Below are 105,616 nucleotides of genomic sequence, written 5' to 3'. Positions count from 1 at the left end.
ACCCTATTGATAAGTGCCAAATATTGCATATTTGGACCCATTTATTTACATTAGTTAATCCTTTAGCTGTGTTCTTATTTAATATTTTGTGTTAGTTTTGTGTTTTTAGTGTTTTGCATGTCATTGAAGAAAACTACAGCTTTAAAGGAAAAAAATGCAAAGTTTGGAAGAAAGCATACTTTGAGAAGATCTAGATGAAGTGGTTAAGTTTAACCAAATCCAAGAAAATGTTAAATCGGATTAAAGATCAAATTGGATTAAAGTTCAGATTGGATAAAATTTCAGATTATATTCAAATTCAGATTCTGCACACGTCTCAGTATTTTGACCATAACTTTCCGCTCAAATATTAGATTGAAGTGATTCAAGTGGCATTGGAAAGCTAACTCAAAATACTACAATTCATTGTGAAATAAAATTTCCTAATTCGGACGCTTACTATGCCAAAATTGCTCCTGAATAAAAGGACACAAATCTGGACGAATCCTATTCCGATTTCAGACTTCTATTTTGACTGGGAGACAGATCTCCGAATTATCTAGGTTTAATAGGGCTTATAGGATTTTCCTAAGCTTACCAATAGACCTCTTTGCATTCAAGAAAAGATATAGAATTCTAGAGAGCAAAATTCTACAGATTTTCTCTTTTTAGTTTAGGTTTTCTTTAGATTTAAGTTTTATTTTTATGTGGAGCTAAATTTCCAACTAAGGTTGGGGATGAAGCCTCACCGATGAAGAACATCAATACTTTCATGTAAGTCTTTATTTATCTGATTTTATTGGGTTTAATATTTCAATTGCTTTACTTCTTTTCAATGTATGGAGTGATTCTTTGATATCTTTTGTGATTCAAGGATACACTTAATGATTTAAGATAATTGCATATAATTGATTGCGTGATTTAATTTGTCAAAATATTGGAGATCCCATGTGATTTATTCTACGGATACATTTGGTGTTTCAATTAAGATTGAATATCTTTTGTGATTTACGGATACATCTGATTATTTAATTGATATTGGATTCCTTTTGTAATTTGTGCAATAAATGGATACATGTAATGATTTTGATTAACTGTTGAAGCATAGTAAAACATATCTAAGATTTTAATTGTGAGAACTTTAGATTAATACTGATAAACATGGAAGTATGTTGTTATGATTCGGTGAGTGTGAATTCTCACACCTTAGTGTTTTATCTCTTAGTTTATTTTAATTAGTTTATGTTTGTCTTTTAATTTTTAAAACCAAAATGAAAGCCATTTTGGGAACTAGATTAGGATTTAATTAGTTTAGATATAAATTGCTCTTTCAAAAACACAATTCCCTGTGGGTTCAACCTCACACTTGTAAAACATTATATTGCAAATGGTTCGTACATTTGCAAGTATTAAAATTTGCACAATACCTATGACGAATTTATCTGCTCATGGAGGTGCTGGAATGGCCTTCTACCATATTAATCTCTCTTCAACTCTTCAAACCATCAATAAGATGTTCTTTCATTTTCTATGTAAAAACACCACCCCTTCATTTGGATGAGTATATGACATATATATAGGGTAAACAAAAATCTTAGGGGACTTTAGACGCTCAGAAATGCATCTAGTTTGAGACCTAGTCGAATTAGGAGACCCATGTTGGGAATTCCATCAACCTAAAGTTGTTTCCTTTTATGTCTCGCCGTTGCTGTCTGACGTGAGCATGCGAGTGCGCTAAAGCGTTCTTGTTGTTACGCTCGTGAGCTTTGATGAGCTCAAATTCATTTAGAAATGCGCTTGATCTTAGTATGCAGGCGTGCCTGGGTCACTTGCTTTTGAGCCCATTTCACATGATTGCGCTCGAGCCCTTACAAGTGCGCTCGAGCTCATTGAGGTGTATTTTAGCCCAAGATCAATGAAATTGCTAGCATAAGACTTATAATATAATAAAACTCAGGGATTAACATATACGAGTTAAGGGCTTTGAATATGCAACATTCGGCGATTATCAATCCCCATCACCCCATGTTATATATGAAAATCGATTTTTTGGTTAAGGGGATAATGCCACATAAGCATTGAATGGATGAAGAGTGATGAATATAATTATCCAGCCATCCATGTGGCTAGAAATAAAGCATTTCTCTATCAATAAATACATCATGGTAAAACAAGTAATGTTATATCAATATATAATATCAAAAGTCTTGTAGTTAAATGTAACAAAATTTATATTTTAATTAAATGTAAATTGCATTATGCCAAAAAAGAAAATTATTACAAAAATGTTATTATACTTAATTGAATATCATCTATCCATTATCCATTATGCATTACAAGGATTCTTGTATGCATAAAGGGAAATATATAATTAAAATATTTTTAATGCATCATCAAATTCAATTGTCACTATTACTGTAACGACCTAGAATTTGAAACTCTTATTTAAATAATATTAAATAGATTAAAAGAATAATCGATAAATTAGAACAATGATATGTGGATTAATGATATTAAATAACTATTTAGTGTTAAAGGTATATTGCATTGATTTTTGACCTCTTATGTATATTACTTCAATTCTAAAAATTTAGCTTAACTAATATGTTTATGGGCATAATCAAACCCAATCTAGTGAATAAATTATTTATATTGGTGTTTAGCCAAGTCAGAAATTAATTTGAAGCTTTTAAGTTTTTAGCCTAAAAAGCAGTGTCTTAATTTTCATACTGTCTAAATGAGATTAAAACTGCTAGAATAAGATTCCAAGGCTAGCCTCCTTTGTTGAAAGCTTAAAGTCTTCTAGTAATAAGGGTTATAGTAAATATCATGATTATAATGATTTAATAAGGCAAGTGGCCAAGTGGGAATGCAAATAGATTAAAGCCTAAGTTGAATCAGAAACTTTGTACAGGCCAAAAATAGACTCAAACGAACTTGGATGAAGTCAAACCAAAAATATAAAATGTTTATCTCGGAGTCCTCTATCTACTCTCAAAATTTCATGAATCTGGCAATGAAGGACTCCAAGGAGGTAAAAAGTGATTCATCTAATGGGAATGTGTCAAATGCTGAATGTGTGTCTTTGCTAACTAGGAATTTTCATAAATTTCTAAAGACCTCGAAGAATTTTAGTAAAAATGCCCATATGAAGGGAGGTTATCATAGTGATCGAAGTGAATCCAACAGTGACTCTCATGGGAAGAATGTGAGAGAAATGGAAGAAAGAAAGAACAAAGGGGTTGAATGCTACGAATGTTTTGGTTATGGGCATGTTAAACCTGGTTGTGGAAATGTGAAGTACTCCAAAGAAAGTGCTATGAATGTCTCATTGAGTAATGAATCTGAATAGTCCAATAATGCATCCTACTCAAAAGGAAAGAAAGTTGTCTACATGTCCTTTCCTGCCACTGTGGAGAATAGTGATGAGACCACTGGATCCTGGAATGAAACAAGAGTCTCCTTACTAGTTTGACTATTGCAGAAGATGAGAAAGTTTCATTCCATGATTTGTTAGATTTTGGTTACAAAACTGAAAAGTTCTTCAAGATGGAAAGAGACTTCTCGATTGAAAAAGTCTCTGAGTTGAGTCAAGCCATTGATCAATTGAAAATAGAGAATTCTGTTCTAGCTGGGAATGTTAAAGTTGTGGAAGAAACAAACAAAGTCTCATGCATTGCTCTTCTTAATGAATCTCCTTCATCCAAGATGAACAAGATTCTATGTTCACAAAAATCTTATGGAGACGAGTGGATTAGGGTTCTACAATGAAACTTCCGCATCGAAGAATGCTTCAAGTGATAAAGGGAAGCTTACTTTTGTTCTTTCAACTAATGTTTCAATTGTTGAACCTAAGAATGATGGTAAGAGTAGGAGGGTTTGGGTAGAGTTTAGACCTATTTGGAAAGGTCGAGGTGTGAGGAATTTTAATGGCCCTAGGAATGTGCCTTTTGATTGGGGTCCTCCTATTTGTCATGCTTGTGGTCACATTCGACATTTTTGTCGGGCTAATGGCCACAGAATGCCTATGTTTGAGGACTCTTACCGAAAGAGTTATGTGAGCACTCCTAGGAGTGATATGGAGAACATTTTTTTTTTTTTTATATAATTAAGAAAATAGTCCTTAGGCTTGATAGGCTTGAAGGACTGAGTGAACCGTACCATTAAGTGTGGAAGATTGGCTAGGGCTGCATTTCATTCATATCTTTTGCACCCATGTTGTGTTGGTTCTATATATATTGTGCCATCTCTTGTTTGTTTTTCTGCATTTTTGTTGCCTATGGTAATTTTTTATGGTTCTTTGTTTTTGATTGTTTACATTTTCACTTGGAAAGTGTATTCTTATTTGTCATAAATTGTATTTGTTGCTACTTTGAGCATGTAATTTTTGTGGAGATTGTCTTTGAAGAGTACTGTGAGTGTATATAGCATAAGTCATGTCATTCTGATTAATAAAAAAAATATCAAAGTTACATTAATTTTTGTATGCTGTTTCTAATTGGTTTCCTTTAGGACTTGATTTTCTTAATCAATTTATGTATGAGTTCTCTTTCATTTTTATTGTTAGCATGTTGTTTGATTCCTGATGTTCTCCCACTAATTCCTTATATTCTTTTGAAATTCTTCTTTTCAGCCTGAGCTTTTGAAAACATCTTTTCCTCATAGTTTTCTTGCCCTCTCTCATTTGTCTAACCATGAAATTTTCCTTGTCCATTATTACACAAATTACTATTTTAATATGTGGCACATGTGCCTACCTCACATCCTTATTGGCTTTTCTTTTTTTTTTTTTTCTTTAAAAAAAAACAAATAGAATTCATTAATCATAGAGAAACTTGCATGGCAAGTACACGTGGGAGAATACAAACAAGAAAGTTTGTTAACCAGAGTTGTTTAGCATGTAAAGATAAGGCAAATTTAGCAAGGTTATGAGCATCCTCATTAGCTTGTCGGGAGACGCGATCCATCCTCCATTCCAGAAGCTTGCCCAGTTGTTGTTTCGCGTCTTGCACCAATACCCCATAACCATCCCTCCAGGTTTCTTCTCTTTTAAAGACCTGAATAATTTCATGGGCATCCCCTTCCAACTAGATTTTCATCCAACCCATTTTTCGGCACAGCTCCACCGCTCTCCATGCTGCCCATGCTTCTGCTACCACAGGTTCCTGAATGAAAGGTATTGTATCACAGAAAACAACAAGCACCTGCCCCAAGTAGTCTCTGCCAATAATCCCTACTCCCATTTTCTTATTATTTAAGTTTAGGGCTGCATCCCAGTTGACCTTAATGACCCCCATGGATGGCATCTCCCAATGCTGTGGAGTCCTATTTATACTAGAGGCCCCTGAGTTTGTCCTTTGCACCTGCTTTACCTGAGCAAATTCTTCAAGTTGGGTGCGTGCTGTTTGGACTAACACCGCAGGGGATATCATACCCTTGCCGAAAATCACAGCATTTTCATTAGAGCCAGATTTGGGGAGCTACAGCTGCAAAAAACTTGCATCTCATCACCCTCCAACCTCTCCATGAGCCTGCTGAAAATGGGCAAGAAATCTCCTTCATCACAAACACATTTCTGCAATTTTTTTGAGCACTCCAAAAACACATCTTGCGCGGCTAGACAATTCTAAAGAACATGGCCAGTTGTTTCTTTTGCTTGCTCACAAATTGGACAAAGAAAATCCAAAGTAATGTGCTTCTATGCAAGTTCCCTTTAGTTGGAAGAATATTATAGCAAGCCTTCCATATGAACATCTGCACTGTCCTTGGTACATTTAAATTACACACCATCCTCCATAGCTCAGTTGAATTCCCCATTGCAGAACATGATCCCTTTTCCATTTCCAACAGAGTCTTCGCTAAATGGTAAGAACTTCGAACAGTAAAGTTCCCAATCTTGGTGCAAGGCCATTCCAACTTATCCTCCATCTGTGCAGGACAAATGACCATCCTACATATTTTTTCAGCTTCCTCACTCATGAAGATCTCGTGTACCAGCCTCACATCCCACAAACGTGTGTCAACATCAATCAATGCATTCACCTTTGCATTAGGGGGAAGAATACCAACCGGGGATTGGACAGTGTACAAAGATGGGGAAGGTATCCAAAGGTCTCCCCAAATCTTAATGGACTTACCATCACCAACTCTCCAAAGCAAACCAAACTCCAACAACTTCTTGGAATTCCATAAACCCTACCAGACATAAGAATGGTGATTTTCCCAAATTGGACTGTAGAAATGTCCCATTTGGATAATATTTAGCCTTCATAATTTAAGCTACCAAGGAATCCGATTGTTGGACAAGTCACTACCCTTGCTTTTCCAAAAGTGCCTTGTTGAAACATTCAATATCTCTAAATCCCAAACCTCCTCTTTCTCTAGTCATTCCCAATCTATCCCAACTCAACCAAGGGACTTGATTTAGGTTTTCTTTATGCCCCCACCAAAATCTCAACATCATAGAATTTAATCTTTTACATAGAGCCTTGGGTAGTTGAAAGATGTTCATAGTATATGTTGGGATTGCCTGAATAACAGCTTTGAGGAGAACTTCTTTTCCGGCTGGTGTCAAAAACTTCTCCTTCCAGCCGTTTATACGCTCCCAAACTCTCCCTTGTATCTTGTTAAAAGATCTCACTCAAGACCGACCAACTAAAGCTGGCAAACTTAGGTAAGTCTCATAACTCTGAGTCGATGGCACACCTGCTGCAGAAATAAGGCATTCACGAATACCCAAAGGATTATTTTTACTAAAAAATATGGAGGCTTTGTCCCTGTTAAGTCTTTGCCCGGATGCTTTCTCATAGCCTTCAAGGATCTCTTGCATCTTACACCATTCTCTCATATTAGCCTTACAGAACAGTAAGCTATCATTAGTAAAGAACAAATGGCTTAGATGCACCCCACTTCTTGTAATAGGCATTCCAGAGATTGCCTTATTTACCTCTGATATCCGTGGCATATGACTTAAGCCTTCTGCACACAATATAAATAAATATGGGGAGAGTGGATCACCTTGCCTCAGACCATTGGTAGGGGTTATGTTACCATGGGGTTGTCCATTGACCAAAATTCAAAATTGAGTACGAAACAGTCCCAACACATGTCATAATCAACTAGATCCATTTCGGGTCAAAACCCATTTTCATCATAATTTTCTCCAGAAACTCCCACTCCACCTAGTCATAGGCTTTGCTCATATCCAGCTTGAGTGCCATGTATCCCTCTTTTCCTTTCTTTCTTCCATTCATTGAATGAAGTGCTTCAAAGGTCACCAGTATGTTATCAATGATAAGACGACCTGGTACAAAAGCACTTTGGTAGGGAGATATTATAAGAGGCAAAATCTTTTTCAACCTATTAGCCAAAACTTTGGCAATTAATTATAAAAGACATTGCAAAGGCTAATAGGTCGAAATTTAGTTACAAGATAGGGTTTCATTTTCTTGGGGATAAGTGTAATGTAATTATGATTAATAGGGTCAAAAATACCATTATTCAAAAAATCTAGAATTTCCTGACAAACCTCATCGCCCACCGTTGTCCATGAATTTTGGAAAAAACATGCTGCATACCCATCCAGTCCAGGGGGTTTATGGGGTCCCATTTGACCTAGTGCTATCTCAACCTCCGAAGCCATGAATTCAGCCAGCAAAAGTTGGTTCATTTCAGCATGAACCCAATTGTCAAGTCCTGCTAAACAAACATCTGTGCCCACAAATCCACCTATTGTATAAAGCTTGTCATGGTACTGGATAAAAGCCTGCTAAATCTCTTGTGGCTGTGTCCATTCTCGCCCTTCTTCATCAACAATACACCTTATTCTGTTCGTTCTCCTTCTCTGAGTGGCCCAAGCGTGAAAGTAAGGGGTGTTATGGTCCCCTTTGGCATACCATGCTTGTTTTGCTCTTCATTTCCATGAGAGCTCCTTCTGGTCCAATATGCATGCAATGTCCTTTTTTAGCCCTTTAATGATCGTCTAGTTTAGTGGTCCTTCATGAAGCTGTAGAGATGTAAGCTACGCTGTTTTATTATGCAATTCCCTCTACACCATACTTCCTCCTACTCCAGTTGGACAGCAAGCCACGACAATATATCAATTTATTAGCCACCCCTTCCACCCTAGTAACTATCATGCCTCCATTCTGTCGGGCCTCTCTCAACAACTGGTGGTATTCCTCGTCCTTCAGCCATTTTGCCTCAAAATTGAAGCCATATTTTGGGGTTCTCCTTTCATCACTGGACCGATCGAAAGACACCATGACTGGCGCATGATCAAAGGACCTTGCATCCAGAATGTGCACGTCCACCTCTTGAAACATCCCACACCATTCGTGATTAGCAATGGCACAGTCTAATCTTTCTTTTGTAAAACCTCCATCCTCTTTGGTGTTAGACCAAGTGAATTTTGGGCCAATAAACCCAAGGTCACTAAGCTGGCATTCCTCCAAAGTGTCATGGAATTTCTCCATTTGACCCTCACGTCTTCCAGCATTTCCCCATTTCTTAGTTAAATCCACAATTTCATTGTAATCACCGACCAATAACCATGGTTCAGGAGCACATGATTTGAGGTACTTCAGGATTCTCCATGCTTCATCTCGTTTTGGTGCCTCCAGGTGGACATAAAACCTATGAACTTCATTCGAAACCATCCACCGTTGACTTGATCGTTGCATTAATATGACGCTGGGAAAAATTCTGTATAGACAGTGTACATTCATCATGCCAAAAAAGGGCAAGCCCCCCACTCCTTCCAACAGAATCAACAACAAATAAATTCTTAAAGCCAAATCGTACCCGTATCCACTCCATTTCATAGCTTGACCTTTTGGTTTCTATAAGAAACAAAAGGTCGAGTTTCTTTTCCTTTGCCAACAGGCAGAGGTCACGAATTGCCCGGGGGTTCCCAAGCCCCCGATAATTCCAGCTGATGAGAATCATGGCGTTTAGCAGGGCTACTCCACAGCCATCGCCAATCCCATGGTATTAGGGCCATGCTCCCCTACTTTTATATCTCCCATTCTCAGTCCGACTTCTTGGTTTTGGATGTTGTCTTTCAACCTTAAGACTGGATGATAAGTGCCAAATATTGCATGTTTGGACCCCCTTTATTTACATTAGTTAATCCTTTAGCTGTGTCGTTATTTAATATTTTGTGTTAGTTTTGTGTTTTTAGTGTTTTGTAGGTCATTAAAGAAAAACTACAGCTTTAAAGGGAAAAATGAAAAGTTTGGAAGAAAGCATACTTTGAGAAGACCTAGATGATGTGGTTATGTCTAACCAAATCCAAGAAAAAGGTTAAATCAGATTAAATTGGATAAAAGATCAGATTGGATAAGATTTCTGATCGGATTCAAATTCATATTCTGCATATGTCTCAGTATTTTGACCGTAACTTTCTTCTCAAATATCGGATTGAAGTGATTCAAACGGCATTGGAAAGCTAACTCAAAATAATATAATTTGTTATGAAATAGGATTTTCCTAATTCGGACGGTTTCTATGCCAAAATTGCCCCGTAATTAAAGGACACAAATCTGGACGAATCCTATTCCGATTTCAAACTTCTATTTTGACTGGGAGACAGACCTCCGAATTATCTAGGTTTACTTGGGCTTCTAGGACTTCCCTAAGCCTATAAATAGACTTCTTTGCATTCAAGAAAAGAGACACAATCCTAAAGAGCAAAATTCTACAGTTTTTCTCTTTTTAGTTTAGGTTTTATTTTTATGTGGAGCTAAATTTCCAACTAAGGTTGGGGATGAAGCCTCACAGATGAAGAACAACATCACGTTTATGTAAGTTTTTAATTATTCGATTTTATTGAGTTTTATATTTCAATTGAATTTGGATTCCTTTTGTGATTTGGTCAATGAATGGATACATGTGATGGTTTTGATTAATTCTTTGAAACATAGTAAAACATATCTATGATTTAATTTGTGAGAACTTCGGATTAATATTGATGAACATAAAGTATGTTGTTATGATTTGGTGAGTGTGAATTCTCAAACCTTAGTACCTTTATCCTTAGATTTACTTATTTTATTTAGTTTATGTTTATCCTTTAATTTTCAAAACTCAAAAATCAAAACCCTTTTGAAACTAGATTAGGATTTAATTAGTTTAGATATAAATTGCTCTTTCAAAAATACAATTCTCTGTGGGATCGACCTCGCACTTGCAATCCATTAAACTACAATTGATTCATGCACTTGCGAGTTAAATAAATTTGCACAACAAGTTTTTGGCGCCGTTGCCGGGGAATTGTTCAATTTTTGAAACCAATTTATTTCTAAATTAGTTTTATTCTTCTACTAGTTATAATTAGGATTTTATTTTTCTGCAATTTGTTTTATTTTATTCGTGTTACTAATAAAAAAAAAAAAAAATTTCTTGTTGTTTTTTGTTTTGTTTGGCTTGTTTTACAGTTCTACCGTAGCACCTTTCGCACATCAGTATGATCAAGCGCACTCATAGCAAAGGCAACAATTGCAGCAGTTCCGTAGATCTTTGCCAAAAATTTATTTTTGGTCCTTTTTGTGAGTTTTTAAATTTTAGTTTTATTTTATTTTTTGTTAGTTAGTCGTTTTATTTTTTTATTTTTTTTTAAAAAATGGTTAATGTTATATATGGGAAATCTGCATGCTAAAAAGTGAGGGGGAAGCATGAATTTTCATTGTAATGATTTTAATGCCTCTCCTAGTTATAGGACACCAGCTCCTACTAACTCCTCTCAAAATTTTTACCCACATGAGCCATGTTCATACTGCTCCAATCCTTATCATCATTATAGTGATTGTCCATCCTGGGGACAAGTTTCTAATTTTCCATATGAGCAAATGAACACTAGTTTCTCCAGTCCAGGGTTTGATTCAAATTCCAATTTTTATAACCCGGACTGGAGCAACCAATTTGATTTCTCAGGATCAGCTCAGACTACAGGAAATTATGCTCACCAATTTGATGAATTGCACCATTCAGAATATCCGCAGTTCGATCATCAAGCTCAACCTCCTGTTTATCAGTCTACCACTCAAATGCCACAACCTGCACCACAATCATCACTGGAATACATGATGAAAACATTAATAGAAAAAGTCAACCAGTCCAACTCCCAAGCTATGCAAGAGCTCAAGAATTCCAACTCCCAAGCTATACAAAAGCTAAAAGGTTTTACCACTCAAGCTATACAGGAGCTGAGGAACTCCAACATGGCTAATGGCAGAGACATACAAGAACTTAAGCAAGCCATGACCAAGATAGAAGGACATATCGGTCATCTAGTTGCTGACTTCAACAGAATAGAGGAAGAAGAGCTTCAAAGTCAGCTGATGGCTGAAAGGCACTACATGATTGATGAGGATGATTCCGAAAATTCTTATCATGAGCATGTCCAAGCCACCTCCAACTTTGAAAGAGAGGAAAGTGCTACAAGAAATTATCTTCCTAAAGATGAGGAAATTGTGGATAACAAAGAGGAGCACGCAGAGCAAGTTAAGCATGCTCAAGTCACCGCCACACTTGAGAGCGAGAAAATTGTTGATAACATTAAGGAGGAAGAAAAAGAAGAAGAAGTTGAGTACCCTGAGCAAGTTGAGCACCATGAGAACAATGAGCCACTAACAGATCCTGATCTAACCAGTGACATGGAAGTGAGTAGTAAAGCTCCTGCCGGCATCACTGTCCCTCTTAAGACATATCAAGAGCCCAAAGCTTCATCACCTGAATGTCTCAAAGAGCCATCTTATGTCAAGATACTCAAAGACTTGTGCACACAAGCACACAAATCTAGGAACCACTTTCCTAAGAAGATCCTTCGAAGTTTGAGATTCTACAAAAGATGGTGAAATATCCTTCCAGAGGGGTATAAAGTTTTGAAGAAGAAGGGGTGGAAGGGATTGGTTGGACATCCGCATGATAGGGGGAAGCGCTGTAAAGTTTTCTCCTATAGTTTATTTTCTGCACTTCACTCCAAAAAAAAATTTTCTTTCCTTTTTCATTACAAGTTTATTTTATTTTATTTTTGTTTCTAATAGCAATTAATCTTTTGATATTGTTTCTATGAGAAAAAATATTGCTGTTAGTTTTTGTTGACAGGTGTTTTGGTGTTTAAGTTTGGGGGAGGCCCTAGCCTTGTTCACACTCAGATTTCCTTACTTCCGGTAATGTATTTCTATACTAAACATTGAGGGCAATGTGTAATTGAAGTTTGGGGGTATGGAAAAACACTTTGTTTATTTATTTTTGTTCTTATTTGTTTATTTTTATTTGTCTTTTTTGTGTTAAAAAATTTGAAAAAAAAAAAAAAAATTGTGCTATGTTGTTGTCGAGTTTGAGTTAAACTGTAACTGTGATTTACATTTCATTAGCTTGCTTAAAGGGTTGAACAAATTATTATGTCATTAGGAGTCGGAGTCCCTTGACTTATTTTTGGGTAAAAGAGATTTCACTTGTTTTGAGATAAATTTTCATGAGCACATTAGCATGTTTTCTGTGAGGTATGATGTTTGAGCATAGGCTTGTTCTCTTTGAGATTTTTTTGGATGACCTATTGATGAATAACCATTGGCTTGCAAGATATAAAAAAATTAAAAAATAAAAAAGAAAAGAAATATCATGTTGAGTTTTTCACTGAGTAACCGAACCTCTTGTCTCATTAAGCATTGAGTGTTCGCGTCAAAAGGTGTGAAGTTCAGTGTTGATTTATGATATGGCTAATCTGACTTCGTAGCCTTTTTGACTTAAGTTAATAAGCCCTTAGGGATGTTCTACATCTAATGCCCTAAAGCCACCTGGCTTGGGAGTCATTGGCCTAACACTTGTTATAGGGGTCAATTAGAAAGCTTAAGGGAGTTAGACATTGTAGAGCCTAAAAAAATGCATATCTTGCCTTGGTTGTTTCATTTGTTAGGGATTCTTACAAATTGTATAGAACTTGTCTTGAGTTTAAGCTGAAAGCTTCATGATTGTATGCTAATAACACTTTACACGTTTCAGAAAATATGAGGTCTCAATTGTCCATTTATGAGTGATTTGATTTTAGATTTCCTTTTGACTGTTATGATGGTGTTTGTCTTTTTAAGTTTGTTCATGAATAAGAACCATGGTTTATGTGAAACTTCTTTGTTGTTAACAACATAGTGCACAATGTTTGTGGGTATCATTCCTGTTAAGCTCTCACGAGACTTCACTCGTCCACTAGGGATGCCTAGGGGTTTAAAAGGCTTGTTGCATATGCTAAATGCAATCGTCTCTCCCACGAAAGAGGATTTAGGTTTCTTACTTTCATTTTATTTTTCATTTTGTTTTGCTAAGGGACTAACAAAATGTAAGTTTGGGGGTGTTTGATAAGTGCCAAATATTGCATGTTTGGACCCCATTTATTTACATTAGTTAATCCTTTAGCTGTGTCGTTATTTAATATTTTGTGTTAGTTTTGTGTTTTTAGTGTTTTGTAGGTCATTAAAGAAAAACTACAGTTTTAAAGGGAAAAATGCAAAGTTTGGAAGAAAGCATACTTCGAGAAGACCTAGATGATGTGGTTATGTCTAACCAAATCCAAGAAAAAGGTTAATTCAGATTAAATTGGATAAAAGATCAGATTTGATAAGATTTCTGATCAGATTCAAATTCATATTCTGCATATGTCTCAGTAGTTTGACCGTACCTTTCTTCTCAAATATCGGATTGAAGTGATTCAAACGGCATTGGAAAGCTAACTCAAAATAATACAATTTGTTATGAAATAGTATTTTCCTAATTCGGACGGTTTCTATGCCAAAATCGCCCCGCAATTAAAGGACACAAATTTGGACGAATCCTATTCCGATTTCAGACTTCTATTTTGACTGGGAGACAGACCTCCGAATTATCTAGGTTTACTTGGGCTTCTAGGACTTTCCTAAGCCTATAAATAGACTTCTTTGCATTCAAGAAAAGAGACACAATCCTAGAGAGCAAAATTCTACAGTTTTTTTCTTTTTAGTTTAGGTTTTCTTTAGTTTAGGTTTTATTTTTATGTGGAGCTAAATTTCCAACTAAGGTTGGGAATGAAGCCTCACAGATGAAGAACAACATCACTTTTATGTAAGTTTTTATTTATTCGATTTTATTGAGTTTTATATTTCAATTGAATTTGGATTCCTTTTGTGATTTGGTCAATGAATGGATACATGGGATGGTTTTGATTAATTCTTTGAAGCATAGTAAAACATATCTATGATTTAATTTGTGAGAACTTCGGATTAATATTGATGAACATAAAGTATGTTGTTATGATTTGGTGAGTGTGAATTCTCAAACCTTAGTACCTTTATCCTTAGATTTACTTATTTTATTTAGTTTATGTTTATCCTTTAATTTTGAAAACTCAAAAATCAAAACCCTTTTGGAACTAGATTAGGATTTAATTAGTTTAGATATAAATTGCTCTTTCAAAAATACAATTCTCTGTGGGATCGACCTCGCACTTGCAATCCATTAAACTACAATTGATTCGTGCACTTGCAAGTTAAATAAATTTGCACAACACTGGACTAAGACTAGTTCTAGCCTTCCTCTTCCAATAACATGCACTTCCCCCCTGGTGAGGTACCGTCCCCAGTCTCTATAGCCATTAAGCCATCACTTTCTCTTTTCCTCTTAGGCCCAATATTGCCCATATTAGACACAAGCCCCGTTCCTGGTTTAGAGGGAATTACTTGCCCCTTACGAGCCAGCCCATCGTCAAGTGAGTAAATTCTTTTTTCTAGTGGGCCCTTTCCTTCTTGACCAGCCCGACCTTGCACCATTGGGCCCCTTTTTGTTCCACCAACCTTACCTCTCCACGAAGAGCCTTTGCCTTTAAAGGCACCATTTCTTCCTTCTCGCTCCTTCTTCGTGCCATAATACATCTTTTCAGGGATCCTATCTGTTCCCTGTCCGTTTGCTTTCCTTGTTTCACTACTTTCTTTCTTGAGCCCCATATTTTCTTTCCTATTTAAGACTGGCGCCATCTGCTCCTTTGGGATCGTTTCTGACTCACCATTAATTCTTTCCATATTTAAAGAGCTAAATCTCCTAGGGTTCCCAAATGAGCCACTACTAGCCATATTGGTCTCACGGTGGTGGGGCCGATGTTCATCTTCTCTTTCCGGCGACTGTCCCCACCCATCTCTGATGCCCAACCCTCTCCAATACCCCTGTAGAATCCGCCTCCTATTTTCTTACGTGATTCTTCAGCACGAAGCCATATTCCCCATAGTCTCTCCCCCTCCGCCATATTTACCTTCCTAGAAGGGTTTACTAGGCAGCCCTTCGGCCCATGGAGAATACGACTATAGTGAAAACATAATAGTGGGAGTTGTTCATATTTGAAAACCACCCACAAAGATTTCCCCCCAACAGCAAAGTTCTTCCTCATTCCAGAGGCCGAGTAAGATCCAGTGTAACCCGTAACCTTAGACTTCAACCCCAACCTACTCCTTCATTGACATACACAGAAGTGGCATATCATGGACTTGGATCCAGCAAGGTGAATGTGTAAAATCCATCTTTGATGGAGGGATTAGCCCATCAAATTCGTTTAACATCAGGATCTGTCTTTCAAAGGACCAAGGCGATTCACCATCACTTTCTCTTTTACAGGCCCATTAGAGAACTTGAAGATCCATAGATTGTCCTAGATTTCCTTGAAGCCAACACAACCATCTGCGCGCTAGATTCTTGATAGGATCACTTTGAAAGCCTCCTTGTTGACCTTTTTTTCAGCCCAAAATCTACCATCCAGACAATTCGCCCCAATTGCGCGAGTCTCCTCTATGCCATCCTCTGCGATGGGAATCCTCACCTATTCCCATGTAGTCAGAGGAGTACTGTCCCTCCTGTTATCACCTTCTCCTGTCATCGGTTGTTGAACTCCACGTCTGTGTCGCAGATGGAGAATGTCCCTCAACACTATTAGTCGCTCATAAGATTCAAAGAAACCCTAATGTTTATTAGCCAACCTCATTCTTTTTTTTAGCACTAGCACACATCCATATATTTCATTTCTTTGATTCTTCACGATATTGTTGATGTACGATTCTTAAAGGCAGAAATAATATAGAAAATGATAAAGCCTGGTTGTATTTTGTTTTTCAAAACAAAGTTCATGTATACAAAATTTCTAAAATTTTGTGGCGGCACTAAGGCTTACTGTTTTATGCAAAAGTGTGCTTTGGCTATTTTTAGAGTAAAAATAAATAAATCTAAAATTTTTTGCCAAACATGCTAGTTTTTATTTGACACCATTTCTTAAGTATTAAAAATACTTTTTAAACTTTTTAATGAAATCCCAAACAAGCCATTAATTGCTAGGAAAATGTGGAATTATCGCAGATGGTAAAATGTTGTCATAAGCACTTAATTGGGACCTATTTGGTGTAGTTGCCTAGGCTAGGAAACATCTCTCCTCCAGCAGCCTCTATCCCCAGCAAACCCGATTTAGGTGGGCCCAACCCATGGAAGTCCAACCGTCTTTGCTTTTATTCTTAACAACAAAGATTTAATGTTGAGCGTTAGACTGGGCTAGCCATATTCTCACGAGGCCCATATCCATCAAACCCCGCTTCCTCTTTAATCGATGTCTGCATTGTCTTCAACTTATCCGGCTCTAACTTTTTTTTACTTAAAACTTATCTCCAGTCCTCTAAAGATAGTTAAATCGATTAAGATCCTGTCTAATGAAACCAATGTCATTAGTTTAAATTTACTTTCCCCCTCTTGTGTAGATATGTAAAAAAAAAAAAAAAAAAGCATCTTCATGATTTCACCAGCTACGGGTGCGTTAAACGTAACGTGTTAAACGTAACGTATTTGAAGAACTTAATTTAAAATAGGAAAAAAATTTGTAATTTCTATAAGCAAATTAAAAAGTGCTTATTTGAAAAAACACAAATTTAAACTAAAATTACGATTTTGCATAACAAATATTTGATAAAAAAATATTTTTTAATATATTTTATTAAACGCTTTTACAATTTTAAAAATAGTAATTTTAAAATTATAAATTTTTAAAAACACAATTCTTAAAATCGTAATTTACTTATTTGTCTCCGGCCGACAATAGCGTATCCTTAATTTCTTGCTCACCTCCTCTTTTTCCGGATCCTGCCCCTTCCCTAACAGCACCGCCGGTCCGCCGCAAAAGGATTTGCCTCTCAAATAATTTCTCTAACGGCCTCCAAAACAATGATAAATGATTAAAAATTCTCAACTCCGCAAAAGGATTTGCCTCTCAACTCCACGTCTGGATTGGTTTTCGAATTTCTCAACTATTGGTCAATGGAATTTCAGCATAAGAGAAGCTGTAAACCATGGTTATTCCCACAAAGCCCTCACTCTCTTCCGCAAAGTAAAGCAAAATGGCATCGAACCAAACAATCTGACATTCTCCCCTGTAGCAAAAGCATGTGCCAAGATATCCAATCTCAAATACTCCCAAATCATTCACACCCATGTCGTCAAATCTCCATTTTGGTCTCATATCTTTGTGCAAACAGCAATTGTTGACATGTATGTCAAATGCAATCAGTTGGATGATGCACACAGGTTGTTTGTGAGGATGCCCGTGAGAGATGTAGCTTCTTGGAATGCAATACTTCTTGGGTTTGCTCGATCGTGTTTTCTTGATAGAGTTTCATGTCTTTTGCATGAGATGAGGTTTGCGGGGATTCAGCCTGATTCAGTTACAGTTATGGGGCTAACTCAAGCGGTTTTGCATACTAAGAGTTTGAAATTGGTAAAATCGCTTCATTCATTTGGAATTCAAATTGGCATAGATGCTGATGTTTCGGTTGCTAACACTTGGATTGCTGCATATGCCAAATGTGGTGACTTGGGGTTGGCGGAGTTGGTATTTAATGAGATCAACATAAGTGTGAAGACGGTTGTCTCATGGAATTCCATAATCGCAGGGTATGCAAATTTTAAAAATTTCTTTGATTCTGTTAATTCTTACAAATGCATGTTGTATAACGGATTTAGACCTGATTTAAGCACCATTATTAGTATACTTTCATCATGTGTGCAATCAGAGGCATTATTTCAAGGTATGCTGATTCATTCTCATGGAATCCAATTGGGTTGTGATTTAGATATAGCTGCGGTCAATACCCTTGTGTCTATGTACTCTAAGTGTGGAGATGTAGATTCTGCAAGATTTTTGTTTGACAGCATGTCTGAAAGAACTTGTGTTTCTTGGACTGCTATGATTAGTGGGTATGCTGAAAAAGGGGATATGAATGAGGCGTTGGCCTTGTTTAATGCCATGGAAGCAGCTGGTGATAAACCTGATTTGGTCACTGTGCTTTCTTTGATCTCAGGTTGTGGCCAAATAGGTGCACTTGAGCTTGGGAAATGGATTGATGACCATTCCATTTCAAATGGATTAAAAGATAATCTAATAGTTTGCAATGCATTCATCGACATGTATGCAAAATGTGGAAGTATAAATGATGCTCGAGAGCTCTTTTATGCCATTCCTGAGAGAAGTGTTGTCTCTTGGACAACTATGATTGCAGGTTGTGCTTTAAATGGAGAATTTACAGAAGCTCTGTACCATTTCTATCTGATGTTGGAGTTGGGACTGAAGCCAAACCACATAACATTTCTTGCTGTTCTTCAAGCTTGTACTCACGGAGGTTTACTTGAGAAAGGATGGGAGTGCTTTGCTATGATGACTAGAGAATATGATATAAGTCCTGGATTAGACCATTATTCCTGTATGGCAGATCTTCTTGGACGCACAGGAAGGCTAAAAGAAGCATTGGAGTTTGTCCAAAACATGCCTATCAAGCCTGATGCAGGCATATGGGGTGCATTGCTTAGTGCTTGCAAGGTTCACCGTAACATAGAGATTGGTGAATATGCTTCATGCCAACTCTTTGAATTGGAACCCCAGGTGGCAGTTCCATACGTGGAGATGGCTAACATGTATGCATCAGTAGGAAGGTGGGATGGGGTTGCAGCAATAAGAACAAAAATGAAGTCTTACAAAGTGAGAAAATTTCCTGGACAAAGCCTCATTCAAGTGAATGGGACAACTCATATATTTACAGTTGAGCATAGAGATCATCCTGAAGCCAGGCTTATATATGAAATGTTGGATGCTTTAAGTTTGCATTTGAAGAAAGGATGCTTGCAACATGCAGATGGAGCTGAACATGATTTGTGATCATGGAGTGGTGCTTTTGGCTTGGTCAGTCGTTGTAGGAAAGATCCTCAACATAGATGACCTGAGGAAGCGCCAAGTCATAGTGATTGATTAGCGCTATATGTGTAAGAGGAGTGGGTAGTCTATGGATCATCTTTTTTCCATTGTGAGATTGCTATGACCTCATGGAGTGCTTTCTTCAACCGAGTTGGGTTAGCTTGGGTTATGCCAAGACGAGTGGTAGACCTTTTCACTTGTTGGAAAGGAATGTGAGGCAGTCTTCAAAGTGTAGCAGTGTGGAAAGTGGTTCTTTAGAGATAAAGAAATAATTCCTACATGAGGGAACGTCATTTCTGCAGCTTGGGATTCTATTTTTGAAGGTTCACTTGCTTACACTCTTACCAAAAAATTGAAATCTACGAAAGTAGCTCTTAAGACATGGAATAGTCTACATTTTGGGAATATCCAGCAGAGGATCACCTCTCTTACTAGTCAACTTGATGCAATCCAACAGTCCAATATCTCCATCAATTCCTACAATGAAGAAATTTTTCTAAAAAAAGAATTGGATGAACTATTCATATTAGTAGAATCTCTTTGGAGGAATAAATCAAGAGAAACTTGGCTCACATGTAAAGACTTAAATACCAAATTCTTTCATGCCTCCACAGATCAAGAGAAGAAGAAATACAATTGATTATCTTAAATTACAGTCTAGGGCTTGGATCTCTGATAGGCCAGCTATTGGAAGCTATTTTTCTAATCATTTTACCTTATTATTCTCCTCTTCCGAGCCTGTTATTTCTGATGATCTCTTCAACTTGTTTGAGAACTTTATTTCTTTTGAAGATAACCATTATTTGTGCTCTATTCCATCAGAACAAGAAATTTTTAATGCATTATCCAGTATTGGGTCTACCAAAGCTCCTAGTCCAGATAGTTTTACAGCTCTTTTCTATAAGAAATACTGGAGTATTGTTAAAGATGTGGTCATTAAGAGTGTTTTGGATTTCTTTATGAATAATCATCTCTTAAAGGAACAGAACCACACCTTTATTGCTTTGGTCCCCAAACAGTTGGGTTCTATCACGGTCAATTATTTTTGACCAATCAATCTTTGCAACATTATTTACAAGATCATCTCCAAAATTCTTGCTAATAGGCTTAAGGGTCTTCTTCATCATTTTATTTCACCTTATCAATCAGCTTTTGTCCCTTCCAGGAGTATTCAAGACAATTCTATTTTAACTCATGAACTTCTTCATTCTCTCGAATCAAAAAAAGGAAGAGGTGGACTTATGGCCATCAAGATTGATATGGAAAAGGCTTTTGATAGGATGAAATGGAATTTTTTATTCGCCATCTTGAGTAAACTTGGGTTTCATCCTATCTGGATAAACTGGATTCGGATATGTATTACCACACCGTCATTCTCAATTCTCATAAATGGTAGTCCATTTGGGTTGTTCACTCCAGCTAAAGGTCTACGCCAAGGAGATCCTTTATCTCCATTCTTATTCATCCTAGGTACTGAGGTCATCAAGGCTCCTAAATAAAGAAGAATCCCTTGGTCTTATTAAGGGAATCAGCATTGCTCGAAATTGTTCCTCGATCACTCATCTTTTATTTTTTGATGATCTTATTATTTTTGCAAAGGCTACCTCTTCCGAAGCTAATACAATAAAATCATGTTTGGATCCTTATTGTGAATGGTCAGGACAGGCGATTAACTCATCAAAATCTTCTATCCTTTTCAGTAAAAATACCATAGCTTCAACTGTGAACAACATTAAAGGAAGTCTCCCATACAGCCCACCTCCTCGGCGTCATTTTATCTGGGTCTTCCTTTCATCATTGGTAAATCAAAAAATAAGTCTTCCGACCAATATTGGACAAGGTCATGGGAAAATGGATGGATGGAGAGCTAAAACTTTCTCTCATGCTAGAAGGATGGTTCTCATTAAAGCCACAACATCTTCTATTCCATTATACTCAATAAGCACGTTCCTTCTTATGAATTCCATCTGTAAAGCTCTTGACAAATTATTCGAGGATTTTTAGTGGGGTTTTCCTAAAGGCAAATCCAGAAACCTATCTCTCAAATCTTGGGGATCAATGTGTATTCCTCGCAACCAAGGTAGGCTGGGGTTCCGAAAAATGTCCTCAATGAACTTAGCCTTAGTGGCAAAGCTTGGTTGGAAAACGCTTACTAATGCTGATAATATCTGGGTCTATCATCTTCGAGAGAAGTATATTAGGTATAGAGATTTCCTAACCACTTCTTCTCCTTCAAATATCTCTTGTTATGGAAAGGAATTCAAAAAAGCAAACCTTTGATTATTTCTGGAGCATGCTTACAAGTCTCCATAAATTCTCACTATCCAATCTGGATGACTCCCTGGATTCCCACAATTCCATTATTTAAGCCTTCTCCAAGATCTCCGAATAATTGTCATCAACCTTCATTGCTTATCTCTGACTTATTTCACCATGAGACTTTGAAATGGAACACTGTTATGCTTCAAGCTTTATTTGAGAAAGATTCTGTAAGGGAAATTTCAAAAATTCATGTTTCTAAAGATCCCAATATAAAATATATTTGGACTCCCTCTTGTTCAGGGCGCTGCTCCACTAGCTCAGCCTATCTTTCTGCTATCAGTTCGAGATATTCCACAAATGCTATTCTAGCCTCTTCAAATTTTTGGAAGTCCATTTGGAAGCTCAATCTTAATGATAGGCTCCGGCTTTTCTTATGGAAAATAGCTTGGAACATCCTTCCAACAAAAGAACGGCTTAATTCTATTTTTCCATCTAATCTTGAAGCTTGCCCTCTATGCAAAGTATTAGAAGATTCTCTCCAACATTTATTCTTCAATTGCAGCTTTGCCCGTATCATTTGGCGTAGCTCATCTTGGCCTCTTGACTCAACGGCTCTTAATTTCTCTAATATGAGGGATTGGATAAATCTTATCCTCTACCCTGGGGCTATGCTTGGTATTCCAATAGAAGATCATCATCGATTTCAAATCTTTGCTTCGGTAGCATGTGATATATTATGGTCTTCTCGTAACAAAGCCTATCACGATGGCACCACTTTCGATGATCTACAAGTTTCTAGGAATGTTAATAAATTAACACTTGAGCATTTTGAAGCTTGGCATAAATCTAGTATATCACTAGTGGAAAAATGGATTCCTCCTCCGCCAGGTTGGTTTAAGATCAATTATGACACTGCTATTCAGGATTCATTTTCAGTGCAAGCTGCGGTTTGTTGTAATAATTCAGGTAACATTATAAGAATGACTTCTCAGATTAGCTCTAAATGTTTGCCCAACATTGGTGAAGCTATGGCTGTTCTTCTTGCTGTGCCTCTGGCTTCTTCTTCCAACATCAAAAAGTTTATCCTGGAGGGAGATTCTTTAGTTGTCATTTTAGCTCTACTCAATCCTAATTTCTCTCAAGATTGGCGTATCTCTCCCATTATATTAAAGACGCTTGACTCTATCCCTGCTTCTTCTTCTTGGAGAGCTCGAAAAGTTAATAGAAGTGCAAACTTTTGTGCCCACTCAGTGACACATTGGGCCGCAACCAGATTTTCATCTGGCAGCATTCCCATTACTCCTCCTACTCCCTCTATTAGGATTGTTAGTGGAAAGGATCCTTCTTCTTTGGTTTTGGTTTGTTAATTTTAGGCTTGTTTAGTTTCTTAGTTGTTTCTGTTTGCTTTGTTCCTTTTTGTTGTTCAATGTACTTAAAAAAAAAAAAAAAAAACCAAGAAGGTTCCCTTGTCCTTTTAACTTTCATATGAGGAGTCTATTATTGTGGTGATTAGTTGGCAGTACTTGCAGATTTGGCGAGGGAGAATAATTTGGTGTTTTTCTGAGCTTTATTTTAAGCACTGCAAAAACCACAGTCTGAGAGACAGAGAGAGCTTTTTCCTTCTTTATCGTTTACCTTGAAGCTTCATTGCTTGTGTCCCACTAGGAACCACCCCGAATTAGAATTTTAAGAGAGGGGGAAATTTTTTTTTTTTTTTAAAAAAAAATCATATAAAAAACTTAAAATTCAAAAGAAAATTTCAAATTTTATGACATTTTTAAAAATTTGGGTAGTCCAGAACCCCCCAAGCTTGGGGTGGTTCACCATTGCCTCACACTAACACTAGATACATTAAGCTAACGGCAAACATTGATGTTAAGCCCAGGCTTAAGGCCCCACGGCGCCAAGTTTGGCTCCTAGCCCTTCTAGGGGGACAAGATCACCGGTTCGCTCCACATGACCATCCAAACCATGGTACGACTTTGTTTGGCCTCCCCTCGATATAGTGGGTTTGACATAGTGAGGCGAAACCATACTTGCTCTCATTCTTGTCATTTTATAGTGGATGTGTGTTGATATAAACCTTAGGTAGAACTCGATCATTGTTAAAAAATGACTTGCAAGGGGAGGGTGTCCGAAAACTTATATACATAGTTAAAATTGTACTTAGGCTACATGAGACACATAGGATCGTAACATACTACTACACTCTACAATCGACGTTCACCACAACCCACTCTATTGACACTTACCCAATGATAGTTCTTTCTATTTTAGTGACTATACTCACCTATCTAATTTAGTGGCTTAACACTACGCCCATATATAGTATCAAGATATTTTAATTTAGCTTATAGATCTCACTATCTACGACTCGACTACAAAATTGCAACTCATTCGATCTCATACTCGATGTAGTGGGCCTAGTAGCTAATTCCGGTACTAAATAATACAAGTATAAGATATAACCCACCCTTGAAAACCAGTTTGTAAGAAGAGGTGCCCAAAAACTTATAAATACATGATTAAAATTACACTTAAACCGTGTTAAACAATTAAGATTTTAATAAGTATTGGCAATGGTAGGAGCAGGCCGGCGATGACAATGGTGGCATGAGGAGCATAGGCACGAGCTTAACAACAATGTTTGATGTTAGCTTTAAAGCCTGTTTGGGTGTGCATTTGAAAAACAAAAGTATTCGTTTTGCAAAAACACGCTTTTTTATTTAAAAGCTCTATTTCTCAAACACAATCTCAAACATGCTCTTTAGTGTATCTAGGCTTATACGGCGGTAAGAATTTAGCCTTTAGATAATTAGATTTATTGGAATTTAATTGGGAGGCAAGTCGCTGCCAATATTTGGAATTATGGAACCAGTCCCTAGTTAATGATCAAAGATATCAAAATTTAATATATATATTAGATACAGTCTCTCTCTCTCTCTCTCGCTAATTCAGGAACCTATCACATGGCACCAAATATTTCTTTTTATAGTGTTGAAATAATGGCCAAGAGGGGTGGGTAGTCAAGAGTTTAGGGACCAATTGTAGTCCTGATACACAATATTTATAGGGCCCCCATCGGCCAAAAGATGTGTTAAGAGACCTGCTTTGGTTGCATCCAAGTAATTGAGGATCCACTTTAGAATTTCTTTATCATTTCCAAAATCCACATTTAACCTGCAAGGAAAATACAGAACAATGGCAAAGTTGTAAAATAAGTGGCATTTGTGGCCTTGTTTAACAATATGTCTATACAATGGAAAAAAGGTTGAGCACTTTTTATGACTCACCACTTAATTATTCGGGTGAGATATACAGTCCTCTTCTCCAAGTCCACCTCCATCCCACCACCCTGGAAAAACTCTCTCGCAGCACATCTTAATTCAGCTTCAATTCCTTGGGGTGAGAAGAACCTCACTGTTGGGCTTGACCTTGTCCCGTTACACACCCCAAAGTGAATCAATGGATTTACTTTAGCAAGAGAAAGCTGGCATAATTGATAAATATGGTTAACACTTTATCCCACCATCTCTAATCAGAAATCAAGAAACTAATAAAAGCTACGCGAGAGAGGAAATATGGTAGCCAAAAGATTTAGGACTCATTTGCTAATGCTTTTTAGAAGGTGTTTTTTGTTTTTTGTTGTGATGTGACATAAAGGTGAAAATAGTTTTGAGTATTTTGTGTGTCGGGTTGTTTGTTAATGCTCTTGATTTTTTGCTAAACAGCAAAAAACAGTTCTAAAAAGCATTAGCAAACGGGCCCTCAAAGTTTCTTGTTTAGAACATTTATTCTATAACTAATCAAATATTAAGGGAAACTATTCAAATTTTCAAAATTGAAAATAGAATTCAGAACACTCGACCATACTAAAATATGAAAGGGCTATACCTTGTTGATTCAAGGGGAGTTGTTTTGTATATGTTTCAGTTTCAGTAATGACTTAAGTGAAAATTGTTTACCTCCAAACGCTTGTCTCCAGAGCTCAAGGACTTGACCAAGGAGTAAGGGGGTCTCCTGTTGTTTCTGAGGATCCCATGGTTAATTGTATTAAGGGAATAGGGATACCCTCCAACGACATATTGGAAATCCGAAAAGAAGAATCTCCTATCGATTACACTCTCTGGGCACCCTATTCTGATTACAGCATGGATGACCATGGCATTGTATAAGTTCAAAAAGAAGGCTAGCTTCTCATTTTCAGAGAGAGCTAGGAGATCTACCCGATGAAGTTCTTGAGCCAAGTTTACATACCTGCAGTTGAGAGATTGAAAAACTATTCTTAGAGAACCTAATTTTATTTGAATTGTACGAAACTCATAAAAATAATTTTTATGACGGGAAACCCCCCAAGGCAGGACCAATTCGTGTACCCATCCCTAAAGGGCAAACCCCGGATCTGTGCAACTTATAAAATAAACAACTTAATAAGTACTTTGAAAGGATTACATGGGAGCTTGGCAGCTTGCACAATCTAAGCCAACGCCTTCAAAGAATAAAGTGCTATGATAGCAATCTATATATCATAGGTAGCTATTGTGCTATAAAGTAGGTGTCCTGCTTTCTCAAATATGAACCAATTATCTGCCCCTAGTTCTGGTAAAGCACTAAAGCCTAAAGAGCACCATGTTGTTCCGTCAGCTTGGGTGCAGGCATTAATTTAAAGTTGAACAAGAGCAAATCCTTTCAATCAATTTTCACTTTTCATATCCATGTTGGAACTAGTCCTACCCCGTATCCCATTAATCCAAATTTAACACATTAAGTTATTAGGATTGCATGCATAGCATAGCATAACCATGATCAAAATCACATTTAGGAGTTGGATATTTCGATAGCCAAACTATTTTGTTTAATTTACATAAACCATTTTTTTGTCATTTGAAATCTTGAAAGAGATGTTATGGGCACATATAGGGATCGGCCTAGGGGTGAGTATACCCTAGCCAAATCCTATGATGATGCACACAAATAAGAACATGAGTTTTAATTACCAATTTCACTATAGATAGCATAAAACATATTTTTAATGAAAATAATTTTTAAAAATCTGATTTGGAGACATGAAATTCGGCCAAGGCAAAAACTTGCACGGCCAAAAATTTCATGTAAAATCCGATCTACTCACATAGATACAGCTATTGGGCTTAATCAGACAAAATTTTAACAGTGAAGTATAAGTGGAAACTAATGGTGAAAAACATTGGCAGTCCTGTCTGACCAAAATAACTGGGTTAAGCAAAGCTAAAGTCATTGCAGCCACAGGTGAAGCAGATAAGAGCAGGAAAGAATTTTTATCTACAAGGGATATTTATATGGCTGGGAGAGAATGATTCTCCAAGAGTTTCCAAGGCTGGAGGGTCATGAAAGGGATACATATGCTGCTACCACTGTCCATCCTAGTACCATGCCTATTTAGGGACTATGGGCGCAATGGTATCGCAAACATGCTAACATTTTAAATATTTTCATGTGGTTATGCTTTCATACCCCAATGAAATGAAGAGAGAATAAGTTTTAGTTTAGTGTTATAATTTCCATCTTGAAATTTTGTCCAACCTTATTTTGTGTAAGAATATTAATTAAATAATTAAATTCACAATTTTCTACCAATTTAAACTTTTATAATAACTGGTGATTTAATATGGTATTATTAGAGGAGAGACCTTAAGTTCGAACTATGCTGCCTCTATTATTCACCCCTCATTTAAGTTAAAGATTCCATGTTTTGGACCTCACATGTTGAGAGAGAGTTTAAGCCCACATGTGAGGAAGAGTGTGAGAATTTTAATTAATTAAATTCACTATTTCCTATAAACTTATACTTTTGGGATGATTAGTTAGTTAACAGATTGTACTACATAGATTGACTGGTGTTTGTATGTGAATTGTATACAAGAATTTTTTGCATGATTCAGGAATCTCCCATTTTGTACTTATCCATTTGATTTCCAACAAGTAGTTGTATTGGCTTATATATCAGTCATCTTGGTCATTTCTGCAGCTCATTTGCATATAATGGCGCAAAGTATGCCCAAAAGATAGGGCATAACTTGTTGAAGAGCCCGATACAGCACAGCCACCAACTGGTTAAGAAAATAATTTTTCCTCTCCATTTTGGTGGTAGGTGATTTATGGAAGGGTGACACCTAGGGAAACATAAGTAACAACAGGCTTCAAACTTCTAAGAAAGGGAATATTTTCCTAATTTGAAACTTGAAATTGATAATAGAAGGTGATCACTCCATAACTTCCGAGTACCAAAGAACAAAATGGAATTGTAGATGGAATAGATTAAATTCATGGGAATATCAAGCGTACCTCCGAAATTCCTCACTTTTGCTGATGCCCACATAATCAACGTGGTGCCTGTCATCAGAGGCATAGGACTCCAGTATGGCAGACATTATCTTGGTCATCCTTTGGCCAATCATAGCCGCAGGCTTGGGCTCACTGTCGTTCATAGATCCTCGAAAATTGAAGCACTTTGGAATAAAGGGTTCATGTTCAAGGAAACGATAAAAATGGTTCCCATCTTCAAAATCATTTTCCCTACACAAATATGTAACCAATAATGAAACTTGAGTAGGACAGGAAAGGTATAGTATTAAGTACTCAGTTTCACTCAGTGCAGAAGAAATGTTCTTACCCAAAAACGTGATTGATGAAATGCCTCCTGGCCAGCTGTCTTCCAATGTCAACAGCCTACATTTGTTGTCATATATAATTCATTGTTACATCCATGAAGGAGAGAAACTTAGGTATGATCCAAACAGTTTTTCTTTTTTCTTTAGAAAAATGATTGACATGGCAAGCGCATTAATCGAAGATGCAGACTGCAGAGTTCAAAAGAAAATACGCAAAGAAAAAAAAAGTTATGAATATTGCACATTCGACCATTAGGGCAATGTCACAAAATGGGAAACACTTACTGAATTTGCTCTGTACTCAAACAAAGTCAAGAATACTTGCCAAAAAGGAAAAAAAAAAAAATCAAGTCAAGAATGTTGCACATTCCACCATTATATGTGTGGCTGCAGCTTTCGTTAGTCCCAGTAGTCCCGTGTTCAGTAGAATGCTTCGAATTTAATTCATTATGTTGTATTAATAACCCCTCATCTTAGCATTTTACAAAAATTATAAAGTAAAATGTAAAGCATTAAATAAAAGAAGCTAGAAACTTTTTACAGACGAAATATGAAGATTATTTGCTGTGAGATAGGACGATTAGAAGCATCATGATTTCTAATCATTACAGACCTCTCTCTCTTCGTATGAAGTAGGAAAAATGGACCTATACAATTAGAAAAAGATAAATTAAAGTAGAAAACATAGAATCACTCAAGAAAACCTACTAATCACTAATTTTAAATAAAAAATGAAAAAAAAATTTGATTAATTTCAACAATTTTTGGCCATCACTCATCAGGGTATAACTCGAGCATATCCCGCGTATTGGATTGTCAACAAAAAGAGCATAACTTTCAAAATACAGCAAAGACAAATTCAGAATCGCTAAGAAACCAAAAAAAAAAAAAAAAAACTTTAATTTATTGCGACATATGTTCCTTATTCCTGTTTCAAACGAAATTTGGTACAATTGGGGGCCACAGAAAGCGCAGAAATTAGGCCCTTCAAAACTGTCGATTACTTTTCTTTTCCGCGGGATGCGTGTGGAAGGAGCCAACATTTAAGAGTGTCCGGGACCCATCCAACATCGATTGTTAGCCTTTCAGCCTTTCCAACCGTGAAGGAATCATTCTAACTCGTTCGGTTGACATGGTGAAAAAGGAGGCAATCACTCCGGTAACGTGGTTCATATTATTATTATTATTAATTCCTAGAGAATTCAAAATTACCCCTTCCAGATTCCAAGTTCAAAATAAGGAGCCTCAGCCCTCAGGCAATTAATCCTAGACAGGTGGGACCCGGTGACAGACTCATTACTATAACACCCACTAAATTTTTCCCATTTCATCATTTTAGGTAGTATATCAATTCATCATCATAATAAGAGATTGGCCTCATAATTTCATATTCTGTTTATAATTGCACATTATCAGGATTGGCAACTAATAATCACCTCCAACGCTCATTCAAAATCTACTATTAATGCTACATATTATTTTCTTGTCCCACAATGCTAGCATTCCCGTCTCAACCGATCATTAGATTAGTATTTAAAAATTAGTTAAGACGGCCAAATCAGCATTATGAAATAGTTGTTGAATAAAAGTGTAATATGTAAAATCACTAAAACTAAACTACTAAACTAGAATCAGACCAAACAATTAAACTAGAATAATTTTACTATTCACGCTTATGTCACACCGGTTAACATGACATATTTTAAGTGGTTTATTACCACACCAAACATTTAAAACACTTCATATCAACCAATCTGATATGAGCATAATAAATAAATATGAAGAGTTGGATTACTCTTAAACTATATGAGAAGGTCCATCTGCCAACCTCTTACAATTCAAGCAAGTTATTAAAAAAATATAATATAAAAATATTTTTTTTTTTAAGAAAAAAATCATCCCAAATTAAAGATATTGATAAAAGGATTGCTGGCAGCGCCAAAGATGTCATTGCAATTAAAAATAATATTATTGCCTCTTATGTACTCCCAATGAATTAATTTAAGTTAATCACTTGTCTCCTTTCAGTAAACGAGGAGGTTGTTATCTACGGTTATTACCGCCCCGCAGGTTGGTCATCATTAATGTCGCCCAAACTTTCTTGGTCTCCGATAAAGGAAAAGGGTATAATCGTCATCCAACCTCTCCTCCCTAGCTTAACAAAGATTATCTATTCAATAGCTAAATGAGCTTGGTCAGCGACTGGGGACTTCAGCAAGAAAAAGTCAAACAAACTCTCACGCGCTTAATCATCGTGGATAGAGAAGAGAAATCAACGGTTGGAGTGCGAGTGTATCTAACGTACCTTCCTGCGGCCGCAGTCCAAGTGGTGAATCAGCACCTCCACCGTCTCGCTCCCGGAGAAGCAGTTTTTCACCATCTTCATCTTCATCAGACGATCCTGAATGGGCAATTTCTGACGCAAAACCCTGACGATCCCGAGCATCTCGTCCGTCCATTCCTCCTCGGTGTCGTCAAATCCATAAACAGGCGGTGCAGGCGCATCGTCGGGACATTTGCTCCCTAGCATTTCCTTCAATCTCCGGTCAAATCCGCCGCTGTTCCTCAGAGAGTTCAACGCCACCAGGCCCCCAAACAGCTTCTCGTTGAAAAATACTTGCGGTACGGACGAGCTCCCAGTCCTCTCGAATAGCTCCTTCTCTCTCTGAGGGTACACGTCGACGTTAATTTCAACGTATTTCAATCCCTTCTCGCGGAAGAACTTCCGGACCGCCGTGCAATCCCTGCAATTCGACCGAGAGAAGAAGCTGATTCGGCCTTTGAGTTCGACGTTGTTCTTGAGCTTCACGATCACCTTCATCCCCGAGAGATCGAACTCGGTCACGCCGGCCGATTTCGCCGTTGTCTTCGAAGCGTCTGCGTAGTTGTTCTCCTTGAGAGAAGACAGTCGCTTCACGATCGCCGCCGAGAAGCTGCCGCTCCTCTCGCGGATGAACTTCCGGATCGCCGGCATGTCCACAGACAGCGACGGCGACCGCTGGAGCGAGACGTCGCCGTTTGAGGAGGAAAGGCCTGGGGGCGCCTCGGGCCTCGGGAGCTGGAGGTGAGGTTGGAGACTCGCTGCGTCGTCGCTCATTTTGTTCGAACCGAGCGAGTCGTGGCTGGACTTGTCCGTCATCGACGACGACGTTTCGCTGATGTCATCGCGAAATTCTTCGTCTTCCTCCTCCTCTTCTTGGGGCTTTGGTATTTCCTTCTCCTCGCCCTGGATCTCTATCTTGAAGAAATCATCCTCTCTTTGAAGATTCTGATTCGAAATGGAATGATTTCCGTCACCGCATGTTTCGGAATCATTTAATTCCTCAACCTCTCTCGGATTCTCTTTCGATTCTCTGTTTTCGGATTGGTTTCCGTTTGATGACTCCTCCATTTGTCTTTCTCTTTCTTGAACAAGTGAAAAACGAAAAAAAATAAATAAAAAAAGAAAATCCAAGGAAGAAAGGCGAAGAAAGCAAGGGAGTGAGAGAGAACGATGAAATCGGAGTGGGTTTTATGGAGGAAAATGAGAGGCTTAATGGAGCGGAGCGTAGTGGAATTTGTACTAATTTGATTTTGAAAGAATCGTAATTATTAAATAAATAATAAAAAAGAAAATGAAAGAAAACAAGAAAAGGTCAAAGACATTGAGACACACAGGATCTTTTTGCTTTTCTATAGGGCTCAGTCAGCCGGCGGCCCACGCGATATATCTCGGGCCCCACTTTTCTCGTCTTTTACGGGTTCAATTAGCGGACTTCATCTTTATCCGGACGAACATGCCCCTGTGACTAATATTTTTTTTTATTTATTTATTCACTAATTTAATTTAAAAGAATTAAATAAGGCAACCTGCACATTAGTTTGTTAAGTAAGTTTAACAAATTAGGTAAAAACGTTAGCCACATCATCTTAAATATAGTAAGTAGTACATAGCAACCATAAGAATTTTTTTTATGTAAACTATTTATCTGTTTCCAATATAAAACTAAAATGTTACAGGTATATTCATTCAAAAGGATATCCCTCTAAAATGACAAATTGTGTATTTTTTTGTATTAAGAATATAAAGTATGTTTTAAAATGGGAGAGAGAGAGAATAGATAATGAAGATTTTCAACACCTTAACCACCCCATGGGCCATGCATAGAATGGAAAACCAGCCAACGTTTTTATTAAGGTAAGGGCTAAGGGCGTCTTTTGCAATTTTGAAGGGGAAGTTTGGAAATCGGAAATGCCGCTAATCTAGGGTGCTGTGACTGGGTACTTGTTTAGGTTGACACGGCTAGAGTCAAAGTAATATCCGATCCTCCAAGTCGCGGCACTCTGGTATCATCCGGTTGACACGGCGGATGAAAACATCATTTATTTATTTACGAAGAATGTAATAAAAATTTTATATTTTGTGCATAAAAGTTTCATGTGATAATATTAAGTAATACTAAGTATTATTTTTTTATCTTTCTAAAATTTTATTAAAATTAATGTGATTTTTAAAATTATTATTAAATTTTAGATGAATCATACTTGAATTTTGATCCAATAGTGAGTTTGAAAGTCACATCAGCTTTAGGAAGATTTTATGAGAATAAAAAGATGACACTTAGTATTATTTGGCAAGATGTCATATCATTTTCTTTTTCTTTTGTCTTTTTTCTTCCAAAAAAAAAAATATATGTGGCATCTTGTCATGTGAATTTTTATGAGTAAAATATGAAGTTTTTATTAGATTCTATCATTTTTGTTTATTTATTTAGTTTATCTTAATAATATATTAAATCCCACCTGCTCAGAAAATAATATATATATATATATATATATATATATATGGAAACAAATCAAGAGAATGCTACGTATCTTAATACATGGTATTTGAGAGGGGGCTCTTTTTAAAATAATCTTAAAAGTTAAAAAAAAAAAAAAAAATGCTCCATTTATGATTTACCTCTAGTTTCATAGGACAGTAAAAAAAAATAGAAATTAACTATTTGGTAAGATGGGTGAATGACGAATGAGATTGGATGAAGTTGTAGTTCTTCCAAAGGCAATAAAGAGAAATGTTACATATTCCAAATTTTTTTCTTCTAAAAGTTAGTTTTCAAATGATGTATTACCATCTCATGAGTTAATAACACATAGGGCCCTAAATATGCCTAGAGCCCTAGACTTTTAAGGCCCAAAATATTTTTTAATATGGCCAAAAAAATTTGCTTAAAGGCTCTCAACATGCTTTCTTGTCTCTTGATGCCCTCAAACATGTTTTAAGAAAAATATTATTATTTGTTTATAATATTAATATCCTAACATGGTTTCTTGAGGCCTTCAACATGCTTTAAAAAAATAATTTTTTTTTTTTAATTTTTTTTAATTTTTATAATATAGAGGCCTTCTGCACAACGGCCACAAGGCCCTAACAGTCAACATATTTTTTTTAAAAAATAATATGATTTGTTTATAATATCCAGTCCCTCTATAAAATTAGAACGAAAAAAAAAAAAATCTAAGAATCCCACAGATTTGTCTGTTGTGGTTATTTTACAGAAATTCAGCCTCTCACAAAAGGTTAAAATGTTCAATTTTTCACATTTCAAAAAGGTTAAAATGGTTATTTTGCAATCTACGAAAATGCTAAAAGACAAAAAATAAGCATGCTTAATTTAAGTATAAAGAACAATGAGTAAGAGCAAAATGGTAATTTTAGTTTCAAACAAAAAATCACTAAGTGCAGAATTGGTGCTTATTAGGTAAAGATCTCCTGCCATATTAAAATAAATATTATTTAATTAATATTTAAATATTAAAAAAATAAGGCTAAATTTTAAAGTTTTACCTAAGGCCCCTAAATACATTTGGCCAGCCCTGGTGACACACTTCCCAAAATAATAAATCTCATGAAATAATAATACATCATTTGAGAACTAACTTTTGAAAAGAAAATTTGGGATGGGTAGCACTCCTCGGCAATAAATGGGCTGTGAATTTGAGAAGAAATCGTAGTGCAGGCCACAAATGCTGGACAAGGCTGTAAAATGTCCTTTAGCAAACGGGCTTGGGTTGTTTACCATTATGGCAAAAGGCCGGAACAAACCGGACCCAAAAATAAAATAAAAAATTCTTCTCAAAATTAATTCCAACATTCTTACTTTTTATATCACATTAATCACTTTTTATTACTATTCAAATAAAAAAATCACTACAAAACAAAATTTTTCACTTTTTTATACAAAACATTCTTACTTTTTTCTCTCATATCAATCAAATCTACTACAGTACCGTTTCACTCCCTTTTTCCATTCCATTACCAAACACAGCCAAGGTTAAAATCATGTGATCACAAAGTTTTTAGGGGCAAGATAAATATGAAATTTTTTTATTGTGTGTGTGCGTGTGTGTGTTTTTTTTATAAAAACTTTTTATTGTTAGTTTAATAGCTAAAAGTTATTTTTCAAATAGATACAATTATGTTAATTGGTTTTAAATTTTTCAGAATTATAGCCGCACATTAATTCTTATTTTAGAGCTGTTTGGAGTAATGTTAGAAGTCTTTCTTGGAGTGAGTTTGTGATTGCGATTTCACAAGAATAATCTGCACTTTTAAAAGATATCGCAAAACGTAAGGCATTTAGCATTAGAATTTAAAAAGCACTTAATCTAAAATAATAAAAAAAATCTTCGATTTTTATAAGCAGGTTATGAGTATTTATTTGAAAAAGTGTGAATTTAAACCAAAATCATGATTTTGTAGAACAAATATTTGATAAAAATAAAAAATAAAAAAAAAAAAAAAAAAATTTAACATATTTTACCAAACATTTTTGCGATTCTAAAAACACAATTTTTTAAAATCGCACTTATTGAAACCGCAATTCCAAACGGACCCTTAGTTTCTTATTCCATTCCAAAAATGATGTGGCCTTCAAAATTATCATTGGGCTTGCAATTAATTACTGTTACACCTAAATCTACGCTAGGGTCATTCGGCCTATTATCTAACGATCAAGCCCATAGCCCATTGACCTGGGTAGAAGCCCAGCACATTCATACGGGCTTACTAAGAAGAAACCCAGTTACAAAAGGTTGGATACGATGTTGCTTCACCAAGCTCACATTCTCGAGAGACCGTGCTCACCCAACGAGCATCATTTATTGAATCAACGATATAGTATATACATAATACACGGATATAACAGTTATGGACAAATATGCACCGATCATGCTAACAACTTGAATATGGCTTGATTATCGGGTCAGTTACGACCCACACTTAAATACCACCAACGGTTATGCGCTATTCTTTGGATCACGCCAGCCACTGTAACCGTTGCGCGCCATTCTCGGCATGATGTCAATAGCAAGAACGGTTTCTCATTGACCATAACGGTCAAGGAACCAGAATATTAACTCTTCCATCCGTCATGCCCGAATCTCAGATCCTCTACCCGGTCATCATCACCATCTTTATGAGTCCCACCTATAAAAGGCTTGTAAACAACAAAAACAGGTATATGATTGATACTCTACTAAGCTCTATATTGAGTTTACACAGACACTAACTTAATCATCGGAGGAGAAATGCCTTGGCCACCACCCGGAACATCCTCTTAATGAGTGTTGTTATTTTGCAAGAAAGAAAGAAAGTACCAGCTCAATATTATTGATCTGCCCTTGGGTCAACCATACCGGAAACTGTACCAACAGTTTGGTGCCGTTTGTGGGAATGATATCTTTTTCGTTCTTACGAAATAAAATCCACAGTTATGGTGAACGCAAGATCCAGAAGCCAAGCTTGTCATGAGGAATCAGCAGCCCATGCCAATCAATGGCCACTGTTAGTGCACCAAAACCCCAGAGATAGGGAGCGCATTGCATCCCTTGAAGCACAAGTAGCGCTCCTAGTCCAACAAAACGAGGAGTTGCACCTCCGCTTCCCCACGCAATCACAGTCAGAAATCAATCGGAATGGACATTTGGAGGAGCAAGAAAATCACAACCATCATCTTGATGGTCACAGCCACCAAGGCGAGAGTCGTCACCACCAGGATAACAACGACCAAGAGGTCTAGTTACTTAGTGAAGAATTTTAAAATTGATCAGAATTTTTTTTTTTTTTTTTTTTTTCAACTCATGTCAAAGTATCCATATAATAAATCACACAGCTTCACCCAAGACAGAGAAACATACATATCAGGCATACATGTCATACCTCACAAAAAATGTGCTAGTGTGCTAGTGTGGATCAAATCAAATAGATGAATTCTCACATGCCTAAAGTAAGTAACCAAATTCAGAAACTCTATCATCAGATCATGTGTTCACAATTTTAAACTCACTAATGAAAATCAAATCCTACTTCTCAAATCAATAAAAAAAATTAAGATAGACATGAATATGCACTATTACTTCAAAATTAAAACAAAAATAGGGACAAAGTGTGTGTCATGTGTCTCCCATAACCCCAAACTTAAATTACACATTATCCCTAATTTATATAAAACATAGAAAGATCTCACTTGGGAGATAGGCGAACTGGTTGAACTGGTATGGCTCGAAGCACACCCCTAAACTTGAATTCAAGCTCACTTGTCAATGAAAAACAAAACACTAAAGCAAATAAAAAGGAAAATAAACATTTTTACTGAAAAAAAAAACAGAAAAATAAAAGGATAATCTGTGGGGTGCCTCCCATGAGCGCTAAGTTTAACATCTTCAGCCAGACTATTATCTTTCTCTCAATGTTGCCCCGAAGAAGATGCCTTGTGGTTGTCCCTAGCTTCTCCTCTCTTAAGCATAGTCACGACTTTGAACTACTCCTATCCTCTTGGGTTTTGTATGGTCTGAGATGGAAACCCTCCTCTCTTCCTCTCACTCAGGCCTTTAGCTAATTACCCTACTTGCGCCTTTAATTTTTGAATGACTTGACTTGTAGTGGACTCCAGTCTCTTAATGGCTTGAGAGGTTTGAGTGTTGGTCTGCTGTTGTGCATTCAAGAACTAGAGTATAACACTTTCAACGTCATTCTTTTTCGGCTCAGGATTTGATTGGGCCGCTTGTGGTGGAGCTTGGAAGTTATTTCCCTGTTGCCCTTGAGGATTCAGAACATTCTGATTGTTACTCCAAGAAAAGTTGGGGTGGTTGCACCACCCTGCATTGTAGGTGTTGGAGTATGGGTTATTCTTTAAAGGATAATTGTTCTGTCCAACATAGTTTACTTACTCCTGCCCTGCAATTGAAGACATAGGACAATTCTCAGTAATATGTTTAGACTGGGAACACATAGCACATACCTCGACTTGTGCTACTTGTTGACCCGGAGTGATGCTGTGATTTGTCATAGCCTTCATGATCATGTCTAGCTTTTTCTCCATAGTTGCCATCTGGGTCTGCACTCCACTAGTAGTGCTCACTTCATACACACCCTTTCCCTTGAGTCCTTGTTTGGATCTAGTTGAGACTTGTCGAGAATTCTCACTCAAGGTTTCATAGAGTTCTTTAGCCTCCTCACTATTCTTCTCCATAAGCACACATCTACATCCTGCATCAACAAGGTTTTTGTTCGATTCATTTAAACCCTCATAAAAGGCTAGTACCGAATCCTCCTGAAACACAAATAACACAAAAAAGAAAACAAAAGATTCAATGCCCTGCAGCAGTGCGCTCGATCGCACTGCTGCAGAACGGGACTGCACGTACAGAAATCAGAAAATAGAAATCTAAATTAAAACAAAATTTAACAATTCAAAGGAAACATAAAACATATTTAGAATTACAACAAAATTAAAACAAGACAAAATTAACTAGGGAAAACAAATTCTAAACAAAATCAAACAATCCTCGACAACGGCGCTAAAAACTTGTTGTGCCAAATACCCACCTAAATTAATAGGCAAATACTTGGTACGTTTTACTCACAAGTGAACGAGATCAAAACGTGAGTATAGAGTGCAAGTACGAGATCATTCCCATGACGATTGTTGTTTTTATTTAGAATTTATTTTCCAATTAAATTGTCAAATTGTCACAGATTTGCAACGGTGAAAAGATATAAAAAATAATGAAAAGGTTAGGGTTTTGACATCCACCACAAATCATTCTAATTAAGATAATACTAGGCCAATGTTCCAATCATATGATATATTTAATGCTTTCAACCTAAGGGCATGGTTTCTACATCTTAAACTATAGATCTCCTTAAGCAATGAATTAGGCATGGTATATACTCTAATTCATTTATTCCCTAAAGGATTTAGCATGGTATCTACTAAGTTGTTCTTTAGGGAAACATAATTCTATGTAGATCGACAAACACATGAGTCTTTAAGGCATGGTATCTACTCCTAATTCCTATGTTGATTAAGCCAAGAACCCATGATGAGGTTCTTTTGTTACTTTATTAAGCCCAAGATTTGGTCATCTAAATTGACTTAATTAAAAGATTCCAAACACATGCAAATAACGATGAGGCACATTCACATGGGGAATTCAATCACATAGACATAATCAATTAAATTAAACCACAATGATTGAAACAAAGGCACTAATATTAAATTAAAAAGACATAATTAGAGCTTCAATCTAACCCTAACAATAAGTTTAGTTACACATAATAAACTAAAACTAAAACATAAAAAGAAAAGGGAAATATGAAACTGGAAAACGCTTCTTGAAGTAGCCTTCAATTTCTCTCTCTAGAATTGTGTATTTTCTAAGAGGCCAAAATGTTTATTTATAGGCTTTAAAAAGACCTACGAACCCTAGAAAACCTAATAAAATTGGAGAACAAAACCCTAGTCCAATTAGGGTTGGGAAAACCTAATTTTAAGTGGAAAATAAGTATTTCCACATCTAGGTCGCCCATATGCGCTCGATCGCCATGCCTTGCGCTCGATCACAGCTTGCGCTTGATCGTTCCCCTGTTGTGCTCGAGTACTGATGCGCTCGAGTACTGATGCGCTCGAGCCTAAGTGTAGCGCCCCAAGTTTTAGAGGTAGAGCGACTGAGAGCAATTGTAACATATTCTTAATAAAAAAATAAATTTCTAATACCATACGTTCACCACAAAAACATAACATCACCAGAATACTGTAAACTCTCATTATAAAATCACAAACACATAATGTGCTAGTATTCAATAATCTCTTAAGCAATCAAGTTACACCGTCTATGTCTATCCAAAGCCGTTTAGTCTATAGAATGAAGTCCCAAACACTTCTACTGCTACTGCTCCTACTAGTCCATAAAGCAACGATAGGATCTTTAACAACTAAGAGGCCCACCAGTATCCATGTCCTCAATACTACGATATATAGAGTAATCTGAAAGTATAGGGAGAAGGGGTGAATTTGACAACTCAATAAGTAGTCACAACACGAAGATGCTATAAAACATGCTCTACAGATTTTATGCTATAGTTTCAGCTATGCACAAATAATAAAACAATTGACAATTAATACAAGAATAGAAAGTAACTTATGAGATGTACAAGCACTTCCTTTTACTTTTCTTTCAAAACTATTATTTTACCCTTTTGACCCGACACCACAAATTTATCGTCAGCAGCGCACGTTGGCTTGTCCCGAAAGACCTATATGCTCATCCTGTCGTCACAGGAGAGAGCTACCAGGTTGAGAACTTCCCTAGGTGAAGGCCACCTGGCCGGTAGCACACACCTTCTCGTAACCGTCTTTGGTGTGCTTACCATGTTACCTTATGCGGTACTGATCATCACTATAATCGTGTCTCGGGTTAAACAATTATAAGCATAAATGCACATGTAACATTTCATAGAATCTGTAAGCTCATCTGTAACTGTATGCTATGCCATGAACTTTGAGAGTTCGTTTCATTCATAATCGCTGTCATGCATAACTCATAAAATATGAGATCATTATAATACGTAACATTCTTAAACCATAGCATATGATTGAATAAAACTTTGCATTAAAAATATGAAAGGAAGTGCAATTGAAAATCATGTAAGTGAGTTCTTTATAAAATCCCCAACATTTTTCAAAAGATTATAATAAAATATGTTGGGGTTTTTGGTGTTGTATCCTCTTTCCTGGCATTGCATGCCCTTATTTTGAATCTGCATCCAACTCACAATTCCTACAACGGAGGTAAAAATTACCTTAGTCATCAATTCGTTTTCAATTCTCAATCATGCATCACTTTAGTTGCTAAGGATCTTAACTCTAATCTTTATCCTACCATCGTCTATTCTTAGCCAAAAACATTATAGTGACATCAACCCTACCATGCTTGATTTATATGCCTCACATAGAATTCTAATAATAAACTCCACTAAGGCCTTAATTTAACCAATTGCTTTACATTAAAACACCAAGGTTATAACATTCTTATTACTTTAAAATCATCCGACCATAATTAACAGCTTAAGAAGTCTATCTAGCCATAATATCGCTCTCTTCCGAAGCCATTTAATTTAGCAACTTACTCCCAATATCAAAAGCTTATAAACATTTACAACAATCACTCTAATTATCACAAGACTTATCACAAGACGTATTAGCATCTAAACCCAATAAGCATCAACTTCTATGGATCCCATAACAATTTATGATCAATTAACACTCTAAATATAATTAACTTCTCCAAATAGCAATTCAAGTGTTCATACACTAAAAGCTCCAATTTAATTCCAACTACAAAATCAGGGTTTAGCTTAATACTAAAAATACCATAAAAGATATGAAAATATTACCTTGGAGAGTTCTCATTTTTTTTTTCTTCATCCTTCTCTTTCTTTCTCTTCTTTCTTTTCTTCTTTTTTCCCTTCTCTTTTTCTTTTCTCCTCTCTTTCCTTTCTTTTCTTCCTCTTTCTTTCTTCTCTTCTTCCGGTTCTCTCCCTCATCTCACGCTCACTTGAGCTGTGAGCAAATGGGGAAAATTGCTCCCCTTTATAAGATGTAAGAGCTGGCTGTATGTGGGACATTTGTCCTACTTGCACTCTAGGCACCTGCTGAACCAGTACAAGTGTCAAGTAAGCTTGACACATTAGCTGCCCAGGTGTTCACTGAGAAAGCAGTGGGAGCATGCTGTATGCCATCTGTAAGTTTAGGTGTCAACCAACCAACTTAAACTTGGTCCCCAAGCAACTTCTCATACAATGCCTTGTGTCATCTTGAGCTTGGTGACTTGTCAAGCTTTAAAATTCTCATGCATTTACATTAGAACATGGTCATAAAAATCTACAATTAATCCTCAATGAACCTAAACCTTTTGACTACCACATACTAAAAAATAATGGCTTATGGACATCAGTAATCCATCCAATTAATTTTCCAAATCGCAGGTACTTCAACTACTCGACAGCTTGACCTATTAAACTTGGAAAAATCACAACTCTTTCAATTTAACTCTAAATGACACGAAATTTAGCTTGAAATTTTCCTCATTCAAAGATGCAAAACATGTCCAAAAATCATAGTAACCCATAACTGTTTGGTACCTCAAAAGTCCCACGAAATTCGGTGCCTCTGTTTGACTGAAATTCCTGTTTTGACACTTGCATCTTCTAAAAATCATAACTCATTCTACAAGCATCCAAAAATCACGAAACTACTTTTAAAATCTTCCTTTCTCATCATTCTATAAGTTCTTAAAACAGTTTTATTTAAGGTCACTCATAGAATTTTCAGAGTCCAAAACAATGTGACTTTTCTTTCAATAACCCACTAAAATTCTAACTAACAATTTTCTATCATTTTTCACATTAAGTCTGTTTACCTAACTTCATATAAATCTTAATAAAATTGTAAATCCTCTTTATCCTGATATTAAGATCACCTTTCTTCTAGGTATAAATTTCGGGGTATTACATCCTTCCCTCCTTATAAAAATTTCGTCCTCGGAATTTGCTACTAACAATACTTACTTGAAATTTCCTTCCTTGAAGTACAATGTTATCAGCATTGAGCTTTCATGATATAGTCCTAGTATTCGTTTGGCACATTCTACCATCTACATCCACCATTTAACTAAGGTCAAGTGTTGTGGGTAAAGCATAGCTTTTATACAAAAAGAAATTTCAAACTTGATACCCATTCCAAAATCAAATACAAAATCAAATAACACTATACGTAAAAAGACATGCACATATCGCCTTAATTCTATATCATCAATTCCACTAATTTTACTTTCACAACCTTCCTTAACAACTTTCAGCATGTACTTTGACCCAACTAATTGTTCTTCTCAAGTTCTTTCTATTGCAAGGTAGTTATCCCTTAAAATCCAACCAACCACAATAACCTCATTCCAAATTACCTCATACTTATCTTTATACAAAAGGTTTGTTATAGCCTAGAAAGCAAGTCACTCACCCTCAAGAGTATTAGCTACCTTAATTATAACAAATAACAAACTCTAACTGACAACTTAGATGTGGTAAATAGTAAAGAACCATATAATAAAACCAAAATCAATGATCTAAATGAAGCAACCTTTCCACAAAAATTCAAGGTGGCTAAATATCATGTGACCATCTTTCCTTCCAAAATTCACTGTTGATTTTGCAAGTAAACATAGTCTCTCTTAACTTAAAATCAAACAACAATTCTAATTACAATGGTTAGTCTAGTCCACAAGTACACACACTAAAATCCACAAGGCTTTCTACATGTAGTCCATAAATCATTGACATACCTTATTTCCTTAATCATGCATGGGATGATTTGTACAAAAATCCAATCATTCCATAGACTATCTAGAAATACAAAAGTAGAACGAAATCAATAATCTCGTTAATAACTCAAGAGTATATCAATTACTATTCCAAACCTTAAACTTAGCGCAAGAGTGTTTCTTTAAGCGTTCTTAATCCTTTGGGTGTCGTCAGCACATAAATGGTCTTATAATACTTATATTTCAATATTGGTAAATGAACCTTGTATCCAATTGGAACTCTTCATCTCATTAATATTCTTATTCCGTTATCAATAAGCTAAATCACAAAATTTAAGTATTTTGGAACTTCACATTCTCAAAAGCCATCGACTATGTTGTTATACCTCAATTAAGCACATTAGTCAAAAACTTCAACACCTTTTACATCAATAATCATAATCCCATAATTTCTCTTGATCCAAAAACTCGAAATGTTTAAAAATTTATCCCTCATCACAAGAATTCAGAAAACTTTTTGATACCAATAATAACTCCGACCATATTTCTAAGGTACTATCACCATACTTCAAAACCTTCAATGCCCATTTACTATCATCAGTCATCCAATCACAATCTTTGACCAAGCATAAGTATTCTCTAATGACCATCTAAACTGGAATTGATCTCAAAAGAGTTAGGTGAAATCTCAAGTATTGAGTCATACACAATTTCATTAAACACTTAAGCTAAATTTCCATTGTATATGCTTATCAATAATCTCTTTTCTTAACTATCTCAAACAGTAGTATTGTCATACATATATAACTTCAACCTCAAAGTTTTGCCACATATATTACCTAATGTTTAAGATGTCATCATGTATTTATACTTTCATCTGAGGCTCAACAAGAATCAATAACCCATTTAATCTTATCAAATTTTATTACTCTTATACCCAAGTACAATCGTTAACAACTCTTCATCCTCATAAATCTGAAATTGAATTTAATAGGATGCCTCTAACATTTATACCTTGCAATTGCAGTGCTTATACCAATGTTCTCATACATGAAAATCAAAAACCCAAACTTCAACCACTCGGCCCCATATATTCCTCAACCATAAATCAAAAGAATCATTCATAACAAAAATATCAAAAGTTGGTCAACCACTAGATTACCTCTTCCAATTTCAATTGTCACATAACTACCCAAGAAATTTGATTCCCAGATACGCTAATGAGCTTCCTATCATATTGCCAGGGTGTTAATCAAACTATTAAACTATGATCATAACTCACACTTACCAAATATTCCCTGTAACTTTAAGAAAGGTAGTCTCCATATCATAATATGAATTTATCTTTGGCATCCTCTTCTCTAAAACTTAAATTGACCTTTGATAAATGATTGATTCAAACACTTACTGGTTTGTCACTTAAATTGAAATTTCCATTGCTGACCAATAGTAATCTTTCTCATTATTTACCTCAAACCATAACATGGATCATACCTATGTGAAAACAGCTTCCAAACAAAGCACTGCAATAAAATTCTGATGTAATTTCCTCCGAGAAAATCATCCTTAAATCCACTAATTCGCACCATAACAATATTAATCCTATAGTCCTTATGAATCCAACTTTACCCAAAGTAATATATTCCTCAAAACGCCGTTTAAAGATGAACCATCAATTTACTTTAGTACCTTTACTCCATAATCAAAAATCAAGGATAGCTGCTTATATCTTAAGATCGACCAAGTCCAAAAATTAGCCACCCATACTATTCTATGAAAATCATATTGATGTGGTGTTTTTGTGACAAAAAATATCAATAATAAAATTACCACTCGCAATAGAACGAATCCCGTAGGATAGGGCTATATTGAGGGTGTCGAACCTCAAGGACTGCAGGGGTTTAATTATCAAAATTAAAAGATCAAAATTAACTTAATTAAAAGAGAGTGAATTGGTTGTGAGAATTTAAAGTGCATAAAATAAACGGAAATAAAAGGGAGTAAATTTATGAAAGAGAGAGTAGGGTATTGACTTCACCACGATCCGCACATCAATGGTTAACCATAATTAACTCTAGTAATTCATTCTATGCATGTTATAATTTTAACAAGAAAATAATCTCATACAATCAATGGAATAGCATAACCCATCTTCGGTTGGCACGGACCGTCTACCTAAATTACACTAAACTAAGGTGTAGTACGATCCGTCTTCCTAGGTATGGTCTATCTAACCCTATTGATTGCATGCCAATTAAATACCATTGTATAACCATCATTCTTATGATCACAGAAAATAAGAATGATTTGAGTTCAATAATAGTAAAATAATTTCTAAGACAAGATAAGAATTCTACTAATATTGATTTGGAATTTAAAGAACAACTGCATTTAATATGAAGAACAGAAATCAACTGTAGCAATCCTCAGGGTTATACAATCAACATGCATAAATTGAAAGACTAGAAATTAAATACAATCAAACCATTGTGCTTGGAAAGGGCTGCATCAATACCCCACAATTGGGTTTAGCTGTTCATGATCTCCTAAGCTCTACAGACTATTTTACTGAATTTTTGCTCTAGAAGCAGTGTGTCTTTTCTCAATGCTTAGAGGCCTATTTATAGGGCTTAAGAGAGTCCTAGAAGCCCTAGTAATCCTATAAATTTCAGAGATTTAAGTATAAGTCCAATTAGGATAAAGAAAACCTAAGTCCAAATCGGAATAGGATTCGCCCAGAATTGCGTTCCTATCTTGCGGGGAGATTTTGGCAATGCGGCGCTCCGAATTAGGAAAATACTATTTCAAAATCATTTGTAGAATTTTGAGTTAGCTTTCCAGTGCCGCTTGAATCACCTCAATCTGATATTTGAGCTGAAAGTTATGGCCAAAATACCGAGACATATGCAGAATCCAAAATATAATCCAATCCGATTTTCACTCCAATTTGAGAAATTCCGAATTAATCCCTTCCTTTATTTGATTAAACTTAACCACAACATATAAGTCCTCTGTTATGATTGGCTACGCTTAATCATCTCAATGTGTGCTTTTAAGCCCAAAATCAATGGAATTAATTGCATCTTTATTTATAACCTGAAAACACAAAAACAAAACAAAAATCAAACAAATAACAATGCTAAGGAATTAACATATGCAAATTAAGGGGCTTGAATGTGCAACATTCGGCGCTTATCACATATCAATGTTGAATCCTTGAACAAATCACATCTCTAAGACTCAATAAGATATTTCAAAATATAATGCGTCTTCAATTAAAGTCTAATATCAAAATACAACAATTATAACTTCCATATATCTAAATGAATTACTTATCCAACTTTACCAAACATATACATCATCAATCCATCTTACCCTTATAGTGAAGATTATAGAATCTTGCAGATTCATAAACCCAATTTTTTGCATGAAATTCTTAGTCTCATTTGAAACCTCAAATCCTTTCATTAATCATTAAACATCAACCACAAAAATCTAAAATGTACATAGTCTAGAGATCAGGGTCTGTGTACCTCAATACTCATGATGATCAAATAATCATCCGGTCACTCCTATGACCATTATTAATATAATTCTAATAATTTTAATCTTAACCAATCTTAGTATTCTCTTCAAAGTCCTCAATATATCACCATTACGAATTTCTCATCCCTTGAATTTAAGATACATCCTACTTAAACAATTTAAACCATAGCAGTATGAAATGTATATATCTTTGTAAGAATCATAATTCCTATTTATCACAAGATTTATTATAGTGTTAATAAGATCCATACTTTTAGAAAATAGTCCTCAAGTTATAGAATATTCTAAATCCATTCTTTGTTAGAACCTCAAAATCTTATCTAATCATTATCTGTTAACGACATTAATCTTAGGTATGTAACTCATGCAAGTACTTCAATTCTAGATCCTTTATACCTTAGTCCTTAAATAACAATTTAAAAGAAATCCTTTTCTAGAGGTCGATACTTACTTTACTTCTTGTTGCACCACTTTGATAACATATTGAGATCTGTTGATATCAAATAAGCTATTCGCATAAGGAAAACATGACTATTGGGGTCGAAACTTAACAACCTTCCTCCATTACTATCCTAGCCATTATGGCAACTTGAGTCTTATTCTTATTCTTAATCAATGCTTGCAAAGCATTAGACAAATTAGTACCATTATAAAACATCCACTTTAGTGACGCACCAGTCAACTTGTCCTTGGGTGCATAATAATGTAAGTCCTAATCACTTCTTTACTCTTTTGATTAAAACCTAATGCTTCAGCAGGGATCATCACCTAATAGGTCATTAATCCATACTTAATATTCTCAAGTAACTAATGTCTCCCAATCAACTAGACCTCTTTGCTCTGATACCACCTGTAGCGCCCCAAGTTTTAGAGGTAGAGCGACTGAGAGCAATTGTAACATATTCTTAATAAAATAAATAAATTTCTCATACCATACGTTCAGCACAAAAACATAACATCATCAGAGTACTGTAAACTCTCATTATAAAATCACAAACACATAATGTGCTAGTATGCAATAATCTCATAAGCAATCAAGTTACACCGTCTATGTCTATCCAAAGCCGTTTAGTCTATAGAATGAAGTCCCAAACACTTCTACTGCTACTGCTCCTGCTAGTCCATAAAGCAGCGATAGGATCTTTAACAACTAAGAGGCCCACCAGTATCTATGTCCTCAATACTACGATATATAGAGCAATCTGAAAAAGATGTATAGGGAGAATGGGTGAGTTCGACAACTCAGTAGTAGTCACAACACGAAGATGCTATAAAACATGCTATGCAGATTTTATGTTATAGTTTCAGTTATGCACAAATAATAAAATAATTGACAATTAATACAAGAATAGCAAGTAACTTATGAGATGTACAAGCACTTTCTTTTACTTTTCTTTCAAAACTACAGTTTTACCCTTTTGACCCGACACCACAAATTTACTGTCAGCGGCGCACGTTGGCTTGTCCCGAAGGACCTATATGCTCATCCTGTCGTCCCAGGGGAAAGCTACCAGGTTGGGAACTTCCTTAGGTGAAGGCCACCTGGCCGGTAGTACACACCTTCTCGTAACCGTCTTTGGTGTGCTTGCCATGCTACCCTATGTGGTACCGATCGTCATTATAATCGTGTCTCGAGTTAAACAATTATAAGCATGAATGCACATGTAACATTTCATATAATCTGTAAGCTCATCTGTAACTGTATGCTATGCCATGAACTTTGAGAGCTCTTTTCATTCATAATCGCTGTCATGCATAACTCATAAAATATGAGATAATTATAATACGTAACATTCTTAAACCATAGCATATGATTGAATAAAACTTTGCATTAAAAATATGAAAGGAAGTGCAATTGAAAATCATGTAAGTGAGTTCTTTATAAAATCCCCAACATTTTTCAAAAGATTATAATAAAATATGTTGGGGTTTTTGGTGTTGTATCCTCTTTCCTGGCATTGCATGCCCTTATTTTGAATCTGCATCCAACTCACAATTCCTACAACGGAGGTAAAAATTACCTTAGTCATCAATTCGTTTTCAATTCTCAATCATGCATCACTTTAGTTGCTAAGGATTTTAACTCTAATCTTTATCCTACCATCGTCTATTCTTAGCCAAAAACATTATAGTGACATCAACCCTACCTTACTTGATTTATATGCCTCACATAGAATTCTAATAATAAACTCCACTAAGGCTTTAATTTAACCAATTGCTTTACACTAAAACACTAAGGTTATAACATTCTTATTACTTTAAAATCATCCGACTATAATTAACAGCTTAAGAAGTCTATCTAGCCATAATATCGCTCTCTTCCGAAGCCAGTTAATTTAGCAACTTACTCCCAATATCAAAAGCTTAGAAACATTTACAACAATCACTCTAATTATCACAAGACTTATCACAAGACGTATTAGCATCTAAACCCAATAAACATCAACTTCTATGGATCCCATAACAATTTATGATCAATTAACACTCTAAATATAATTAACTTCTCCAAATAGCAATTCAAGTGTTCATACACTAAAAGCTCCAATTTAATTCCAACTACAAAATTAGGGTTTAGCTTAATACTAAAAATACCATAAAAGATATGAAAATATTACCTTGGAGAGTTCTCATTTTTTTTTTCTTCATCCTTCTCTTTCTTTCTCTTCTTTCTTTCTCTTCTTTTTTCCCTTCTTTTTTTCTTTTCTCCTCTCTTTCCTTTCTTTTCTTCCGCTTTCGTTCTTCTCTTCTTCCGGTTCTCTCCCTTATCTCACGCTCACTTGAGCTGTGAGCAAATGGGGAAAATTGCTCCCCTTTATAAGATGTAAGAGCTGGCTGTATGTGGGACATTTGTCCTACTTGCACTCTAGGCACCTGCTGAACCAGTACAAGTGTCAAGTAAGCTTGACACATTAGCTGCCCAGGTGTTCACCGAGAAAGCAGTGGGAGCATGCTGTATGCCATTTGTAAGTTTAGGTGTCAACCAACCAACTTAAACTTGGTCCCCAAGCAACTTCTCATACAATGCCATGTGTCATCTTGAGCTTGGTGACTTGTCAAGCTTTAAAATTCTCATGCATTTACATTAGAATGTGGTCATAAAAATCTACAATTAATCCTCAATGAACCCAAACCTTTTGACTACCACATACTAAAAAATCGTGGCTTTTGGACATCAGTAATCCATCCAATTAATTTTCCAAATCGCAAGTACTTCAACTACTCGACAGCTTGACCTATTAAACTTGGAAAAATCACATCTCTTTCAATTTAACTCTAAATGACACGAACTTTGGCTTGAAATTTTCCTCATTCAAAGATGCACAACATGTCCAAAAATCATAGTAACCCATAACTGTTTGGTACCTCAAAAGTCCCACGAAATTCGGTGCCTTTGTTTGACTGAAATTCCTGTTTTGACACTTGCATCTTCTAAAAATCATAACTCCTTCTACAAGCATCCAAAAATCACGAAACCACTTTTAAAATCTTCCTTTCTCATCATTCTATAAGGTCTTAAAACTGTTTTATTTAAGGTCACTCATTAAATTTTCGGAGTCCAAAACAATGTGACTTTTCTTTCAATAACCCACTAAAATTCTAACTAGCAATTTTCTATCATTTTTCACATTAAGTCTATTTACCTAACTTCATATAAATCTTACTAAAATTGCAAATCCTCCTTATCCTTGATATTAAGATCACATTTCTTCTAGGTATAAATTTCGGGGTATTACACTAAGTATGGTGCGCTTAATCCAAACTCTAGCTTTTCTCAAAATTGGCCATTGATGCCTAAAACTTCTAGAAGCACTTCATTTTCCTTCAAACACCTAAAAATAGACAAAAATACGAAAAGGAAGTAAAACAACATATAATATCACAACTAAAGGATTAACACACATAAATTAAGGGGTTGAAAAATGTATATTTTAGCACTTATTAAGGACGTCGAAAATTTAAGAGGGGGAGTTTGTAACACCCCAGTCCCATATTGGGAAGATGAGGAAAAGCCCACATAAAGTGGGTGGTTTATAAAGATAGTCATGAGTGTTAAGTCCCACATTGCCTAGTTACTAGGTGAAACTAGGGGTGTCAACCCGGTCCGGTTTCCCGGTTTTTGGCCTAAAACCGGAACCGGAACCGGGGTACCCCGGTTCTCAATTTTGAGAAACCGGAACCGGAACCGGGACCCCGGTTAACCGGGGTCCCGGTTACTGGCCGGTTCCGGTATTACCCGGTCCGGTAACCGGTTTTTTAAAAAAATTGATTTTTTGGCTTATTTTAGGTATTAGGCCTAAAATAAGCCAATTTTTTTTTTCATAAGTTGGCCTATTTTTTAAAAAATCTATTAGTTTCTTTGTCTAAATTAAAGGGGCTTTGTTGTGATTATTCCAAATAATTAAAAAATAAACCTTAAAAAGTCCAAAAATCCTAAAAAATCATTATTTTTGCCTATTTGGGCCTTAGAAATAAAAATTTAATTTTTTAAAATACCCTAAACTTAAACCTAAGTGTAAAAAATATTAATATATATAATATATATATTAATATATAAATATAATAATATATAAATATTATTAAATAAAATGGAAACCCGGTTCCGGTATTCCCGGTAAAAACCGGGTACCAAAAACCGGTACCGGAACCGGGGTACCCGGTTTTTAGATTTTTCAAACCGGAACCGGAACCGGGACCCCGGTTTCCCGGTTTCCGGTTTCCCGGTTTTCCGGTTCCGGTTCCGGTTCCCCGGTAATTTTTGACACCCCTAGGTGAAACTGAGCTTTATAATGAATTATAAAGAATGTTCAAATTGACTAGTCTTTTTGGGGTGATAGGGCAGATGTGGCTAACGCTTTTTCCTGAATCATTATATAGTATTTGCTTTTTGGGGGTGGCCGAATCATCCCCAAGGACCAAGAAGGTGGTTCGGCCACCCCCAGACTTAGGGTGGCTGAAAGGACTCCCAGGCCAAATAGGGGTGGCTTGGCCGAGCCATCCCCAATGCCTATGGGGATAGTTTTGGCCACCCCCAAAAACCATTTTGGGGTTGGTTCGGCCACCCCCTTCCTGGCCATGGGGTGGCTTCTTCCTTGTTTTTTAATTTTTTAGTTATTACTTTCTTTTCTTTTCTTTTTTTTTTAAAATTTTTTTTTTCATATTTTTAAATTTTAAAATATTATTCCTCGCCACATGTCAGCTTTTTATTGGACTAATGTGGACTTCTATCAATTTTTTTTGACGGAAGTTGGACATGATTTGACGGAAGTGCTAACTTCGTTTTAATCAATAAGCGAAGTACTATTTGTGACAGGAATTGAAACTCAAGTGGATAAAAATATGGGTTAAATACCTTATTCCTCCCTCTAGTTTAACTTTTTTATTTTTTTGCCTCTTATGGTTTACTTTTTGTTATAGGAGGTACTCTTAGTTTGCCTAAAGACGGAGATGATACCTCCATCTAAATTCCGTTCAAAATTTGATAGAACATCACGTCAGCATCAATAGCAAATTGACATGTGCCTATATAAATAATTAAAAAATAACAATTTTTTTTTTTTTTTTTTTTTAAAAAAATAAAAACATTAAAAAATATTAAAAAATTATATTTAATTAACTTTTTTTTTTAAAAAAGTTTGGGGGTTAGCCATCCCCTTTGGCTCCTTGGGGGCCACCCTAAGGAGCCAAAGGAGTAGACGAAACTATTCCCAAATGGCCGGTTTGGGCGTGGCGAGCCACTCTCACGGCCAGAGGGGTGCCAAAGGGGAGGCCGAAATCACCTCCAAATTTTTTTTTTTTTTAAAAAAAAATTTTAATTTAATTTAATTAAATATAATTTAAAAATTTTTAATTTTAAAAAAATATTATTTTTTAATTAATTATATGAACATTTGTGAATTTGTTATTGGTACTGATGTGACATTTCATCAAATTTTGGATGAAATTTAGACGAATGTACCATATTTATCTTTAGACAAACTAGAGGTACTTTTTGTAACAAAAAATAAATTATAAGAGGCAAAAAATAAAGAAATTAAAGGTATTTAACCCTAAAATTAAAGTCGTTAAACCATGTGGGTTAAACCATGTGGGCAAAAAGATATTTAACCCAAAATATATACATAATCTAAGTCACTCTCAACGGTTCTCGGAGGGGCTCTGTCACTTTGAATTTTTTTTTTATTTTTTTTCCTCTTCCCCAGTATTGAATAGAGAAAGAAAAAAACGAACGACAGGCAGCGCGATTGCTTGAAAGACGAAAGAGCGACGCGATATTCTTCCAAAAAGAAGGTAAAATAAGAGCGGGAGGGAGAGAGGGGCGTGGTGGGGGATCATCATACGTTATTCTTGGCGTCGTCTCCAGTATTTAGGTACGTACGAGGCCTTCGAAGACAACGAAGTTCTGCTTTTTTTTCTTTTCTTTTTTTCTTCCTTTTTAATTACTGGGAAAATTGAGCGAAAGAAGGGAAAAGAAATTGAGTTTGACGGAATTGAAATTTAATTTTGTTTTTCTTTATCATGTTGCTTGATATTCTGAATAGAAATTTGTGAAAATTATCCAGGAAGAGAAGAAATGGTTGGGGTTGCTCCTCCTGATGACGATAGAATTAGAAGTCGAAGGCGTCTACCACTGTGGATGCTGGGTGTAGCTGCTGCTGATCAGACGACAAATTCTGATAATGTAGATGAAAGAGTTTTGCCCCAAGCTTCTTCCCATTCTGAGGAAAAATCTGTGACCAAAGGACCTGAAAATGGGGTTCCGCTTCAAGAAAAGGACAATTCAGGAGTAAACTCAGATTTTCCTGTAAAATGTGAAACAAAGAGAAAAAGAAAATCAAGTAATCGAGATGCAAACTTCGACAGTATTATCACTGAAACCGTTTCAGGGAAGAAAAAGTATAATGGGCGCGGGAGAAAAGTTCAGGAAACTGCTGCAAGTAGAAGACGAAAAGCAAAGGGTTCCGACTTTGGAAGCGGTGAGGAATTTGAGGTTCAGCCTCCAAATGATGACGGTGTGGAGCTGACAATGGATGATCTGATGGTCATTGCTGAAGAGGTTATTTGCTCTTTCTACATAATTAGAATTTTTTTTTTTAAAAAAAATCTCTATTTGTTTCTCTGATTCATAAAAAATTCGTATGAAAGTGTTAACCAATTTTACATTTGTGAACCATTTTTAAGGTCTACGAATATAGGATTTGTTCCTAGAACACCCATCTAAAGTAATTGAAGAATTTTTCATGTTGAAATATCTAAAGTTGGTACCATCTCTTTGCAGTATGTCAAAGTTGAGAAGAATGGTGAGAGACAAGCATCAAATAGAGAATGTGGATCAGAAAGGCAAGTTCTAATGACAGCCTCTTCCTGCAAGGACTCAAGGTGTTTGCTTGATGTCCCCAACAGTAATCAAAGTTCACCTGCTCATGAATTGGCCAGTGAAGAAACTGTCAGCATTGGCAGGAGAACAGCGGATCCTGCTCAAGACATGTTGGATCTGTTTTTGGGTCCCTTGCTTAAGAAACCCCTCATGAAGGAGAATAAATCTTTTGTAAAGGATATTGCATTTGCGTATGAGATTGAAAGGCAAAGTCAGAATAATGTTGTTGGAGAAGAAATAGAGCCCCTGATGAAAAAGAAGAGCAGTCTTAAGGATAAGGTGGCAATGTTTCTTGACTGAATAAAATATCCAAATTGTTGGCTCAAACCTGTATAGTATGATACAGCATGGAGATATGCCGTGATCGTTTGCACAGTACTTCTGGACAGCCTATGTGGAGTTATCATCTTAGTCACGTCTTCAGTTCTTCACCACAGTTGATAGTCCAATAGGTGCGTATCTTCCAGTCCTAGTCTTGCTCTCTCACTATTTCTTTGGATATGAGTTATCAAACTTGTGGGTAGTGTTCGCATACAGCTTTAAATTTTGAGACAGTGAAATGGAAGTGCATTCTTTTTATTTTATTTTATTTTTTGAAGCTGGCCATTCTTGTAAGTAACTCCTTGTAAGTTTTTTTTTTTTTATCAGAAATGGGGAATATCATTTTCAATGATTACAAGAAGTAGATATTTATTTGAATTTTGGAGTTAGTAAAAGTTCCAGGTCCATAAGTGTGAATGCCCAAGCCTCAGCTTGGCAGTTATTGTTGAAACAATGAATTAGATGAGATGCAGGACACTTACAGATGTGTCTATCTTATCTTCTTCCTTTTTTTTTTTTTTTTTTTTTTTTTTTTTTTTTTTTCGCGGGTGGGTTGGGGGTGTGGGGTTTGGTTGTGTTTTGGGAAATCTATTTCTCTTTAAGTGTTTTTACTTTGTGTATCTTCCACATGAATTTACACACTTTAAATTGTCCGATATAGTAATTCTTCCAACTCTTAAACATATTATTTGTGCCCCAATGTCATGTAGGATAAATTCTCCAGCACCTAATTGTAGGTGTGTCAAGGGTTAATTGGTGGCGAAGCTTGGAGGAAAGATCATGACTTTTGAAGGTGTAAAGCATGGGAAATATAAATTTCTAAAGCATGTAAAAAGGAAATAGAGGACTTATGGTTTAGATCGGGCTTGAAAAGAGTGAACTTTTAAGAGTTTTCAGGGCTGGAAAGAGACTTTTTGGTTTCTAGAATTTTTCCTGGCAGCAGATATCTTAAGAAAATTAAGGTTGTCTGGGTTACAGTTTGGTGTAGAAAAGCTTGAAAAAAGTGGTTGGATTAAGATTTATAGGAAGAGTAATAAGATGGGATGTTTGGGAGCTAAGAACCAACGACAAAAGGAAGAAAATCAAACATGGTTCATGGATATGAACATAACTCGGGAACTGTTCGAGATGTGGTTCTATGGGTTTGCAGGCTAGTAAGAGGTGGGTGTGCTAGGTTTCTATATGAAGATTTTAGAGTTTGAAGGGAAATAAGTTTCTGTAAATCAAAGGAGAAAAAGAAAGAAGATAAATCTAGGAATCACACTTAATTTTCTTAAGCATCAGTCACTAGGGTATTTTTTCGGCATCACACAGAAAAAGTTTGCATCAGACAGACTTCTAGAGCTTATATGCTGTAAAATTTTAACAAAACTTGATCTTTTGATATTTTGAAAGCATTATATTAATATCTATAAAAAACCGTAATAGGACTTGGACTTTTAATAAGACTTGAAAACCTTAAGCCTACTAATATTGGGTTCTTAATAAGACCTAAGCTCTATGGGCTTTGACTACTAAGCCCAAATTAAATACTAATAGAACCCATAAATAAAATCCTAAAAATATAATAAAACCCAAAATAGAACTTAATGAAAAAAATACAACCTGTGTCTAGAAATTTAAAATTTATAGTGATATATTTGGTTCTGAAAATTAAATAAACTAAATTAAAATAAAACTGGATTCTCATTGCTTGCATCATTCTCCCCTAGTTAGAGAAAGCTCATACTCAAGTTTTTGGAAGTGCTTTAAGATTGAACTCGTCGATTTTGTACATTGTAACCTTAGGGAAAGAGAAATTTTTTGGCCTCGATACCATTTCATCTTCTTCCACTGAGACAACAGTGATAACAATGTAATATCCTTCTTTCCTGGTGGAGCATTAAATCTTTCAGGAATGAAATAATCAACAATAGGAACTATCACTGCAATCAACAGTCTTAGATCGATCCGTAGGAAGCACTACTACGTTATGCTTCTTCACCATTTTATACCTTATTGGGGCTAATCATTAGCTGATTTATCATATTCATTAGTGACCACCACATGTTCAACCTCTAATTCTTTACTCCCTTGTTGAAATTTCTCTTCTTTTACCATGCTGTCTCCTTTTGTTTAACTCTTTCTTGTTCTTAGGGTAATACGTATAAGCGCCTGAGATGTATTAAATAAAATATAGGCTGAATAATAACTGATTTGTCTATTTCTTTTCCTACTACATGGATTTTGACCCCTTTTGCCTGGCTCTTATGGTCAATTTGCTCTCCATCATATAATTCAGAAGTTTTTTTCTTATCAAAAGCTTCTACAGTTTCCAGTAAACTGTATCAACTCCTTAGTTTGTACTTTAGGCTCTTCAGCTCGCTGGCAGAATATATGGGATACTCTTAGTGACTAATTTCATATGTTTCCCTTCCTAGAACAATCCGTACCTTTGGCTCTAACACATTGGGAACACCTCTGCAGCTTGAGATGTTTACGATGGACTGCCCTGAACCAACCACCACCTCTGTGTATGACCTACCAATGAACCCAATCTGATCTTGCAACAATGACGGCAATGGGGAAACACCCAAGTTAGATGAGGGAGTACCACCATTACGAAACCCAGGGAGCTTTGCTCCGCCTCCAATACCATAGGACGAATGAAAGTACCCTAGAAATTTCTCAATTCAACTGTGAAACCTCTCGCCCTTCTAGAATGACAACAAGGCCTTTCTGGCCATTACCTCTGTACTCTGCGACTGCCAAGAATTTACCACGAGCATTTGAACCATATTGGGCAATGAAAGCAGTATTACCCACTTTGGAGGACTTCACAAACTCCCTTGACGCCTTGGCTTGAGACAAAGCTTCCACGTGGCCAACAACCAGACCACGCCAACTTCACCCAGAAAGATAGATCTTAAAGCATCCATGTATCTCTCATGAATCTGTAAAACTGAGCACCCCTTCTCAAACACGAACTCAAAAGACTTTGATTCGACGAACAATGAACTTCACTTCCCCGTCCAAAAAACTTCCTGTGCTGATGTTAAAATACTGATGGCGAAAACACACACACAGTCGGTATGTAGCTGATAGAGTTCACGATGAAGTGAGAGAAGCTCCTATCCATTCCATTCTTTACTTACTCATAAGTTGTCTTTTTCTTGTTCTACTGAAGAAATTTGCATTTTGTTTCTCATTGGAGATCATTTTTTAATATTTAGGTGTATCCCTCTACTTAGAGACAGCTTAGGTCTTTGAGTTATTGCATCCATCCTATCAATATCTGCATCTAGCACTTCAACATTTTCTGTTATGGCGCTACCTTTCAGCTCCTTCTACCCTTTTGTGAATTATTTTCTAATGCAAACCACGTCATTGCTAAAACAGAAATTCTGTAAATTCAATTTTAACAACTTAAAAACCAGTCTACCTTATTTTGCTTCAAAGATTGTTGTTAGCATTTGTGTGCTTTGTTATATGGAGTTAAATAGCATTTAGACTACTAGTGTTTTCAGAATCAACTGTTTACTTAATTATTAGGGTAATATCAGGACACAAAGTATTAATAATTCACTGGACAGAGAACTGAGTTCGTATACAGATCACCAATATATGATAAGATTCTGTTTTATCACTGACGATGTATGATACATCGTAATCACCAAGCAGAACTAGCTGAAGACAACATAGTCGTGTGCATATCTACATGTTCTTGACAATGAATATAAAGCTTTATGTGATGTTATTGTTGCTAACAAGCAATTTTCGTTATTTAGCGTACAGATTTTTGAGATGGTACTGATATATTTGCTTCCTTTTTTTTTTTGCAGTAACTGGTGCTAATCCTGGGCCTTATTTTCTAGTAATTGAATAGCCTTGTCCTTGTGATAACCTTATTCATTTTTTTTTATTTTTATTTTTTATAACAAGGAACCCCTCCAAGGCAGGGCCACTTCGTGTACCCATAACCTTATTATATAGCATTCATATCATATTTTGTCTAACCTTTAAAAACTAGAAAATGATTTGGCTGAGATGATTGTCACTGCTGTGTAGATTTCCTTCACAGAATTCAGAAAGAGAAGAGAGCAACCCCCCAACAATATCTTTTAAAATAAATAGAGGAAAGAGGGAAATAGTCTATTATTATTTGTCTATATATATCTCTGAGTAAGTGGTAAACATTGGGAAAAAAAGAAAAAGAAAAAACAAAGACCTTCCTATGAATACAATTATATAAAATGATAGTGTTTTAACATACACCATGCCAACTGTTGTATTGTCTCTTTTCTTTTGCTTTTTTGGTCTTATAATATATATGAAACTAGGGGGTTTTCCCATTGAGTAAAATCTGGTTTGTTGTGGGTGCTTTTATTTTGAGTATCCAACTGCAATGAATCTGGTATTTGACTGCCTTTTCTGAGACGATTGTTTATCTGTATATTCTAAAGGAGGAATCTTGGAAGCCCTACTTTGTAGCCGGTTTTTTTGACATCTTCTTGAACTTGGCTCCTGTACTCTCCAAACGTGAACTTTCTATAGACTGAGGGTTCTCTGCAACTCGCAATTAAAGAATCATAGGAAGGGCAGAGGAAATATGCTATCGAGTATCTCTCCATTGTCCTATTAGCCATCACCTTGTGCTCCACGCTTTTGTACACATTATTGCTCCATGCCTGTCATTTTAGTTGCCACAAGGAGAAGAATATTTTTCACTAAACAAATCATTTATTATAAATATATATGAAAATTGGCTTGTTTTGGCTTGGCTGGGCCTGGGCCAAGATGGATGATGACTGATAATTGCCAAAATATACACTATAGTAGGCCTAGGGTTGACGGAGAATTAGCTAGGGTACCATATTTATGGAAAGAGATATTCTACACACTCTTGGACGTGTTACTAAAAATCACTATTAAATTTGATTCGAAATTTAATAGTAATTTATTTAAAATTTAATAGTGATTTTTAGGGAGCGTTAGAAGTAGCATTTTTTTGGAATAGGACTCTCACCATTTAATTAGAAATAGAAAGTATTTATTTAGTGTAAAAGGTGGAGTAATATTGTAAATATTCCTCTTACGCTAAATGAGTAAACCCCATTTTAAATGAAATGAAGAGATTCTTCTTCCATTTTCTTAGGGAAATGATTTGTTTGCATTGCTACCATTATATCATTGATGTGATAACTACATCTGGTCGGCAATCTTGGGCATCATGTCTTGGAGGTGACTTTGACTTGGGTTCTTTGATTTGACTTTGCAGCCACATTTTTTATTTTTTAAAAAATTATAATAATAATAAGGAAAAACTTCACTTTAGCCCTCTAACTTCTACTCGATTTTACAAACTTTCCCTGAACTTCTAAATCTCTTAGTTTGAACCTCTGAATTTTTAATTACTCTTAATGTGTACTCTTCTGTCAGATTTAAACGTTACACAACGTTTATATTTCTGACTTTTGTATAAAATTTTAACTTCGAAAATGATTTTTTTATTTTTTAAAAAATGAAAATCAAGGACATTTTAGTCTTTTTATGTATTTTTAATGGCTAAAATTAACGGAAGGGTTCTAATTGAGAGTAATTGAAAGTTCAGGAGTTCAAAATGAGAGATTTGAAAGTTCAGAGAAAGTTTGTAAAATCGAATAGAAATTCAAGAGGCCAAAGTGAAGTTTCTCTTCATAATAAAATTTGAAATATCGTATAACTGAAACCAAAATTTACCTGAAAAAGATCTCCAATATTCACAACGAGAGCATCTTTGTTGGGCTTAGCAGCCACCCATTGGGAATCTTTCATGAGCTGAAGCCCACCGACTTGATCTTGGCAAAGGATTGTGAGGAAATCACTGTCGGTGTGGGGCACTAAGCCGAATATTTCTTGGGATATTGGGCAGGCCGGGTAGCGATTGAAGCGGAGAAAGCATGTGCTTTCATCGCAAATATCTTCAAAAACTCCCTTCTGGTTGCCCAGATTCTCTGCCAGAATCCCTGCAAGCAACCTTGCTATTTTTGACATGGCTGCTGCAAATTCCTTCATCACTTCCCTATAGCCAGAAGCAGAGACAAAAAAAAGTATTAGCCTTTGATGAAAATGAGTAGGCATTATGCTTGAAAGAGATTATTTATTTATTTATTTATTTATTTTTGTAAGTATCTTGAAAGAGTTTTGAGTACCTTAGAGAGTTGTACTCTCCATAGCAGGCTTCTTCTGAAATATGTGAGAGAGGAATGTGGAAGGCTTCAGACCATGAGAACTGCTTTGGAGAAGTAGCTGTTGGTGTCCCCCACCTGTATGAATTGTTCAGAAGCCCCCAAGTAGTTTTCCTCTCAAAGGGTGTTTGAAAAAGCTTCACTTGCTCTCTCCTCATCCGCCGGAGTAACTCGGGGCTCATCCCGTGGTTCACTACTTGGAAGAATCCCCACACCGACGACGCTCTGGCAATCGCTCTAGAGCAAGCTAGCCTCTCCCTTTCATTGTCAGAGTTTAGATCATTGAGGTCTATCAATGGGAGTTGGCATTCCTCCATGGCCACTCCATTTTTGGGTTCATCACACACAAGTGCAGGAAATTCAGATGGGTGGTGCACAAGTTCTCCATAATGCTGTAGGAGAGGTGGATTTGATTGGAGCATTGTTGTTTCTGGTTTAAGAAAAACTAGAGCAGGGTGTACTTGTGGGATTTCAATTGTATTTATAAGGGTTGGGGAGAGAGAGAGAGAGAGAGAGAGAGAGAGAGAGAGAGACCAAGGAGGGTCATTGGCAGAGGACAAAGAGCACAAATGGGAAAGCGTACAAAACAAGAAAAGAGCTCCCAAATGGTGACAATTGTCAAAACGAGAGAGTCATTTTCCCTTGGAAATTTGAGAGAGACCAAGTCAAAGTTTTGAATAGGAAAAGCACAACAAAGGAACAAAAGAAGTGGGAAAAATGATAAAAAGGATGGATCCAAACCTAACTTCATCTTTTGACTTTATTGACGATATGAAAAACGTCGATTCATTTGGGAGGGACCCTTTCCTGTCGTATGGTAAATTTGTCCCCTTGGACCAATAGTAACCTGTTTTGGTATTCTTCTTCTTCTTCCATTTTTATTTTCATCATCTGATATTGTTTTGTCCGTAGTGTGGGTGAATCAAAGTTCAGGAACTGAGGCTTGATTGGCTCCCAATATTAAGACATCATTATAGTATGGTTTTGAAGTTGGCTAATTATTCATTGAGATTGATTGTATTATGCAATTAGTCATCGGTCCAATTGTCAACGATTGGTGTGAATATGATTGCCTGTTTTTTCTCTTTTCCATGTTCCAATGGGTGTGCATAAGAATCTTTGGGTATCTGACAAGTTGCAACAATAAAGCTATCATGTGAAATGATTGACTCCCAATAAATCACTCAGGCAGTAAATAGGCATGATGAGGAATTATTGTTCATTTCCTCACCCATTTGAAAAATTGAGAGAAAAATCTACCATTAAGACTTTGCCTTTTCATCCATCCCCTTTGGGATTGGATAAGATCCATGACCCCTTTTGGGCAAAGACAGCAATAATGCACCCATTTCTTTTAACTTGGTGAGAGGAAATTTTCAGCCAAAATCTAACAGAAAGACTAGGCCTTTTCCTTCCCTTTGGGATTGGATTGGGCAAAGACAGACAATAATGCATGTAAGGCACCCATGGCTATTTGGTAAAATGAAATTTTCAGGCCAAAAAACATTTTCAAACTCTTTGACTCTTGAGAAGGAAAGAAAACTTATGTGTAACAATCATTACTTCCAGGGATCAAAAGGGTCTGGTTAATGAGTGCTGCAAGCAACACAGAAGCCATCCATCCATCCATCCAACTCTTAAGGAAAAGAAAAGAGAAGACAGAAGAATAATGAATAATGGGGTATCTTTGTACTTTGAGCGAAGAGAGCCAAAAATGACACAATTCAAAGACATAATGCCGCCCAGATGAAATTAGACATGTGATGCTGCCTGAGTCACCCTTGACCAAATGCCATATTATAATATACAACCACATTAGTGTTTATATATATATATAAAGATTAAGGGAAAAATGTAAAATTAGTCATTGTAGTTTATTCGATTTGCAATTAACTTTCTGTGATATCAAAATGAACTCAGAGATCTTTGAGATATGTCAAAAAAAAAACAATTTAATCCGTATAGTCAAATTTTGTTCACTGACTTAACAAATACTAATAATGTGAAATGGCAGACTCAATAAAATTGTAATACTTGTCCTATTTAAATTAGTGTTATACTAATAGAATCTATCAAATTAGTAGACGAAATTTGTTTGTAAGGACTAAATTATTTTTTTGACATAACTCAAAGACTTCTGATTTCATTTTGATATCACAGTAACTAATTATAAATAAACTACAATGACTAATTTTGCATTTTTCTCAAAGATTAACCACTAACACTATGGACTAACCCGAACGGTATAAAAAGAGAAATGCTACACACTTCCACTTTCACGCTCTCAAGTGTACGCTCTCTAACGTAATACTAAAAAGCAATATTGGTTTCAAAATCTAATGGTGATCTATGGATTAATGTAATAGTAATTTTTAGTGTCACATCCAAAAATATACTTGAGCGCGTGGAAATGAAAGTGGGTAAAGAGCGTGAAAGTGAAAGTGAAAATGAAAGTGCCTAATATTTTTCAAAACAGAAACAAACCAACAAATAGAATACTTTTCCTTAACAAGTTTAAGAACTATTCGGAAATCCTGGTCATGAGTTGGTGAGAGGAAGTGCATAAATAATAGTTTTTTAGGTGTATAACATTTAGCATTGAGTATTTTAAAGTATCAAACTGACGGACTAATAAACAAAGAATAAATCAGGCTAGGAAAGAAACATATGCATGATCAGGGCCATGAATGTATGGTTTATGCAAAAAAATAATAAATAAAAAAACGTATTAATTTGACCTAGAATTTGGAAGTAATTAAAGTATTACATATCTTGTTTTGGTTGAGTGCACATTTTATATTTTTAATTGAATTGAGAATTGAGCCCTTTCTGTTTGGAAGAACATATAATATGACTGGCCTTTCCAAAGATTACTTGTCCTTTTCTTTTTTCTTTTTTTTCAGTGAAATTAAAAAAAAAAAAGCTATGCATCATAGATTCATAATGACAACAAAACGCCCGTGAAAGCTCATATGAGACCAAGAGCGTAACTTTCTCACTCAAATTGTTAATTCTTAAATGCAAAAGTTTCTATTGTCAAGAAACATTCTAAAGTTTCGAATCTTTTTAGGGTTTGAAGTTACAGGTTGGAGGATTAAATATTTTTACTGTATTCACCAAAATTAGAAAATATATATTACTTTTGCTTCTGTTTTATTTGGACGGAAAATGTTTTTCGTTGTAAATATTTTTCTGAAAAATAATTTATTGTAAAATATTTTTCGGTGTTTGACGTGTATGAAATATCACAAATTTTGTATTTTATTTTATATATATATATATAATCATATTAAACTTTAAATTACGAAAATATGCTGACCAGGTCTTGGCAGTGTCTAACCAAGTCCCGACAGTGTCTTGATTGAGTCCCGGCAGGTCCCAATCGAGTCCTATCGGAGTCCTAATTGGGTCCCATCGGTGTCCCGATTGGGTCCCGGCAGTGTCCCGGTCAAGTCTTGGCGGGGTGATGGTCGGGTCTCGGCAGGGTTCCAGTTGGGTCTTGGCGGGGTCTCGATCAGGTATTGACAGGGTCCCGCCAGTGTCTCGACCGGGTCCCGCAAGTGTTCCAGTCGGGTTCTAGCAAGTTTTTGCAACGTCCTAGCTGAGTTTGTCGATTTAATAGTAAGATGTTCAAACTCAAAAAATTGTTTACTATTTTAAAAAATGGAAACAATTTTCTGGAAATTAAATAGGCTTTTTGGGTCAAACTGAAACAAACAGAGCCTAGTTTTTTTTCGTCATACCAAACACCCAAAAATTTGAAAAACATTTTCTGAAAATCATTTCACGCTGAAACAAATGGAGCCTAGTTTATAGAAAAATGTCAAATTCTACTTTAGTTTTGTTAGGAAAGTTATGTGAGAAAGACGAAGAATCAAAAACAAAAATATTGGCTTTGAGACACATTGAATCTCTATCTTTAAGAAGATATTTGCCCCCACTCGATTTGAGTTTAATAGCAAATCGTCTCCGGGATACAACAAAGCTTATACATACTACATATATCAACTCTTGAGTGAAAATTCTCCAATAATTGTTAGGAATATATCTCAAAGATACAAAAAAAAAAAAAAAAAAAAAAAAAAAAAAAAACTCTTGGTGATGTATTCTAAATGGGGCTCATTTGATTCCTCTTGCTTCTCCTCAATCGACACGTGTAGTCTAGGATTTTGATACATCCAAACCTTCTCCTCAATTCTAATTATGAGACTCGGAGTATGGGCTCTTATGCCTACACAAGAGGCTTGTATGGCCAAGTGAAGGTAGGAGTACTAGGTTTCCTTGACAAAGTAGGACTTTAAAAACCTAACCTTATCTCCACTAAATATACAGCCATTGGGGTTTTCTCCTTGTACAATTAGGTCAAGCCCCGGGACAATAATTAGTTTGTGAATGGACATAAAAGGAAAATGAAACTAGCTACAACAGGTTTAGATACTTGTCATCTCAATAATTTTGTCTTAAGTTACTATTAATTACAATTATTCCACTAAAAAAATTGTAATTGCATTCTAGTATATATTTTGATCAATCAAAACTCCCAATGACATCATATAATTTCAAATGACCCCTCTATGAAATATTCATAATCGGATTAAAATCATAAATAAATTGTCTCTTTAACTCATAACCTCTTAATTCTTTAGTACCCGATTTAATCTCTTGACTATTCTTGTACTCTTGAAAGACATTTAATTCATGGCCTTTCCAAAGATAACTTGTCATTTTCTTTTTCTTTTTATTTTTTTTTATTTTTATTTTTAAAATTTTTCAGTGAAATTAAAAAATGGCTATGCATCATAGATTCATAATGACAACAACACGCTGGTCAAAGTTATGTTCATTATGAATCTATGCATCATAGATTCATAATGAACATAACTTTCTAACTCAAATTGTTAATTCTTAAATACAAAAGTTTCTATTGTCAAGTTTTCAATAGGTAGCTCAATCGGCTGGGGACTACGTATCATGAAACGGAAGTCACTAGTTCGATTCCCCTTTCCCCCTTTCCTTGTGAACGTGTGAAGGAAAAAAAAAAAAAAGGGGTTTTATTGTCAAGAAACATTCTAAAGTTTCGAAAGCCAAGAAACTTTTAAAAGTGTTTTCCTTTCTTCTAAGGGTTTGAAGTTACAGGTTAGAGGATTAAATAATTTTACTGTATTCACCAAAATTAGTAAATCTATTTTAATTTTGGTTCTGTTTGTTTCAACATAAAATGTATTTCTTCGGAAAATATTTTCCGTTAAAAACATTTTCCTAAAAAATGATTTCTTGTAAAACATTTTCTAGTGTTTGGCAAATACAGAAAGTCACAATATATATATGGGTAATTATATAATAAGTCCATGAGTCCTCCCTCCAAAATTTAAAAATTCTTAAGTTCTTTTTTTTTTTTTTTTTCCCCGAAAATTTACTCCCCCAGTCAATCGAAATGATAATAAAATTCCTAACGTCAAAATTTTTTAACAGCCACTAGTCCCAACCAAAACGCACCGTTTCACCTCATTAAAATATTAATTTTTTTTATTAATTTAATTTAAAAATTTAAATCTAAAAATTTAAAAATTTAAAAAAAATTGGGGGGAGCCACCTCATAGGTGGTTAGGGGTGGCCGCGAGCCACCCCTAGGGTGGAGGGGTGCCCTGCGGGCCACCCTAAACCACCCATGCGCAAGCCACCCCTCCAATGTTTTTTTTTTTTTTTTAGATTTAAATTTTAAAATTAAATTAATAAAAAATTAATATTTTAATGAGGTGAAACGGTGTGTTTTGGTTGGGACTAACTGTTGTTAAAAAATTTTGATGGTAGAAATTTTATTGTTATTTCGATTGACCTAGGGAATAAATTTTCGAAGAAAAAAAACTTGAAAATTTTTAAATTTTGGAGGGTTGACTCAAGGATTTATTGTGTATATATATATATATATATATTAAACTTTAAATTACAAAAATGTCTTGACCAAGTCTTGGCGGTGTCCAACTGAGTCCTGACAGTGTCTTGACTGAGTCCCGACAAGTCTTGACCGAGTTCTGGCGATGTCCTAACCAGGTCCTAGAGGTGTTCCCATTACTTAACCAGGTCCCAGTGGTGTCTTAGCGGAGTCGTGGTTGGGTCTTGGCGATGTCCTGGCGGGCTACCGATTGGGTCTTGGTAGGGTCCCAGCAGGTCCCATCTAGATCCCGATAGGGTCCTGCTAGTGTTCCGACCAAGTACTGCTAGTGTCCCGACCGGGTCCTACCAGTGTTTCGGTCAAGTCCTGTCAGGGTCTCGCAACGTCCTGGCTGACTTTCTCGATTTGAAAATACGATGCTCAAACTCAAAAAATAATTTACGGTTTTAAAAAATGGAAACAATTTTTCGGAAATTAAAGAGGTCTTTTCGATCAAACCAAAAATAGATTTCATTGACTATTATTTTCTGTAGCACCAAACACCCGAAAATACAGAAAACATTTTCTAAAAATCATTTTACACTGAAACAAACGGACCCTAGTTTATAGAAAAATGTCAAATTCTACATTAGTTTTGTTAGGAAAGTTATGTGAGAAAGACGAAGAATCAAAAAAAAAAAAAAAGAAGCTTTGAGGCATGTTGAATCTCTATCTTTACGATGATATTTTTCCCCACTCGACTAGAGTTCACTAGCAAATTGTCTCCGGGACACAACAAAGCTTATACATTCTACATGTATCAACTCTTGAGTGAAAATTTTCCAATAAGTGTAGGGAATATATCTCAAAGATACAACAGAAAAATTCTTGGTGATGTATTCTAAATGGGGATCATTTGATTCCTCTTGCTTCTCCTCAATCCACACATGTAGTCTAGGATTTTGATACATCTAAACCTCATCCTCAATTCTGATTATGAGACTAAGAGCATGGGCTCTTATGCCTACACAAGACCCCTTTACGTAGGCTTGTATGTCCAAGTGAAAGTGGGAGTATTAGGTTTCCTTGACAAAGTAGAACTTTAAAAACCTAACCTTATCTCCACTAAATACACAGCCATAGGGGTTTTCTTCTTGTATAATTAGGTCAAACCTCTTTAGGGAAAATAATCAGTTTGTGAATAGACCTAAAAGGAAAATAAAACTAGCTAGAATAGGTTTAGGACACTTGTCATCTCAATAATTGTCTTAAGTTACTATTAATTACAATTATTCCACTAAAAAAAATTGTAATTGCATTCTAGCATATATTTTGATTAATCAAAACTCTCAATGATATCATATAATTGCAAATGACCCCTCCATGAAATATCCATAGTCGAATTAAAATCATAAATAAATTGTCACTTTAACTCACTACCTCTTAATTCTTTAGTACCCAATTTAATCTCTTGATTATTCTTTTACTCTTAAAATCATATTTGATTTAGTACATTTAATTCATATTGAGAGTAGTTGTATAGAATAACAACTCACGCGATGCATATTGATTTTTGTTGGTAATGCCAATGATGTTGATGGACTTGCCAGTATTCTCATATGGATGGACAAACTTTAGATTGAAACAGGAAAAGAAAGACAAACTTTAACTGAACTCCTTCCAAAAGAGGGATGTTTACTCTTAGATCTTTCTATAATGTCCTTATAACTCAGGATAACAATCCCTTGTAAGTGTATTTGGCACAATAAGGTCTTTTAAAAGCGACGACTTTTTGCTTGGACACCTACCCTAAGGAAGATCCTCCACATGTCATAGTTGACTAGTGTTGTGTGTAAAAAGAATAGGAAGTCTATGGACCATCTTCTACTTTATTGTGAAATTGACAATACCTTATTGAATGCAATTTTCAGCCGTGTTTGGTTAGGTTAAGTTCTGCCTAAAATAGTAGATCTCTCTTCTTCCCCGTCTTTAGCGGTATCTTTGGAGAAAAATGATAGAAATTTTGAAGACAGCAAGAAAATAATACTAAAACTAAAGCATTTCTTCTTCAATACTTTTTTTTCCCCTTTTTTTTTCACCGGACAGCTGCTGTAGATATTAATGTGTTTAGTCCCCCCCACCCACCCACTAAACCCTCTTCTCTTTCTAGCTAAGAGTTTCTCTGTATACTTAGATGGTGCCTTCTGCGCTTTTCAATAATTGTTGTTTGCTTATACGAAAAAAATGTTCTTGTTATTTTGACTAGCCAAAACAAACCCTTTCTTAATGCCAATTAACAAGATAAACCATGGCAATCTACAACATAAAAGATACAAATGAAAATTAAGAATTGAAAATAATAAAGAGTGCATTTATCTCCAACTATACTCATATATCATTATCCTTATGCACAAAATAATTTATTTATTTATACAACAATAACAGTACAAGTTCTAACTGCAGAGGAAACACAATAGATGAGGGATCAGTAAATCCGAAGCCCAAAAATTGAAGAGGCCGTGTCTAGTTCTCAAATAAGCTAGGGCTCCTCAAGTGCATCTCACCCCAAATGTATATAACTTGGCTTCCCAGTTAATTAAAGAACTTGTACACACTGGTGAGCTCAGACATTTTAGACAGGCTGTCCATCAGGATCACTAATTTGTCTGCTAGAATTGTTAAAAAAAGGAAACAATAAATCGTTCAGTCCAAATTTTGTCTATTTCCAGTCACACAATACTGAGCAATAAATAAATAATATAACATTCCATGTCAAACTCCTAACAGGGAGGATAATAAGGATGGACATCATATTGAGGAAATTGTAAACTTGATCTAGTATACTGATAATCTCCACAGAGTTCAAATTAATTGAGGTCAGAGACTCAGGAAGAACAAGAGTTCATATGAAAAACCTTCAACAAAGAGAAACGTAGAGGCCCACCCACATAAATGGAAATCCTCTCTGAGACAACATATAAGAGTGCAAATTGATGTAACTCAAGTAACAGCTTACCTAAGTTGTGTTACGCAAAATATTGTTTGCAAGATCCTCGTTTATGCATTCAGGCAGTGGCGGCATTTGGCTCATTATGCCAGGCATATCTCTCATACTACAAAGATTGAAAAAGTATTCACAAAAAGCAATAGCTTAATCAAACCCTAATATATACCAGAACAGGAATTGACAGCATTTAAATTAAGACTAACATATAAAGAATATCCACATACTCATTTAGGATAGCAGAAATATTGTTTCTCGTCTTACAGAAGAGATTGATGTTATCCTGAAACTGTTTACAGAAGCAGAAAATTATTACCCCAGCTAAAAAAACACAATTATTCTTATCTAACTAATACCTAGAAGATAAGGCAATTTATATCATGTTGATATAAGTATAGGTGAGAAGATCCCCCCACACACACAGCAACAGGAAAAAACAATTGCAAACATCTTAAAAGGTAGAAAGGTAAGAGAGGAGAAAATGAGGCTGTTTTACTACGCAATGATTCTCACACATTCAGGGACCCAGAACTTATTTAGCAAAACTCAAAAAAGGGATCCATTGGAAGTTACAAGACAAATTAATAGGAAAAAGTTGACATACACAAACCCATCTGGGCCAAGAGAGCACCAAGAGCTCACTGTTTTGTGCCATAAAACCCACCATGCTTGCACTTACCAAAAAATACAAAAGAAAAAGAGAAACAAAATAAAAAACAAGCATGCTTGTTCTCAGATTAAAAAAACAAGCATGGTTAAATTACTCAAACTGTAAACCTAAATTTGCTTATCCATTATATCGCTAAAAAGAAATTGATTTCTCATTAGGTAAATTATGCTTATCATAAGCAGCTAGCTATATTGGTTGATTAGATATGGATAGTAGTAGAGAGATTAATGTCATTTTTAATCTCTAATGCATAGTAGTTTTAGGAAATTTTATTCATATTCTCATTCTATGACTAATTATTGATATTGCTTCTTCAGAAATTTATTGAAAATCTGATTCAATTTAATTGAGCACTTTAGGGAAAGTGGTTGTGGCGATATGTTGTGGAGCGAGAGGCATTATATATGGAGATTGGTGATTGAAACTAAACGAGTGAACAAGGGTTGATTGGTGTTCTGAGGAGGTGATGGAGACATTTGGAGTGGGAGTTTAGAAACATATTAGAAGGGGATGGGTCAAGTTTTCACAATTTATCCATTTTAAGGTGGGGATTCGATCATGAGTTAGTTTCTGGCATAATATTTGGTGCGAGGATTAACTGTTGAAAGTCTCTTACCCGGACTTGTTTAGCATTGCTTAGAGTAAAGATGTGTAGGTGGTGAATAATATGCATCTTCAAGATAGGAATCTCCATTGGAATGTTATTTTTACCCGACCAATTCAGGATTGGGAGATGGCAATGGTACTCTCTTTCTTCAAGAAGTTGTATTCTGTCCAGTTAAGACATGAACAAACGAATAGATTAGATTGGAGCCCTTCCAAAAGGGGTTGGTTTAAAGTGAAGCCGTTCTATACAGTGTTAACCTGAATGGTTCTTCTTTCCCATGGAGGAGTATCTAGAGAGTCAAGGCTCCTTCAAGGGTGGCATTTTTTGTGTGGACAACTTTAAGGAAAATTTGGTGCTTGACAATTTGAGAAAGAGGAATAGTGCGGTGGTTGAGTGGTGTTGCATTGTAAGAAAAGTGGGGAGTCCATTGACCACTTATTACTTCATTGTAAAGTCGAGAGAGAACTATGGAATTATATTCTTAAATTGTTTGGTGCAGAGTGGGTTATGCCAAAACAGTTAATTGATTTGTTGAACAGTTGGGACGCTTTGGTTGGGTGCGGTACAATAAAGGAAGTATGGAGGCTGGTTCCGATGCGTTTAATGTGGTGTCTTTGGACTGAGAGGAATGGTCAGCACTTTGAAGACGTAGAGACATTAGTGACATAGTTGTAGAAGACTATGGTGAACAAATTACACATTTGGATCTCAGCACATCTAGCTTATTTGGTTCTAAATTTGCAAATTTTTTGACTTAATGTTCTTTTTCTTCATCTTCTGGGTCTCTTGTATACTCTTTGCGCCCATCTGCGCTTTATTTATGATATGACATTACTTATAAAAAAAAAAATTATTAAGGCAAAGTATCGACTATAGCATCTCATTGTGGGAAAATATGAGTTCAGATCCAGATTGGACCACTGAGTTATAGGCATCAATACCAAGTGATATAAAAGATGACTGAAACCAACAAATCAATAAGTCAGATGTAATAAGCTAACACAAGATGACCACTTAGGTTAATGCTATGGAATGGCAGGTTCATAAAAATAGCATAATTATCTGTCTGTCATTCTTCGCATTGACAATGTTACATGTTTACTGTGCTTAAACTCTACATATTGGTGCATTGGCGGCCACTTTGAACCTATCGGCTGCATAATGGTAGGTAGCACTCTTGCACGCATGAATGAACCTCTATGTTTTCTTAGATAACTAAGTTGACTTGTTTCATATGTTGTATCAACTATGCCTAACAGTAAGACAGACTGCATCCCCCTTTTCTTTCCCTATAGCTACTATTTATTGTTTGCATCAACATCCTTTGCAAATTTACTGTAAAAGAATCACCAAGAAAAATAGGGTATTAGGAATTCACCTTGTATGTGGACAGATTATCTGAAATTTGGTTAAAAGCTTGAGCATTCTGTTCCAAGAGATGCTTTGCTGCACCACCTATTCCTGAGACTGCCAAAGAAAACAATAATCTCAGTAAACTAGATGACTTGCAACCATTGACACCTACATAAAATAAAAAATTGTAAAGACAGTACATCTGTGCAGCTTTAACGATTAACTTGAGATAACATATATTAGTTGAGAGGTGGCAAAAAGGAAAGATAGATGAAACATAAGCACTACTTGGTATTCAATTGAGAGGCACCCAACTAGGGAGAACAAAAATCTAGAAACTCTAAGAAATTAGAAAAACAACTATTGTGAGCAACTATCCAAACATAGAGAGATTTGAACATAATTGCTGTGAACTTTATCACCGAACTCTCACAATCTTCAAAAATTTCGCGCATTGCATTCCCGTCAAATACACAACATTAAGCACAAGGGAACTATCACAACCTAGGAAAGCACTAGCAACATTTACGCCATCACTCAAAAAGGACTGGTCAAGTTGCAATTGAAACTCTCTAAAATCACTTGTAGAGCCAGCTCACCTTGTAAGGAACCCTTATAATGTGGACTTAGCACCCATGAGCACCTTTATAATTCACCCACTCAATGGAGCATATCATCTTCCCAATGTTGAACTAACTTCTTGGGGTGTCATAGGAACCATCATCCAGGCTTCTATATTATAGTGGCTTCCAAACTAACCTCTCCAATTAGCCAACAGCTCCACCAACTGTTGGGGGGCATAACCCACTCTATCGCAAAAAGATGAAAGACCAACACCACAAGTCTCAAGTCACCTCGTAATGGAGCAAAAAGTGACCAATGGATTCCCTTGCTTTTCTTGCATATAAAACACAAGTCCATCACAAAGACATGTCACTTCCTTAAATTATCCAAAGTCAATATATTTCCCAACACACTAGTCCAAACAAAGAACTTCACTCTCGTGGGTGCCTTACTTCTCCAAATACTATTCCAACGAAAAGAAGAGCTAACAAGGGGCTAAGTGCATTATAAAAATATCTGACCTCATACCTCTGCCTTTTGGAAGGGATCCAACACATTCTATCCTCGCCACCTCTGCTCAACCTAAGAGATTACAAAAGATTAAAGAGCGAAGTGACCAACTCCACCTATCAGTCATTCACCATTTTGATAAGGGAGACATTCAACTATAACGAGTTGTTAGAAAATTGTACAAGATCTGTCATCAAGGCCTCCTCCTTATGGCTAGCAATAGAAATCAACACCAAGAAAGCATAATTTTTCAAAACTCTTATAATTTAGGAGTAACTTCACTTTAGACCCCTGAATTACCACGCGATTTGAGAAGCCCTCCCAAACTTCAAAACCTCTCAATTTAGACCCCTGAACTTTCAATTGCAATCAATTTGAACCCCTCCATTAGATTTTAAACGTTAAAAGTGAGACAATAACGTTTATATCCCTGACTTTTTTATAAAATTTCAAATTTATCCTTAATTTCAAATATATATATATATATATATATATAAAGTTAAAAAAAAAAATCAAGAATATTTTGGTCTTTTTGGGGGTAAATCAAGAAAGTTAACGGCTAAATATGACTGAGGGGTTCAAATTAACTACAATCGAAAGTTCAGAGGTTCAAATTGAGAGGTTTTGAAGTTTGGGAGGGCTTTTCAAATCGAGTGGTAATTCAAGGGTCTAAAGTGAAGTTACCCCTATAATTTATATTTAGGGAAAAACAATGTAAAGGCTCCTTGAGCTTAACCTTTTACCAAGTCACTTCTAATAGTGTAAAACTTCTCAAATCACTCCTAAAGGTATACTATGTTATCAATTTTGTTCCTTTTCTGTGCCTGCCATTAGGGTTTTAATAGAAATTGACTTATGGCAAAAAAACAAAAAGTCAAGAAAAAAAAAATTAAGGGAAAAAAAGGAGGGGGGCAGAAGTGAGTGGGAGGCCACCCCACTATTACTTCTTTGTTGGGGTGGGGTAACCCACCTACACCCTCCACCCAATAAGGCTGTGGGTACCCTCAACTAGTGAGGGTGTGGCCCTTCGCCCAACCACACCCTCATTGGGTAGAGAGCAACGGCCCCCACCATGCCCATATTGGCAAAGGGCCATGCCCTCACTGGTGAAGGGCATGGGCGGGTCATCCCACCACCTCCTTCGCAAGTGGGGTTGCCCCACCCACCACAGTAGAGGGGTGATAGTTGGGGGGTGGCACTTCCAATAGTATCAAGAGAACAATTTTGAGACAGCACCACTGTGTCCCCACCATGGGCCATGTAATGACTTATTATTTCAGTTCTCTTTACTAAAATACCATAGCTAAAAAAAGAAGGAAATTTAAACACAAGTAGGAATTCATAAACTAAATCTACAGCAATCACTTAGGATTGTCTAATATCACACTGCTAATTCAGCAGTGTAGAATGTTTAGCTGCAATAGTAAAAGAATATTGATAGCAAAAACAAAGGAAGAAGTGAACTAACAGGAATATGCAACTAAATAGTTTTAAATGTTAAAAAAGAATAACAACGATATTGATGCATGAGCATCTAAGCCCAAAGCAAAGAAGGCCACTAATCTATTTTATCCAGTCCATTAGCTATTCCTAGACCAGTCTTTTATTATTTATTATGTTTTTAGTATTTTAAAAAGGTCATGTGACTAGCATGCAACTTTTAATGAAGTTGGATCGTTAAGATTTATTTGTTCTATGAAAGATGAAGGGCTAAGATTCTAGGGTTACTCAGGTCATTATAAATAGCCTCCCTTTTTTTAGTGTCTTAGGAGAAAAAAACAGAAAAAAAAAAAGAGAAGAAGCTTTTTTTGAGTTATTGTAGGCATCCTTTTCTTCTCTAATATATGACATTTCAGATCTGAGTTCCTGGACTCTTTGGAGCCTAGAAAATTGATGTTTTACTGTTCCAACTTCAATCTTATCTTCTTCTCTTTGCTATAATTTTGATTATTCTTGGAATTTCTTCTTACACCCTTTTGTAAGCATCAATTTGCTTGAAATATGACATCTTTGGCTAGTTCACATCAGATCTACACTAAATCTAAGTTCTCCTTGTCGCATCAGATATTTTCGTAGATCATATGAAAAACACTAACCTTCATAAGGCATGCGCCCATTCTGATCCATATGATCCATTATATGGGGATATGCAGCAACGTTCAGTGGCAAAGAAGAATGTATATTGGTCTTTGAAGATGACTCCATCAGCTTATCCTGAAGAAGGATGATCTTTAGAATACTGGTTCTTCAATCAACATTAGATCCTAAAGACATTAATTGATTCAATAAATTAAAACAGGATGCATCTATGGTTTTATAACTAAGCAAATGAATAGTAACAAATTAAGTTCACTATATGAACTTTTATCACTAGTCCAGTGTTGATACATATTATTACATTACATCAAACTAGCTACCAATATATGCTTCTTGCGACTGTAAGCAATGTCTCCATGTGGAAACTGATGCTGCAAGTTTCATTAGATGAAACTGCAAGCATGTTGACAGTGTAAAGAGTTGGTGACAGGAAAAAGAAAAATCTGTGGGGTTAAGACAAAACACGCACGCATGTATGCTCTCTCACTCACACACACAGATATATTAATTAGTAATAAAATATATTTAAATATCATATTTAATGTAAGACAGAAGTATTAGAAATTTAGAAATGGCAGAGTGAGATACACATGGCCAGTTAATTGTTCGGCAGATAATAACTGATCTTAGGATAAGTAAATGTGCAATCTTGGAAGTGGCATATATTTCAAATGGAGGAATTAATTTTATTTTGTGCTGAAGATCTTGAGTGAAAATAACTTAAGGTCACCTGTCAATTTTTTTCTTTTTTCCTAAGCAACTTAAAGTTACCTTCATAACATAAGAGATTAAAAATTAATAAATATCAGAGACTTTCATAAATTTCACTAACATACCTTTCGGTTATTCACCTTTTTCCCCATGTTATGTTCTTCAGGTTTTCTTCGCTTTCTCTGCAAAAAGTTCCATATGTACTTTTGAGACAGATCAACAGATGTAAAGTTATTTTATGCACAAGTAGAACAAACACATAACATTCATAAATATTTTGCACTCACAAAAATATTGATAAATACAAAAAAAATTAATCCATGGCTCTATGCTGACATTTGCACAAGAGCAGGCACTGACACTTCCTTTCAGACTGGCTAAGGACACATCCCCAAACATGATTATGCCTTTTGACATTATAAGCTACCCTTGTGGATTGTTCAACAAGAAAATCCATCAAATAGCAAAAAGGTTACTCTTCTCTTGTTCTACTGAAACAAAAAAACATCCCTCCTAACATATGCCAAGACTCAACTTTCACTTTTTCTTTTTTTTGTTTTCTTTTTTTTTTTAATAGGTCAAAGATATTTGGGTAAAATCCAAATATCCCTCTCAAACTACCACCCAATTGACAATGTCTCCCTAAACTTTCAATTGTGATGATGTCCCCCCCAAACTACCAAAACATTGTCAATGTTCTCCCAAGGCTAACAAAAATATAAAATACCCCTATATATTCAAAAAAATAAAAAATAAAAAATTTTAATTTTTAATTTTTTTTTTTAAAAAAAAAGATTTTTTCTTTAAATTCTGTTTTAAAAAATGAAAATTTTATATTTATTAAACAAAAATTTTAGTTTTTTTAAAAACGGAAAATTTTCTTTAAAAAAAAATTTAAAACAGAAATTTTGACAAAAAATAAAAAACGAAAATTTTCAATTTTTATAAAAAAAAAAAAATAAACAAACAAACAAACAAAAAAAAAATAAACAAAATTTTTTAATTTTTTGCTTATAAAAAGGTTTTTTTTTTCGATTATATATATAATCCAAGGGCAGTTTAGTATCTAATGCCCTTGGATATAGTTTTAGGTTTTTTTATAGAAGTTTTAGTATTTTTTGTTTTTATTTTACCAAGGGTAGTTTCGTCATTGGGGGGAACATTGACAATATTTGATAGTTTGGGAGAGGATATTGTCACAATTGAAAGTTTGGGGTGACATTGTCAATTGGGTAATAGTTTGAGGAGGGTATGGACTTTCCCCAAGATATTTATAAGAGAAAAAAATAAAGAAAAACGTCATTACAAAGGAGTTGTTCACAGCAAGCTCCCATAGATGTTGCACTCTAAAAAGTTTTAAAAAGGAAAAAGTTATAAAGATTGAAAGTGAGGTGTTCACAAAACAACTCCTACAACTTTGGCTCAGTGGAAAAGTGATCCCTCAATGGTTTTAGCTTGGATCTCCATGGGAGCCTTGCCTCTCTCTTCACATGGTCAGGTAGTAGATTTGCGAATCATTTTAAGAGTGGTTCGATGGAGCAAAGGTGGGTGTTGAACCAGGGAGTTGGCTTTCCCAGACGGCATTAGATAAAGCTCTGTACAGCTTCTTAAGAATGGGGTCATGATCCAACAAGCAACGGATTGAGCTGCCTATGCACGAAAGCCGTTGCGGTAACATAACAAACAAGCAACAAAATGAGCTGCTAATGTTCAAAAGCCTTCAGAAAATTAACTAAGCAAAATAGTTTGCTCCTTCCATACCTTCTGCCCAACTTCCACTAATTCAAGGTTTTTTTTTAATGCCCTTATGCTTGTTCATCTTTCGTACCCCGCACCCCACTTTTTCTCATTCTCTCTGCCTTTGTGTGTACTTTCTTTCACTTTTCTAATAACTTTGATCTTCTTGAGCCTTACCTTTTTTTAACCAAATTCTCATTTGGGTAATTGCTTAAATACTGTTTTGTCAACTCTTTTGAGCAACTGGGGGCTGTTGAGGCCAAGGAGGTCAAATCTGATGATGAAAGGGGTTGTCTTACTTATCGGGAGTTAATCAATGAGTTGGTTCCAGTTTCCAATTCAGGCTCTTGCCAAGTACTAGAACTACAAGTGCCTTTCTCCCTAATGGTTGAGTGGCTTCTACTCCTTGGGAATTTTGTAAGAAGGGCAAAAGTGCCAAGCAAATTGCCAAGAAATAATTTCTTTGCATGAGTAAGAATCTGATGTTTAATCACGGGTCACCCTCATTTCGTATCTATAAGTTGTTTTGAATTTTTAGGCATTACGTGTCCTCAATGCTGGCCTGGTTAGCAACAAAGTCATTTCTTTATGGTTAGGGAGGAGGTCAGGACGATGTCCCACTCTGGCAGTTTCTTTCTTTTGGACAGTTTGGGTTGATAGAATGAAGAAGAAGAGGAAGTGGAAGATGAGAAAGCATGAAAGAAATAAGATTAAAACAAAAATTCATTGAATTAACACAGGTTTGATCGAAGGTGGATAAGACCTATCTTACCATTTTGCTTAGTTCTGGGAGTTTAATATCTAAATCAAAACCACGAGGGATCACTTTGCCGCTGACCCAATATTGGGGAGGTCTTGCGTTTTGCTAAAAAAAAAAACTTTAAAAAGTTCTGATTAAGCATAACCTCTAAAATTATGATTAGTTTGCTCTTGCCACAATGTCCATATAAGACAACTGGGACAACACTTCAAATCTCACAACCATCAAACCTCTCTTTTTGACATGTAAGCATCTCCATAACTGCCCTGGGAATCACCCAATTTACCCCTAGAGACTACTAAAGGTAGGAAAAGTACCAAACCTCAGATCTCCCAATTCTAGTTAGCCTACATCATACTGCTACTTTATGGGGGAGCAAGAGGTACTATTATACTCAAACCAATAATTCAACTGAATTTGACTCCCAATATTCAAATGACCATGTGAATCTTTTTTATGAATAATTTATTAGAAGAAGAGGCAAAGCCCTCATACAAAAAAATTATACAAGAGATGCAACCACCCTAATGGTGTCAAAAACCTAAAAAGTTAACAAGATCTACAAGATTTGAGAAAAAATTAGGAACATATGCTACAACCCAATCTAAAAGGGATCTCAAAAAGGAGGATTTTAAACATAGCACATTAGACATGGAATCCTCAAATAGGTGCCAATTTCTTACGCTCCAAATGCTCCACGTTAAAATGCATGCATAACTTTTCAGATGGCCTCTTTGGAGTGTCCCCGCCCTTGAGTCTTCCAACAATGAAGCAGCTCTAAGATAGTGCTAGGCATGACCCATGAAACTTCGAATAAGATGGGAACCAAGTGACAGATCTCGCTAGTAAGCTCACAATGGATGAGAGAAAGTGATTGACAATCTGCTCGTTTCTTTTTGCAAAGACACACCAATTAACATGAGAAAGACCATATCTTCTAAGGTTATCGGTCGTGAGGATTTTACCTATGTTGTCATCCAAGTGAAGAAAGAAATGCAAGACGGAACCTTCACCTTCCAAATGCTCTTCCATGGAAAAACACGAGACTCTCCATACTATAGTAAGTTATAGTAACTCTTCACTTCAAAGCCATGATTGCATGTTGGGGTCAACAACATTTTTTTAGTCTCTCCTGTATGGGTTTTTGAGCAGTACAATAGGTCGAGGAATATGAAAAAGGAATCCAATTCCAAATCCTAGACTGCCCAGAAGAAACTTGAATTCCAATTGATATGTGCCAAAAGGGTCCAAGTAATTTGACATTAAGGCCTCTTTGTCATGAGCTATAGAATAGAGTTTCAGGAATGAGGACTTGAGTTGTTTCATCGCACCAAACATCATGCCAAAAGCAAATGCGACACCCGTCCCCAACTCTGTAAGAGACCAAGGTCAAGAAACTCTTACCAGCCAATCCTAATACTCTTGAAAAGGCCCAACACATATGGCACTCGAGTGTCCTCTAAACACCAGCCCCTTTTTTGAACCCCATCCTCTCAACAATCACATGTCTCCATGGGGAATTCTCTTCTTGTGCAAATCTCAAAAGCCATTTACTTGGTAGAGCTTTATTAAATAGCATGAGGTTTCTCACACTCAAACCTTCTCTAGGAATTGGGGAGCAAACAGTCTTACTGTTCACTAGATGAAGCTTGGGCTCGATACCAAAACCATCCCAAAGAAAGTCCCTTTGAAGACACTCCAATCTTCTAGTTATATTGGCTGGTAAACGAAAAAAAATGATAAGTACATAGGTAAACTGGATAACGTGCTCTTGACAAAGGTTAGATGACCACCTCAAGACAAATAAATCTTCTTCCAACTAGCCAATCTTCTTTCCATTTTTCAACTACCCCGTCCCAAATAGCTTTTGAATTGAAAGAAGCACCCAGAGGAAGTTCCAAATATTTTAAAGGCGGAGAAGATATACTACAATTCAGAATGTCTTCCAAAGGGGCTGCGATTTGGAGGTCAACCAGGAATCCAGACAAATAACCCCCCAATCGTAGCTCTAGATAGCATCCTACTTAGAGCCTCCATGACAATCACAAATAGAAGTGAAGGTAGGTCCCCTTGGCAGAGGCCCTTGGAACTAGCAAAGAAATCATGTGGGGCTACCATTAATCAATATAGAGAATCCAGCCATGGAGATATAGGCAGACATCCATTCCCTCCATTTTGAGCCACAGCCAAGGCGCACCCAAGATGGTAGGCGAGAAACTCCCAGCGGACATAGTTGTAGGCTTTTCCCAAGTCCAGCTTGCACAAAACACCATGATTTCCTGGTTTTAGTTTGCTATTCAAACACTCATTGGCTATAAGAACTAAGTTTAGAGTTTAGAGTGTCTTCCCCAATAAAAGCATTTTGACTATTCGATATGGGTGAGCCCAACATCTATTTCATTCTAATAGCAAGGACCTTAGCCAATTATAGACACTCTCCCTTCAGGTTGATATGTCTGAAATTCCTTACTTCCATCTGCCCAATCTTTTCAGGGATAAAGGCAATGAAAGTAGCATTTCGAACAAAACCATGCTCATTAAAGTTATGGAAGACACGCATAAGGTCATCCTTCACTATCACCTAACAAGATTGGAAGAAGGCAATAGTCAAGCCATCCGGACCCGGTCCTTTATCATCATCCATACTAAGCAACGCCTGACGAACTTCCTCCTCTTGAAATGGTCTCTCCAACCAATCCATTTTTGAGTCTAACAAGGAAACTCCAATACATCTAATTTAAGGCGCTAATGAGTTGTTTCCGTAAAGAGACTCTTGTAATTTTGAATGATTGTATCATTGATCACCTCTTGATCGGAGGTAACAATACCATCAATGCTAAGACTGGAGATAAAGTTATTCCTTCTGTGAGAGTTGGCAAGACGATGGAAAAGTCCCGTATTATGATCACCTTCTTTTAACCAAGTCGCCTAGATTTCTGCCTCCAACTAACATCTAGCATAAGAACTACGTTCTCCAAATCTGCTTTCACCAGAGCCCTTCTTACTCTCTCCTCTTCTACAAGAAGCCTTTCCCCTTCTAAAAAAATTAAGGTACTAGATCCCTGCTCCATTAAGGACTTTTTTCTCTACTCTACATTTCCAAATAAGTCCTTGTTCTAGCGTTTTAAATCAACCTTCAGCCATTTAAGCTAATTAGCAAAGACATAACAAGGAGTACATAGGAAGTATATAAGAGGAAGCATCCAACTAGAAGGAGCAAAAAGAAAAAGGAAATAGTTTTTTTTTTTTTTTTTGATAGGTAATAAAAAGTTTTATTAAAAGCGTATAGGCGTCCCAAAGTACACTGGGAGTATACAACGGAATCACCTAACAAGAAGAAGAAAAGCGAAAAAGAAAATCATCATAAGTAATCGACACCGGAAAGACATGCGCCACAGTCCATAGATACAAAGTATGAAAACAAGAGGCTAGGATGTCTTCCAAAGTCCCTCTAAATCCTCAAAACACCTTCTATTCCTTTCTCTCCATAAACACCAGAAAAAGTAAGTGGGCACCATCTTCCAAACCGTGGCACTCCCCCTCCTCCCCGAGGACCATCAATAGGCGAGAAGGTCCGAAATACGCCTCGGCATCACCCAAGACAACCCAAACTGACCAAAAAAAGTACACCATAGGGCATAGGCAACCTCGCAATGAAGGAGAAGATGATCCACCGTCTCCTCACTCCTTTTGCACATATAACACCTGTTCGTTACAATCACCTGACGTTTCCTGAGGTTGTCTAGAGTCAGAATTTTGTCCAAAGCCGCCGACCATACAAAGAAGCTCGCCCTCGGTGGCGCTTGTGTTCAAAGATAACCTAATTGTTAAAGGAGAAACATAAGTAGTTGTCCAAAGATACAAAGTTTTGAAGAAAAAGGACTTAATCTTTTCCAAAGTCCTCTCATGGTCTCAAAACATTTGTCAATCATTTCTTACCATAAAACTAATTGATACTTAATTCTCAATCGAAGAATGCCAATTGCAGATGCGAATTTTAATGACTGTGAATCTAATACTCTAGTTTTTTTTCTTTTTTTTCTTTTTTTTTAATGACGAGGAGACTCTTCAAGGCAGGGCCACTTCATGTACCCACACCCCTGTCGGGTAAGCTTTGGACCTGTGTAAAGTGCCCCCTCCATACATCAATGAACCAAAATCATACCAAACTTATTGTCCTTCTACCCCCTACCACAAAGTTAACAATCCTTAAAAATGTCTCCCAAACCCTTAAGCTTTTTCAAACTCAAACAAATATGACCCTCTCAGCATTGGACACATCAACTGATCCTGGCCTTAACCTTTTTAACACAAATAACATGTCTCCAAAAGTTACTCAACTTGTCTCCAGATAGCCACAATCACCTCCCTAGAAGAACTTGATTAGAGATGCTCAATTTTCAAATTCCTCGTCCTCCTTTAAGAATAGGAAAGCACACCACCTTCCAATTTAATAGAGAATATTTGAATTCCTCACCAACCCTTTCCCACAAAAAATCCCCTTGCAGCTTTGCCAACTGATTAGCCATAGAATTAGGAACGGGAAGCAAGAAAGAAAGCAGATAAGTGGTAAAATACTCTAAATACTTTTCTTTTTCTTTTTTAATAAGGAACTTTATTGGAATTAGGAGAAACCTGCTGCACATGAGAAGTTCCTCTAAAACAGAAAATCGAAATTTTAGAAAAGTTCAGTTTATTAGAGTAATCCTCCCACCTTCATAAAAACACAGCTTTTCCAGCCTGTCAATTATCACTCCGTCTTTTCTCCACACCAATTGAGCCTTAAAGAAGAACCCCAGTGGCAATCCCAGGTACTAGATGTGAAATGAACCTACCTTACCCACTAGGCCATTAGTAATATCTTAACCCCACCATGATTTGGGGAGTAGTTCAAGCTAATCATCAAAAGGGGAAAAATAAATTATTTGGCTCTTTCAAGGAACAAAATCCACTTGGTGAAAAGTCCTTAACAAACAAGAGCATATTAAACACTGGACACTATACTCTTCATAATTATTTGGCTTGAAGTGTCGACAAATAATAGTAAAGGACGCGACCTAAAGTTCAAACCTCAAACATCGTATATGGATCTGAAGCATAAAGATGGTTACTTGGGAATGAAGTGATCCTTGTAAGTCGATGCCACAAAAGATGAGAAAGGGATAGAGCGAATGTAGCTCTCTTAGAAGAAATATTAGTTGAATGGACTCTAGAGAATCAACCACATGATTGAGGATGATGACAGATTTAGCACTTTACGCCTCATCCACATAGGCACAAGGGAGTAAAATGTTCTTAACATATAAGAACCAAACAAAAACATTTTATTTTGGCAAGTACGCATTGCAGAAAGGCACAAGATTTTTAATAGAAATGTCAGTATTACCTATATGCAAGAAAAAAAAAAAAAAAATCAATGTCAAATGCTACCTATTCAAAATGCCATTCTAACATTACAATTTTTTTTTTTTTTTTTTTTGATAACGAGGACCCCCTCCAAGGCAGGGCCATTTTGTGTACCCACCTGGTTAGGTAAACCTCGGACCCGTATAAAACACCCCCTCTACACAGATCGGGTAATACTTTGGCTTCTCCGGCTCCAAAGAATTGTTTGCACGTTGCAGATTCTTACATTATAAATATAAAAACAAAAGAAAAGTAAGGGAGGGGAGAGGAAACACCCATCAATTTGGGTTCCCTAGAAGGTCAAAAGCAAGAGAAATTAGTTTGATTATAAGCATTTGCATTTCAATTCTCTGCTCTACTCATATATATTATATGGTCTAGTTACTCATAAGAATAATTGCTTGACCAGCATAAAGGAAACAAAGAAATAACACCATTTTCTCACCACACAAATGCTAGAAAAGAGTCTATCATGTGATTCAAAAGTTCAGAAATGATGAACAAAGCTCAAAAGACATCATTAGATGTAGTGAAGAGCTTACCGTCATCCACCTACATCTCAAAGCAACATCACGAACAGTTTTATCACGCAATGTGGCTGCAATCTTGATATACCTCATGATACTTGGTTCATCAGAAAACCTAGGGAGTTACAAACAATACCAACAAATGAATATTAAAACACCCAAAAAAGAAGAAAATTAAAACTGAAATACAGAAGTAAAAGAAGTAAAAGACGTCCAAAAGATAACAAAATTTAAGCAGTTAGTGTAACAAGCATTCAACAGGTTTAGAGAAACAGTGGTTACTATAGCAAGCCTTACAATATAGAGATTACATGCCAAAAGAGTGAAGAGAAGCTAAAAAAACACTCATAACATTAACAAAGAGTGAGACTTTAAGACATTTTAAGCAATAGTTGAAGCTATGAAAAATTTGATGTGTTGAATTGCAAGAAGTTTATGGCACAAATAAAAGAAAAAATGAAAATGAGCTTGCTAATTGAGCCACAAGAGCAAATCAATTGACTTTCCATCAACAGTAAAAACTCATAATGTTTGAAGCTTTGCCAAATATTTAGTGCATCATATGTGTGCGTGCGTCTGAAGTTCATATATTTGTTTGGCATTTTTAAACTTGTACCACAGGCATCAAAGACTATTAACTTCAAGTCTCCAACAAGTCCATGAGATCATGCCCCCTAAAAATATTCAGGGGAGCAACTGGCCAAATAGTCAACAGATAATAATTTAGCAAGAAATAGAGGAACAGAGCAGCATAAATTAAATACCATGTAATGAACAAGAGACAAGTAATAATACATGATTATTTTAAAACAACGCATCATGTACATGACAACAAATTCCTGAAGAAAGACATACTTATCGAGGCCATCCTCTAATTTGTACTGTTCCTCGACCGACCACTCCACGGCCAACCCGGTGTCGTGCTTGAGGCCGGGCACCGAATCAAGAACAAGAGAAGAACCTGATGGGTTCACAGCCTGACTTATCACAGGATTGTTGTTAATGATGTTGGAAGAACTCCCAGAAAACACCATGTCTCCAGTGCTGTTCATCCCAAAGTAATTGCTCATCGGAATCATCTCGGACGTGCTGTTTATCGCCCCGGACTGAAACGATATCGCGTGCCGATTCATAGCAGAACCGAAACTTTCGTCGCGGTGAAACCCTGTGTTCGACTCGGCTGCCATTTCGTTATTAGTTCCCCCAAAATCTCTACCACACCATAACCTTCCAAAATTTGCAGCTCATAGCGCCAGCCAAAAAAGTTGAAATTCTGGTACCAAGATTCCAAAACCCACGAAAAAATTCAATGCTTTCTGGGCTCAAAGCCAAAACCTTAGTTCATAAAAAGCCATGAATCATCCATGCGTTCCACACGAATTAGAGCGAAATACTACACCAAACAAGAGCCAGAGTTGACAAGAGATCTTCCGAATTCATCACCTGAAGAAAACCATCTCGAATCCACAGAATCGCACTCCACCGGCCCAGAAACGCTCAAAAAAGCAACGCTAAAATCCTCAAATTTCACCCTCCAGAAGATTGAAAACATAATCCAAAAACCTAAAATAGGAAATGTTGGCTCAGGAAGAATCAATCAGTCAATTACTTTTTCATCATCATCTTCGTCTTGAGCAAGTTGTCAGGCTGACGAAAGACGCTCTAAAATCCAAATGGTCTGGAGCGCAGAATGGGGAACCGACGAGCTGTGTGGAGAGAGAGAGAGAGAACCAAAGGGAGAAAAAGGCAGGGCGTTACCTTTTGGGTGCAACTTTCCGACGGAGCCCTAATTGGCTCTTCAGCCTTTTTCTCTCACTACTAGTATTAGTTTTCTACTATTTCTATTTCTCTTCTGCTTTTTTTTTTTTTTTTTTTTTATTTTCTCTGTCCAGTTGAGAGAGACAAGGAGATAAAGCTTAGAGCTCCACCAATGGGAAGCCTTTGAGGGGCTTTTATTTTTGTTTTTCAAAAATAATTTAATAATAAATAAAATAATTGATGGTTGCAGATCTTGGAATTCAGCAACAGTGCGAATCCCAATAAGCATTTGATGCCAATTATTGTGGACTCTCCACCTTCCCTTTTTGCTTACTTTGTTTTCCTTTTTTTTTTTTTTTTTTTTTTTTTTTTTGGACCCTAGTGTGGTTTACCAATTTCTTTTAGGTAAAACCTTTTCCCCAATTATTCATATTTTTTTATCTCCATAAAATGTCATTCCTTTTTATTTATATCACTGAAACTTTGTTACAACTTAGGATTGGATATGTTTAAGTTTATGTGGGCTCGATGTTAAGGGGACAAAATTCATGTTAATTAATTATTGCTCGTTTTTGGTAAGCTAAGGTTAGGTTGTGCGCTCATTTTTAATGAATATATTCCTCTTCATTTCAAATGAAATGGAAAGGAGTTCGTTAGTTCATTTAAAGAGGAATAAATAACTAATTAACCGGTTTTTAAGGAAGTGCTTATGAATCCTCCACGTTGCAGGCTTGTCTAGCTCTTGTTAACTGGTGGGTAAGATGATGCTTAAAAATGAATACTTTAGGCTATGCTTGTTAATTGTTTTTGTGTTTTGATTTTTTTTTTAAATTAATGTATAGGAACTTAAGAAGTATTTTCAGAGGGGTCCATATTTGAAAAGTATTTTCTATAGGGTCTACTTAGGAAAATTATTTGATAATATTTTTAAAGTTGAGAAATATTTTGGATGGGGTCCTTATTTGAAAATATTTTCTCTATGGTCCATTTATTAACATTGTTTGGTTTAATTTTTAAGTATTTTGTATTTTTATAAAAACCATCACTAAACATATTTATTTTGACAAAACACACTTATTTTTCAGGTCTGAGCATAATTTCTTACTCATAAAAAAATAATAATAAATAAAATTAAAAAAAAAAAAGAAAAAAAAAGAAAAGAAAAAGAAACGAAGTAAGAGAAAAGCCACGGGAAAACCCTCAGCGGAGGAGAGGTTTAGCACTGGACTCTCAAAAGAGAACAAGATTATTAATTACATTGCCTCAAAGGCACAAATGTCATAAATTTAGAACACACATAACACATATAACGCAAATAAATGATAATGTCTATAAATATCTTTATAGAGTTAAACACTAAAAACCCCCTTAAGGTTTGAACTCTTTATTTTGTGCACCATAGGTTTTTATTTTAATCAAAGCAGGTACATGTGGTTTTCATAAAGATGGAAATAGTATCTTCGTTAAAATTCCGTTCAAAACTTAACGAAATGCCACGTCAGCACCAATCACTAGCCACCACGTGTCATATAATTACTTTTTTTGATTATTTTTTTAAAAAAATATTAAAAATATTAAAAATTATATTTTTTTCAAAAGAAAAGAGTAAAAATAAAAATTTTGGTCTCGTGAAGAAAAAATGTAGAAATCAATGCTTGGAGAATTGTTCTTGTGTAGCTTACACATCTGGCCGTGGGGTAACTCCCCACCCCCAAACTGGCCAGATGGGGGTGGCCCGGCCACCCCATGGCCAAAGGGGGTGGCCACAAATGGCCGCAACCCCCAAAATTTTTATTTTTATTTTTTATTTTTGAAAAAATATAATTTTTTAATTTAAAAAAAAAATCAAAAAAGTAATTATATGACATGTGGCAGTTAGTGATTAGTGCTGATGTGGCGTTCCGTTAAGTTTTGGACGGAATTTTAACAGATGTACCATTTTCATCTTTATGAAAATCACAGGTACCTCCTGTGATAAAAATGAAAACCTAAGGGACAAAAAATAAAGAGTTCAAAAGTTTTTAGTATTTAACCCTTCAAAATAACATGGAATCGTAAAGGTCTAATAAAATAACAATACCATTTAGAAAATTGAAAGTTTTCTCTTTCATGTGCCTAATGCATTTATTAAAAAGAAATAATAATAACGATGGGAAAATAAAATCCATATCATGGTCACTTAGTATCCACACCTATCTATAATGCATATCCCAGCCTCCCTAATGAGCATCATTCTTACCTGAAAACATAAAAACAAAACTCAGTATGTAACAAGCGTCCACCAATTTTGAAATTCGGTTGAGTTAAAAATCATTTTCAATGTAAAACAATTTTTTCTAAAAAAATCATTTGACTTTGATAAACTTGCACACATATACTATACATAATAAAATTCTTTCTTTCCTTTAATGGCCAGTACATACGATTACACTTCGTATGATAGAATTGTGTGAACCAACTATTGGGATCATAACATTCAATAGCTAAGGAAGTGTCGAGTGCAAGGTGCATCACGCTCTTCTTTTGTTATGATCCCAGTAGTTGGACAACACAATCCTATCATACGAAGCGTAATAGTATGTACTGGCCATTAAAGGAAGGAAAGAATTGTATTAAGTATATAATCGTGAAAACATCTATACAATAAATAATGTTAGGACATTTTTTGGTCCAATAGTCTCCGATTGGTGAGATCTGCACGTTCTTTGTGTTCTTCGCGGCGTCTTGATCTTCAATTCCGTTGGTCTTCACACTCCTTTGATTCCTGCAAAACAATAGCCAATCAGGAGAACTTGCCGATAGGGTCCCGGTGGGTCTCACTCCGATTCCTAAATTAGATCATTTCTTTGGTTATGATCCTTAAGAATCCAAATATATTGCGTACCTTTTTCCCCTTACGTTTTCACATATTTATAGGCTCGGTTGCCATGAGAATGAAAGATACTAGGGGACAACAGAGTTAATGATCCAAATTTTGGGCTGTTACAAATAAAATGTGTGCTTTCCCGATTATTAATGCGCTTTTAAACGTTACGAACAGGATATGCACTCCTGGTCATTAATGCGCTTTTGACCATTACGAACGGGACATATGCTCCCGATCATTAATGTGTATCCCACAAATGGTGCTATCTATTTTAGTAACGGAGTAGTTCGTTACCCTTTCATGACCGTCTGAGATGGCTATGCTCTATAGTTGTAGTGACTCAAATAATTAACTAAGCTTAAGTAGCTTAATTAGAATGTTATTTTGGGTCACTAGGAACAGTTAGAGGGGCATTTTGGAAATTTGGACTTTTGGACCGAACGTACGCTCTTGTCTGTAGTAGAGGACATACGAATGGAGACCACCAGACGTACGCTGACAATAACACGCCATATTCTACCAATAGTACAGGGACGTACGCTGGGGACCACACGGACATACGCTACTTTTGGAATACCCCTTGGATAATACCTGGACGTACGTTACAGCCTTTGGACCACTGGGTAAATAGTACTGGATGTACGCCCCTATAGTATCCGGACGTTCACTACTTTTCAGAGAAGTTGGTGTCGCCCTTTGCTATAAATACCTCTACCCCCTTACTCTCATTAGGAACGAGGGGCATTTTGGAAATTTGAACTTTCGGACAGGACGTACGCTAGGGTTGCCGGACATACGCTCTTGTCTGTAGTAGAGGATGTACGCATGGGGACCACCGGACATACGCTGACAATAGTACGCCATACTCTGCCAATAGTACACGGACGTACGCTGGGGACCACACTGACGTACGCTACTTTTGGAATACCCCTTAGATAATACCTGGACGTACGCTATAGCCTTTGGACCACTGGGTAAATAGTACCGGACGTACGCCCCTATAGTATCTGTGTAGCGTCCCAAATTTTTTAAAGTCTTATTTTAGAGATATTTATTTGATGATATATTATTCATATTAGGTAATGATATTTATTCTTGAGGAATTGATTAGATCATATGAATATTAATGGAATAAATATTGATTTGAGATCTGATTTGATATGAGAGATTATATTTTGATTGGGTGATTTAAGAGATATGATAATTGAAGATTGATTAATATATTTTGGAGTATGATGATTATAGTTGGTGATCGATTTAATGAGATTTTATGAAGTGAGGAATTCGTGGAGTTATTAATGGAAGTTGGGATTTTATTAGATTTGTTTTTTATAAATTGGAGTGAAATCCAACCAACTTCTTTTTTTTTTTTTTTCCTCTCTTTTAACCTTCCTCCTCTCACACACATACATCTCCCTTCCCACTTTAAATATTTTTATCTTTATTTTCCTTTATAACCACATAGAGAGATTGAGATGAAATCAGAGAAAGGAGATTGAGAGAGAAGGTGAGAAAGAGAGTTTGGGAGAGAGAGAGAGAGAGAGACACAGTGATTGGGAAATTTATGGGTAATGATCAATTGCAGCAGAATGAGTTTCGACAAGTAATTATCTTTGATGATTCATTCTTGTAACCCACTGTAAGTATTCTTACTTACTAAGTATGATATTGATATCCAATAATATGGATTCTTGTGGTTTTATAACTTGTTTGGCCTTTTGATATATATGATTCAACAATGATTTATATCGTCAGAAATCAATTGACTCACTATTTCACAGTTTTTGTAATGCTTGCAGGAATGGAAAATCAAGGTAATTATGCACTTGTGATTAGAGATTCATATTGAGATGTACAGAGATTCCAAGCTTGTTAAGTTTTGTATAGAGTTTAGACTGTCGGGTAGATTTGTACAAATGCCTTGTACGGCATAGCTTTGGGTATTTTTGTATAAAGAAAAGTATTTTAACGGTATTGTTTTGTATTGATAATTACAGTTTTTCCGCTATGTGAGATTTTTTCAGCGTAACACTCGAATTTGTTTACAAGATAAAAGAAGAAAAATATCGGGATGTTACAATCCGGATGTCCGCTACTTTTCAGAGAAGTTGGTGGCGCCCTCTACTATAAATACCCCCTATCCCCCTTACTCTCACTAGGAACAGTTAGAAGGGCATTTTGGAAATTTGGACTTTCAGACCGGATGTACGCTAGGGTTACCGAACATACGCTCTTGTTTGTAGTAGATGACGTACGCATGGGGACCACCAGACGTACGCTGACAATAGTACGCCATACTCTGCCAATAGTACACGGACGTACGCTACTTTTGGAATACCCCTTGGAAAATACCTGGACGTACGTTACAGCCTTTGGACCACTGAGTAAATAGTACCGGACGTACGCCCCTATAGTATCCGGACGTCCGTTACTTTTCAGAGAAGTTGGTGGCGCCCTCTGCTATAAATACCCCCTACCCCCTTACTCTCACACGCTCATTTACGCCCCCAGGCTCCTATAACTCTGTGAGAGTGTGTTTTGTGAGATTTTGTGTGTTTTGTGGAGAAGAGAGGAGGTTCTTGAAGTTTCGCTTCAAGGAGGTAATATCCTTAAGCTTAGCTCGTTTCTTAGCTGTTATGCTGTTTAATTGCTAGCTCAATTATTGGTTATGAGTTTCTAGCTAGGTTATGCTTTAATCTTGATGGTTGAGTAGTTTATCTTGATTTAACGTGTTTTGTATTGCATGGAGACATTATTCTGAGATAGCTAGTCTTAGAAATCTTTTTAGTAGCTTTAGAACCACTTTGTGAGGATAGGAGGACGGTTGAACCAAATGAGGTTCTACCTAAAACTCTTTGAGCGGACGTACGGCCACGAGACTGGACGTACGAGCCTTTTGGGCGGACATACGGCCATGAACTCGGACAGACGGCAGAAGCGTTCCAGAAAACGCCACTTTGGCCAGTCTTCCAATAGCCTCTGTTTTCATGTTCTATGTTCGTTTTAGTTAGATTTAGAACTAATGATAGATCTTTTCTTAGTATTCAAGGTTATGGAACCCCAAGGAAATTTTACAAAGGAACCTTACAACCTAGGTGAGTACAAACTCACATGGATGCTTGTTGTTACTTTTCCCGCATTGCACGTCTATTTTATATATATCAAACATTCATATTTTGCAACTCTCATGAAATACATTCTAAAACTACTGTGAACTCTCTTCTTCGAAATCGTATGTTGATTAATAAGATAATGATGAGGCTTGTAAAACTATGCTTGTAAAAGACTAATAAGACTAATTACATCGTATGATATGGTACACCGGTACGTGCGGGAAAGGTCATTGGCTTACATACATGTTAACTTTATGGTCAAATGTGTGTGTGTGTGTGTGGGCTTTGGATCCAATGGTTTCGTGACCAAGGCGTAGCCATTCCCTAATGGATGGTCCCTATAGGACGGACATCATTAGTGGTGTGGGCCACTTCGGGTCGGACTCGGTCGTGCCACTAATGTTATGTATGGTAGCATACAATATTCAGGGCACCGGTGTTGTATTACAGGTCCCTCGGGATTGTGCCAACCCTATTGAGAAGAGGTAATATCCCGGGTAGACCATACGGTTGAACTATTACTGTTACTCATGATTATAAGCATATATTATATCTATATCACACCCATGCCAAATTGTCAGCTCGTAATGTTGCATGTGCTTTATAAATAACTAAGTTCACTACTTAATGACGGATACGTTATGTGCATTTATACTCATTAAGTTGTCAGACTTACCCTTGTATTATTTCCCTTTTTCTCCATCTATACAACTTTGTAGTTATAGATAGTTTAGCAGAAGATGGATACCGTGAAGCATCCGATTACCTTGGAGGATTCGATTCGGGAGATGCTTGAGGACTTATTGCAAGCTTAGGCAGGTACTCATGGTAACTAGTACTTTTGAGTTATGTTGTAGGCTTATGAGCTTTGATGTATGCTTGAATATTGAGGTTTAGCATAGATCCCTTGTAAAAATGATGACTTGTATAGTGTGATTTCAGCTACTTTGATGTTCCTTGGTAGATGCTCTGGTTGTAACGATTATGTTTATAGAATCTTATATTTTCTGCTACTTAGTATCCTCTGTTTTTGAGGAGTAGAGGTCCTTGAGTCTTGTTTCGCGAGGGATAAGGCTGGGAGACGAACCGTGGAATTAATTACTAGTTAATTAATTTTTGGGGCGTTACAGTAGTGACCCAAATAATTAACTAAGCTTAGACAGCTTAGTTAGAGGGTTAAATTAGGTTTTCGGTCACTAGGTACAGCTATAGGGGCATTTTAAAAATTTCAGACTTTTTGACCGGATGTACGCAGGGGGACCACCGTACGTACACCTACAAATAGTACAAGGACGTACATAAGGGGACCACCGTATGTACACCTGCAAATAGTACAAGGATGTATGCATGGGGACCACCAGGATGTACGCTAACTTTTGAATAACCCCTGGTTAATGCCCAAACATACGATGCAGCCATTGGTCTGTAGGGTAAATAGTACCATACGTATGCCCCTATAATACTGTACGTACGCTACTTGTCAGAAAAGCCTGCGGTGCTCTCAACTTTTTCCCACCTATAAATATCCCCTTCCTTTCGACCATTAAGCTTCATTCTCGCCCTCAGGCTCTTTGAAACCCCTTGTGTGAGTGTCTTTGTGAGTTTGTGAGTCTTAGTGAGAAGGAGAGGTGATTCCTGGAGGTTTTTAAGGTAACCTTCTAAGCCCTACTTGTTCCTTAAGTCATTATGCTCTTTTAATGCTTTTCTAGAACTAGCTTAGTTGTTGGTTTGGGTATCTAGCTAGGTTGTGCCTTTAATCTTTGTTTAAGTGTTTCATTTTGATCAATGTGTTTTCGTGTGCATGGAGGCTTTATTTTGAGATAGGAAGTCTTAGAAATCTTTTGGTAGCTTTAGAACTCGTTTGGGAGGATAGGAGGACGTTTGGAACAAATGAAGTTCTACTTGAACCTTCTGAGCGGACGTACAGCCACGAGCTCAGACGTACGAGCCTACTAGGCGAACGTACAACCACGGACCCGGACGTACGGCCAGAAGCTTTCCAATGAACACCATTTTTACCGATTGTCCGATAGCCTCTGTTTTCACGTTCTAGATTCGTTTTAGTTGAACTTAGGACTAATGGTAGGTTTTTCCACAGATTTGGAGAACCCGGACCGTTCGGAGGATTATTTGGAGAATCTTTACGACCCAGGTGAGTTTTAACTCACATAATGCTCGCTATTTATTTTCCCGCATTGCACGACTATTTTGTGTACCAAACATGTATATTTATAATTCTCACGATATACTCCTTGCTGCACATGAAGCTTTTTGTAAAAATGTGCTACTTAACGAGATACTGACATTGAAACTTGTAAAAGCATGCATGTAACATACGGACAAGATTAATTGCATCGTATGACATGGTAAACTGGTACTTGCGAGGTAATTGCCATGGGCTTACTATACATGTTAACTTTATGGTCTAATGTGTTTGTGATATATGGGCCTTAGATCCAATGGTTGTTTCGTGACCGGCACAACCTTAACAGGTTGTCACTGCAGGACGTACATCATTAGTAGTATGGACCACCTGATGTCGGACTCGGTCGGGCTACTAGTGTTATGGACTGTAGCGTAGAATGGTCGGGGCACCGGCATTATATTATAGGTCCCTCGGGACATCGCCAACCTTGCTGAGAATGGGTAATATCTTGGGTAGACCATACCATTGAACTAGACATGATTCTCATATTACAATATATATTATATCTATATTGCATTCTTGATAAACTGTAATCTCATACTATTGCATGTGCTTTATAAACAACTGAGTTCACTATTAATGACGGGTACATCATGTGCATTTATACTCACTAAGTCGTTGGACTTACCCTTGTATTCTTTCCTAGACAGCTTAGTTAGAGGGTTAAATTACGTTTTGGGGCATTTTGAGACTTTTAGACTTTTTAACCGGACGTACGCAGGGGGATCACCGTATGTACGCTTACAAATAGTACATGGACGTACGCATGGGGACCACCCGGACGTACGCTGACTTTTGGATAACCCCTAGTTAATACCCAAACTTGCGATGCAGTCTTTGGTTCGCTGGGTAAATAGTATCATACGTACGCCCCTATAGTTCTGTACGTACGCTGCTTTTCAGAACAGCTTGCAGTGCTCTTAGCTTTTGTCCACCTATAAATACCCCATTCCTTTCGACCATTAAGCTTCATTCTCGCCCCCAGGCTCTCTGAAACCCCTTGTGTGAGTGTTTTTGTGAGTTTGTGAATCTTGGTGAGAAGGAGAGGTGATTCTTGGAGATTTTTGAGGTAACCTTCTAAGCCATACTTGTTCCTTAAGTCGTTATGCTTTTTTAATGCTTTTTTAGAACTAGCTTAGTTGTTGGTTTGGGTTTCTAGCTAGGTTGTGCCTTTAATCTTTGTTTAAGCGTTTCATTTTGATCAACGTGTTTTGGTGTGCATGGAGGCTTTATTTTGAGATAGGAAGTCTTATAAATCCTTTTGGTAGCTTTAGAACCCATTTGGGAGGATAGGAGGATGTTTGGAACAAAGGAAGTTCTACTTGAACCTTTTGGGCGGACGTACGAGCCTTCTAGGCGGACATACATCCACGGACCTAGATGTTTGGCTAGAAGCGTTCCATTGAACGCTATTTTTACTGGTCGTCCGATAGCCTCTGTATTCACGTTCTAAGTTAGTTTTAGTTGGACTTAGGACTAATGGTAGGTTTTCCACAAATTTGGAGAACTCGGACTGTTCGAAGTATTACTTGGACAATCTTTACGACCCAGGTGAGTTTTAACTCACATAATGCTCGTAATTTATTTTCTCGCATTGCACAACTATTTTGAGTACCAAAGCATGGATATTTACAACTCTCACGATATACTCCTTGCTGCACATTAACTCGAGCTTTTTGTGAAAATTTGCTACTTAACATGATAATGACATTGAGACTTGTAAAAGCAATATTGTTGTTAGTTTTGTTGACAGTTGTTTTGTTGTTTAAGTTTGGGGGACGCTCTGACCTTGTTCACACTAGAATTTCCTTACTTCTGGTAATGTATTTCTATACTACACATTGGAGACAATGTGTAAATTAGGTTTGGGGGTATGGAACGACACTTTGTTTGTATGTTTTTGTTTTTTGTTTTTTGTTTTTTGTTTTTTTTTTTTATTTGTCCTTTTGTTCTAAAAAATTTTGAAGAAAAAAAAATGTGCTATTTTGTTATCAAGTTTGAGTTAAACTGTGACTATGATTTGCATTTCATTGGCTTGCTTAAAGGGTTGAATACATCATTATGTCATTAGGAGTAAGAGTCCTTTGACTTATTTTTGGGTAAAAAAGATTTCATTTGTTTAGGGTTTCTTTGGCGCTCGAGCACTGCTGTGCTCGAGCCTACGCGTATATATGCTTGAATGCATGCCTACGCTCGAGCCTAGTGTGCATGTGCTCGATCTCAAGCTCCAGATTTTTCCAAAAATACCTTTTAAATCCGAATTTTCCAGAAATGCTTCATTTCCTTCAAAAACCTATAAAAGGACATAAAACACAAAAAGGAAACAAAACATCAAATAATAACAAAACTAAGAGCCTAACATATGTAAATAAAACTATTTTAGCACTTATCACACCGCAGGAGAAAGATCGTATGCACAAGTGCGATCGAGCGCACTCGTCTAATAGTTAGGCACTAGCGCTAATTTTAGGGTTTAACACCCTAGAAACCCCTATAAATAGACTGCTAAGTCTCAAGAAAAGGAGACTAGAAACCAAGTCCAAAATTTCACACCTTTTCTCCCTTTGAGCTTAGTTTTTCTTTAGGTTTAGGATTTATTTTTCATTTAATTGATTGCTTGGATTTTTATTTATCAAAACATTGGATATTCATTATGTTTCGTTCTAAGGTTACATTTGATGATTTGGTTTAAACTGGATATCTTTTGTGATTTGTGCAAAGAACGGATTCAGTGAATGTTTTAATTAATCTTTGAAGCATAGTTGTTGTCTCAATTACCTACCTAAATTAATAGACAAATAATTGGATGTTTTACCCGCAAGTGCACGAGGTCAACACAGTAGTATAGGGTGCAAGTACGGGGTCATTCCCACAAGGATTGCTAAATTTTGCTTAAAATCAATTCTAAAAGTAAAATAAAACAAAATTGGATTTGAGTTGATAATGATAAAAATGTAGGGCTTTGATATCCACCACTAATTATACTTAGCTAATATATCAATATGCCAATGTTTTGATCATGTTATGAATATCTAATGTTTGTCAACCTAAGGGCATTGGTGTCTACTCCTTAAGCTATTGATTTCCCTAAGCAACGAATTAAGCATGGGTGTCTACTCTAATTCTTTTCTTTCTTAAAGGATTTAGCATGGGTGTCTACTAAGTTATTCATTAAGAAAGTATAAAACTGTGGAAATCGACAAACACATGAGGCTTAGGGCATGAGTGTCTACTCCCGGTTCCCCATGTTAATTAACCCAAAAATCCGGTTTGGATATCTTTTGTTACTTATGTTAAACCCAGGACTCGGTCATCCGAATTGGTTTAACTAACTAGTCCATACCACATGCACATGTTGATCAGGCACACACATATGAGGAATTCATGTAAACAGGCATTAATCAATTTAGATATCACAACAAGATCATCACAAGGGTGCCAATATTGAATATCAACTAAACATAACTAGGGCTTCAATCTAGCCCTACTAAATAAATTAGTTACAATGCAACAAGCCTTTTAAACCCCTAGGAATTCCCTAGAGGATGAGTGAAGTTTCATGAGGGTTTTCCTGAAATGTTACCCACAAACATCATGCATAGTTCATGTTATTCCAAAAATTAAAGTATCACTTCAAAATCATGATTTTCATTCATTAGTAAGCTTAAAAAGATGAACTCCATCTGCATAATGAATTATAATCTCAAAGTACAATTACTTACAAAGGACATGCTAAAACATCACAAGTTTGAAAACAATGTAAGGTGAATTAGCACAAAATTATGAGGCTTCCAAATCTTTCCAATGTGTAATGTCTCCATATCTCAAAATCCACTGAAATCCCTATTAGAATGAACAACCCATGGTATATTTCTTTTTTTCTCTTTTTTTTTTTTTTTTTTGGTCAGGTTGTGCAATATTTGGTTCCCTTAAGCTTTCTAATTAACCCATGTAGCGAGTGTTAAGTCAATGACTTTCAAACCAGATGGTTTTAGGGCATTAGGTGTAGAAACACCCCTAAGGACCTACTAACTCGAGTCAAAAAGGCTACAAAACCAAACTAACCTTGACATTAATCAAATCAAAATTTTTCACCTTTTGACATGAACACTCAATGCTTTGAGGCAAGAGGTCCAGTTACTCAGTGAAAAGCCTATCAATGATCATTTATATATATATATGCCAAAGTGTCCATCTAATAAATCATCCAATTTCATCCAAGATACAGAAACACACATATTAGATCTCATGTCATACCTCACAAATTATGTGCTAATGTGCTTGTGTGATAAGCTCAAACATGTGATTTTTCAACTGTCCTAAACAAGTAACCAAACTAACAGATTCACTCATCAGATCATGTGTTCAAAATTTTAAGCTCACTGATGAATTCAAGCCATAATTCTTTGAGATTAACTTAAAATTTTAGGGTAAACATGAACATGCATAAAGTTTTTTTTTTTTTTTTTTTTTTTTTTTTTTTTTTTTTTTTTCAAATAGACAAACAAACACACAAAACAAATAATATGAAATTGGGACAAAGTGTGTGTGAACAACATGTGTGCCCATACCCTCAAACTTAAATGACACATTGTCCCCAATGTGTCTAAATTAAGGAAAGAGTGTACCCGGGATATGAACGACATAGTCTTGGAAATCATGGCTCTTAGCACACCTCCAAACTTGAATCAAAGCACACTTGTCTCTGCAAAATAAGAAAACACAAAAACAAGTAAAAAGAAACAAAAATACTAAGATTAACTAAAAACACATGAAACAAAACAAAATAAAAAGATAAATTATGGGGTGCCTCCTATGAGCGCTAAGTTTAACGTCTTCAGCCAGACTGTGGTCCCTGCTCAGTGCTGTCCAGAAGATGATGCTCCAGATGGTGGTACTATATATTGGACAGACTGAAGTGCCAAATCTTGTGATGCCAAATCTTGATCTTTTGGTGCAAAGTTCATTTCAATGTATGGCTTCACTCTGTGTCCATTCACTTTGAATGACTGATTTGTCTGTGGGTTGTGGACTTCCAAAGCTCCATGAGGGAATACGCGTGTAACAAGGCAAGGTCCAGACCAACTTGACTTAAGCTTACTAGGGAAAAGTTTCAATCTTGAATTATAGATCAATACCTTCTGGCCTACTTGAAACTGCTTCCTGACCAGTTGCTTGTCATGGTATGCCTTTGTTCTATCCTTGTAGAGCTTGGCATTCTCATATGCATCACGCCTCAATTCCTTCCGTTCATTTAGTTGGAGCTTCCTTTTGTCACCAGCTTGCTTCATATCAAAATTAAACTTCTTAATGGCCCAGTATGCTTTGTGTTCTAATTTCACTGGTAGATGACATGCCTTTCCAAAAACCAAATGATGTGGAGACATATCGATAGGTGTCTTGTAAGCAGTCGTATAAGCCCATAGTGCATCATTCAAGTGTAGTGACCAATCCTTCCTTCTGGGATTCACTGTCCTTTCAAGGATACCTTTAATCTCTCTGTTGCTAATCTCCACTTGACCACTGGTTTGGGGGTGGTATGGAGTGCCAACCTTATGAGTGATGCCATACTTTTTTATCTCAGAGGCAAAGGCATAGTTGTTGAAGTGGCTCCCCCCATCACTAATAATTGCCCTTGGTGTCCCAAATCTAGCAAAGATGTTTTCATGCAAAAACTTCACAACCACTTTGTGATCATTAGTCCTTGAGGGGATAGCCTTGACTCATTTAGACACATAATCCACATCCACAAGAATATATAAATAACCGAATGAGTTAGGAAATGGTCTCATGAAGTCAATACCCCAGACATCGAAGAGCTCTACCACTTGAATATTTTGCAGCGGCATTTGATTTCTAGATGAGATGTTACCTGTCCTTTGGCATCTATCACAAGAGTTGCAAAATAAGAAAGCATCTTTAAACACATTAGGCCAATAAAAACCAGATTGTAATACCTTAAGCGCTGTTCTCTTGGCCCCAAAGTGTCCACCACAAGCAAACTGATGACAGTGCTGCAAAATACTCAAGTGTTCTTCTTCTGGGACACACCTTCTAATGGTTTGATCAGGGCATAATTTGAACAAATAGGGGTCATCCCAATGGTATTGTCTAGATATAGATATTAACCTCTTCCTTTCTTGACTAGACATACCTGGAGGAAACACCTTGGCGGTTATATAATTCACTATATCTGCATACCATGGGAGTTGGATATCAACTGCAAACAATTGCTCATCTGGAAAATTTTCATTTAATGGGAGCTCATCTCCTTCCTCCTCATGGAGTAATTTGGATAAGTGATCTGTCACCACATTCTCACTGCCCTTCTTGTCTCTAATCTCAAGGTCAAACTCTTGTAGTAGTAGTAGTAGTACCCATCTGATCAATCTAAGTTTTGCATCTTTCTTAGCAAACAAATATCTCAAAGCAGCATGATCAGTGAATACAATAACCTTAGAACCAATTAGGTACGACCTGAACTTCTCCAAAGCAAATATGACAGCTAATAATTCTTTCTCAGTAGTAGAATAATTTAGCTGGGCATCATTCAATGTTCTAGAAGCATAATAAATGGCATGAGGTACCTTATTGATTCTTTGACCCAAGACAGCTCCTAAGGCAAAGTCATTGGCATCACACATGAGCTCAAAGGGTAGACTCCAATTAGGTGCCCGCATTACTGGTGTAGATGTGAGCATCTTTTTCAGTGTGTTGAAGGCAGTCATGCATTCTCCAGTCCATTCAAACTTGGCCTCCTTCCCTAGCAATGCACAGATGGGTCTAGAGATCTTGGATAAATCCTTGATGAACATTCTATAGAATCTGGCATGTCCAAGAAAACTCCTCACCCCCTTCACTGTCAAAGGTGGGGGTAGTTTGGAGATGATATATATCTTAGCTTTATCCACCTCAACGCCCTTGCTTGAAATAGCATGAGCCAATGCAATGCCTTGTTGAACCATGAAGTGGCATTTTTCCCAATTGAGCACTAGGTTGCATTCTTCACATCTCTTGAGAACATTCTTCAAATGGTTGAGGCATTCATTGAAACGAGACCCAAAAACACTAAAGTCATCCATAAATACCTCAATGGTTTTCTCCACCATATCTGAAAAAATGCTCATCATGCATCTTTGGAATGTGGTTGGGGCATTGCATAAGCCAAATGGCATTCTTCTGTAAGCAAATGTGCCAAAAGGACATGTGAAAGTGGTCTTCTCCTGATCCTTTGGTGCTATTGCAATCTGATTATAGCAACTGTACCCATCCAAGAAACAATAGTGGTTGTGACCAGCTAACCTCTCTAGCATCTGATCAATGAAGGGTAATGGAAAATGGTCTTTTCTTGTTACCTTGTTCAGCTTTCTGTAATCAATGCATACCCTCCACCCAGTGGTTACTCTTATAGGTATCAGCTCATCATTTTCATTCTTCACCACTGTGATCCCACTCTTTTTTGGCATTACTTGGACTGGATTGACCTATTTACTGTCTGAGATAGGATAGATGATGCCCACATCTAGCAGTTTTAATACCTCTGCCTTAACTACCTCCTTCATGTGAGGATTGAGTCTTCTCTGTGCATCCCTAGTTGGCTTTGCTTCGTCTTCAAGGAAGATCTGATGCATGCACTTGGCTGTACTTATTCCTTTGATGTCAGCAATGGTTCACCCCAAAGCAATTTTATGTTCTCTATGAACTCTCAACAGCTTTTCTTCCTCCCCACAACTCTATTTGCAGTAATTATGACCGATAGTGTCTTGTTCTCTCCTAAGTAGGCATATGCTAGGTGTTCTGGCAATTGCTTTGATTCCAGCTTTAGTGCCTGGACAATAGAAGGGACAAGAGTAGTATTAATAGGCTCAAGAATTTCAAAGGGAGGAGTATAATTACTTGAGTATTTTAGAGAGGCCTCAAGGTGATGCACTATTTCAATGATGTCATCAGTAACATCTTCAGGTTCTGGCTCAATGTCTTGTGAGACTATGGGTGAGGGTGGCCTCCAATGGATCTTTATGTTGTTCCTACAAAACTAGCTCACTAACACTTTGGATCAAACAAACATCAAAACATTCTAACTCATCATGTGGTAATTTCATTGCATCAAATATTTTGAATTCTATTGTTTCACCATTCACCTTCATACTTACAGTACCCTTTTTCACACCTATTGTAGTATCAGCACTTCTCATAAAGGGTTTTCCTAAGATGATAGGCAAGGGTGATGGCATAGGAGATTCTTCCACATCCAACACAATGAAGTCAGCAGGTAAAATAAATGTATCTACCTTTACCAACACATCCTCAAGTATACCTCTTGGTCTTTTGATGCTTCTGTCTGCCAATTGCAAGGTGACAGAGGTTGGTTGAAGCTCCCCCAAACCCAGTTTTTCATATACCATGTAAGGCAGCAAATTGACCCTTACTCCCAGATCCAGCAATGCATGCTTAAAAAGATGGTCTCCTATCCTGCAAGGAATGGTAAAACTACCCGGATCTGTTAGCTTTGGAGGTAATTTTCTCAACAAAACTGCACTTACCTCTTCTGTTAGGGCCACTGTCTCATACTCCTGAAACTTCATTTTGTTAGTGCAACAATCCTTTAAAAATTTAGCAGAAGAAGGAATCTGTTTAATTGCATCTAACAAAGGAATATTGATTTCTACTTTCCTTAAAGTCTCAAAGATATCCATGAGTTGCTTATCTTTCTTTGGTTTGACTAACATTTGAGGGAGGGGTGGTACATTCACCTTCTCCATTTTGTTTACCTTGGAAGTTTATACTTCATCTGGAGATGCTTGAGGTGGCTCTTCAGTTCCTATGATCTTGCCATTCCTGAGAACTGTGACTGCTTTCAGTTGCTGGTGACTCCCTGAATTAGGTATTGTTTGGGCTGGAAATTCTCCCTGCTTCCTTTCACTCAGCTCCTTTGCCATTTGCCCCATTTACTCTTCTAGTCTTTAGATGGCTTAATCAGTCTTTGTATTGAATTGTTTTTGATCAAGCGTAAATTACTGTTGTGAAGTTACTAGGTTGTGTATCATATTCTACAGTTGGTTCAACTTTGACTCTTGAATTGGTTGGCTTGCTTGTTGGGGACCCTTCTGCTGTCCTTGATTGTTACTCCAAGAGAAATTAGGATGGTTGCGCCATCCTGGATTGTAGGTGTTGGAGTATAGATTGTTCTTGTGGGGGTAATTATTTTGTCCCACATAATTCACCTCTTCTTGCTCTGCAAATGGAGATAAAGGACACATTTTAGTAGTGTGATCTAAATAGGAACATATAGCATATACCTGGATTGGTGTGTCCTTTTGAAGAGGTGAGATTTTCTGAGCAGTCATGGCTTTGACAATCATGTCTAACTTCTTTTCCACAGCAGCCATCTGATTTGGAGATCCCTCATTGAAGTTCACTTCATACATGCCTTTCCTCTTTAATCCTCGGCTTCCTTTAGAGCAGAATGGTTGGGAATGCTCACTTAATGTTTCAAAAAGCTCCATTGCTTCCTCACTACTCTTTTCCATAAGTGCTCTTCCACAAGTTGAATCAACCATCCCTTTGTTAGTATCATCTAAACCTTCATAGAAAATTTGTACCTTATCATCTTGAGGGATGTTGTGATGTGGGCACTTTAGAAGCAATGAATTGAAGTGATCCCATGCCTCAAAGAAAGATCTCCATCTCTTTGTTGGAACATTTGAAGTTCCCTTTTAAGTTGTCTTGTCTTTTGGGCTGGGAAAAACTTCTTCAGAAACTTGGTGGCTAATTCTTCCCAAGTATGGATAGAATTTGCAGGCAAAGAATTATACCACAGTTTAGCATTATCTTTCAAGGAGAAGGGAAAGAGGACTAACCTGAGTCTCTCTGGAGTTAAGCCTTGGACGTGCTGCAACTTGCATAGATCAAAGAACTCCTTAAGATGCAAGTTAGGATCCTTAGTAGGTGTGCCCCTAAAGTGAGTCAGTGCATTAAGGATTTGAGGAGAAATATAATAGCTGTCTTCTACCTCCGGTTGATATGCTATGCATGAGGGTTGATGGAGGTTCGTTGGGACGAACCCCTGCTTCATTGGTCTTCGCACCGGTGGTGGATTTGCCTCTAGTGGTCTTGGCACTATTGGTGGATTCTCTTGCAAATCTTCCATTGTGTTCTCAATTTCTTCCTCTTCTTCTTTATCTTTAGGTCTTTGTCGAATTGTCCGCTCAATTTCAGGATCGAGTGGAATGACGGTTGAATCTTGAGATCGACGACCTTGCATCAATTGAATTACCTCTTTAGTTAAAGCAGCTTCAGTGTTGCTTGTTTGGATGCTCCCTGGAACTGCGCTCGATCGCACTCGGCTGACGTTTGTCGCAATAACAGAATGCTAGTTCGCAAACCTGAAACAGAAAACAGAAAAAGTTAAGAATCAATAGAAAAATATTTTTTGATAAAAACAAAATTGAAAATTAAAATAACATAACTAAAGGAAAATAATTTTAAACAAAATTCGCCGCAATCCCCGGCAACGGCGCCAAAAACTTATTGTCTCAATTACCTACCTAAATTAATAGGCAAATAATTGGATGTTTTACCCGTAAGTGCACGGGGTCAACATAGTAGTATAGGGTGCAAGAACGGGGTTATTCCCACAAGGATTGCTAAATTTTGCTTAAAATCAATTCCAAAAGTAAAATAAAACAAAGATTGGATTTGAGTTGATAATGATAAAAATGTAGGGCTTTGATATCCACCACTAATTATACTTAGCTAATATATCAAATATGCCAATGTTTTGATCATGTTAAGAATATCTAATGCTTGTCAACCTAAAGACATTAGTGTCTACTCTTTAAGCTATTGATTTCTCTAAGCAACGAATTAGGTATGGGTGCCTACTCTAATTCTTTTCTTTATTAAAGGATTTAGCATGGGTGTCTACTAAAATGTTCTTTAAGAAAGCATAAAACTATGGAAATCGACAAACATATGAGACCTAGGGCATGAGTGTCTACTTTCGGTTCCCCATGTTGATCAACCCAAGAATTCGGTGTGAATATCTTTAGCTACTTATTTTAAACCCAGGACTCAGTGATCCAAATTGATTTAACTAATTAGTCCATACCACATGTACATGTTGATCAGGCACACACATATGAGGAATTCATGAAAAACAGGCATTAATCAATTTAGATATCACAACAAGATCATCACAAGGGTGCCAATATTGAATATCAACTAAACATAACTAGGGCTTCAATCTAGCCCTACTAAATAAATTAGTTACAATGACGTTGATGTTAAACATCTTCATAAAATAAAAGAAAAGAAAGGAAAAGAATAAACCCGAAACTTGAACTTGAAGAGCTCCAATTCTTCTCATTGGAAAAATGTTTATATTCTAGAGGCTTAAGGGGCTATTTATAAGCCTTTAGGAATACTCTAGAAACCCTAAAAATCGTAGGGTTTGAGCCCTAGTTCGAACTATGCTACAAAACCCTAGAAATTGCTCTTTCCTTATTAAGGCTGGCTGCTGTCTTGGCCATCACGCATGGGTGCGCTCGATCGCAGCCCGTGTGCGATTGATCGCAGGTTTGCGATCGATTCTCTTGATGCTTGCGCTCGATTGTGGTTGTCTTGCAATATGCCATCCT

General features: G+C 36.4%; 6 protein-coding genes across 7 annotated transcripts; 3 read left to right on the top strand and 3 right to left on the bottom strand.

Annotated features, from left to right (window-relative positions):
- Nucleotides 1–17,149: 17,149 nt before the first annotated feature.
- LOC132167101 (pentatricopeptide repeat-containing protein At4g19191, mitochondrial) lies at nt 17,150–19,982 on the top strand. Its single transcript, XM_059577998.1, has one exon. The coding sequence runs from the start codon at nt 17,204–17,206 to the stop codon at nt 19,178–19,180; it is 1,977 nt and encodes a 658-aa protein (XP_059433981.1). The 5' UTR covers nt 17,150–17,203; the 3' UTR covers nt 19,181–19,982.
- Nucleotides 19,983–21,549: 1,567 nt separating this feature from the next.
- Nucleotides 21,550–22,845, top strand: LOC132167148 (uncharacterized). The gene has a single exon (XM_059578052.1). The coding sequence runs from the start codon at nt 21,550–21,552 to the stop codon at nt 22,843–22,845; it is 1,296 nt and encodes a 431-aa protein (XP_059434035.1).
- A 1,524-nt stretch (nt 22,846–24,369) lies between these two features.
- LOC132187446 (uncharacterized) lies at nt 24,370–31,646 on the bottom strand. Its single transcript, XM_059601764.1, has 6 exons — nt 30,434–31,646; nt 28,131–28,186; nt 27,803–28,033; nt 25,444–25,735; nt 24,772–24,968; nt 24,370–24,658 (listed from the first exon to the last, which is right to left on the bottom strand). Exons 1-6 carry the CDS (start codon nt 31,517–31,519, stop codon nt 24,505–24,507), a joined length of 2,016 nt encoding a protein of 671 aa, XP_059457747.1. The 5' UTR covers nt 31,520–31,646; the 3' UTR covers nt 24,370–24,504.
- Nucleotides 31,647–52,617: 20,971 nt separating this feature from the next.
- Nucleotides 52,618–58,025, top strand: LOC132191593 (uncharacterized). Its single transcript, XM_059606684.1, has 4 exons — nt 52,618–52,682; nt 52,854–53,368; nt 53,591–54,141; nt 57,832–58,025. The coding sequence occupies exons 2-3, from the start codon at nt 52,886–52,888 to the stop codon at nt 53,987–53,989; spliced, it is 882 nt and encodes a 293-aa protein (XP_059462667.1). The 5' UTR covers nt 52,618–52,682; nt 52,854–52,885; the 3' UTR covers nt 53,990–54,141; nt 57,832–58,025.
- A 421-nt stretch (nt 58,026–58,446) lies between these two features.
- Nucleotides 58,447–60,665, bottom strand: LOC132191584 (gibberellin 2-beta-dioxygenase 6-like). Its single transcript, XM_059606677.1, has 3 exons — nt 60,181–60,665; nt 59,729–60,050; nt 58,447–58,677 (listed from the first exon to the last, which is right to left on the bottom strand). Exons 1-3 carry the CDS (start codon nt 60,636–60,638, stop codon nt 58,447–58,449), a joined length of 1,011 nt encoding a protein of 336 aa, XP_059462660.1. The 5' UTR covers nt 60,639–60,665.
- A 7,773-nt stretch (nt 60,666–68,438) lies between these two features.
- LOC132162849 (uncharacterized) lies at nt 68,439–85,856 on the bottom strand. Of its 2 annotated transcripts, none has more exons than XM_059573076.1 (8): nt 84,890–85,856; nt 84,050–84,149; nt 75,730–75,786; nt 74,893–75,010; nt 71,748–71,836; nt 69,320–69,381; nt 69,105–69,201; nt 68,439–68,757 (listed from the first exon to the last, which is right to left on the bottom strand). In XM_059573076.1, exons 1-7 carry the CDS (start codon nt 85,219–85,221, stop codon nt 69,105–69,107), a joined length of 855 nt encoding a protein of 284 aa, XP_059429059.1. In that variant the 5' UTR covers nt 85,222–85,856; the 3' UTR covers nt 68,439–68,757. The 2 variants fall into 2 exon arrangements, with proteins under 2 accessions (XP_059429059.1, XP_059429053.1); XM_059573070.1 differs by having other exon boundaries at nt 68,439–68,754.
- Between the last annotated feature and the right edge of the window lie 19,760 nt (nt 85,857–105,616).

The sequence above is a fragment of the Corylus avellana genome, chromosome ca1, assembly GCF_901000735.1.
Source record: "Corylus avellana chromosome ca1, CavTom2PMs-1.0".
NCBI lineage: Eukaryota > Viridiplantae > Streptophyta > Magnoliopsida > Fagales > Betulaceae > Corylus > Corylus avellana.
The sequence above is the reverse complement of the archived record's forward strand: the minus strand, read 5'-3'. Positions and strand labels throughout refer to the sequence as shown.

Coding starts and splice junctions, on each gene's coding strand:
- LOC132162849 (XM_059573076.1), bottom strand. CDS start 85,221: ATGGCAGCCGAGTCGAACACAGGGTTTCACCGCGACGAAAGTTTCGGT. Junction 84,150..84,889: donor TTAGAGGATGGCCTCGATAA/GTATGTCTTTCT, acceptor GTAACTCCCTAG/GTTTTCTGATGAACCAAGTA. Junction 75,787..84,049: donor TGAGATGTAGGTGGATGACG/GTAAGCTCTTCA, acceptor AACTTTTTGCAG/AGAAAGCGAAGAAAACCTGA.
- LOC132167101 (XM_059577998.1), top strand. CDS start 17,204: ATGATTAAAAATTCTCAACTCCGCAAAAGGATTTGCCTCTCAACTCCA.
- LOC132191593 (XM_059606684.1), top strand. CDS start 52,886: ATGGTTGGGGTTGCTCCTCCTGATGACGATAGAATTAGAAGTCGAAGG. Junction 53,369..53,590: donor TGATGGTCATTGCTGAAGAG/GTTATTTGCTCT, acceptor ATCTCTTTGCAG/TATGTCAAAGTTGAGAAGAA.
- LOC132167148 (XM_059578052.1), top strand. CDS start 21,550: ATGACTCCCTGGATTCCCACAATTCCATTATTTAAGCCTTCTCCAAGA.
- LOC132187446 (XM_059601764.1), bottom strand. CDS start 31,519: ATGGAGGAGTCATCAAACGGAAACCAATCCGAAAACAGAGAATCGAAA. Junction 28,187..30,433: donor TGGACTGCGGCCGCAGGAAG/GTACGTTAGATA, acceptor CAACAAATGTAG/GCTGTTGACATTGGAAGACA. Junction 24,659..24,771: donor CTCACCCGAATAATTAAGTG/GTGAGTCATAAA, acceptor TTTTCCTTGCAG/GTTAAATGTGGATTTTGGAA.
- LOC132191584 (XM_059606677.1), bottom strand. CDS start 60,638: ATGCTCCAATCAAATCCACCTCTCCTACAGCATTATGGAGAACTTGTG. Junction 60,051..60,180: donor GGAGAGTACAACTCTCTAAG/GTACTCAAAACT, acceptor TTCTGGCTATAG/GGAAGTGATGAAGGAATTTG. Junction 58,678..59,728: donor ATATTGGAGATCTTTTTCAG/GTAAATTTTGGT, acceptor CTAAAATGACAG/GCATGGAGCAATAATGTGTA.